The sequence below is a fragment of the Chenopodium album genome, chromosome 1, assembly GCF_948465745.1.
Source record: "Chenopodium album chromosome 1, dcCheAlbu1.1, whole genome shotgun sequence".
Taxonomy (NCBI): Eukaryota; Viridiplantae; Streptophyta; class Magnoliopsida; order Caryophyllales; family Amaranthaceae; genus Chenopodium; species Chenopodium album.
In genome coordinates this window covers 88,235,102-88,351,043 of record NC_137834.1, presented here as the reverse complement: position 1 = coordinate 88,351,043, position 115,942 = coordinate 88,235,102, and the positions used below count along the sequence as shown (strand labels likewise).

Genomic DNA, 115,942 nt, shown 5'->3' with positions numbered 1-115,942 from the left:
AATTAAATTGACCGTTTAAAGGAGAATTGGATGGTTCCACCAACCCAATTGGACTCACATAGGGTATTAGAGACCATGGTAAACATTTCGGCAATATTTATTTTCGGGCAAAAAAAAGTCAAAAATTTCCGAAATTGAAGACTAATATCCACGCTTTTTGAGAAATTTTGGAGGTTTCGGGGGCCGGTGTCTAAAAGTCTTGAAATTTTAGGGGATACATCTCGGGGTCAAATAATGTTGTTTGGAACCATATATGATCATTATTTGTTGTCATAAATGTTCGTGGTAGGCTTGAGTAAATAAAATCGGTGTAAGTTGTAAACCGGTAAATTGGCTGTTTAAAGGAAAATTGGATGGTTTCACCCACCCAATGGGACTCCCGAACGGTATTAGGAAGCATGGTAAACATTTCGGCAATTTTTATTTCCGGGCGAAAAAAAGTCAAAAAATTCCAAAATTGAAGACTAATATCCACACTTTTTGAGAAATTTTGGAGGTTTCGGGGCCCGGTGTCAAAAAGTCTTGAAATTTTAAAGGATACATCTCGGGGTCATATAATGATGTTTGGAACCATATATGATCATTATTTGTTGTCATAAATGTTCGTGGTAGGCTTGAGTTAATGAAATCGGTGTAAGTTGTAAACCGGTAAATTGGCCGTTTAAAGGCAAATTGGATGGTTTCACCCACCCAATGGAACTCCCGAACGGTATTAGGGACCATGGTAAACATTTCGGCAATTTTTATTTCCGGGCGAAAAAAAGTCAAAAATTTTCAAAATTGAAGGCTAATATCCACGTTTTTTGAGAAATTTTAGGGGATTGGGGGCCTGGTGTTGAAAAGTCTTGAGATTTTAGAGGATACATCTCGGGGTCATTTAATGTCGTTTGGAACCATATATGATCATTAATTGTTTTCATAAATGTTTGTGGTAGGCTTGAATTAATGAAAACGGTGCAAGTTGTAAACCGGTAAATAGGTCGTTTAATGGCAAATTGGATGGTTCCACCCACCCAATTGGACTCCCGAAGGGTATTAGGGATTATGGTAAACATTTCGGCAATTTTTATTTTCAGGCGAAAAAAAGTCAATAATTTCCAAAATTAAAGTCTAATATCCACGCTTTTTGAGAAATTTTGGAGATTTCGGGGGCCTGTATCGAAAAGTCTTGAAGATTTAGGGGATACATCTCGGGGTCATATAATGCCATTTGGAACCATATATGATCATTATATGTTGTGAGAAATGTTCGTAGTAGGCTTGAGTTAATGAAATCCGTGCAAGTTGTAAACCGGTAATTAAATTGGTCATTTAAAGGCGAATTGTTTGGTTTCATTAACCCAATTGGACTCCCACAGTGTATTAAAGACCATGGTAAACATTTCGGCAATATTTATTTCCAGGCGAAAAAAGTCAAAAAAATTCCAAAATTGAAGACAAATATCCACACTTTTTGAGAAATTTCGGAGGTTTTGGGGGCCGATGTCGAAAAGTCTTGAATTTTTTGGGGATACATCTCGGGGTCATATAATGCTGTTTGGAACCATAAATGATCCTTATTTGTTGTCATAAATGTTCGTGGTAGGCTTAAGTCAATAAAATTGGTGTAAATTGTAAACCGGTAAATTGGTCGTTTAAAAGCAAATTGGATGGTTCCACCCACCCAATGGGACTCCCGGACGGTATTAGGAACCATGGTAAACATTTCGGCAATTTTTATTTCCAGGTGAAAAAAAGTCAAAAAATTCCAAAATTGAAGGCTAATATCCACGCTTTTTGAGAAATTTTAGGGGATTCGAGGCCGGTGTTGAAAAGTCTTGAAATTCTAGGGGATACATCTCGAGGTCATTTATTGCCGTTTGGAACAATATATGATCATTAATTGTTTTCATAAATGTTCGTGGTAGGCTTGAGTTAATGAAAACGGTCAAGTTATAAACCGGTAAATAGGTCGTTTAATGGCAAATTGGATGGTTCCACCCACCCAATTGGACTCCCATAGGGTATTAGGGACCATGATAAACATTTCGGCAATATTTATTTTCGGGCGAAAAAAAGTCAAAAAATTCCAAAATTGAAGACTAATATCCACGCTTTTTTAGAAATTTCGGAGGTTTTGGGGGTCGGTGTCGAAAAGTCTTGAAATTTTAGGGCATACATATCGGGGTCACATAATGCTGTTTGGAATCATTCATGATCATTGTTTGTTGTCATAAATGTTCGTGGTAGGCTAGAGTAAATGAAATCGATGTAAGTTGTAAATCGGTAAATTGGCCGTTAAAAGGCAAATTGGATGGTTCCACCCACCCAATGGGACTCCCGAACGATATTAGGAACCATGGTAAATATTTCGGCAATTTTCATTTCTAGGTGAAAAAAAGTAAAAGAACTCCAAATTTGAAGGCTAATATCCACGCTTTTTGAGAAATTTTGGAGGTTTCGAGGCCCGGTGTCTAAAAGTAATGAAATTCTAGGGAATACATCTCGGGGTAATATAATGTTGTTTGGAACCATATATGATCATAATATGTTGTCATAAATGTTAGTGGTAGGATTGAGTTAATGAAATCAATGCAAGTTGTAAACCGGTAAATTGGCCGTTTAAACTTTAAAGGCAAATTGGATAGTTCCACCCACCCAATTGGACTCCGAGAGGGTATTAAGGACCATGGTTTTCGGAAATTGTTTATTTCCGGGTGTAAATAAGTAAAAAAAATCCAAAATTGAAGGCTAATATCCACGTTTTTTGAGTAATTTTTGAGGTTTTAAGGACTGGTGTGGAAAAGCCTTAAGAATTAGCGGATACATCTCGGGTTCATTGATATGTCCAATTTATATAGTATTTTACCCCCGTCCCTTGGTCATAATTGGTAGGGTTTTTGGCTCTTTTGAACCACTTTTATTACTAATTGGTGTTTTCTAGTGTTTTCGTAGATTTGGTTGACTTTTGCAGGCATTTGCACTTTTGGAGCATTTTTCCAAGATATTATGGAGCAATTACGAGCATTGGAGAAGCACGACCAGATTTTATAGCCCAGGGCCGGTTAGAGTCATCGAATCGGTGATTAAGGGCTCGGTATATGTGATACCGGGGCATTTGGACCGAGTATTCAAGACCCGAAGAGGAAACCCAGATTGGCCCGAAGAATTGGAGCCCAATCAAAGTCCAAATAGTGGCCCAAGAGTGCCGCCCGGCCAAAGAGGCTGGCACCCGGAGGCGCGCCCGGCCGGGCGAGGGAAGCAAGGTTGGCGCCCGATCTCGCGCCCGGCCGGGCGCGAGAAATGTACTTGATGGAGAAAAGGCGCGCCCGATCGGGCGGTGCCATCGCCCGATCGGGCGCGTGTTATTATTAGGAGTTAATTAGCATCGTTTAAGTTTGTTTTAGTTTAGGATTCTCGCTTAGTATAAATACTTTTCCGTAAAGCGAGTTTAGGATCTTCTCTTTACTTTTTCTTAATTCTTTCTTAGATTTTCTCTCTAGCTCTACTTAGCCTTTAGATTAGTTTTCTCTCTCTTATACTTTGTTCTTAACTTTATTCTTAATTCCAGATTTCTTTGGTAACGATTTCCCTTCTCTTAATCTTAGTTATTTATTTTATTCCTTTGATCATGTCTTGTTTTATTGCTTTGATTAGTTTAGTTTTTATTATGTGTGAGTAGTTCTATTTCTAGGGTTTGTGGGGATCCATAAATAATATGAAGGGGTAATTTATTGTTGTTAATTGTCAATGTTAGATTAATTTCTTATTGATTGATTTAATGCTCTGTGACTAGATTTGCGCAGATCTTTTATGCATGAGTTTGACAATATTGATTCGAGATTCGACAGATGAGAATTAATGCTTAGGTCTAGTTTCAATAGGCAGGTTAATTTATAAATGGTTGTAGACACCCATTTGTGTCTCCCCAAAACCAAACCCAGTGATGAGTACCTTTCATGTCGAATCATAATCGAATGAAGCGAAAGTGTGGAAAGTCTAGTGTTGCGGAAAGTTTTAATTTCTTTTCTCTTCTCTCTGTTTTTGAAACCTTATTTTAAGAAAACAGCCAATACAGTTTGGTTGGTCCATGATATGGGTCCAATAATAGTGTAGTTGGATGGGGTTTGAAAAGACCTTTCCAACGATATATTATAAGCCCAATTCCGATGAATATCGAGGAAGTTATGGCCAAAATACTAAACTAGGCCCGATTTGAGCTTTATATGCGGCCTAATGATCTCGAGGAGGGCCTATCATTAATTATCATTCCTAAAGCTATTAGGATTGATTATAGTCTTTTAGAATACTCTAGGAGGTTTTTTTAAATCCTAATGGAGTTAGGATTGATAATTATGTTTTAAAGAGTTTGAAATTGAATAAAACTACTCCTTGTAAGAATCCTTGTTTTGTACAAAGTGGAATATATTCATATTTTATTTTTGTGCCTCATAATATTTTATCCAAATTTTATATGGTTGGATAGATCTTGAAATTATCTTTCCAATGATATATTATAATATTAAATCCGAGTTATAACGAAAAAGATATGAATGAGACATGAAACTTTATCTAAAACTGACACCCTTCCACTATTTTGGCCATATATTTTTATCTACAAAATATTTTAATCTGATTCTAATTGGGTTGAAAAGTAGACTTTAAGATCTTTCCAACGACATATTATATGCCTTATTTGGACTTCCGGATCAAAAGATATGATAAAAACAAAAACGCGTGAATTTCTGAAATCAGCGCCTAAAACCAGGCCTGGCGCCAGCCATTGGCGCCAGGCGCCAATTAGCTGGTGCTGGCGCCAGCTCTGTTTTAGGTGCGCCAACCTTGTTTTGCGTGCGCCAAGTGCTCTGTTTTGATATTTTATCTTTTTGGCTGATTTTCTCTATAAATAACGTATTAAAAACTCCGTTTTCATTCACCAATTCACCAACTCTCATCAAGATTTTCTTGATTATTCTCTCTCTCTCTCTCTCTCTCTCTCTTTTTCTAAACTAGCCTTTTCTCAAATACAAAATTCCGCATTCACAAGATCTAGAAACACCTAGCCATATTCGAAGTTGCCTTCGCCCTAGACGTGAAAGGTTTAATTTCTGAGGGTTTGGTCCCAAATCTCTATTTCAATTATTTAATTTAATTGTTTTGTTTATTATTTTCCTTGAAGTTACTAACGTGTGTATTTTGTTATTAGAAAGAGGTACGAGGCATCAAAGTAAGTACTTTAATTGATTGATTGATATTATGATCATGTTTATATTGTTATTATGATATTCCTAGTATCATGTTTAGGGAAAAGGTTATAATATCAAATATGCTTATTATGATTCCTACTATGCTTCTTATTTTCTTCCTAATATTTATTCATGTTAGTATCATGTTAGGGCTAAAGATTTGATTTTTATTGTTAGTGACATGCTAGGGTTTGTTATTAATCTTGTTAGTATCATGCCTAGGATCTTGCTACTATTATGCTTTAATATTAACATGAACATGATTATGATTATAATTGTTATAATTTGTTATTATTTTGATGATGATTATTTGTTGTTATTTTGATGATGATTATTTTATTTATGATTATTATTGTTATGATTTTATTTATTATTGATTATTTATTATGTTGCTTGATATTTATTATTTATTGCTTGATCACGCCTTTTATGCATGTTTAAAGAGAATTTGGTACTTGTAATCACGCTTAATAAGATATTTAATAATCTTGTTAGGGTTAATATGATTATAATTCAAGTGATCGCCAATAATAGATTTATTTGTGCATTAAATTCAACCAACATAGATCAAACAGGTTTAGGGTTAATCCTATTGATTGCATGTTAATTAAAAAGCGCACATGAATACAATCAGAATAAACTAGAGGCCTATTATTAGGGCAGGTTCAATCTCTTTTAGGTTGAATTTGTACCTTCATCCCCGAACTCTTATTTGGTTCTAGACCTTATGGAGTTGACGATCTCTTGGATCGTTTGGGGGTGTAACCTTCATCCTATGAACGGTTTACAAGTTCCTTAAAAACTTGTTGGCGACTCTTTTGCTCTATCTTCTTCCCTTTTGGACGCCACCGTACTTTAGTGTATGATCACAGTGGGGTTCAAGCTAGTGGGATTTTAAAGGCTTGAAATTATTCCCTACAATGGTTAAGTCGAGATTCGAGAGATGAGATTTAATACCGGTAGATTAATTGTGTGATTGTAATACGTAGCGAAAGCCCTTTATGATCTGATTAATGTATGCATTGATGATTGATTATTATGTTTTACCCTAGAATATTATTTATTGGTGAACCTATACCTATGTCTTTTATTCATTGTTTTCTCCTTATTCTTAATCTTCGTAGTTTAGTTTCCTCTGATTATTATATTTTGGTTACTTTATAATCTAGATTATATTGATTAATTAGGAATAGAAAGACTCGTTTCTCTGTGGATTCGACCCTACTTCCTTATCTACATTAGTTAGAGAATTTAGGAATTACTTTTGATTAGGTGATACGGCTTTAGCCTGTCATTCATATAATGACGTTTGGAACCGTACATGATCATTATATGTTGTCATAAATGTTCGTGGTAGGCTTGATTTAATGAAATCGGTGCATGTTGTTAACCGGTAAATTGGCCGTTTAAAGGCAAATTGGATGGTTCCACCCATCCAATTTGAAGGGTATTAGGGACCATGGTAAACATTTCGGCAATTTTTATTTGCGGGCGAAAAAAAGTCATAAAATTCCAAAATTAAAGTCTAAGATCCATGGTTGCTGAGAAATTTTGGAGATTTCGAGGCCCGGTGTCTAAAAGCCTTGAAAATTTAGGATTACATCTCGAGGTCTTATAAGGCCGTTTGGAACCATATATGATCATTATATGTTGTCATAAATGTTCGTTGTAAGCTTGAGTTAATGAAATCGTTGCAAGTTGTAAACCGGTAAACAGGCCGTTTAAAGGCAAACTGAATGGTTCCACCCACACAATTGGACTCCCGGAGGGTATTAGGGATCATGGTAAACATTTCGGCAATTTTTATTTACGGGCGAAAAAAAGTCAAAAAATTCAAAAATTAAAGGTTAATATATCCACGCTTTTTGAGAAATTTTGGAGTTTTCGGGGCCCGGTATCTACAAGTCTCGAAATTCTAGGGAATACATCTCGGGTCATATAATGTCGTTTGGAACCATATGTGATCATTATTTGTTGTCATAAATGTTCGTTGTAGGCTTTAATTAATGAAATCGGTGCAAGTTGTAAAGTGGTAAATTAGTCTTTTAAAGTCAAATTGGATGGTTCCACCTACTTAATTGGACCCTCAGAGGATATTAATGACCACGGTAAACATTTCGGCAATTTTTATTTTCTTGCGAAAAAAAAGTCAAAAAATTCCTTAATTGAAGGCTAATATCCACGTGTTTTTGGGAAATTTCGAAGGTTTCAGGGCTAGGTGTCGATAAGAAATGAGATTTTATTAGATACATCTCGAGTTTATATAATGATGTTTGAAACCATAAATGACCATTATATGTTGTTATAAAATGTTCTTGGTAGGCTTGAGTTAATGAAATAAGTGTCAATTGCAAACCGGTAAATTGATTGTTTAAATGAAAATTGGATGGTTCCACCCACCTAATTGGACTACCGAAGGGTATTAGCAACCATGGTAACATTTCGGCAATTTTTATGTTCGGGAGAAAAAAAAATCAAAAAATTGCAAAATTGAAGGTTAATATCCACGCTTTTTTGAAAATTTTTGAGGTTTCATGGCCCGGTGTCGAAAAGCTTTCAGATTTTAGGGGATACATCTCGGGGTCATATAATACTATTTTAAACCATAAATGATCATTTTATGTTGTCATAAATGTTCGTGGTAGGCTTGAGTTAATGAAATTGGTGCAAATTGTAAACCGGTAAATTCAGCATTTAAAGGCAAATTGGATGGTTTCACCCATTAATTGGACTCTCGGAGGATATTAGGGACCACTGGAAACATTTCGGAAATTTTAATTTACAGGTGAAAAATAAGTCAAAAAATTCCAAAATTTAAGTCTAATATCCATGATTTTTGAGAAATTTTGGAGGTTTCGAGGCCCGATGTCGAAAATGCTTGAGATTTTAGGGGATACATCTTGGGGTCATATGATGCCTTTTGGAAGCATATATGATCATTATATGTTGTCATAAATGTTCGTGGTATGCTTGAGTTAATGAAATCAGTGCAAGTTGTAAACCGGTAAATTGGTCATTTAAAGGCAAATTGGATGGTTCCACCCATCCAATTGGAGTCTCGGAAGTTATTAGAGACCATGGTAAACATTTCGCCAATTTTTATTTACGGGCGAAAAAAGTCAAAAAAATTCCAAAATTAAAGACTAATATCCACGTTTTTTGAGAAATTTTGGATGTTTCGGAACCCAGTGTCGAAAATACTTAAGATTTTAGGGATTATATCTCGGGTCATATAATGTCGGTTGGAACCATTTATGATCATTATTTGTTGTCATAAATGTTCGTGGTAGGCTTGAGTTAATGAAATCGGTGCAAGTTGTAAGCCGGTAAATTGGCCGTTTAGAGGCAAATTGGTGGTTCCACCCACCCAATTGGACTACCAGAGGTTATTAGGACCATGGTAAACGTTTCGGCAATTTTTATATCTGGGGGAAAAAGTCAAAAAATTCTAAAATTGAAGGCTAATATCTACGCTTTTTGAGAAATTTCTTATGTTTCGGAGCCCGGTGTCGAAAAGCATTGAGATTTTAGGGGCTACATCCCAGGGTCATATGATGCCGTTTGGATTCATATATGATCATTATATGTTGTCATAAATGTTCGTGCTAAGCTTGAGTTAATGAAATCGGTGCAAGTTGTAAACCGGTAAATTGGTCGTTTAAAGGCAAATTGGATAGTTCCACCCAGCCAATTGGACTCTCGGAGGGTAGTAGGGACCTGGGTAAACATTTCGACGATTTTTAATTCCGGGCGAAAAAAAAAGTCAAAAAATCCAAAATTGAAGGCTAATATCCATAATTTTTGAGAAATTTTGGAGGTTTCGGCCTTATACTAGTAATTGAATTTGATAATTAGATTTGCTAATTTAATATTGAATGTTTTACTATAAATATTGATTTGTAATATGACGGTTTAGGCCTATTTTGTTCAGCTTAATTTCAGTTCAGTTCAGTTCAGCTCCGACCAGTTCAGTTCAGTTCCTAATTTCCTTAATCTAACCCTCTAATAGTCTAAATAGATAATAAAAATTAAATTGAACAAGAAATTGGATGAAAACCTTAGTAGGTCTCCCAAGAGCCACATATTAGGTGGTAGTTGGTCAAGCTCATTGTCACCTTCAGCACACCCCCCTCGCTTCTGGTGACCGGCCCTGCCCAACAAGCAACTCACCTTGAATATGAACCAGCAGGGGGGAATTTCCACTTATTACTCGAACCAATGAACCATAAGAAGAGGTAGCAGCAGGAAGAATCATTCTGGTCACATAGAGCAGCATTGCTGCATTCATTTACCAGCCGGGTATCGCCAATATTCTTTTCCATTTAACTTAAAAATGTCTGACCTCAAAATATACTTGTAAAGTTGTAACTAACTAATATGAAAGGCATGTTGGATGTTAGAAATCCAGAATATTCTGTAAATATAAACCTTCCATATTTAGGTAGATTGAATTAAATCACTCTGATTCTTAAGTGATTTTTGGAGTGATTACAGGCTATGATTAGGAGTATTTACAGACTGTAATTGTAGCTAAGTAAGGCAAGAGTATGTTTATATAATGTTGTAACTACTCTTATGCTTTAATATAGATTTTTAAAAACCACAAAAACAGTGTTTAATTTGAGTTGGTATCAGAGCAAGGTTCCGATTTCCGGCAACCTATAACCTCATCATCTACCATGGAAACCGAGAGCAAAGATGTTGTCCAAAAACCGGTAACCATGGAAGACTTAATGCAACTGCTATCGCAGTTAAACACCAATAAGCCTACCACAGAAAACTCTAATCAGACTATCCAGCCAATCCAAATTCCAGATAAACTGAACCACAAAAATTTTATGAAATGGGCCAAATTAATGCAACTGGAGCTCGGCGGCAGGGGAAGGCTCAGCCACATCACAGCCTCCCCGCCAAGCCAAGAGGATCCAGAATATACCAAGTGGTTTCGACGGGACTCGTTGGTAATCTCTTGGATAATCGGAAACATTGATCCAGAACTACAAAATCAGTTTCTGGATTACCCTACTGCAAGAGATTTGTGGAAAGGGATTGAAACCTTATACGGTGGGACAAAAGATGGACTTCAAATTTTCGACCTTACGGTCAAGGCAAATAAAATCCAGCAAGGGGGAGACCCAATCGAAGTATACTATAGTAAGCTTACCGGAATCTGGAAGGAAACTGATAGGCGCTCACCGAACCCGATGAACAGCCCAGAGGACAAAACAACATATAATCAAATTATACAACAAAACAGACTGTATCAGTTCTTAGCAGGGGTAGATGAGACCCTTGACAAAGATCGACGGGACATCCTCAACCGGGAGCCCCTCCCTACACCGGAAGAAGCCTTTGCAATAATCAGAAGAGAGATCAACCGGCAAGGAATTATGAACGCTGGACCACCGAAACCCTCACCGACAGACTCATCGGGAATCGGTGGAGGTTTCGCCGTGAAAGGACGAACAGAGAAGCCTAATTTCCGACGAGAAGACGATAAGGCGGGACTCAAATGTACCCACTGTGGAGGTACGAGACATACAAAGAAAGGGTGTTTCGAGATAATTGGCTACCCAGACTGGTGGGGAGACCCGAAAGAAGAAAGGGGAAAAGAAAGGCTCCGGCAATACAGTTATCGGTACCGGCGAAACACCGGCGGCAAATGAAACAAGTCACGAAGGGGGAACAGCGACCACCATTTCCTCTACCTCAGGTATGACAGAGAAGAGGGGAGGTATGGATTCAGAAACCCTAGATTTTTTTGGTATAAATTCTGATGTACATATTAGGAATAAGTTTATCCTCCTTTGTCATAACACATATAAAGAGCTCAACCCTCATACCCACATAAAACCGAACAATGTAACCTCAAAAACCAATAATACTGCTAGACCCATATTCACTACTTCACAAACCAATGAGGCCAAAAATCAGAAAATTGAAACTAACCCATGTAATGTAGGATTAGTATGCAGACCAAACAAAAACACCAAATGGATTTTTTATTGTGGAGCAACTGACACTATGACATTCGATGTCAATGACCTCGAAGAAATCCACCCACCAGAAAAAAATCACATACAAACAGCCAATGGAGAGGTAATTAAAACAAAGGGGTCAGGTGTTGTCAAAATTTCTGATAACATCAAACTACCTAATTGCCTCTTTATACCAGACTTATCCCACAAATTACTTTCTGTTAGCCAATTGACAAAGGATTTAAACTGTACTGTTCTTATGAATTCTCTTGGATGTACTGTTCAGGATGCTCGGACAGGGGAGATTATTGGGCATGGTACTGAGGAAGACGGACTATATTATGTTACTCAGATGCCTCAACAGGGTAAAGCAGCGCTTGTTCGCGGGACGGTTGAACAACAGCTTTGGACATGGCATAAGCGATTAGGCCATCCTTCTTTAGGTTATCTAAAAAAACTCTTCCCTTCCCTTTCTAGTTCAAACATTTCTTTTAATTGTGAAGCCTGTATTCTTGCAAAAAGTCATAAACATTCTTATCCAAATAGTGATAGTAGAACTGATAAGCCTTTTATTTTGATTCATTCTGATGTATGGGGACCAGCTCCCGAGTTTAATAATCATGGCTTTCTATATTATGTTACATTTATTGATGATTGCACAAGGATGAGTTGGGTGTATTTCCTTAGAAATAAATCTGATGTTTATAAGACTTTTGTCTCTTTCTATAAAATGGCACAAACACAATTTCAAACTCAAATTAGAATTCTTAGGTCTGATAATGGTACTGAGTATAAGAATATTGATATGGAAGTCTTTACTGAAACAAATGGTCTTATCCACCAAACTACCTGTCGTGATACTCCACAACAAAATGGCGTAGCCGAAAGAAAAAACCGAACCCTTTTGGAAATGACCCGAGCCATGATGATAGAATCCTGTGTTCCTGCCTATTACTGGCCTGAAGCCATTTCCACAGCCAACTACCTTACCAATCGCCTCCCTACAAAAAGCCTATATTTCTCTACACCATTGGATACCCTTAAAAACCATATCAATGTTCCTACCACTCACTCGTTACCACCTAGAGTCTTTGGTTGTGTTGTGTATGTCCACTTACCTAAACGAGAAAGAAATAAACTTGAACCACGGGCTGTCAAATGTGTTTTTGTGGGGTATGGAACCACTCAAAAGGGATACCGTTGTTTCAACCCAGTTACAAAACGGTTATATACTACTCTGGATTGTGACTTTGTTGAAACCGAATTCTATTACCACCACCTTCGATCTCAGGGGGAGAGTCCTAGTGAGGATCTAAGCTGGTTAGTCTATCCTGAACTGAGTGTTCCTGACCAAAAAGAACAAGTAGGCGATACCGACGAGGCAACTGACAGCACAGTACAGCGTGATCTTCCTAATACCATGCCTACTAATCCAAACATGTCTGAGTCTCCAGTTCAGAATGACATAGAGGTATGTACATCAGAATTGAGCCATATTTCTGAATCTAGGTCACCTGAACCTACTAATATACCTTCTGAAGGTGAAAATGTAGACCTAGGTACAAAGAATGATCAATCACTGAGTCATGATCGTGGAAGGTATGAGCTGCCACCAAGGAGCACAAGAGGAGTTCCCCCAAAGAGATATGATCCAGAATTTGAATCCCAAAGATCAAAATACCCTGTGAACAAGCCAGGAGAAGGTAATCTGTCCCAAGGAGCAAAAACCTACAGTACAACTCTATACTCTGAAAACATTCCCACCACAACAGAAGAGGCTCTGAGGAATAAAAACTGGAAATCAGCCATGGAAGAAGAAATAAATGCACTAGTCCGAAACAAAACTTGGGAAAAGTGCATACTACCTACTGGAAAAAGACCCGTTGGCTGTAAATGGGTCTTTACAATAAAACACAAGGCAGATGGTAGCATCGAAAGATATAAGGCAAGGTTGGTAGCAAAAGGATACACGCAGACACATGGGATAGACTACGATGAAACCTTCTCTCCAGTAGCAAACTTCAACACCATTAGAGTCCTTTTCTCAATTGCAGCAAACAAAGATTGGCCCTTATATCAATTCGATGTAAAGAATGCATTTCTTCATGGAGACCTGTCTGAGGAGGTGTATATGGAAGCTCCACCAGGATTCTCACATGGCTTTGGTAAAGGAGAAGGGTGCAGATTGAAAAAGGCCTTGTATGGGCTAAAACAGTCACCAAGAGCTTGGTTTGGAAGGTTCACTATGGCAATGAAGCAATTTGAGTATAAACAAAGCAATGCCGATCACACCTTGTTTCTGAAAAGGAGAGGTACTAAAGTAACCTGTCTCATCATATATGTTGATGATATGATAATAACAGGAGATGATGCAGAAGAAATAGAACACTTGAAGAGTAAGCTTTTCAAGGAGTTCGAAATGAAGGACCTTGGAAATCTTAAGTATTTCCTGGGAATAGAAGTGCTTAGATCAAAAATGGGCATTTTTATATCCCAAAAGAAGTATATTCTAGACCTCCTAACAGAAACAGGTATGATAGACTGCAAACCAGCTGATACTCCTATGGTCATGAATCATGGACTCCAAATTCTTGAAGATGCTGAATTAGTAAATCAGACTCAATATCAGAAGCTTGTTGGGAAACTGATATACTTGTCTCATACCCGACCTGATTTAGCCTATGCTGTTGGAGTGGTCAGTAGATTTATGCACAAACCCCAGAAACAACACCTTGAAGCAATATACCGGATTCTGAGATATCTAAAGGGGACTGTTGGAAAGGGAGTTATGTATAAGAACCATGGACATTTAGACCTCCATGCCTTCACAGATGCAGATTGGGGAGCAGACCGTGATAGTAGAAAATCTACTTCTGGATATTTCACTCTTGTGGGTGGAAATTTGGTCTCCTGGAAGAGCAAACGACAAAAGGTAGTTGCTATGTCCAGTGCCGAAGCAGAGTTTAGGGGAATTGCAAAAGGCATCACTGAAGTTCTTTGGCTCAGAAAGCTCTTGAGAGAGCTTGGGTATGCACCTAAGAAAAGTTGTAAGTTGTACTGTGATAATATGGCAGCCATACGCATATCTGAAAATCCAGTTCAACATGATCGAACAAAACATGTTGAAATAGATAGACATTTCATCAAAGATCATCTAGATGGAAAAATAATAACTCTACCATTTGTTCGGTCAGAGGATCAGCTAGCAGACATCCTAACTAAAGTTGTTTCCACACAAGCATTTGGGCAAGCATTGAGCAAGTTGGGTGTTAGAGACCTTACCATCCAACTTGAGGGGGAGTGTTAGAAATCCAGAATATTCTGTAAATATAAACCTTCCATATTTAGGTAGATTGAATTAAATCACTCTGATTCTTGAGTGATTTTTGGAGTGATTACAGGCTATGATTAGGAGTATTTACAGACTGTAATTGTAGCTAAGTAAGGCAAGAGTATGTGTATATAATGCTGCAACTACTCGTATGCTTTAATATAGATTTTTAAAAACCACAAAAACAGTGTTTAATTTGAGTTTGGAACACAAAGATACTCCAAAAATTTTACATACACAAGACAGGAAGCTACAGAGTAATTCATCTGACATCAAAGTATGAATCGTCATCTTTGCAGCAAAGATACATCCTTAACGACATTTCAACCAAACATTATCGCAACTGTTAAACTAAAAGTTGACACTAGTCTTCATCATTTGGACTGAGACTATCTCTCTTAATGTAGTCACCTCATAAGTCATCATAGAAATTTTCCTGGCACTTCAATGCCCAAATATATTCTGCAGATCCAAGCTTCTGATGCAGGCCAAAAAGCTTCCTTTCAGATAAAAGATTTCCATTATGCAATCTACTAGTATATTGAATAACTGGAATCACTTATATTTTGATACGACCACTGCTGCCTATGAAAACCACTTCTTGGGAATTAAGAATTTCACAGTAGATCAGAAAACTTTGATCCATACAAAATTTGCTTTTGCACAAGCAGTAGAACCCTTACAGCCCACTTTATCAGCCATTCCTGCAGCTTCAAGCTAGCATTCAAAACTTGCTACAGTGAAGTACCACCATCAAGTCTGAAATAATATAGCAGACATCAATGATTGAAACAGAGCGTTCAACAAATACCGAGGACAAAAAAACCTCCAACTGGCAACTGATAGCTAAGAGCAAGCATTTCAGACATTACAAGCAGAACATATTAAAGCCCCAGGTCGGTTAATAACATGCAAGAAGGTGAGCACACACTTTCTGTACAAGAGCAATCACAGACAACTGAAAACAAAAAAAAATGATGCTAGAACTTACACATCATTAATTAGTTGGAAAATTTATATAAAAAAACTAGACGATGAAACTTTTTAGGATTTTGAGATACATCAACAAAAAAAATTGGAGCACTTGTATCATAAAATTGACTTTGCAAAGTTCGGGTTCAGTAGAATAGATGGACCAGTGACATTCAAATCAGCATGAGATCGGCGCAAAAAGATGAGTTCTACATGCTTAGGAATCCAATTTCCATCTATAACCAACATCAGACAGTGTTGATCATCAAATCACCGTCTTTGCTACAAGGATGCCTACTTAACAATAGAACACGACAGAACTATTACATTGAAGTTAATAAGACAAAATTATAGACTGAGACTATATCTCCAGCTAAGTTGCTTCATATATTGTCTGTGGATGATTTCATGATATTTCAATGACAACAGAAATTACTAGAGTCAAACTTCTGATGCCACTTGAATTTAGCCATAACGGGAAAAAAGAAAGGGGAAAAAAAAAAGAGGTCTATCTCTCAGAAATTTGAAATAATTTATCTTGCAAAATTGCATCACATGGTCACACACCTATTACTGACTATGAAACCCTGTTCCACAGGAGAAACCGAGAAAGGAATAAAGAGTTACATATAGATCAGAAAACTTCTGTAACACAAGTAGCTGTCATACACAACCATTGAAACACATAAAGCCCACATCAGCCTAATAATACTCCCTCCCCGTCCAGGCGTCCACATACAATCTTCTTGTATTCCTTTTCAGGATGTCTACAAATATTCCTCCACTTAAAATGGATAGACTCAACCCCTATGATGTGGACCCCACCATTAACTTTCTCTCACACTCTAACCCCACCCTACTAGATTCCTAAAATATACATGTCCAAACTTTACAAACTTCAAACTTGTGCTCACAAATCACAATTTGCTACAGTAAAGTGTTGACATTAATAAAGAGATTAAGCTATCACATGTCTTCTACCAATTTTGAAAGTTGACGCAGAATGAGCAACACATAATAGGAGGGACAATAATTCAAGAAAAATCTCCGACAGCAAAGTGCACACCTTTAAGGTACAGAAGCATAACAAGTTGCCACAGTAGGTCAATTGAGTCATATGCAAGAGATGCAAACAAGTGCTATTTGCTCCAGTAGCAATCACAAAAGAGGTGGGGAGGGGCTAGAGCTTTAGTAAGGAACACAATCGCTTCTTAGGCTCTCCTAAATAGATCACAAAAGTATTTTTGGGAATTTGAGGACTTAGTGTTTAAAGGGGTATGGTTTTGGTTTTATTTGGGGCCGTGTTATCCAGTAAACACATTAATGATTTAGAGTCTCTCCATACTTTGTAAATCTAGAGCTGGTTAATCATTAAAAGAAGTAGATCTCTATATCATAAACACAAAAACCTGGGCGAATGTGTTCATTAAATCATCCACCTCAATTTCAGGCATTCCAGAATAATTTACAAATATGCTCTAAAACTCTAGCTAAGAACCTTAATCAAATCCAAACTAAGCCCTGACATGGTTAAAGACAAAAGTTCACTTTAACTTTTTATTTAAAATAATTAATAATCTCTCCCAATGAATACTTGTCTTCACTAGAAATTGGAAAGAAATTGATTTGTCCCAACGATTAATAATCTCTCCCAATGAAATCTTGTCTTCCATCTTTGGTTCTAAATTTCTAATCTTCCTCTAATTTCTCTAAGGATTTTCTATTTAAGTATTACAGCTGTCCATCGACAGTGCAATCTCTAATCTCCCAATAATGTTTTGGTGATTAGCAAACGTTCCATTATTTCACCATCTCATTCTTAAAAATAACATTCTCACCTCCCCTACTCAACTAGTCAATAAGTAACCATAACTACATATCAACACACTAAGACCTTGACCCTCACCACCATAAATAATGACAATTTCACAATTATAAAGGTCCACGATAGCAGCAACCTCCACCATTTGATAAAGTCAAAGATCAGAATGACCTCATAGTAAAACAAATAAGGAAGATAACCCAGTAGAGCGGAAAGCTATCAACCAAGTGATAGAATATGTATTCTGTATACGATAAAAAGAACTATATTAGCCATAGGGCATAATAAATTGACAGATATAGTTCACAGAAGACCAGCGCTGAAAATAATTCCTTTAGCACATAATTCAGAAGACTAGGATGAAGCGCGATAGAATTACTCCATGATAGCAAGCCCATTCAATTATCAAGATTCGATGCCCTACTTGCGAAACCAGCAAAAGAAGCTAAACAAAACCTGAACATTCTGCAAATCTAATGAATTTAACGTCCTGTAAAATTTTAATGCCACTAGCAACCAACATAATAACACATCAAGTACATAATCAACTACAGATTGAAAATCAACAACAAAATCAAGAACAAATAGAACCCAATATCAAGGTCTAAGTAACAACAGAATGCAAATTACAAGTAAGCAAATCACCAACAGTTTAATCTAATCTTTCAATGGAAGTCAAGGGAACATACAGCACATAGACTACGGTTCAGCATCTTCGCCATCCTTGGGACCAAAGGGATCATGGTTAGGATCAACTTCTTCACCAATGGTACGTTGTACAAGCCTCTTCAAATCAGTCATAACCTTAGACTCACGTTTAGCCTTCTCTTCATAGTTAAACATAGCCAAAGCCCTCTTATCCTCAGCACTATAAACCTGGTTTTCTTTCCTAATACGAATGGCATTCATCCTTTGATGTCTACTACCACTCATCACATACCCAAGTGTCTCAAATTTCGATATCTCATCAGCCGAAAGCCCCACTTCTCCACGCCGTGGGATACGCTTCCCTTGTTGAACATACTGTGCAATGGCATCACCTTCACCAGGCCTAAGTGCACCTCCATAACTAATATGCCCTTCAGCTTTCGGCAATGGCTGTGGCCCAACCGGTGGCTCATTAATCAAAGCCGCCGCCTTCTTCGACTCTAACATCTCTTTCAACATCAATGCCTCAGAATTTGATTCATTCAAATTTGATTCATCCAATCCAATCTTCTCCTCTTTCTCTGATTCACTACTGCCACTACCCTCATCACTCTTCTTCTTACTGCCCCTCTTCTTCTTGCTACCCCTCTTCGATTTCGCCTTCCCTCCATCACTCTCCACCCCTTCAGTCTCACTTTCACTCTCACTCTCAGAATCACTGTCTCTCCTCCTCCTCTTGCTACTCCTTCCCCTCTTCCTCCTACTACTCCTACTACTCCTCGATTTCGACTTCGATTTTCGGCTTCTTCTCTTCCTCCCCTCATCTTCACTGCTTGAATAATCATCCTCACTCTCATCCTCACCAGAATCACTATCAGAATCATCAGATTTCCTACTCCTCTTTCGCCTCGAACTCGAGCTCGAACTCTTCCTCTTCCCTTTACTCACCCTTTTCCCTCTCTTCCTCCTCCTCCTCCTCTCCCTATCCGATTCATCCGATTCAGAACTCGATTCGGAACCCGAACCCGAACTTGCAGACCTAGAATTCCTCTTCTCTCTCCTCAAACCATCACCAGCACCATCAACACCACCATTTTCTCTCTCCTCTTCAAGCTCCTCCTCGCGATCATCGTTTTCATTGGGAGGAGGACTAGGTGTAACCTTCCAGAAGAAATTCCTCAACGATTTCCTCAATTTCTGCCTCTTCAACCTCCGATACTCCTCCTTACTCAACCCTCGCAATTCCTCATCCGATTCCTCTCCCGGAACCCTACCATTACTCTCTCTCCTGTATTCCTCCCTCCTATACTCCCGATACTCCGGGCTTCGCCGGAGCACAGGACTCCGGCTTCTCCGGCGAACAGGACTGCGGTTTCTCCGGTAAACAGGACTACGACTTCGCCGGAAAACAGGGCTTCTGCTTCTCCGTGGTACAGGACTTCGACTTCGCCGGGTAACAGGGCTGCGACTTCTCCGGCGACGGTAACGGTCTCTGGAATCGCCGGAATCCGGCGAATTACGGTGGTTTCGGGGCTCCGGGATTTCGACTACGGATGAAGGTCGACCCATTTTTTCAATTTTTGGGGAAAATCTGATTGTTTGCGAATTAAAGGGAGGAAAGAGAAATATGAATATAGAATTACAGAGATCTTTTGTTTTGTTTTGGGCCGAAATGTTGTATTAGGCCCAGTCCAGTTGAAAAGATAAAGCCCAATCCAGTAGCTTGAATAGGGTTTAATTATATGTTAGTCTTTATTATGTGAATAATTGTGATTCCTTTCAAATTGAAGATGAAGCATTTCTCAAAGGCTGCTACTAAACTATTTGGAATTTTATTTTTTTGATCAAGGAAATGACATCCGTTGTTTGATCGCTATTGATAGGTTGAATTCAATGATGTTTATCGAGAAACAAATTCGATGGCAGAAGACTGTCGGGTTGGTTTGACTTTTCAGTTTAAGATGTATTCAAATTTAAAGATACTTCTTTGATTTGTATCTTTCTCTTTATATGTCTTTTGTACTAAGTTACTACACCAAAAAAATATACTTCTTCCGTGTTTTTTTAAGTGTTACACTTTATTTGGCACATATTTTCAGGCAATTTAATTGACTTAAATAAAATAAGAGGTAATTGGGGTAGTTGAAATATTAAAAAATTGAAAAAGAAAGATAGTGGGGTTAATAGTTTATTGAAAAGTAATAAATGTGAGAGGATAAATATAATTAAAAAGTAGTAGTGGGTTTAAGTGGGGACCATGAGAGGAGAGAGATGTAATATTTTAATGTAATTTTTGCCAAAAAAGAAAGTGTAACACTTATTAAAAAAACTGCCGAATTTGATAAGTGTAACACTTAAAAAAACACGGAAGGAGTATATATTGATTATCCCTTGTCTCATCAACCTTGATTAAATTTACATTTTATTTTAACCATGAAGTATATAGGATATTCTAATTTTAAAAAAGATTTGGGTGTGAGTATGTGGGGTAAAGAGAAGCAATCTCACTAAATCAAAACCTCTCACATATTAGTCAAACTAACTATATAGGTTAATGTTTGAAATTATAGAAAGAAGTTAAACAAGAACAAAGAATCACTTACCCCCAAGCAAATATAGACAGGGTCTTCTCTCCTTTGACACGGTCTGGGCTATCTGACTTTGTTCCTGACGGGTAGTGACTGATGCAGCCAATCGAAGGCGGATCAAGTACGAATCCAGTTGTCGAACAATTGGACATGACTTCCCTCCTTTCTCTTTCTCTTCTCTTGGGAAGTTATAAAAGAAGGTTGTTGCATTGCTAAAGCGAATCCAGAAGTTCTCGAAGACTCATGACATTGAGGCACGTGCTGCAGCTCATATATTCACTAGGATAGAATTTGCTATATCTAGAGGAGTGGGGTCCAAATTGTATCTCGGCTTCCCAATAATTTTTTTGTAGGTTGTATGAATTTGTCAAATTTTGAAATATAATAATGATGATAATAATAATAATAATAATAATAATAATAATAATAATAATAATAATAATAATAATAATAATAATAATAATAATAATAATAATAATAATAATAATAATAATAATAATAATAATAAAAAATAATAAACAAACTCATTTTTTTTTGTTTCTAGTATTATTAAACATACTTGGATTTATATGTCTAACTTTATTATTTTTAAATTACATTTTTTCTTATTTTATCGAACTTATGTGTAGCTTTTTTTTAGAATATATGTAAATAATTTATCTTATACAAAAATAATTCCCTAAAATTATATAATATAATTACTTAAAATAAAAAAAATATTTGACATATTTTAACACAAATATTTATATAGGTATAAAAAAAAACATTCTTAACATAAGTTTGATAAAATGTTTCCTCAAAAAAAAAAGTTTGATAATATTTTACATTATTTTATACCTAACAAATTTTTCGTAATCCTTTATTTTGATAAAAAAATTTGTCAACTATATTTTATATATTTTTTTGTTTATAAAAAACTAATTTTAATGAATTAATGATAATTCAAGAACGATTATTGAAAATTTCTAACCTAGTACTATATACTAAAAGACACACCAACAATGACACGTGTCATCTCTTGGTGTGTTCTTAGTTATTTATTCATTTTTTTTTAATTTAAAAAAACTACTTATTAAGGAAACAAATCATTTTTAAAAATAATTAGATGGAAGCCCGTGCGATGCACGGTTTTTTTTATACATATCTGAAAAGATTATTTTCATAATGTTAAAAGATATTTTTTATCATAAAATTTAAATTCTAAATAACTATTCGTAGTTTTATACTCTATTTTAAAGTATCTCATTATCATCGGATATTAGGATTAAATTTTTAATGTGAAAAGATATTATTTTTTTTTTAAATTATATATCCTCTTTGAACTTTTGTTTGTATAATGAAAACGTGTTGTTCATCTATACATATATAGATATAGAATCACTATTTTTCTTTCACAAACAATAACTTAGACCATCATTATTCTTTTCCCCCGTATCAACTTTATACGATGAAAAATTAATAAATTAAACCCAAAACTATATGGTAAAATAAAGACGGTGGGAGAAATAGTACGAAAATATAAATTTATAAATTTTTAAATAGTTAAATGAAAAATATATACCAAGAGTGTTGCATTACTGAAATTAATCTAATTGAACAAAATTAAATTTTTATAATGAACTTTCATTATCACATTTGATTGCTTGATATGAAACTATTACTCAATCAATCTTTAGAATATAGAAGTTGCCAAAAAAAATTATAATAAAATAAGTAGTATACTAATATCATGATTTTTTGAACGAATGAAGCATAGCATGAGCATAATAATGTGTACAAATCATTAGTATCATCCCTAATGAAAAACTAAAGTGTTAAAAAGTAAATCATTACTCTGCAAAATAAATCTAGAAGGTTGATATAAACCTCAACCTTTTATGACAACATTACTTTCCATCCACCAAAATATTGAAATCAATGACCCAACCAATGCTGAGCTAAATAAACGTTTATATGGGGTGAGTCCAATAGTGAGCTGAAAAAAAAAACATTTATAAGGGTGAATGGGCTGAGATGGGAAGTCAGTGATGAGCTAAATAAACGTTTATATGGGGTGAGTCCAATGGTGAGCTAAAGAAACGTTTATAAGGGTGAGGAGGGTGTTTGACTTTAACTATGTGCTATCATGAAATTCATGATAGACTTCATAAAATTCTATCAAGAAAATCAGGTTTTTTTTTTTTTTTTTAAAAAAAAAAAAAATTCTTATATCATGATAGACTTCATAAATTATACCTTGTAAATCAATTTTGTTTAATTTTTTTTTTATAATTATCTAAAAATGAATAGATTTGTTTTCTACTTATTTAATCTTTAGATTATATTATATATATTCTGTTTTTTAAATTATATTTTTCTATGTAAGGAATATCATAAATCAACAACCCTACTTTATCATCTATTAATTAAATTCTCAAAAAAAAAAAAAAAAAAAAAAAAAATCTATTCTTTTGCTTTATTTCCAAAAACGTTTATGTTAATGTATGTAATATCATTGTGCTAAATCAACCTACTTTATCATCTATTAATTAAAGGAAAATTGTAAACTAATAATCCCACCTTTAGTGAGTCTTCTATAAACAATCCCACCTTTTGAAATTCCAGAAACAATCCCACCTTTGGTAGGGATCTTCCATTAACGATCCCTTTGACCTATAACCTGTTAAGCAGGTTAATTTTTTTTTTTCTTTTTTCTTCTACCTAATCTCTCTCATTGGGCCACCAATCCACCACCATAACTCCACCCTTCTTCCTCACGCACCAACCTGCTCACCACGTTCACCTCACCTTACACCAACAACAAGCTGCTACCCTCCTCCCACTTCACCACCGGCAGCGACTGCATGCAACAACAACAACGACAGCTCACAACCTAACTACCCCCGAAAACACTACCTTGAAAACCCGTAACCACAGTCCACCACCCAGAATACCCACTTGTCCCTTGCCGCCCCCTATTCACCACAAACCCCAAACCATGCCGGAAAACCCCTTCAACCACCTCGAAAAACCTCCACAACAACCCCGAAAATCTCCACCCCCAGCCAAAAAACCCCACCCCAGCCTCGAATCACCAACCCCCAACAACGAGTTTCCAGGAAAATTGGAAATTGCGAGCCCTAAAAACTAGTGGATTTCTTTGTGGTTTAATTTCTATTCGTACCCTCTTCATTCAATTAGTATTTCTAAGTTTTGATTATTTTCTTGAATTGTTTGTTGATTTTGTTGTTGAAATTGAATTTAGGGTGAGTGATCGAGATATCGAATTCTTTCCTTGGAAACTGATCTTAATAATCTGCCATTGACGACTAACAATGCTACGGGGATAGGGCAGCGATGCGGTGGGGAATGCAGTGGTTGGGTCTGGCGCCTTGGGGGGTAAGTTGGGTTGCTGGGAAAGCAAGGGCGGAGGATGGGGAGGGGAATGCAGTGGTGGGGCTGCGGCAGAGGTTGGGGGTTTTAGTTTTTTTACATAAATTTTGCTTTTTTTTTTTTTAATTATTAAAAATTAGAATAACCCTATTAAAATCCGACACGTGTCTTAAACCTAAGAAATCCGGTTACTAAAATAATCAAATCGGTCAGGGATTGTTAATGAAAGATCCCTACCATAGGTGGGATTATTTCTGGAATTTCGAAAGGTGGGATTGTTTATGGAAGACGCACTAAAGGTGGGATTATTAGTTTACAATTTTCCTTAATTAAATTCTCAAAAAAGTCTATCTTTTGTTAAAAATTTTGTGTTATCTTTTTAATTTACTTATCTATGTTAACTTACAAAAATTATCTAATTTATTTTAATTTATAATAATGCTTGAATATAAACTCTCAAATCCTATTTGTTAATTTTGCTTATGTGGCAATTGATTTTTTTAATTCTAAAATAAACTGTAAATCTATTTTTTCATTGGTCGAAATAATGACTTTAATTGCTTATGTGGCGCTCCAAATGCTCTCGAAAAATGCCTACTTTATTTATATATACTAGATGTAAGCCCGTGCGATGCACGGTTCTAGTAAATCATTTTATTTAATTAAAAATTTTGTATATTTATGAAGATCATTCATTAGATATATGGATAAAATTCCTAATATCATAAGATAATTTTAATTTTAACACTAAAGTTATCTTTTGTTGTTTTATTTATTTTACGTGACGCTTGAATTTAAAATTTCAAACCTTATTCACTAATTTGCTTATGTGACAATTTAAATTTTTAATTCAAAAAAGAAATGACAAATCTCATTTTTTATTGATCAAAATAAGTCTTTTGCCTATGCGTTTATTTAATATACTCGCTCTGTTTAAAATGTAAGTCTCATTTATAACTGGTTAACTATTAAAAATTATGGGAAATCAGTCATATAAGATTTAGTTTTATTCGTCTTGATGAGTACATTATTAAAATCGAACTTTTATAATATTTGTTAGGGAGGGATTAAAGATACGTAGTATTTTCCATCAAAAATTTGCATCCATATGTGTAAAAAAGATATTACTTAGTTTTTTATTTAAATTTTAATTATTCTCTATTCGTAAAATCAAACTTTTACAATATTTTCTAGAGAGAGATTAAAGACATTTTCGATTAAAAATTTGCATGTAAAAAAAGATAATTATTACTTTTTTTTTTAGAAAAGATAATTATTGGTTTTTTAAAAGTAATTTAAATTTTAATTGTTCAATACCTATGTGTCAAAATTCTTAAATCCTATTCGTCACTTTTGCTTAGGTGGCGAGTAAATTTTTTAATTCTAAAATAAATTATTAATCTAATTTTTCATTGGTTGAAATAATACCTTTTCTTATGTGGTGCGTCAAGTGCTCCCGAAAAATGCCTATTTTATTTATATATATTAGATTATATTTTTAAATATCAAAATATAATTTTTAGTTTTTTAAATAATATAAATCCTAATATCTAAAGATAATTTTTTAGTTTTGTAACAAATAAAAATGATAAAATTTAATGTTCTTAAATAATTAAAATCCTAATAAATTACTATTCGTCGTTTTTACCTACGTGGCAAAAATTTAAAATTTCATTCGTCACTTTTGTTTAGGTGGCGAGTGATTTTTTTAATTCCAAAATAAAATAGAAATCTAATTTTTAATTGGTCGAAAATATACCTTTTCTTATGTGGCGCTCCCAATGGTCTCCAAAAATGCCTACTTTATTTATATATATTAGATTAATTTTTGTATACATATTCCATATTAATGTAGTATCTATTATAATGAATATAAAAAGATTTCAAAAAAAAATTTAAAAAAGTTTTGGCAACTATAAACCCAAAAATATATTCTTAAAATAATTTATAACGTATTTTTCAACAAGAAAAAAGATTGCTTGGATTTTTTAACTACTTTTGTTTTAGTTGTGTATTTGAAACTCATGCAAATACAAATCAACTTATCATATACTTTTATTATTTCTCGACTAATATATGATTATAATTCTTATCAATCAAAAATATATAACTACATATAGTTATAGGTTATCGTGCATGGCACGTGATCTAACCTAGTACTATATACTAAAAGACACACCAGCGATGACACGTGTCATCTCCTGGTGTGTCCTTAGTTATTTATTTTGCTTTTGTTTTTTAGAAAAAATATTTTAATTTAGGAAACAAATCATTTACAAAAATCATATTTTTTTTGTACATATTCCATATTAACACGTAAAAATTATTATATTTAAATTAAAAGATTTATTCACAAATCTTTCTAAAACAAATTGGGCAATACATGCCAAAAATCAATATTTTTAAATAATTGGTGACCTATTTTACAATAAAACAAAATATTGCTCGGGTTTTTTTTGCCTACTTTTGTTTTAGTTGTGTATTGGAAGCTACAATTAAAATTGCAAATACCAAATTAACGTATCAATAATCTAAACTATATATAAAGATCACCGTGTATGACACTGGATCTAACCTAGTATATGTAAATAATCTATATCTATACTTAGTATTTAAAAACAAAAACCACAAATCTATACTAAGCCACATGCCACCATAATCACTCATATGTCATATGTCACATGTCACCTAACTTAATCCTTTCTTTTTAAATTCCCATTTTAATATAAAAACAAAATATATAAATAATGTTTGAGTCTTTAATCTTTATGCATTCTAAAACTTACAAATTTAAGTAAGAAAATTGAGTGTTTTATATTTAATATAATAAGTTAAAGTTAAACTAATTAGTGTTCATTACATTAACAATAAAATAGTCTTTTCATCTCCTAAACTTAAATACGAGTATAACTTAAACCAATGTGTCATTTCATACCCTACCATATCTATGTATATATACCTAACTAAGGCCCTGTTTGATTCACCTTAATTTTGCTGAACTGAAATTATTTTTGTTGAACTGAAATTATTTTTACCGAACTGAACTTAATTTTACTGAACTGAACTTATTTTTACTGAACTGAAATTATTTTTACTGATTTTCTATTATAATTCTTTTTTAAGAAAACTGAATTTTACCGAACTAAACTTATTTTTACTGAACTGAACTTAATTTTACTAAACTGAAATTAATTTTACTGAACTGAACTTATTTTTACTGAACTGAAATTATTTTTACTTAATATTATTTTTTTAAGGTGAAGAGAACAGGGCCTAAATTCAACAACACCACCAACACTTTTCAAGAAAAATAACATAAGTAACAACCCGTGCATCGAACGGGTCAAAAGACTAGTTAAGTTGAATCAATAAACCAGTCAAACCTTATTTTTTTTTGTTAATAACCATGCGACATCCATACATATGATAATACGAAGTACGAGTAATTATTATTTAGCTAGCTAATTAATTACGTGGTGCATACAAACAACTAATAAAAGCATATTAATCTTAAAAAGTGATAGCCTTTGGGGTGGGGGAAATTTCACCTAGAATAATTAAGCTTCTAATATAAGTTTTCAATCTAGCTCGTCATGGACTAATCAAACAAAATCTCATAGGCTAAGTTAGTTGTAGGTTTATTTGTGTGTAAGTATGTATGTTTTACACCTTAATTAATCAATTAACCTATACTAAAAGCGAACCTAAGATGACATTTGTCACGATGTCATTAATAATTTTCCCTCCTTTTTGCACTTTCCTTTTTTTTTCTTTTTTTTTTACCAAATTTTAATGACTTCCATTTTATAAGCTACAATAATACTTATTTCTATTTTGACAACATATCTAATCCAATCATATTCAATTAATATTTTTTTTTTAACATATATTCTATATACTATTAATCTTTTAGTTACACGTATACAAACATAGATTAAAAATAAGGTATTAAATATATCATTGTCCAAGATTATTATAATATTAAGGAGTATCAATTTTTTCCTCCAAGCTCCAACATTAATCATTTGACATTAATCGTTATGCAATGTGATTATTAAAATTAAAATAAAAACCGCTGCTACTCACTATAAATACATTTTTAAAAAGTTGATTATGGAATACTAATTATCCTAAACCGGTCAAAGTGTGTCAACAAAAATATAAGGACAAATGTATATTAGTTCGTATACGGGTACTAACCTCTTTTTTTTTTCCCTTTTTTTTTTTGAAGATATATACGAGTACTAACCTAAGCTTATATTCTCGTTTTCTTATATAAAACCTAATAGCTTCTAAACTTCTATTAATAAATTATTTTTTTTAAAATTCAAAACAATAACCTTTACGCATTTGGTATAAATTAAAATTCAAGTTATTTTGTCACATATTTTTTTTGGATAAATTGTTAAATTAACAACCATTCTTTATTCCCCTCAAAAATAAAAATAATAAATAAATAAAAACCATTCTTTATAATTTTTGTTGTAAAGTTTAATTATAAACGTGCATGGCACGGCACTTAACCTAGTCAATCTATAAGAGTAATTAACTTACAAAAGTAACATGTGATTAACTTTCAAATTAAGTAATCATGAAAGAATAGAAAAACCAAGATTAATTTAGAAAATTAATACAAAATTCATGGAGTTATAAATAAACACAAATAATAAAAGTGTGAAAATATGAAAGTAATATCATGAGAACGATAAGTTTGAGAAGTCAAATTCTAACTTTCATGATGAATTAAAAATATGGTCCCCATAAATTTAGGCCATTAGATTTACATTCAACCCCTATTTCCATCCCAAATCTCACTCAAAATAAATCACTTTCACTCATAATTCAATGCTGACAAATTATCACGTGCTTTGGCCATCAGAAAGTTCAATTCTACAAAGACAACCCAACAAATTATATCAAACATACTTTTATAAAATATATTGTCTATATATTATATAGCAAAATATGGAACATAGGAAATTCGGAATATAATGTAATAATAAGGGGTCTGGTCAATTTTTGTTCAATTCTTTGATTCTTTCACTCTCAATCAATTTTAATTTTCCTCGTGTCTATGGGAATTTGTAAAGTAATCTATTCACCCGGAAATAATAGGCTCGTATACTTTGTCGAGATGTCTAGAATAACTAATCTCAATTTCTAAAAGAGAAATCAATCAATTACAATCTGTTATTTAGTATATTTAACATAGTAAAAAAAAAAAAAAAAGTAATAGAGGTAAGCACCTTACATGTGTACCCTTGTAAAGATTAGGAGAATGTGATAATTAATTGTGGGACGGAAAATATTAGATACAATAGTCGATAGATATATACAAGTATATATACAAGTATAAATACAAGTATAAAGAAAAAAAAAAAAAGAAGAAAGAAGAAATTCTTTCAAAAAATAAAATAAAGAAGAAATAAAAGCAAAGGTGTTTACTGCTTCTTTTTTTTTTTTTTTTAAAAAAAAAAAAAAAAAAAATGTTTTCATTCCTGTTATATTTGACTGTTTCAATTGATCAAACATGTTTAATTTGCACGTTATGTTTGTAAATCGGTCATATTGAAGCATTATTCAAAGTTAATATTTAAAGTAGTGATAAATTTACAATTGAATTATGACTGAACAATGAAACATTAAAATTGACCTTACTTCATTCAAACTATAATAGAAAGTTGTCTAAGTTGATCTATTTCTACTTGAACACGTACGGAACAAGTAGAATTTATTAAGTAAAATTAATTTAGTGGATAATTAATTTGTGTTACATTATATTATTCTTCCATATATATATGATTACACAATATGGTATAGTTTTCAATTCTATAGCTATCTTTGAAAATTCAATTCTTCAACACAATAAGGAATAGCTAGCTAGTGCCTAAATGCATGCATGGCGTGGAATCGTGGATTGTTTGCTATATTGCCTATACATGGAGTAATTATTTACTTAATTAACCAAGTAAACTATAGTACATAATTACGTGATATATTTAATTTGCAAAGAAAGATATACCCTTGCGTTTTTGCCAACAAATGTGAAAGTTATGAAATGTAATAGGACGTGTTCTTTAAATTATTTTTTTAAAGTTGGAGTGCATATAATTGTTCCATTGACGATTTGGAGAGTAGTCAACAAAAGAGACTCCTTCATTTTTGTGTTTGTATAATATTAATATTCAAATTATTTATGGTGAATATAATATTATTATTTTTATAGACTAGCTTATAAGGTTATAGCAATTGGTACTATAGTTAGTAGTTAGGCCACCAAACCTCCAACTTAAACACCCTTCTATGATTGTTGAAATTTACTTGAATGTATAATTAAGTTTGAACTTTCTAATTCATAGTGCCCTCTTTAAATTAAACCCTATAACTTGATTAGTCTCTTTGGTTAGGCTTTCATGAGCTATTTGCCTTTTGAAAGGTCTTTAATGACGATTTCTTACCATATGACATCTATTTTATGTAAATTTTTCCCTTCTTATGCAACCAAATCATGAAACGATATAGATTCATGGTAAGACAAAGATTTTGTATATTGATTTTTATGTTCAACTTATTTTGACCCAAATTTAGTAAGATCAACATTACAGTAGTGATCCTAATGTAAGGTCAGAAAATATACCATCCAATGTATGGTCACCTAAATTAGACGCAAAAATAGACTTGATATTGTATACGTATATTTTGTTGTTAAAATGGAATCTAAGACCACTAAACAACACAAAATCATGCATGATGTCATAATTTCAAGAACCTTAGATTAATAAAATTCAGTAATATAACTTTGTTGAACGGATCACATATGATCTTTATACAAAGTCATATATGATTCTATCATTTATACACTGAACTAATGCTATCCAAAATTTCATGACTAATAGAGTAATAGCATCTTTCCATTCTCGGCCTCTTGATTGGGTTGTGGGTAAAGACAGCGGCGCTAGGCCGCTAGGACAATGTTGGCCCGAGGCATTGCATGATAAAGACTGCGGCGCTAGGCCGCTAGGACAATGTTGTGTGTGTCAAATTGTGGAAAGTGACTTCCTAGTTCCCAAATTTAGTTAGAAAACCATGTAAACATTGTAAGATAAACATGTAGCTAGGCTCAAGCCTAGGCCAAGGGCGTCTTTTGAAAGACTGTAATAATTTAAGTGTTTAGCACATAGCTAGTGGTCTGTATAAGATTGGACATCTCAAAACATCAAGTGGCCACTAGTCACAACCCAAAGTTATATCCGAAAATTATTGTACTCATCCAGGTATATTTTTATTGTGATTGATCTGAATTAATGAAACATAAATTCTACGCACTCATGGAAAACACATATGAATGAAACATATAGCAAAATATGAAGAAGAAACAAAGGATTACATATCACATATAGGAAAGCAAAGTAAGTACAAACTTGGGCAATAACCCAAAAAATAACAAAGGAACTTAAAAAAAAGAAGAAAAAAAAAAGAAAAGAAAAGAAAAGGCATTTTTAATTGGCCATTTGATTGTCCTATGTAAACCTTGTAAATGCAAATCCATCCCCTTAACAAAACCAAATAGGGAAGGGAAAAAAAGGATGAAGAATATCAAGAGATAATCAAAATTAAAAGGAAAGGAAAAAAAAAAAAAAAAAAAAAAGGGGTAAAATAACTGTACATAAAAAGGAAGATAACAAATAAACAACTTCCTAGTATAGTAGCAGTATAGTATACTAGTCAATATTAGTATGTTTCTAAGATTCTTCCTTAATTTTTTTTTTCCAAAAAGTCAGCTCACCAATACTACACCAACCTCACCTCACATCACTTTCCTCAATTGCTTCTACACTTAGCTTGATCATGCTTTGTGTTAATCTGATCCTAATGTTAAAAATGGAAACTGTCCATGCTTCGGTTCTCGCTCGACGACGATCCGCCACCGGTTCCGGTTCCAGTTCCAGTTCCGGTCAATCCCATGTTCATGTTAATGTTGCTACTGTGATCATGTGTTGTAAAATTTTCTCCCATTCTTTGCATGAACATAATGTTGTTATTGTTGTTGTTAGATGAAATGGAGTATTGTAGTGGGCTTAATACTTGTTGTTGTTGCTGTTGTTGTAATTGGGCCATTGGGTTATGAAGCCCATACCCACGGCCCATTCCATTCCCAAACATTTGTGGGCCCGGCCCGGGGATGTCGAAGTTGCTGCTCGGGCCGCCTGTGAACTGTTGCACCATGGCGCGGAAGTTGGAGGTGTCGGTGTTGAGGAGTGTGGTTGGGGTTCGCCGGGATGCTCGAGTCCGCTTGCGAGCGGGCTTGGAGACCCGGCTCTGAGTCGGGCCTAGTTGGGCCGGGCCCGATGGAGCCGGGCTGGTGGTAGGGCTCATGTTGGTTGAGACTACCGTGGCATCGGATACCCGGCCCGGGAAGAAGAGGTCGGCGGAGGTGGTTGTGGTGGCGTAAGGTGTTTGGGACGCGGCCGAGGGGTTACTTTGGTGGAAGTGTAGCCAGTCACTTGTGCTAGTCATGCTGCTTGAATAAAGGGCAAAAAAAGATTGGCAATAAAGAAAGGAATGAAGTTGGGAAAGGAGATTAGGAGAAGCAAAGAAGTAGATGATGGGGTGTATTTATTTGTGGAGAGTCACCTATAATTGGTCAAAGTCAGAAATATTAGGTGATCTTGACAATGACCCAAATGTCTTATTCAACTTATGTTTCATAGTTTTTGCCTCTTAATAAGAAATTTAAGTGTTTATGTGTAACAATAACACTTTTAAAGGAAAGGATGACTACAAAAGTACAATTTAGCATGTGATGGAATTTTTTAAAATTTGTTACGGGGTACTAATAATACAATTTTCTCATTTGTTACATTTTTATTGTTAAATGTCTCTAAAAATTATTCCTATATTTAATATTTGCAACTTCTTGCATCAAAAATAATATTTGCACTTTCTAAATCGTCAAATTAGCACACTTAGGCTCTTAGCTTCAAAACATCTGAAGCGATTTTAAATTAAAACATGCATCACACATTCACACTCTATGGATACATAATTTGGCCATACAATTTTAATCTTAACAAGCTACAAGTTGAATTTTGTAGTCTAACCTACTTTGTAGTAATGCTTTTGTTTGTTAAATAACAGTAGGTAATGCTTTTGTTGTCTAATTCTAAATTTGAAGTGAAATTTTTATACATCGCACCGAAATTAGCTAAGGTAATATATATATATATATATATATATATATATATATATATATATATATATATATATATATATATATATATATATATATATATATATATATATATCTTTGATAATTTTTACTTATTAAAGTAAAAAAGTGCATGGTTAAAGATACAAAAATAGATAAAGTTAATTAAAAAAAAAAAACAATAGGAAATTAGGAATGGAGGCAGTGTATTATCTTTGTTTCTAGAATGTCTGTAAAAAAGAACTCCCCAATTTCACCGTTATTTCCAGGAAACAACGGTTTAATGGATGACGTCATGCTTTTACTGCGGATGACGTAATCTCTTACCCTGTCATATTCTCTTCTACTTGTTCCTCAATCCTCAGTGGGTTTTTAACATAATCCATAGACCATGTAGTTGCATAGTGTATCTATAATCTATCCATTGACCAATAATGGCTAATGAGTAGTCCACCAGCATCAATATTAAATCCAACTAACACGATCCATCGGTAAAATTTGGTTATCAATAATGTATTTGGAATTGCTATTGCTCGAAAGAATTACCGATCAAATCTCGTCTATAATATAGTCATTATTTTATGCGTTAGTAGTACTCTATATAAGTTTCTAAAAAAACAAAAATAAATGTTCATTTTATCTTAATTGTGACAAATACGGACGTATAAGAACAAGATCAAGATTGAGTATGAAAAGGGTTCAATTTAATATGACAATCAAAGAGAAATTACTTGGGATCATCTTTTTTGACAACGTCAAAATAAACATATAATCATCTATCTACCATATGTCCATATTTGAAGAAGATCCATCTTTCAAAAGTTAATAGCTGAAATTATAAAACAATTAGGCTATATACCAAAAGCTTTAGTCCACATAAACAGTACATTCCTGCAAGATCAATTTGCTGGAGTTTGGGGAGGTAGTTAGAGATGGTTATATACTTAGCGTATCACTGTTATATTTTGTGTATATTGATGAGATATTTCTCAGTTACTTATGTTGCGATCTTGAAGAAAATTTTACTTTTAAGAAACTCGACCTAGCTCTAAACTCAAGTAGTGAAATAGTTACAATTCATTTGTCATGCCTATTATGCCTGGAAGTATTGTGCTCTTGTTTGGAGTTGCATCAACATTGCTTTTGCCTATGTTATAAAGGAGGAAAAATCTAAATTTGAAAGTGAAAAGCAGTAGAAAATTTCTAATTGTGAAAACAAGTTGTGCTATAATTTGCAACTGACAGTAACTAGTGCTGCACAAGCAGGGAGCCAGGGAATGGAGGTATGGGAAAAAGTAAATGAGCCACTATGACAGGGATGGAACCAACATCCTCGAGGCTAAGATGGACCGGTGTGCGTATTCGCTTCAGTACTGCTAGTTTGCACAGAAGCCGGCATGTATGCAGGAGACCCCGGGGGAAGGGAGTGGGGGAAAAAGTTTGTTTTAAAAACGTTTAATGCTACTGTATGAAAAACTGGTGTGAATAAAAAGGTTCAAGTTAATTTTGAAACCATACGATTTGTTGTTACAAAGAGGCAATACTAGCCGAGGCAAATCTCATCCAAGCACACCCTTTTACCATCAGGCAGTATTTCAAAGGGTTTTTCATCCCACGATGTCGTACTGAATGCCTTTGCCCCATTTATTACTGCCTTAATTTTTGCTATATATTTGTGTTTTTTGAACAATGGAAACTTCTGACCTAATTAATCACAGCAAAATTTGCAAATTACCCAGAGATTCAATTGAAGAAATAGAGAGTATAAGATGATACCTTTAGGGAAGAACTGAAGTGGGTAGTTGATGAATTGGCGGGAAATGGAAGAGGAGCCATTCAAAAGTTGCTGCCATTTTTGGGGGTTTAAGATTAGGAATAGGATCATTAGGATGGATCATGTATCTTTTTATTCTTTTGGACTTTTGGGTTACAAAATGTAAAGTTGGCTCAGTTTTAGCAAAACATAACACCGTTAAAGTAAAACTAACGGCAAGGGTACTGTACAGTTACTAACTGTACCATGGGGTTACAGTGTAGAATTTCTCAAAAGGGTGGGCACACCTTAGAAAACCCGATACTACAGGGTAATTATGTAGAAAAACCCAAAAAGAAAATATTAGGGATAAAGTAATATTAAATACACCGATTTGGCGTGCTTTTGTCATGAATTCCCAACTTAATTTTATATTAGGAAGTATATTAAATGCTTATATATAGCCCTAAGGTAAGAGCTACATATATCATTACCCTATATTACCTATATTAAAAGACAATCCTAAATCCTAATAACGTCCATGTGTCAATGATCAAATTAAAATGTTATTATATGCTAAATTAAATATGCTCAACGATCAAATTATGTTCATTAATTACCTCCATTTGCTCAATTTCAGTACAATTAAAATCTGTTTAATAACCAAAAATGAGATTATGTTCATTAATTACCTCAGTTTGCTTTTTGCTAATCATGATCAATTTTGATGTATATCAATTTTGATGAATGAAAAAGATCAACTTAATCATGATCAATTGATGCTCATATAAATATAGATTACTGCATCAATTTGCTCAAATTAACAACTAATATTGATAAATTCACAAAAAAATTGCTGAGATTGATCTTCGATTGTTTGTATTGGAGTTGGTATTGGAGTTGCAATCAATTATGCATTTATGCCATTATTGCTGTGAATTTTCGAGTAAATTGTCTGCAAATTTATGAAGAACAAAATTATGAAATTGAGTGTCGAAATTAGGAAGAAGAAAGGAAGCTCCGGGTATCATGTGTAAGAGACATGCTTTTTTGTGAATTTACCAAAATGCCCCTGGGGTACCTAGAGGAAGGTACACCCAGGTGTACAGAATAGGAGTTGTGAACATAGAACCTTTACAAGATTGTTCGGATAAAGAAAAGGGAAGGAAAAGAAGGGGAGGGAGGAGAAGAGGAGAGGAGAGGAGGGGAGGGGAGAGAAAAATGATGAGTTTTCCTTCCAAATCTCTCCATTGTTGGAGGGATCAATTTCCTACAATTTAATCCTTCCAATTCTCTCCCTTCCTCCCGTTAGTTCTACAAACAAGTGTTTTACCACCAAAATATTAATATGAAGCAAATGACAATATGAACAACAAATTTAATTACAAGTAAATTAAATCATAAAAACATTTATTAATTTTATGTAAATATGTAATAACACGGAACATCGTCTGGGTCCAAAAATTAGTTCATACATTAAAAAAAAAATAAAAAAAATAAAAAAAACTATGTCTATGCTTACTATTGCTTCTGCTATGAATAGAAAATAGCCATCAAGCTAAAATAAATAAATAAAGGCACACTTAATCCCTAAATCTAGTGAAAATTTAGGTGTTGTTTGGTTGCAATGGTAATTTTACTTCCCATAGGAATCTACATCAAATTCCTAGAAATTGTTAAAACTTGTTTGGTTGGCATGAAAGAAGTTGCAAATCATAGGAATTTTAATTTATCTATGGGGACTGGGTAATTAATTTTGTACGGAAGCCATTGTAGGTGATTCCTTGGGGCAAAGTATTTTTAAACTCCTTAATACGCCTTTTTGTAGATTTTCTAACTCTTTCAGGCACCCATAATTTTGAAAAAAATACACCTTTCAGCATGATGGAATTCTCGACTACATAGGTAGCAAACTCAATGTCAATTGGTAATCCCAGAGAGCCAATATGCTCCAATGTCTTCAAGTTTTTTAGAGGACGCCCTTTGCGTTTAACTATATCTCTCCTATAGTCAGTACTCATGTAATATGATAACGAGAACTGCAATGCAAGATGAGAAAAACCACAATCATCATTAAGCAAAACACTACATATAGGATTGAGATCCGTGAAAATGGGTATTTACATGAAAATCCTATCTTTTATGAGAATTGTTGCTTGGGGGAAGGATTTAGTGTGAACAGGTCCATATGTGAAAACTCATACCTACATTAGAACTGATATAAAATTTAGAACATGTGAGTAATTATTTAGAACATACGAGTAAAGATTTAAAACAAGTGAGTAATTATTTAGAATATGTGAGTAATTATTTAGAACATATGAGTACAAATTTAGAAAATCTACTTTATGAAATTTAGAACATGAGTAAAATTTAGAACATTTGATTTAATATTTAGAACATGTTAATAAAAATTTTAAACACTTGGTATAAAATATAGAAAAATGTGAGTAAAAATTTAAAACATTCAAGAAAAAATTTAAAACATATGGCTTTAATTTCTAGAACATATGAATAGATATCATAGACAAACATTTTAAAATTCAAAACATATAAGATTAAATTTTGGAACAAGTTATTTAAAATTTATAACACATAACTTAACTATATATGATTAAAACATGTGAGTATTAGTATACAGCATTTGTTAGAACACCTGAAAAAATATTTAAAACATTAGATTTAAAATTTAGAACATATTAGATATTCTCACATAAAGGAAGGCTATATATATATATATATATATATGTGTGTGTGTGTGTGAAGAACTGAGGGTATCTTGCCTGCATAGTGAGTTTCTCCAAGAATGGAGATGCCTCAATAAAATCAGCCCATCCAAGTAGGCTTTCATTACTGCTGTAACATGGAATTCCATATGTTTGAGGTTTGTCATGCAAGGTGGGTTATTGATCCCCATATTCACCTGCATAAGCAAATGATAATTACAAAATAAAAAAATAAAGCAAACGGAGTAGTATTTATTCACATGGCATCTATTGAAATACCTTGACAAGGTTGCCACCAAATTGGGGATCCAACAGCAAGTCCCAACTTATGAACTTAACATTCGAGAAGCACGTTGAAAGGGAGCTAAGAGCATGGTCCACAATCTCTCCTTGAAACTCACCATTACCGATTGATACCTTAGAAAGCAACGACGAATCTCTAATATGGAGGTCTATAGGCCGCCCATGAAGAGTAAATGACACAAGTTTTGGGGCCCTAATGTCAATGCAAATCAAACGGGGACAATTTGATACCTCTAAATGCTTCAATTGTAGGGATAAATCCGGAAGATTTATATGTGTTAAATAGATTGACCCATTAACAATGCAAAGATCCTCCAGGGCATAACACACACACAGAAGACACTCAATGTCTTTTCCAGATATATTGACATATTTAAGACACAAAGATCTTAAGAAAGCCATATTAGCATGCAGAGCAAGAGATGACATACGACATTCAAGGGGCCAAGTATAGCAATCAATCAAGGAAATACTTCTGTTGTAGAATGGTGTGAAGTCCAATTCAAGGTGTTTGACTTGTTTTGATAATGCAAAAACCACCCATTTATCGATATCAGATTCTAATTTGACATCTAAGTCAAAAATCACCCTTAGCTCATCAATAACAGGACCAAGATGAGCTCCCACGACACTGTTAACCCAACCTGTAAAACCTGATAGACAAGTTCAAATCAATACCTGGTAAGAATAACATAGTAATTTATAAGCGAGCTTATATATCATACATCCAATACAAGAATTTATCAAACCTGATCTTTGTTGGGGAAGTAGGAGTTTATCATTTTCAATTGTAGAAGGATCAACTTTGAAGAACAAGACAGGTAAACATCGCCACAAGTAATACCATGTGCGTGAAACAACACTAATTTTTCCAGCTTCCTTCATTGTTAAAAGGGACATGATTGCCATCAAAACATCACGTGGCAACTGACTCAATCGATCATTCGTATCAATGAACTCACAGCCTTTTGCTTCAGAACACTGAAGTAATTAATTATCATCGGTATAACGTAAATTAGCGTGACAAATTTTGTAGCAAATTCAAGCAATAGAGTATATTAATAATGGACAAAAATAAATAATACACCAACCTGATGCTTGCAAGATTTTAGTATAGGCCATGTCGTTTTCTCCATATTGATCACAAAATACAAACTACAAGGTTCAACAATACCAATCAAATACTTATTTAAATCCAAAAATCACTCAATTATATCCGGGAAAACTTTTGTATACACCCGGTTTTCAGTAATTTACTGAACATCGGGTACACTTTTGTCAGATTTAGTGTCACCTTTGTCATATTTAGTGTCACTTTTGTCAAATTTATCAATGCAGCATAAATAACTTTTATATATGTCAGGATAACTTTTGTGCGTTTTAGTGTAACTTTTGCACATTTTATTGTCACTTTATGCCGGATGTTCATTAATTTACTTAACATCCGTTTTATTTAAAAGTTTGTCTTATATCTGGGGCAAGGATTTACAGAGAAAAAGAGGGCGCTAAGCAACAAAGATAGCACCTTTAACAAGCAAATTTTGATTCAATTATCAAATTAAGCTCGAAAAATCACAGAATTTTAAGAGGGGAGTACGATATCGGAGTTCCATCCTAACTTTAAAGACAAATTAGATTCAATTATCAAATTAGGCTCGAAAAATCACATGATTTTAGGGGAAAAAGTCCAATATCTTAGTTCCATAATTTGATTCAATTATCAACCTAGCTCATAATTTTCTTCTCTAGAATCGCGACTTCCAGAACCTTACTAAGTTCAATAATCCGAACCCCAATTAAATTAAATTATCGTAAAACACTAGATTAATATTCAATAATACGAACCCCAATTAAAATAAAATTAAATCATCGTAAAACCCTAGATTGTCAAATTGATATTGAATTATTACATAAATAACAACATCATACCTCAAAAGCGGTTTCTATGGAGGATAGAAATACCAGATGACGTAAATTGCGCTTCAATTGGAAGTTGAAACAAAGAGAACGGAAGAGAGAGGAGGTGTTTTTTTTTTTTTTTTGCAGGTTTTACCAGGTATTTAGCTGTTGATCGGACTATTATCATTGTGTTAACATGTGGAATTGGAACTATAACTGCTGATGATTTTCTCTGTAATAAGTAATTGTCATTTTTGTCCCGTTTAGTTGCATATGAGAATTAAATACCTATAGAAAGTTACAATAAATGGAAAGTTTTATTGCCAAGAAAATACTAACGGCTTGTTTGGTTAACGCAAGAAAATACTAACGGCTTGTTTGGTTAACATAGGAATTTAATTCCTATGTTAATTTATATTTCATGGGAATTTATTTCCTTCAAAAAATTTCTTAAAAATGGTATTAAGTTGTTTGGTTGTCATAAGGGAATTTGAAATTCATGGGAATTTTGAGTGACCAAGGGGGAAGTAAGTAATTAACTTCTCATGTTTTATGGGATAATTAAATTTCCATGAAATTTCAATTCTTCCATTTTCACTTTTTGAGCTCGTTTGGTAGAATATAGGAATTGCAAATTCCTTGAAAGATTGATTTCCCATGAAATTGAACTTCTGATTGGAACTAAGCTGAACTGAATTTATTTACTGAACTGAGCTGGAGTGAACTAAACTGATTGGAACTAAACTAAACTGAATTGAATTGAACTGAATATTTTATGAGAGAAGAAAATTAGGAAATGAAGTGAACCAAACTAATTGGAGCTGAAATGTACTGAAAATAAGCTGAAGAGAACAAGTCCTAAGTGTAAAGTTTATTATAAGAGTAATTAACATTTTGGGATAACCTGAATCTACCGATCGTAATTCAACACAAATAGGATTTGTTTACCGAAGTCAAAGAGCACCATCAGTTTCAACTCTTTACTCAAAAAGAAGTTCATAAGCAATGTATAAATGGAGGGAAAAAAATTACAAACACAAAAGGTAGGTAGATAGAACCTGCCTATAGATTGATTCAACATTAAAGATTTAGATTGATTTAACATGTTTAATGACTTAATGTTTTTATTCGTAATAATTTTTTTTGCCTATTGGTTTAAGGATTTTTTTGTCAAGTATTTTTGCTCATTTTATAAAACCTTTTTTTTTTTTTTTTTTTTTAAAATGAAGTATTTTTGCTTAAGTAATAGTGGAAGTATATATATACTACGTATATGTATATTTCAAAATAAATGCACCAACTTGAATATATGCCAACACACAATTTGACTAATAACATTTTTATTTGTTAATAAGCAGAAATTTAATATCAAAAAATTATTTAGACGATTCCAATAATCATCCACTTGAATAATTTTTTTTTTTTTTTCATATATAAATCACTCACACTGGTTAAAATTGTTCTGTGAATTATGCTAAAATCAAACATCAAACTAACATCTATTTAATTTTTTTTTTGAGGGAAATAGATGAAGTAATCTATGATTAAATAATAATACACACAATAGTATTTAAAATCATAATACAATTAAAAAATTTCGGTTCCCCCAAAACATTTCTCTCTCTTCCACGCAATTCAGAAACTTCTCTCTAGAATCCAATATTCCATAAAATTCTCTCTAGAATCTGATTCTCTCTGTTCAAGAACCACCCTTCAATGGCTAACTCATCGGATCACCCTCTCTCACCACCGCACCACCCGGATGACCCTATTCCGGCACCGGATCAACCACCTCACCACCCGGATGACCCTCTTCCGGCACCGGACCATCCTCTCCAACCACCGCACCACCCGGTTGACCCTCTTCCGGCACCGGAACCTGACCACCCGGTTAAGCCTCTTCCGGCACCGCACCAACTAATGAGGCAGGGTTATCTTAGTAATTATGTCAAGAGAATCAAATTAGTTATTGCCAGCTTCTTTGTGCCAGCTGCTTAGTTTGTTAAGGGTCTGAATTATTCCTAAAAGAGAATCTTAGCCGTTATTCTCTGCTCCTAGTCTTTTTCTCTAAAAGCTTATCTTTGTCTTATTGTATATATTTTGAGTGTTGTGCTCAGCTTTTGGTAATGAGAATAATCGGTCATTTCCTCTGCAAATTGTTTCTGCACATCCCCTTGCATTATACTGTTCTTTTAGTCATTATGGTATCAGAGCAGGTTATGCAACATCGGGATTGATTGACAGCAGAAGATTATTTTTCTCATTTGTTTATCTTCTTTTTCAGCTGTTCTTCTTCTCTGATCTTCTTCTTCTCTCTCTATTCTTTCTTTCCTGTTTTTCTGTTCTGGTCTCAGTATTCTTGCTTTCTCTCTTCTCATGGCAGCTGATCCTAGTAGTGTGTTGTATTTACACCCTAATGATGGTTCTTATTCCATCAGTGTTGCAAAGCTTACTTGCTCTGCTGATTACAGATCCTGGAAACGCTCAATGGAGATAGCTCTCTCAGCTAAAAAGAAAGTTGGCTTTGTTCTTGGCACTGTTCTTCGATCAACTTATGCAGCTGATCCAGTGAAGGCAGATCAATGGGACACCTGCAATGCAATGGTAATCTCCTGGATTCATGCTTGTTTATCAGACACAATTAAAAAATCTGTTTTATTTGTTAACACAGCTAGAGAAACATGGATCCAACTTGAAAAACGTTTCTCTCTGACTAATGGTTCTAGGAAGTATAAATTGAATAAGGATCTGTACAATCTCAAACAGAATGGTAGCTCTATAAATGTCTATTTTACTAGTATGTCTAGTCTTTGGGAAGAAATAGATGCTATGAATTCCTTGCCTGTTGTCACTGAGTCGAATGCTGAGATTAGGTCCTTGTTGAATGCTATTTCTAAGTATCAAGAAGAGCAAAAATTGTTCCAGTTTTTAAATGGCTTAGATGAGCAATTTGCAGCTATGAGAAGCCAGTTGCTTATGCTGACTCCCCTTCCTACTGTTGATTGTGCTTGTTCTATGTTGCAACAAGAGGAGAGTCAGAGAGAGGTGTTTCTCTCTTCTCAGCCTGATTCAGATGTTTCAGCTATGTACAGCAGAAACTCGGGATATTCTGGATATCCTAGAAATTCTGGAAATCCTTCTTCTCAGGCTTCCAATGCTGGTGATTCAAGGTCTTCTAGTTGCTCAGTATGTGGTGTTAGGGGTCACACACGAGATAGATGCTGGAAGGTTGTAGGTTACCCCAACTGGCACCACAAGTCGAAAACAGACACTGTGCAGCACAGACCACAGGATCAAAAGTGGAGCAAGCCAACTCCTAAACTGGTTGTTGTTGCTCACACACCTGGTTTGCTTGCTGCTCCAAGCACTGGGAATGTTACTCTTACTCAGCAGTAATTTCAACAGCTGCTAAAACAACTTCCCTTGCCTGTGAAGGGAAATGACACAGATGATGAATTGGACCAAAGTTTTTCGGGCATGGTATCATGTAACACAGCTGATGTTAGCTCTAGTGAGTGGATTGTTGACTCAGGAGCCTCGGATCATATGACTTCCTCTCTGCAATCTGTCACAAACCCCAGAATATGTCAACAATCTCTTACAATTAATCTCCCCACAGGTGCAAAATCTCAGGTCTCTCATATTGGAACTGTTGAGCTCCCTAATTCTCTTTCTTTGAAGAATGTGTTGGTTGTGCCAAATTTTAGGCATAATCTTCTATCAGTTCATAAATTGATGAAGGACTCACAGTGTGAAGTGTCTTTCAGCAACACTCACTGTATTATCAGTGATACTCTTTCAAATAAGGTGATAGGCATTGGACAGGCTAGAAATGGATTGTACTATCTTTCACCTTCTTCCTTTAGAAATGATCTTGTCTCTCAGTGTCCTGTATATGTGCAAACATGCTTAACTGCTCACTCTGATTCTGCTGAAGTGTCCTTTGCAGTCTGGCACCATAGACTTGGGCATGCTTCTTTGGGCAAGCTCAAGCATATTCAGTGTGTTAACAAAACAATCACTGAGAACAGTCAAGTGTGTGTCACATGTCCAATGGCAAAATTCGCCAAACTGCCATTTGACCTGAGTTCTTCTAGAGCCTCTCAACCATTTGAGCTGATTCATATGGACATATGGGGACCCTACAAGGTGTGTACAAGGGGGAAGTACAAATACTTCTTGACAATTGTTGATGATTACTCCAGAACTACTTGGATCTATCTTTTGCAGCAGAAATCAGAATCTCTTTCTAAGCTCAGGGAATTTTCTAAATATGCTGAAACACATTTCAATCTGAAAATTAAGTTTTTGAGATCAGATAATGCTCTAGAATTTCATGATAAATTCTGTCAAGAATTTTTTGCAGATCTTGGAATCATACATCAAACATCTTGTGTGGACAGACCACAGCAAAATGCCAGAGTAGAAAGAAAACATAGGCATATCCTTGAAATTGCTAGAGCTATAAGGTTTCAGGCAGGGTTGTCTTTGTCATACTGGGGAGAGTGTGTAATGACTGCTGTGCATTTTATAAATAGGCTACCTACTCCTGTTCTGAAAAATAAAACTCCATTTGAGGTGCTATACAACACTGTTCCAGATTACTCACATCTCAGGGTCTTTGGCTGTCTTGCCTTTGCAGCTAATCCTAATAGCAACTCTGATAAGTTTCAGCCTAGGGGAATACCATGTGTGTTCTTGGGCTACCCTGCAACTCAGAAGGGCTATAGGCTCCTTGATATACAGAATAAAAAAATCTTTGTCTCAAGAGATGTCATTTTCAATGAAACAGTCTTTCCTTTTCAAATGTCCTCTCTTGAACATTATATGAAACCAGTACCACTAGTTCTCTCAAATAAAGAGAATTTTGATACTTCACATATGGATGATATTTCTGAACTCAGTTCTGGTAATGACATCTCAGATATCTCAAATCCATCCACTCCCTCTCATACTCATCCTTCCTCTCCTGTCTCTCCCTCTACTTCTTCTCCTCCCACTTCTCCACACACTCAAAATTCTGTTCCTATTCCTCAGTCACTTGATAATGATAATCAAGTCAGACAAAGTACAAGAATCTCTAAACCACCTTTTTGGGTTAAGGATTACATTCAACCCAAGAAAAAATCTGATCTGCAAATTTCTAATCTTGCAACTCAGGAAATTTCTCATGAGTTTCATTGTTTCATGACTTGTCTTGACAAAACTCAGAATCCTATCCTGTATAAAGATGCTGTAACTAGCTTTGATTGGGTTTGTGCTATGAACAAAGAACTTGAGCAGTGTGAAAAAAATGGAACTTGGGTTGTTACTACTCTCTCTGCAGGCAAAAGAGTGATAGGATGCAAGTGGATTTATAAAACAAAATATAAATCCAATGGAGAAATTGAGAAACACAAAGCTAGAATTGTGGTTTTGGGATGCAGGCAACAGTTTGGTCTGGACTATGGTGAGACTTTTGCACCTGTTGCTAAAATGACAACTGTCAGGACTTTGCTTGCTGTAGCTGCTATGAAAAATTGGTTTACATCTCAAATGGATGTAACCAATGCTTTTCTGCATGGAGAGTTGACTGAAGATCTGTACATGTCACTTCCTCAAGGGTACACTGGTCTTGGCTCTAGAATCAGTGTTGATCCTCAAGGGCAAACACCAATCAAACACTCTCATTTGGTCTGCAAACTCACTAAATCCCTATATGGCTTGAAGCAGGCCCTAGACAATGGTTTGTGAAGTTGTCTTCCTCACTTGAATCTTTTGGATACAAACAATCAAAATCTGATTACAGTCTTTTCACCAATTCTAAAGGCAAGTCCTTTACTGCTGTTTTAATTTATGTTGATGATCTCCTTATCACTGGCAATGACAGCACAGAAATAAGTGCATTGAAAGCATTTCTCTCCTCTCATTTTAATATGAAGGATTTAGGAGCTTTAAGATACTTCCTGGGTCTAGAAATAGATCACACTGATCATGGAATTTTTCTGTCCCAGAAGAAATATGTCACTGACTTGCTGAAAGAACAGGGATTACTCAATGCTAAACCTCTCAAGCTTCCCATTGATGCTCATCTTCAGCTTTCTTCTGACAAAGGCACATTGCTTCCTAATCCAGTTGTCTATCAGCAACTTCTTGGCAAACTTATATATCTGACTATTACCAGGCCAGATATCTCTTTTACAATCAAACTGTTGAGTCAGTTTATGCATTCCCCTACTTCTACTCATATGCAAGCTGTTAAAAGGGTACTAAGGTATCTAGCTGGAACAACATCTCAAGGCATTCTGCTTGCTTCTGATTCTGCTGTTGTACTCACTGCATTTTGTGAAAGTGATTGGGCTAGTTGTCCAACTTCCAGAAGGTCAACAACTGGTTATTGCATTCTCTTAGGACAATCACCAATTTCTTGGAAATCCAAGAAACAGCCTGTTGTTGCAAAATCATCTGCAGAAGCAGAATACAGGGCCATGGCCTTAACTGCTTGTGAAGTTACTTGGTTAAAGGCTCTTCTAAAAGACTTAGGTCTATCTCACCTAGGTGCTACTGTTCTTCACTGTGATAATCAAGCTGCAATAGCCATTGCTGCAAATCCTGTTCTTCATGAAAGGACTAAGCATGTGGAAATCGATTGCCACTATGTTAGAGACATGGTAAAGTCTGGTGATCTGATTACATCTTATGTCTCATCTCAAGACCAGCTTGCTGATATCCTTACTAAGGGACTGTCTGTGAATCAACATCAACACATTCTGCTCAAGCTTGGTGCTCGTTCATCCAAGCACTCAGCTTGAAGGTGGGTAATGAGGCAGGGTTATCTTAGTAATTATGTCAAGAGAATCAAATTAGTTATTGCCAGCTTCTTTGTGCCAGCTGCTTAGTTTGTTAAGGGTCTGAATTATTCCTAAAAGAGAATCTTAGCCGTTATTCTCTGCTCCTAGTCTTTTTCTCTAAAAGCTTATCTTTGTCTTATTGTATATATTTTGAGTGCTGTGCTCAGCTTTTGGTAATGAGAATAATCGGTCATTTCCTCTGCAAATTGTTTCTGCACATCCCCTTGCATTATACTGTTCTTTTAGTCATTACCAACCTCTCCCACCACCCCTCCACACGGATGACCCTTTCCCGGAACCACCGCACCACCCGGTCGACCCTCTTCCGGCACCGATCGAGCCTTTTCATCCCTACGGTGGTGAAGGAGATCCCAGGTTTGACGTTGGTCACTTTCCCTTTGACGCCGGAGAGTTTCCCATTCTGCCACCCAGATCTCGGTGGACGGTGAATAATGCTGATCCACCTTGTCCGTCGACGTTGCATTTGAGGAATTTACTCCGTCTACATAACAGGGAGAATGAGATAATCTTCAAGAAAGACCGTATGAAGAGTGGGAGGGTATGGAGTATACCTCAGAGTATTACGCTCTCAAGGATGAATTGAAAGACTTGAAGGAGGAAATCTTGGCTGAAACTATCTTGCTTTTGAATTTTGATGTAATTACGGTGACTAATTTAGCTGAATTCTGCGTTCTTGAGTTGTCAAAGATTTCTAATTCTAAGCGTGTTTGGGTGCACGAAAATGCATCGCTAGGCTCAATTCTCAACATCAATCACTTGATTGACGGCGAGATGCCGAGGAAGTGCTTGATTTCCGGCCTTCTCACCGCCGATGAATTGCTTATGGGCCGGGATGTGTTGTTCAATCGGAAGTTCGCCGACTGGGTAGAGTCTGACGACTCGAATCCGGCTACCGACTTATCGTCAGATGGGTCGTCATCGTCGAGTTCTTCTGATGGTGGCAACTCTTCTGTTGGTGGTGGTGCCGAAGAAGAAACCCAAGTAATTGATGAAGGCGAAGGTGAAATTGAAGGTGAGATGGACTTTGATATAGAGCTTCATTGACTCATTCATTGTTTTTGGTGATGTCATTTTGTGCACCAGACTTAATTCTCGTATGATAGATCATTTTTTGGGCATAGTATTATATTACTACTGTTACAGCTTACTACAAGTATACTACGTACTACATAAAAATTAAAATTTTGTTAGGGAATAGGGATATTGCAAAGTTGAGGTTGTTGGCATTTTGTGTATATATTGAATTCATGAGATATTTCTAAACTCAAGTAGTGAAATAGTTACAATTCATCAGTCATGCCTGGAACTACTGTGCTCTTGTTTGGAGTTGCATCAACATTGCTTTTGCCTATGTTATAAAGGAGGAAAAATCTAAATTTGAAAGTGAAAAGCACTAATTGTGAAAACAATTTGTGCTGTAATTTGCATCTTACAGTAATTATCTTTGTTCCTAGAATGTCTGTAGAAAAGAACTCCCCGATTTCACCGCTATTTCCAGGAAACAACGGCTTAATGGATGACGTAATCTGTTACCCTGTCATATTATCTTCTACTTGTTCCTCAATCCTCAGTGGGGTTTTAACATAATCCATAGACCATGTAGTTGCATAGTGTATCTATAATCTATCCATTGACCAATAATGACTAATCAGTAGTCCACCAACATCAATATTAAATCCAACTTACACGATCCATCGGTAAAATTTGGTTATCAATAATGTATTTGGGAACGCTATTGGTCGAAAGAGTTATTGAACAAATCTCGTCTGTAATTTAGTCATTATTTTATGCGTAGTACTCAATATAAGTATCTCAAGAAACAGAAATAAATGTTCATTTTATCTTATTGTGACAAATACGGACGAAGTATAAGAACAAGATCAAGATTAAGTATGAAAAGGGTTCGAGATAATATGACAATCAAAGAGAAAAATTGATTTAGATAATGGAGATTGGAATGACAGTATGAATGATATCTTGAGTAATCTTTAAGCTAATGGGTGATTAGTTTTGATGGGATTGGAGTGTTGGACGAACTTTACACGAATTATGATTTACTTGGGATCATCTTTTTTGACAACGTCAAAATAAAGATATAATCATCTATCTACCATATGTCCATATTTGAAGATGATCCATCTTTCAAAAGTTAATAGCTGAAATTATAAAACAATTAGGCTATATACCAAAAGCTTTTTAGTCCACATAAACAGTATATTCCTACAAGATCAAAACATGAGAAGATTCAACAACCCAACCCGCCCTCGGGTTTGTTGTTCATCTTCTTCAATCTTTACATTTGTCCTTCAAGCTAAGAAAACGAGAGTGCGGAGGGGGTGTAAGTGCGGTAGCAAGTAAATCTTTTAAACTAATCAACAACTTGGGTCCTGCAAACCTGTACTATCTCCGTAATAGCTACAAATACAATGGAAAACACGCTACTATGTCTGTCACACTTTACATAGACCCCTTGAAAATCATCTCTGATAGTACGTATCAACCTATAGTGACGAGCAAAACTCCCAACTGTCTAATTTTTTTCTTCTATTTTCACAGGTTCGTTCTTTTTCTCATCAGTATTTTCCTGTTTCTTCGATTTCTCATCATTTTTTTCCTGTTTGTTCGTATCCTTGTCTTGCTTATCCTTTTCTTCATCCTCTTCATTATCATAGTACTCATCTTCATCATAATAGTACTCATCTTCATCATCATAGTAAGGATCATCGTCAAAGTATTCTTCACTTTCTCCATCATCTACCATTCCATTAGGCAGCAAACCTCTAGACTGCTGCCCCATCAAACTCTCTTGAATTCGGTCCCTAATAGCTGTTCCCTGATGAATGTCGACAATGTAGGAATTAGTATAGTTGTAGTTGTTTTCAAATGTAAAAGTTCCAACTTATAAGCATGTATACCATTTTATGACATCCTTCCTCAAACATCTCAAGGAATCCAGCTACCCAGCGATCAGCATTTTCCACCCATTCATTACGAGTCATTTCAGCGGTTTTAGCCACCGTTTGGATCTGCAATCAAGTAATGTTGTGCCTGTTAGTAAAGGTAACAAGACTAGGTAATATGTACAAACAATCACTATCCTCACATCCATAATAACACTAAAGAAACTAGGAAACAATGACTACCCATTCGTTATGAGTCAAACAATCACTATTCCCACATCCACATACATCAACCGCACACAGTGATACCTGTGTCAGCATAAAGCCATAAACTGCACTATTATAAGAGCTTGTAGTAGCCTTGTACACATATCTATTAAGAGTTGTGGGCATTTTAATACAATTTAAGGGTAGGTGCAAAGGTAATTTCAGAAGCCATGAAAAAAGTAGGGCTAAGTTTTAAGGAGAAAAAGGGGTGAGACAGACGATAGATGATAACCTAACAGAATTGCCAAGATGCCTTGAACTAAGGACTGACACTTGAAATGCGTTGAGTAATCTTTTGATTGGTCATAACATTAACTTGCCCAATCAACAGAACTTCATAAAAGCAAGACTTCCCTACAGCAAATACTAGTATCACCAAAATTCTCGAAGGCCTAAGCCAACCATGTCCATAACAGCAGATAATTAGTAATGAATCGACTTCCGCCTGGCACTGAAAACAGAGTGCTCCATTTGCCAGCTCTATTTTCAGGGCTTTGTATAACAGTCATCACATCATTATCACTAGCTGCTACTTTCAAAATTCAAGAAACAAAAAGTGTGTGCTAACTAGTTAGTTAGTTACTACACCCGTTCTGAATAAGGCTACAGTTACAATAGCAATAGAAACCAAGGGGAGGAAAAAAGAATGTAGAAAGTAGGGCAAGTGTAAGAAAGTAAGAGAGATATAAGCTGTATAAATGTAAGATTTAGTTAAAAAAAAAGGGTAGGATTATGAGTGGGGTTTGGGTAAGACAATGTCTGCCAAAATATTCACATAACCTCTACAACTTGCCAATCAAAATATCCAAGATGCCAATGAGAGTTTAATGGACATGTTACATATAATTTGAATAAATACCACCTATATTAGTGATCAGACTTCAGAACCCTCAACCTTCTCAGAAGTCAAAAGAGCATTCCCAAAATATCTTAGCACTCCTTCCCCAAAGAAAAATATTCATGTTAACTCAATCAACTTGCCACAATCATAATCTCCAAGATCGGCAAGATGCCCATGGTTGTTTTAGGTGGCAGTTTTCTAAAACAGCACATAATACATACTTGGGCAATTTCAAGTTTAAACTGTGAATTGATTTTATAAAATACTCCACACATCAACAATATAAGGTATTATAATTAACTCTTCTCATATAAACATTGTCAGATGCTTAAACACACTGAAACAAAGTACTCCTGCTATCCTGAATTGACAATCTCATATCAACATTGATGAGTCTATGTCAATCTTTGACAAATTGTAAATTATAACTAACGTAATCTAACTGCTTAAATATAAATACCATGTGTCCAAATACCACTTTCAAAGATGAATAACACGAGTATATGTAAATGTACAGTTTATATCAACATAGTGTTCAAATTATCAAGCATTCATTCATTTTACCCACTCGATGCATACCAAATCAGCAGTGGGAAATTAAATATAAAGAGGGGGGGGGGGGGGGGGGGGGAAGGTGATTCTAAAACTCCTAAATACAGCCTTAATTAACATATATTTCTGAACAAGAAGTTGAACCACTCAGCCCACCAAAAATCCTCTTCATCAAGAAAAAGGGTAACACGCATGCAAGGCCTCAAGGGAATTGACTTTGGTAACACTTTCCCTTATCTTAAGCATTCTACTGATGTGATAAGCAGAAGCAAGAGGTAGATGGTGCATATAAACCATTATGTATAAACAGTAAAGTTAAAAAGGGTGTCTGCCAGGCCGCCAGGATAGAGGCATCCCACAAGACACAAGCTATAACCTCGTTGACCATAATAACAAGTAAAAAACTAATCTCCACATAAAAGAGAACTATTCCTTGGAAGCTCTGACCATGATAACAACCAGGTAAGCTTGAGTTTAGGCACAAAAATGTAACTATGTTCAAGCGGATAAATTACATTGGAAAGAAAGTCAAAGTGATACATCATACAGGAAGAATAATAGATAAAAGCAGCTATAAAGCATGGAAAATAAATTAACCTCCTCTTTACCTTTTCTTGCTGCTCCTTGACTTTCTCATGGAGTTTCTTTAACCTCATATTGACTCTTAAACGTTTCTCCTGTAACAACAAAACGTACAAACATGTGAGAATACTGATATATAAATCAAGGGTCATACACCAAAACCACCTCAAGTCCTCAAAAGCATCATAATTTGACATGAAAAAAGTAATAAGGGAAGAGTTTACACCTTCACATAGCTAAGATTTAGCTCCTTTCTCGTATATCCACGATCCAAGTTACGCATCACATATTGATTGTAGTCTTTAACAATTCTCATAATGATGTCTGAAGTAGAAATACCATCTGTCCGTTGGGTTTCCTTAAACTTTCCAGCAAGTTTGACCTGCCACAAAGAAACTAACTTACCAAAAAATATCCAATAGCTATTGCTAAGGTATAGCAAAATTAATTTTATAGCAGCTAATCTAAAAGATGTTTAAAACAAACTCACAAATTCATAGACATCGTTGCAAGATCCACTGGTATCAGCATAACTGTAAGAAATCAAGGATAATTTGACTAGTTATGCATTGACACATGAAAAGTTCAAAATAGATTAGATAGAAAAGTGAAGAACTGAAATCAACAAAAAGAGAGTACAGCAAACGTCCACATCTAAAAACCATAGTTTCCAATGTTAGGTACAAAGGTTCATATTACACTTACGGAAGAGCATCATGGGCAACATAATCTATCTTATGCGCGTCAAGAAATTCTTGATCTACCACCCAAGGTGCATCAGGAATAACTTCATCAACCCATCTGCACAAGATTATCATAAAATCTGATAAAAGGGGAAACCACATGATCTTCCAATAAAATAAAATTAGTTGAACATGACAAAACTCATGGAAAAAGACTTGACCAAGAGACACCAAACTTCACAGATCCGTTGTCACGAGATATGACCAACTCATGACAATAAGACTCAAAACTTAACACTAAGTACTTTGTAACTAGGATAAAAGCTATTTTCTATAAGCATCCAATAACCATATTTTGCCAAATATCTATACGACTGAAACAAATAACCAATATGCATTCCTGCTATAATTTAAAAGAGGAAAGAAAGCATACTTGCAATGACGAAGAGATTCGTAGCGCTCAGCTTCATTCATAACAGTTTTCCCCTTGTATTTATGGGTTATTGCATCACTGCAGCATCCCACCAGCAAATATGTGTTTGGAAATCTATATAGAACATCCAAAATTAGAAAGAAATTCAACCGAAAACGGTATCCCGGGTTCATATGCATAACAACAAAGACAACTTTCAGAGTACATAATAAACCACATATATATGAATCATAATCAGACAAATCAAAGAATGCAGAGGCAAAACCCCATTAATTGACAAACCATACAAAGTATAATCACAATATGATGCCACAATATATAACCATATAATATGAATAGATTCATAAACCTCTGTAATTTTTAAAACAGAATCGTGTAAATATACATTAAACTCACTTAGAAAACACGATTTACAAACCGCCTATAGAAAACAATAGGAAGAAATTACATTAGAGAAACCTCATTAATAATGATCCAATCAACTTACATCTAAAGAGCATTAAATTCCCACCAAAAACTACTATATGATAAAATTAAAATCAACAGAATATAAAATACCCAGAAAACCCACATCATATTCAAATACAAACACACAATTCCTGAACCGCCAATAACATATAATCTAAGGAAATACCCAGAAAAAACCCATCATTCAAATTAACTTCATTTTGTTACAATTCAGTGATTTACCTATAATACAACATCAAAATCCCACAAAATTGACAAACAAAGATCTCACATTCAAAACCATATTACATAAATAAAATCACTTATAAACTACAAAAATTAAGAATTCAAACAATACCCAGAAAAATTCAAAGATCAAAAAGATGAAAAAGTTGAAAATCGTACGATTTTTTGGCTTGTTCAAGGGATCGAGCATGACCAAAATGAAAGAGATCGTAAATTCCGTCGGCATAAACACGAACAGGGCGGTCAGTAGGAGGGTCAGCACACCAAGTAGATTTGGGGTTTGTAGAATTTGACATTTTTGTTGAATAAAATTTGATTTGGGAAAATAAATTTGGAAGGTGTAAAGATTATGATGATTGATGTATTTGATACTATGCTTGTCGTATCGATCTCTCTCGATTTGCCATATTTCTCTCTCAATTGCAAAAACTGGTGCTACGTTTTCTTCTCTACCCCTCGTTAAGCGCAAAGAGGGGCCCTTTTCCTCTTTTAAAGAATATCCGGTTTATATGTTATTACTCCATTCGTCCACTTTTGATAGTCACTTATAGGCATTTTTCAATAGAATTAATAAACACAAGAATAGTTAAAACACATTGAAAAAGTAAATTGATATTGTGTATGCAAAAAAGTAGAAAGAGAAAGTAATAAAAGTACATGAGAAAACAAAATTTACATAGAAAAGTTAAATTTGCACAAATATTGTCGTAAATTGGAGGAAATTTTGGTAAAAAATTAATATTAATAGTTGTTGGAAAAGGCAAATGGGGTGAACATTTTGGGACTAAAATTTGTCCATAAGTGACTATTAAAAGGGGACGGAAGGAGTATAACGGATCGATACAAATGGAACGATTTGGGAAGTCAACCTCAACACAATGTAAATTAAATAGCAAAAACACGATAATAAAAAAGACAAGTGTTTATGAGGAAATTTTTGTAATAAGCCTAAATCCTCTTATATATGCTAACCTAGAAACACACATCAACTAGGATATTTTACTTATTCCCCAAAATAAGTAAAAGGTACGGAGTGCATCATAAGTTTAGTTTATTTCCTAACATATGTCTCTCAAGGAACCGTCTTACATTAGTTTATCGGATGTTGTTATAATTTATAAAATAAATCACTTTAGTAACCTGATACGATAAAGTGTACAAAATATATCGTAAACCTATGAAAAATGTTATAGTATGATATTTATCATAATCTTAAAGGGACTAAACATCAATTAATTTAATTATAAAAAAGCTAACAAACGTTATTTAATCTTAATTAGATCTCATAATAAGTTAATACTAGAGATTGATGCACACGAGATGTTATTGGGGATTAATTAGACATTTTATTGTGTATTTGTGTGGTTACAAATTCATAAAGGGACAAGGTGGAATAGACTCCTTCTTTGTGTAGTTTAATTATTGTCACGTCACTTCATACTTGTATTTTTTATGAGCTAAACATTCTATGATTGTTGTCAATAATGCAAGGGTGACAAGAGATAAAAGGGTCAAACATTAAGCCTACCCAATACATAAGTAATCCAATCCAAATTTTGGCTTGTATGGACATTATGATTTAGCATGATTTAAATTTGATCTGACTTTACCTAATCCGACTCAATTATCTGAATTGACAAATCATAGAATCAAATATATATATTTCTATTTGTTTCCCAATAGACATGTTTAATTTTGAAGATGTTGCAAGAAAGCTTAATAAATCAAAAATATACTATTTCGTTGACCACCCCTTAAATTTGTTTAATTTAAAAATGTTTTTAAACTCTTCTAATATGGTTGAGTTTTTAAACTCCTCTTCTAATATTGTTGAATTTTTCAAGGCCGAGTATAATTTAGGGCTTATTCACTTTAGCTTAATTTCAGTTTAGTTTCCTTCTATTATAAAATAATCATTTCAGTTCAGCTCAATTCCAATCAGTTTAGTAAATGTGAACAGACCTTTAATATGATAAACTCGATCTTTAATATTGTATTTTCCCATCATCGACGTTATGTACACTAGGCTAACATAATTTAAGACTAATAATAATATTGTGAAAATATTAGATTTAAAAACTTATAAAAAAAAAATAGCAAAATAAACTTGAAATATTAGAAATTTCTAAAAATTAACTAAAAGTTTAACTTTATATATTAGTTATATGATAAAGATTCAATCTAAAATTTTCTTATCAGTTTGACAAATTTTATTTTATTTTATTTTATTTTTTTTTGAAACAATTTGACAAAATTTTTAAACAATAATGAGTACTATAAATACCATATCAATAATTTCTTAATAGCAAGTGAAGAAAACAAAACCTAAGTCTCGAATATTAGCCTGTGAGTGATGAGACACTCAACTTCTCCGGTCTCAACTCTCATTACCCAAGGATTTGTAAGCATCAATTATTAACATAATTTACATAAACATGACACTCAATAAACCTCCAAAAGATAATTTTTTTGCAGAACTCTGTATACTACCAGATATTCTGTATATTCAATTGTTGATCTTCACACATACCAATACTGTCAGTAAACAACATTTGCATAATCAGGAAACACTCTGAGTACCTTACACATAACCCGAACAAAAAAAAAAAAAAGATTACTTCACTAAAAAATAGGAAGACATTCAAAACATTTCAGCATAATACAAGGGACAAAACCATCAAAAGAATATAATTTACTCTTTTAAACTGAAACTAACAGCAGTTACATTTGACCAGCAGCTCCTGAATCTCTAGATGAAATGGTTCTCCAGTTGATGCCTTAAATCGAGCAGGCCGAAGGGTTAAAAATGTCATTTGGTCTTGAAAAATTGTCATTGTCAGACAAGTGAACTACATAAATGACTAGTTGTAATAATCAGATAGTATTACACTGAAGGAATCCTCTGCCTAAAGAATCTAGTATCTGTCCTGCTAATCTAGGGCACAATTCCGGCAAAAGAAAGCTTTCATTTCTGACCCGATTTATATCTACTTCAGATAATTCGACCAGTTTTGTGCTGGAGATTGTATTGAATGTGCTATACTCAAAAACAAACGACAGGATCAATGGAAAGACCATCCACTTGCGACCTCAATCCCACTCAAAAAGCAAGCTTCCACTGCATGTAAATGTAGTTACTCCTTTTATTCAAGCCTAAAAAGCCATTCTACCCGCGAGTCTGCTCTCAGATATTCTTCTATCAATGGCAGCATCTATTGAGTTCATCTGAAAATTCAAAAGAAAAAAATAGCTTAAAACTCATGCCAGCAAAAGCTTCTGAATAGGGGGATAAGCTTCTACACAATACATTGATAACCAAAAATTAGACAGAAGCTGACCTGGAAAGCACTGCAAAGTCATAAAAGATAATAAGAAACGATACAAATGGCAAAAGCCTGTTGGCATGCTCACCTTCCACTCAAAAGTCAAAACCCCATATTTCGCAGTCAAGCATGGGGGAAAATAATTAACAGGTAGCAAATTCAAATCTAAACCAGCAAAATACATACACTTTTAGTGTGGAAGGCTGGTGCAAGATGCAGGTAACCTTGAACCGCTCACAACATGCTTGTCAGATTTTACATAACTAACCATTCAATAGTAGAGCACATTTAAATACCTACTTGGACCTTTTTGATGCCCACAAAAGCAGCAGAATTTCCGTGGAAACTGGATAATGGCACTTAGAAATAGTGCTAAGTCGAAGCTATTGGCAATAAAATGTTACAATATTTCACACTGTATTTGAAATCAAGCACATTCAAAACTTGACCAGTTGACCTCACTTAGTCTCTCCATAAAATATAAACCAAGATGGCAATAAAACAAAAGTGTTACCTTTATGCCAAATACATAGGGAAGAGTTGTATCAAGTCCCAGATAACCATCAAAAAACCAGACTGAAATCTCAGAAGAACATGGAAAAGAACAGGGTAGTTCCAACTTACCTGGCTGGTTTCGTCGTGAACCTGATGCTTTGGCAACGATGCCCTTCTCTCCTCCTGCAAACATTTACATGCCAGTCATAAAGTGCTCTACAATAAACGTTCTGAAAATTTACAACAGTTGACTTAACAGTTGAAGAAGCAAAATCATCAACAGAAGCCTACCATTGACATGGCTTCGTCATCCCACACCAAGTAAACCTCGTTACCGGCTGGCTGGTTTGCTGGAGCTTTATTAGCGATGACAGGAGGAGGACCAATTGACGGACCACCAGTGTTTGGGCCAGATGCATATGAATGTGAATTAATTGCTGCTCCTATAATCACAAAAATGAGCAAAGAGAAACTTAATTTTACTTTTGACTTCACCAATAAAAACAAAGTACAAACCTAAAATGAGTCTCACATTTGATGAAATCTAGCATCTCAAGCATAAGAAGCAACGAACAGTTTCCTGCCATCCATGACTATACTACCCTACTATTCTGACTATCCCAAATACAGTGGAAAAAATCACTGCCGCTGGAGGAAGCATAGAGCTGGATACAGCAAACTTCTAAAGGTATTGAAAGACTAGGATACATACCTTGACCATTTGGTAAATGGTAATTGTTTACCACATTAGGAGGTGCATTAGAATATGTGGCTGCAGAAGCTTTCATGTCTGTGGACATAGATGGAAGAAGTCCTGGAGCAGGAACTGCTGAAGTTTGATTTGGCATATTGGCGGTAGCTCCAACAGGAAATAGAGGCTGTGAAACAGGGATAGGAGCCGGAGAAGAATGGACACCAGGTGGATAAGGAGGTTGAGACACAGGAGCTACAGTAGAAGACAATTGTGGAGCGATGCTTTGAACAGGAAAAAGAGGCTGCTGTGGAGGAACGGAAGCTCCTGGAGGTACTGAAACTGCAGGAGGCATTGACATCGCCATAGGCGGTGGATACCATGCCGGTGGACGGGGAAGTTGCCAACCAAGGGGTCCTGGAACAGCTGGGTTGTACCTGCCTCCAGCAAATCCAGAGATAGAAGTAAATTAGAATCAGCATGTTCAGTAAGGCATAAATTAGGAAGAAAAATGAAGCCAAGTCTATAAAATCAGCATAAGAAAAGGCAATTCTAGGAAACTACAAAACATAGTTTAAGACATCACACCATCAACTCAGATTCTAGCAAAAAGGTTTAGAAAGGCAGGATGCAGGGGGTAGAATCCAGATATTTGAATGTTACACCATTCTCCTTATTTTTAATTGCTCCACTTCGACTTGTGCACCATTTATAAAACCCAGTTTGACCATATTTTTATTAAAAATGTTTTTTAAAAAAGTTAGTACTACATAAAATGTTGTTAGATTTGTCTCGAAATATATTTTCAAAATATCAACTTTAATTTTATATACATCCATTTCTTTAAAATTGCAAAACTTCAACTATTGCATTATTCATAACTTTGACCACATTTTAAAAAATGATATACAATAAGTTATTGTGTACAATGTTGTCCAAAAATTTCAATAAGAAAAACAAAGTAAATAACGATATTGATGGCCAAATCAGCTTGTAAGAGTAATGCAATTTTTAAGGATACAAAAGGAAGTCCAAGATATTGATGGTCAAAGTTGGTGTTGTGAAAAGTGAGTCAGTGTTACAACCAAAATGGAGGAATTGTAGCCAAGAGAAAATTGACTAATGCCACATGTAATAAAAAAAAAATAGAGAAGAGTCACTAAAACATCTGACAAGAACTATTATGCCCTGCTTCACAATTAAATTCCAACAACATTGAAGACCTAAAGATTTCAAGGTGGACCAGAATTTGGTGCAGAGGAATTGTATTCCAAAATAATACATGAATTAGCTTAAAAATTGATAAGAAACCAATAGGTCATTTATTAACAACCTTTTATCATACAGTTTTGATACTGACCATGACACTTCTGAAAGGCCATATCAGGACATATATAGGAATTATAGGTAGACTTCTTTTACTCCCAAGAAAAGGAAACAAACTTGATCTCACTCCTACTGTCCTACACAGCTACACCAACCCTTACCCTTCTCCTCATCACCAGCTCCCTGCTGCTTAGGAAGCTCTTGATGGTGACTAACAAAAGGCAAAGCCAGTGTGGATTTCACTGATTTCCAATGATGGCTTGTTAAGGACTGACAGCCTTGCAACAGACCTCCAACACTATCTCTTGTGCTTCTCTCTTAACTGGGCTACAAACCTCATCATCACTTATATCAGGTATGCCCAAGTCCACATTACCATATTCACCAAACAAGACAGATTTTTTTTCCAGGTGCCCATCAATGCCCCAAATTTCACTTGCCTCTCCCTCCCTAATAACCTCCTTTCCTCCCTCACAGATACAACAAGGCTAACAATCTACCTAAATAGATTGGGAATGCAGCACTTTTGTTCGGGGTAAATGAAAGCAAAAATTTGGTACAAATTCATGCCATAGGCAGCAAAAAAAATTAAAAAAAAAAATCAACTAAGGTAATATAAACTTAACATAGAAACGAAGTTCAAAATACACACATGGGTCGCTGCATCATTCCATAAGTTCCAGGTGGAGCAAAACCAACTGCTCCTGGCATCATACCACCAACAATATTTGTAGTCGGAATATCAACTTTTGCAGATTTTGAAGGTGTATCATCCTCTGCACGAAAATACAAAGAAAAATACTTTTAAAAGTGCACAGATAACAGACCAAGTCAATCACCAGATATTAGTACATTTAACAAGCTTGCCAAAAAAAGAAAAAAAAAATTATAAATGTGGGTACATGATAATATTTAATACTATATATTAATATAAATTATGGTCAAAGTGAGATTTGAGAATAGTGTAGTACATAACTTTGGCTTTCCTTAGCATATAATATTGCTTTGTTGATATTCTACTAATCTGTATTTAATGCATAATAGTATTGAGTGGGCCAGCTTGAGAAAATACACATAATCACTCACCATACCTTCCCACAGATTTTCCTCAAATATCACAGTGTTTGACCATTACGGGTAGTCAGGTAAAAGTACAAAAGTATCCTAATTTAATGGCCAACCCTCCAAAACCTTCACTGGACTTTCTGTGTTGCATACTTGCTTAAGCTTCAATTATCCTGCTCTTATGTTAATTAAAAGACAGTTCTTGGCAAGAAAGACAACCCCTTTTCTAGCTCTTATGCACAACTCACTCTACTCTTCATCTAAAAGTGAGAACACACAGTCACACTACTGCAAGTTCACCACTGATACAATCAAACACAATTGAGCTGTTTGATCAACCGAGTTACAGTTGGATAACCCCCTTCCCCCTTGACCAGTCTTTAAAACGATATAAAAGCAAAGAATTATGCAATTCCTTAGGATGATCATTTCATAAATCAAACAGCATTGTAAAGAACCTTCTAAATATCACACTTAATTATAAATCACCATAAAAATTAGCTTAAAATCACAATAAAAAAAAAAAAGTTCCAATTTTATGACCAGTCCTTATGTATCCTACAACTTGTATATATGCTCAATATTTGCAATCTAGCTGCAGTTATTATAAAAAAGTTCTGAGGAAGTACAAGCAAAAAAAACAAGACAATACTACCTTGCTCCCCGTAATGAGCAGCCAAAACATCAGGCGGGATCCCTTGCATTCCATATATTTCAATATCAGTTGCTTCCCTTTCAGGTTTTGCATTAGGCACCCTGCAAAAATTACAAAAAAATGAAATCATAAATAAAGTTCTTAACATGATACCAATATGTTCAAGATAAAGCAGTTGAACAAGGATTGCATACGGATCTAATTCAATGCCAAACTAGGATACTATCTATGCATTTAGTAAATAAGCTAATTAAAAATTACAACTCACTATACTCTATGCTTCATAAACAACTCAAGACCTTGGTGGCCCAAAGAGGAGATGGTAATAATTGCGGGTAATGGGAAGAAAAGTGAACCTTTTCCAGGCTGTATCCTCCTAATGCTCATTGTCACCCAGCAACACCACTCAAGTGATAATAAATAGTAATGAATATTGTGATGAAGAAAAACAGACTTGGGGTGAGCTAGCATTACTATGGGCATTGGCATAAGAATTTCCATACCAACTTACAAACAATTGCATTGTCATTACCATTTATTACCCCCACCAGGACACCATACGGTCCATGAATGTAAATTATACAGGAGTTTATATTGTCCAATCAGAGCATCTCAGAAGAATTTTCCAAAACTTTATAGTAACATAGCTTTATACACTAGGGTGTGGGATATTCATGGTAAAACTTTTTACATGGCCCTTGTAAATGGAATGAGTAGTATGAGTAGTAATGCACGTGTAAAATTGTATTAATATGAGATGCTCGATGTAATAGTCCATGACGATACGCATCCACAGCAAAGTATAACGCAAAAATTGTGCCTTTATTCATAATTATTAACAATCAAGAATCAAGATTAACCTTTTAAATGGAAGTGATAGAAAAAGGTAATACATAAAAAAGCCAATGGGTGGAGATGCATTGCCCTAGATAATCACACAAGACATTATGAATTCACCCTGTCTTAATTTTTTTACCTTGTACAAAGAAACCATAAATGTCTAACCAAGACTGATCTGCCACACTACCAACAATTCGAGGAACACCACATACAAGAATCTAACAGCACCTTCCAAATAGACAAGATTCACAAGTTTTTGGCCCTAATAAGTTAATGTTGACCCCTCCACTATCGGCAAACCAACACTCTCCCCAACTCCCTGATCCATACCTAGCGTGCTGGAAACATAACATAAATACCGCTGAGACCCATTCCTATTTGGTTTCACCAACATAGCTAAAACCAATTAGTTCCAAATTGCGTCCAAAGACCATAATAGTCCCTCATAAATTGCTTCCAAAGACCATAATATTCCCTCATAAATTGCTTCCAAAGACCATAATATTCAAGTAAAGATCGCAAGTTTCAGCATACAAGTATAAACCCTAATTCACAAATTATTACCCTTTCCCCAAAATTACTACCAAAAAAAAAAAAAAAAAAAAAACACACATCAACTATATTCCCTTAAAAACAAGCTCCATGCCTCCATTAATCAAATCAAACCTAACCCTTGAAAATAACAAAAATAAAACACCTTTTCCCTCAAGTATCACAACACTAATTAAACCCAGTAGAAACAGAATCTAAATTTCCAATTCTAATTCTAATACACCACAAAGCAGTAGAATCAACGAAACAAGAACCACTAAAAACGGAAAATTAATTACAAAGATCTGATGAAAACGACATAGAAAGTCAAAAACCTAATCAATGCAAAAATATCGGAAAAATCAAAATTAAATGAAAAGAAAGGGATGAAGAGAGAGAAAATATACTTGGTGACATTCTCCTTATGAACTTGAAGAACATGTATAACCATACCACCAGCAGTAGAAAGCTTCTTGTTACAAACATGGCATTTAAAATGCTTAGCTTTTTGATGTTGCAACAATATCTTCTCATCATCAAATTCTCTGTCACAATAGTAGCAGAATACCTTATCAATTTGTCTCTTCTTCTTCTTCCCCATTAATTCTTCTCAAAAAAAAATAACACAGAAAATTCGCTCTTTTTCTTTGTTGTTTTCAACAATTGGATCAATTCGATGAAATTGCAGAAAACTGGGAATTAAAAAAGAGGAGAAATTGAAGAAGGAATTGAATTGAATTTGTTGTGATGAAGCAAATTTCTGGAGAAAAACCTCAAATTTGGGGGAGAAGAAGGAGGAAGGTAGGAGGAGAGCGTGAGAAGAAACTTCGGTTATTGGTGGAATTTTGGGTTTCTATTTCTTCCTTGATTTGATGAGATAGTCCAACTATCTTTATACTAGCGATGTTCGGCCCGTTTTGTCATTACTAACGTAACTCGTGATCTATACGAATGTACTTATAGGATCCCTACTTGTCTATCTGATCGGTTAGGTTGGGTCAGGTTGGGTCGGGTCGGGTCAGATTAGGTCGCTTTCGATGTGGTTATGATATAAAGGGTAATAATGATTTGGAAATGATAATTATGCTTACTACATTACTCTATGCTACACTAATTAATGGCTTTATAATAAATCTTATAACACATTACTCACACCGTTCACAAATAATCTTTCTGTTAGGTTTGGATATATATTAAGATTCGAGAAGGTTGTTTATAGAGAGAGGTAGTACTAAATCAATCATTTTAGATACTTAAGTTTTTCTTAACAGTGTCTTCACGTTTCCTAAATAAATAGTCTCAAGTCTGTCATGAACTCATCTACATAGAAGTATAGGACTAGCCTAGTACGAAGAATTTTTAGTCGGACGAACCTAATACGAAGAGGTCCCCCAAGATGTAACTTCTAGGGAAGCAGAGACCTCTATTTCTACCGCAGTTAAGTTCCTTTGTGGATTGGAGCGACAGGTAGTGCCCACTTCAGAGTTCCAGTTGGCTCCCATTTCCCAGTCCATGTGTGCTTCGGTTTTGCAGTCATATCCGAAGGAGGTGATCACCTCTATCACGATGGAAGTCTCCCACGATGTGAAGCAAAGTGTAGAAGGGTCATCTACCTTACCTTCACTAAATGTATCCTGTGATGAGGAGCGGTAGACGGTGCCCATTCCAGAGTCTCAGCCGATTCCCATTTTGCAGCAGTCCTTAGGTTCTCCAATGGTGCACAACAGTTCGGAGTGCATGACTGCCGCCCTTTCTGATGATAATAGTAATATGGGAGGAATGAGTTCACAGGAGATTGTGGGAAAAGTTTGTGATTTCAGCTGTCCATTTTGCATTCCAATGCCAGGTCGTTGGGTCATCCAATTCGCCGTCACAATGCTATTTTTCATCCTCGGTTTAGGAAGAAAGGTTCTTAAGTGGATTGCCCTAAATCAGTTGCAGGTTGCCAGATGGTTCGTATAGGTGCAAAGCGTGATCGCAGGCCTAATGTGGACTTCAAGTTCTCCAACTTGGCTCGAATAAAGTTTGCTCGTGATCTCTTTGTTGTTTTTGTGAGTGTAGTTGGTTATTTTTGTTTGTTTTCTTTAATAGTACTCTTTGTCAAAAAAAAAAAAAAAAAAAAAAAAACCCTAGTACGAAGAAGAAAGAAATAAATTGAAGGTAGCATTTTATATTATCACAAAGTACCAATGTTTTTTTTTTATCCCCCATGGGAACATTTAGAACGAAAAGAGAAGTACAATTCTTCCCTTTCCATAAGGCTCATCTCTAGTTCTCTTCCATTACTTCTCCCCTAAATATACACCGTACGAATCAAGCACTTGGGATATATTCAGTTCACCACAAGCCTGGTGCAATTTTAGTTTCGCAGAGTTGAGACTTAAACACGTTCATAATGGAGTAGCCCGATGTAAACTTCATACAAAAAGACACTTGAAGTGAGTACAGTATTTTCTAGCGATGGAAACTAGATAGATGGGTGATTGATTATCCCGTACAGTTATCCTTCAATATCAAGGGGCCTTTTAGCAACTGTCCTTGCAGCACAACGTGTCAACGTGTCCACACTCTTGGACAACTGATTATGAATATCGGAGTTGTGACGCCTCGATCACTTCAGGATCAGTCTACAACATTGCAGATGGAAGCAACCTGATCCAATGCCTTTACTAAGAAAACAGCACCAATAGAAAAGCATGAAACCTTACTTTGCTTTCAAAAATCATAATGGCTGCAAATTACACTTATTATAAATACATGCATGTATAAATTATACAAGTTACAACAGGTTGTACATTTAAAATCTAATGCTAGAATGATATGAGTGATTGCAAAGCCCCAAGTCTACTTTCACATGAAACTAAAGCAATATCATTGTCTCCCATATTTCACAGACATCAGGAAGGAGCACGCCATTTCTGTGCATCTTTCAAATTGCACAACATCAAGAGGAGCTTCAATCTTCAACTCCAGATAAGCACATTTTCTAATTTCCACAAGTCCCTTCATGCTCCAATCACCAGAATGAGCTATTTTGATAGGGCGAAAGGGTAAAGGATATCTTTTAAGAATGTCTAGCTCCATCGTCATGCAATTGTGCAGGCCTGACATTGGCCTCTTCCTGCAAAAAAAAAAAAAAAAAAAAAAAAATGTAAATAAAGCTGCCATAGGAGCTACCTTCAGAATTTCAGATATTTGTGTCATACAGGTGAACTAACCCGAATACCATAAGGGAAACCAGTTGGTGTGCGGAAGAAATCCATCTGCCCCTGCAACACAGAAGGCCTAAATATTATAATTTCGAAAGGTGATCCAACTTTTATGAATGAAAGAACAGGTAGTGGAATGAAATCATCCAGCACGATTTACAAGCATGATAATCAGTAAACCTAGATTTGAACCCAGAACTTGTCAATTCTGCTGAGATTTATTAAATCGTAGGCGGTCTTTTGCAGCAACAAAGCAACCTTTCAAGCAAAATGATATGAACGTATTGCTGCCAGAAATTCCAGTATTTCAAGCAGCACTTAAGTAATTGTTATATAAAATGTGCATCAGTTTCAAACATACCAGCCCATGCATGCTTTGTTGACCATAGTAACCCTCATGGCTAGGTGCTATTGAGTTCAATTGTCCCTAGAAAGAAGAGAAAAATAAACATTAAAGACTTCAACAGTTATGCTTTGAGAACAAATGGAAAATCATAGTTCAATCTAACTTACAAGTCCTTGAATAGCAGCTGGATTTCCATAGTAATTCTCACGTGTTGGAGCCATCAAATTCAGTTGCACCTTCAAGAAGCAAGAACAAAGGCAAAATTTTACCATCTACTGAGATGAAGTCAACATGTTCTGATAACATTGCATTTCTTACCATTCCTTGCACACCCGGCTGTGTGCCATAGAATCCATCAAGAGTGGTAACTGGTCTGGAGCCTAACTTATCCTGCAAGTGCCAGAAACCACTTAGAATATACATTACAAAAAGTTTAGGCAGGCCTCATATATGGTTTATTATTCAATGTCATTACATCCAAGTAAAAGCAGCTGAAGGCTATCCACTCAATATTTAAATTAATAACTTGCAAGGGAAACAAAGAGCGAGAACTACACCATTTGTTGCAAGCCATCCTGTGACCCAATAGCCATAGCCTCTGCTTCAGTGTTCATCTGTTACACAAGACAAATACAGCTTAGCATGACAAACGAATAACAGAAGAAAGCAACTCACGTATACAATAATACCATCCTACTAAAGACTATACTCCAATATACCTTCCGTTTTTTGGTCGGATTCTTCTTTTTTGTGGCCTTGCTAAAACTTCTGCTAGGACTGCCATCCTCAATGCTGAGAAGCCCATGAGTAGCTGATGTTCCAACTTCCATATGTGTCTTGCAAGCATCATTCACACCAATGCAATTGTTATATGCTTCATCTAGAGCACGGAGGGCGAGATTGTAACTCTCTTGGGATAATGACCCTTCTTCACTTAATTTCATTGCCCGATTACACAAGTGATTATACCGTTGGACTCGAGATGGTACTTGTTCCATCACTTCTCCCATCAAATGCCTCTCTTTGGCATCTTTTGTCCACCGCTTCAATATGTATTGAGGTGGAATCATGGAAAGTCCACAGATTTGGAGAACAATCATTGCATGTCTACAAAGGAAACCTTTGTACTCAAACAAATGGCATATGCAAGAAACTTCTGATTTCATTTCATTCCATGTAACCACAAAGTCTTGATTCTTTTCAAAATCTTGAACCTTGAAAGTTATGATCAGCTCATCTTGTCTTTCTCTCTTAGGATGACAGGCAACAGCACCCAATACCTCAACTTGAAATTTCTTGAACATTGCATGTGTATATAAAGTTGACATATGCTTCTCAAACGGAGATGGAGATTTTAAAGCTGGCTGTTTATTCAATGTATCAGAATCTGCTCTGGCTTCCTCTTCATACCTATCTTGAATGATGGTGTCATATTGCTTTATAAAATCTGACACCGTAGTCTTTTTATGTACATACTTGTCAAAATAAGAATTAACACTCTCGGATCGCTGGACAACTGACATGCCAGCTAAAAAGGAATCCTTCATGTACGTTGGAACCCATAATTTACGGTCATCATAAAGTGAGCGAATCCACTCATCATCCTTATTGAGTTCAAATCTTACAACAAGCTTCTCCCACCTCTTCTCAAATTCTTCATCACTCCATGACCTATAAATACATTTATCAAACTTAGCCATAAAATTCTCATGCTTCTTAATAATATGACCAAGATTCTCTGAAACCTTTCCCAGAATATGCCACAAATGAAAGCAATGGCGAGTATTTGGAAAAATTTCAGAAACAGCTGATTTAATAGCATCATCTTGATCAGTAATGATTACTTTGGGAGCTTGTCCACCCATTGCTTTCAACCAAGTCTGCATTATCCATGAATATGTTGCTGGGGTTTCATCAGAAACAATAGCACATCCAAGCAGCATGAACTGATAGTGTTGATTGACCCCAACAAAAAGAGCAAGAGGCATTTTATACTTGTTTCTAATGTAGGTTGTATCAAAGGAGACCACATCACTAAAACTTACGTAATCATGCCTACTTTTGGCATCAATCCATAATAAACTCTTCAATCGCAAATCATCACTCAGCTCAACAGCATAAAAGAAGTTAGAATTCACATTTTGCATCTGGGTGAAGAAGTCAAGCAACAGCTTAGCATCCCCTGCTTCTAGTAACAAATTGCGGTTTTTATCAAAGGGGATCTTTGCGTCATTTTTTAGCCCAACCACATTTTTATATTCGGCGTAGTTTCTAGCCATAGCAGCGTACATCTTTCTCGTTTGCTCACTGACCGCTTGAGCAGGTAAAAGTTCATGGTTGTGCTCCTTGATAAAACTATGAATCACCCACCTTCCATCTGGCCTCCTTTTTACATGCATGCTTGCTTTGCAGTTCGTCTTACCACATGATCGACGGCCAGTAGCACTTTCAGGTTCTTGCTTATTACATTGTCGAATACGGGGCCGATTGCCTTTGTCATACTCCCTTTTGGTCCCATACCTAGAACATGCAAATTTTGCATCTATGAACTCTCTTGATGTCTTTGAACGACGACTATTTTGAATGGCTGTGTTAAATCCCATTGACCTGGCATATTCCTGGTAAAAAGCATATGCTTCCTGATGAGATACAAATTCCATACCATGTAGAGGCTCTAGATTCACATCTTCCTTATATTCAACCAGATCTGGTGTGATAGAATTCAGAGCTAGTTCCTCTTCAGCATGCACATCTGGAACAACAAGAACAGTCTCTGCATCCCCGCTGTTATCTAATCTGTCTTCTCTGTCCAACAAATTACTATCAGTGGTTAGATCTTCATCTTGCCGATCTTCTTCTTCCCCAGATGGTAGCCTAAGATCTATATCCATGACACCAAACTGCTTCCAACAATAAGCTTCCTGCAATTGCATCAATAGGTAAAAGGCCAAGCCAAAAGGATACAACTTGAACTGCTGAATGTTGACGAATAAAATGAGAATTAAAGAGTAAACCCAATCCAACCCTACCTCCAAAAATAAGGATGTGAGACCCCCAACACAAACAGTGCATTAAAATATAAAGGGGAAGTGAGGGACATAGAGAGAGAAATGAGCTTATGTTTTCTCTTCAAATCTTTTGAGCTTTGCAACATTTGGTTTAGTAAAAGGCAAAGGTTATTGGCTCTCTCCATTTCCCTTCCCCTCTCTTCACCAATTCATATCCAGATATAGTAATATGAATCCATTACTTTCCCTCCCTTTTGTCTCCCTTATAATTCTCTCACCCAAACACATTGTAAGGGTATCCAAAAGGCATTAAGTTAGCATGAAAGCATCTGTTAACAGCGAAATAGGGTCACAGATAGCTTGCAGTTCACAACAGATTGGTAAGACAGTTCAAATAATCATTCAAAATTTTATCACAACTTGCTGCAGTGGGAAGGGATAACTTGCTAGATACCCTCGGAACACCATAGCTAAGACACCATACATATTCGAACTCTCTTACACATGTCAGCGGATCAAAGATTAAAAGCCAGAAATTGCATTGGGAAGGAGGGTGTTCAACCAAAATCAATCAAGCAGACACCATAAAAAGACTATAAAAAAAGCATGTCCTCTACAAAAAGTGATAGAATTACACCATCACTATAGATAAAAACTAACAGATTCAGATACAAAATTGACACAAGTACACCATTACTACAGATAAAATCAAACAAATTCAGCTGGGCAATTGGGCATACGTTCAAATTTCATTGTCGAATCATACATTCATGAATCAAAATGGCATACTAACTGCATGAAGCCTCCATAAACAAATTAAAGCTCATAAATGCACCAACATGATTAAGATTTCACACAAATACATGTTCATCATTAGATTCTTCGAAGCTATTTTCCGGATTAAAATCATCTCATCACTACAAAACAATTACTACTACCGAAATTTCTCCTACCAGAACCTCCAACGTACACATGATTTCATTTTCAGATGATCCAAAACACAAGCATAACAATACAATGAAATGTCAAATGTTAACGACTTGTCAATTTAGTCTCAAATTTTATAAATGTGAATGTCAACTAACTTAATCGTATGAATGCCAACTAATAGTTAAATACTAAAATTCGTCCAAAATATTGAGATCGAATCCCGTCTACATCAACACTATTATACTCATAGCTCATTTCGTAGTTACATCAGTTTGTTCAGTCAGTAGTAATTCCAGTTTAGTAATACTTCAATCGAATCCCCAAAATCACAATTAACAACATTACAAACATCAAATCACGAACAAATTCAACAATTAGGTTAACCTTAGTTCAAAAATTCCTGATCAAAAACCAAAACCAAAACCAAACCAATCAAAATCCAAAAAACAACACAATTCCTCAAATCAAAATCACCATTATAATCAGAATCTAACAATCAAAACACAAATAAGTTGTAATTAATCAGCAAAATTAGAAGAGAGAGAAAGAGGAGAGAGAAAATTAAAAAGAAAGTACTCAGAAAAAAGAGGGATTTTTGAAAGAAAAAAAGAAAAGAGTACCTGAAAAAATTAAAGAGTGAGAAGTGATCTTCTGAAACGGAGTCACGCGAGGGGAGGGAGCGAGTGGAGAGAGAAAATGATTCTGGGAAGTATTTGTTTTTCAGAGCAAAAAAAATTGGGGTTTTAGGGTTTCCTTAACACGCTCTCTAAAATTTCTGAGTTTTGAGGGGAATGAATGAATGATTAGCGCGTGGTCGGTGTATTTGTTGAAGAAGAATTTGCCTTGCTTTTGCGGTGCTGCTCACGGTTTGCTTCTTACGTGTGATTTTTTATGGCGCGTGTTTTACCTTTTTTTTTTTAAAAAAAAGAGTAGTTCTTTTGAAAACTTTTCTCTATTTATGGGAATTTTTTTTAACAACAATGTAAAAAGGAGATTAGCTTCCAATTGACTTGACTGTACAAATAGAACAAGGAGAGAGTTTAGCTCTCTTAGCTACACTAACACAAGACTTAAAGTGAGGATTGGGGGTACAATAAACATGGTTTACTTGACAATGCAAAACAAAAGAATGACAATCATGAACATGAATCATAAGATGCTCCAAACTTGATCTTTTGCGCTTCTTTGACTTGCAAAAATGGAAATTGAGATATGGTTTACCTTTCTTTTTCTTCACCCTTGCCTGTGCGGCCTTCCTTGCAATTTAGTTTAGCTCCAATCAGTTCAGTTTCTAATTTTCTTCTTTCACAAATAATTTATTTCAGCTTTATTCAGCTCAGTTCAACCCTAATCGGTTCACTTCATCAGATGTTTTCAGTAAATCGGAATAGGCCCTAAGTCTGACATGAATTAATGTAATCACGACCACATGTAGCAAGGTTTATCTGTTTTTGAAAGATTTTCTTCTTTTGTCTCTATTTTGTCTCCATCTCTGCCTTCTTTTTTCTCTTTGTCTCGGTTGTGAATATTTGTATGGGCTTCCACTAGTGTGTTTTACTAGTGGTAAACCCCAATAACATTTTAATTGCTTTCAATAAGCAGATCGATCTCATCTTTATGATGATGATTTTTCTGTTGTACTTATCCTGGGTTTCATAATCTCCATAATAATTTAGTGGACCATATAAGTATTTTCACTCAAACGATCATGTATAAGCAAATTTCAAGCCGAATCACTACTAACTCACAGATTTTATGGCTTCAAAAAATGAAGTTTTTAATTAAAGTGATTGTTGATCAAATCTGCGATGTATTTAGTTTAAAGGTATTTATGTACTTGTACTGGAATTCTTGATTTCTTAGGAATTATATGTAAGTGTCGTCTGTTTATATTATACTTCCTCCGTTTTTTTTACTTGACCCGTTTCTTTATCATGTTTGCTAGTGCAAAACTTTAATGATCAATAACTTTAATTCTCCATAAGTAAAAATTATAAAAGTTATATATTATGATGGTACTTATTGAGACGAGTTCAAAAAGATCCCTACACGAATATGTTTTTTATTACAAATTATTCACCAAAAGAGGAGTCATGAATAGTGTAAAAGTCAAATCGGGTCAAGTAAAAAAGAACGGATAAAGTACTAATGAAATCTTTTTTCCTCGTGTCCAAAAAAAATTGTATTTCTTTCTCACAGTATGATAATTGTCAATAGACTTAAAGTCGGCATAACTTGTATTCGAAAAAAAATTCCTTACTTAAACCCAATTCGTACTCCAATGCACCCAACTCAACCTGTACCCAACACAAAATCTCATCATGAGTCTAAGGCCCTGTTCTCTTCAGATTATTTTCAGTTGGGTTCAGTTTTTAACTTCTTTCTCTCATAAAACATTCAGTTCAGTTCAGTCAATTAGAACAAGCCTTAACTACATCTGAATAACTCATTTATCACTTTTTTTCCCTCTCAATCCAATGAATAAAATGGGTATATGTAACAAAAAAAATGGTACTGTACTTAAAACATAATTTTTCTTTGATGTTAAATAATAAACCTACACGAAATCATTACATTTTAAGAAATGATACAAAATTAACTTATCGAGGCCCTGTTCCATCACCTTGTGTTTGGCGATTATCTATTGTATTTTTTCTTTATTATTTCATATTTTTATATTTTTACTAAACTGAAATTATTTTTACTAGACTAAATATTTTTTTTTTTAAAAAAACAATAAAATAAACATAACTGAACACAATATTTCAAAACACTTTTTACATCCAACCAAACGAAACGAAACGAAACGAGTCAATCAACATCGACTCCAAGTGGACCATAAATTTAATGGTCAACCGACCATGGGGTGACCCTTAAAAAACAAACCAAATTAGCATCATCTCCATAAAGAGTCAACCTCCAATATACATCTTCCACATACAACTACAACACAAGTTCTTTCCACTCAAGAGAAAATACCATTAATTTTGGTTGCCTTTGCCTTTCTGTCAATTCTAAATTATTACTCCCATCACTTTATATTTTTTTTTTTGATACTTTACTTGTTTACTTTCCCACTAATCCTTTTGTCACTATTGATTTTTCCAGCTAGCTTGCTTGCTTTCCTCTCCATTTTCTCTCTCCTAGGGTTATGAATTTTCTTCTTCTCAGTTTTTGCTGCTAATTCAGCTCTTTTTTAGCTGACAATTATGGTCAGAAAGCATGGATTTCAGTTACCAGCTCATACTTATCAGGTTTGTCTTTTTCTAATTTTGTCCATATTTTTTTTTTCTGTTTTTTTGTTGTTGTAATTTTAGTTTAATTTTAATTTTTTTTAGCTAATTTCGATGTAATTTTGTCTGATTTTGAAGTTGTTGCTTGAATTTGCTCGAATTTTGTGCTTAATTATGTCTGCATTTCCTTTGTTTAGCGTAATTTAATACTGAAAATTTGAGAGTAGTGAATGTTACTTAATTTGTTTATTTTTTTGTTTGAACGCAAAATTGTTGATCATGTTTAAGTAGTTTGGAGCTGGAATTCATGGATAATCATTGTTTTCGATGTTCCGAGCGCGATATGACACTACTGTTACGTCTGTTAGTGCTAACTCAAACAAGTAGACATGGTGGTCTCGAGGAAAATGTGATTATGGACTGTTTAGCTGCTTGAGGACTGTTAATGCTTGCTTAAAATCAATGGAATTATGGAAAATATAGTTGTTTGAGTGATTGAATGTGCAAAAGGAATTGTAGAGAGGTTGTGACTAATCATTACTCTAATGGTTGAAATATTTGTGATGACTCGCGGAATAAATGGAAATACGGAAAATATAGTTGTTTGAGTGATTGAACGTGCAAAAGGAATTGTAGAGAGGTTGTGTCTAATGGTTGAGATATTTGTGATGACTTGCGGAATACTAGTTAAAGTATTCGTTGTTGCTGCGAACACTTAGGTGAGACGGAACTTGAGTTCTAGACAGGATAATATGATTGATTAGAATGACGGATTGATCTTGGCGAAGTTTATTAAGATGCATTTGTTATCCATTGAATTTTCTAAGTTGAATTTGTGCAGGATGTTTTATAGACTGCTTGCATATGTGCTTTATAATCTATTATATAGTGATTTGGTTTTTTTTTTTTTTTTTTTTTGGACAGGTTGTTGCAATTACTGTATTCTGCTTGCTAGTTGTTGAATTCTATGCTTTCCTTGCACCTTTCCTTGGAGGCCGAATATGGGAGTATGTTTTGATTGCTACATATTCTCCAGTGGTATGTCTTTTTATAGCTTTTCTGCAGTCCTATATTATCGTGTTAATTTTCCATTTCTCCTCTTATTATAGTGCTCTGCAACTTCTTTACTTATGTCTTTAAACTCTTGATGCTTTTGTCAGAAAAAAACATAGGAACTTAGAACTTATGATGCTTGTTTTATAGAAACTATTTAAAATTTCTATAATATATATGTTGGTGGAACTGGTCGTTGGTTTGGAGCACTGCAACGAGGTTGATAGAATATATTCAAGGGATGTATATTGTTGGTGAGAGGAGATCCTTTGGCCATACTTAGTTACAATACTAACATCTGATGTTGTTGACTTTACTGGATAAGAAAAGCTATGATGTTCGGAGGTAGAAGCATCAGGTCTTTTAATGGGTTTGACCTACATGAATGGCTAGTCTCCTGGATCAGGGCATGCAGTAATGTGCAGAAGTTATTATTAAGTATAGATCTTTTGTTCCCCAACCAGGATGCTAGAATCTAAAACCCATTTTCCTGGACTCCTTAGGTAGAAAAGTTGTTGCTATGGGATCTGTATCTCCACATGGCACAACTCATTAGGTCATCCTACTTACCATCTTACCTCACTATTTGGGGATAAACTTGTGCTGTTTCATATGGGGATATGGGAAATGAAGTTCAGAAACCCTGGGTTATAATTACAGATTTACTTTTGGGCGTCTTCTTTTAGCCATTGGTCAATGGTCTCTAGTTTTGTGTTAGAACTGATTTGTTTTCATTCCTTTTATTAGTTTTTTTTTCCCCTTTTCTAGTTTCCATTTCTGTAAAATAAGAAAATAGATGTAGTGGGTATATGGGCCTAGAATCCTAGATTGCTTGATAATTAAGCCAGACTGTGCAATGTCGAGGCGTATTATCTGACAGATGATTTTTGAGCATATATAAGAGTAGCACTTACACCACCATTCCTTAAGGAATCCCTAAATTTCAATTTGTAATGAGACCATAAACAAGTTAGGATTCAGGAGACATTTTAACTAATTCCTTATATCATAGAATGATATTATCAATTTTTTTTATTATTATTCAAGGCACGCTGATTGTTATATCTCTGTAATTTGAGCTTGCTTAACTTACTATTTTATAATTTACTTCTATTCTGTATGGCCATGTGTATGATACCTCTGTCCTTTCGCTCACCTTATGCTTCTAAATCTGTCAATGTGTAGGCACTCATTGTTTTCATTCTTTACGTGAGGTGCACTGCAATAAATCCTGCAGACCCAGGAATTATGTATAAATTTGATAATCAACCCAACAATCATCTCAGTGGAGAGTCAAACAAAGATGTACATAATAGATTTGATGAAAATGGTACAGATGGCCACTCCTCACCGTATTCAGTGTCCAGGAGCTCGACAATGGCAAGCAACTTGAGTAAGATTGGTTCAGCAAAGGAAGTTCCTAAGTCTAGTGATCGTGTGCAGCGAGCAAAGAAAAGATCTTCTTGTAGTGGCATTGGAGGAATCTTCTGTTTATTGTTTGTCCGTGAAGATTGTCGGAAAGAGGAGGATATTGAGGAACAACAAGGCAACGGAGAAGATGCTTTATTTTGCACACTATGCAATGCTGAGGTATATTGTCTATGATATCATGGCTTTATTGGTTCTACTTGTCTACATAGCTACTACTTTGGCATTTGTATAAGTTGTATCGGCCCATAGTACAATTTATATTTATCTTTTTTTCCAGTCTCCGACAAATTTAAAGAACTTTTGTGCTTTATAGTCTGTACAACTTGTGCATTTCTGAAATCTATTGGGATTAAAGAAATCCAGTTTGTATACAGGTTTTGAATTCATTTTGTGTAATCAATAATTAGAATCCTAAGTTTTATATCTTGTATAGTCATGTGATATCTAAAACTTGAATTCTGTCTTGTTTGAGTGTGTTGCTTTTCCAGAAATGATATTGTGATCAGGAATCTTTGGTCCTATTTTTTTATTTATTTATTTTTTTTTTTTTTTATGTTATATAATTTTTTGAAAGGATGCTAGATAATGGGCATATTCAATGATCTGATTCATTTGCAATTGAGATCTCAATTAAGTGCTTTGAAGGGCATTAAACACTCCAGTCCTATGGGTTGTAGTTGCACACTTGCATGTATATTTTGATGTTCTATGTTAGTTGTACTGTGAATTTTCAAACTCCTGATGTAGTGAGTTGGTGAACAATCCATACTATGTACTCTTGGCCTTTCCTCATTAACTAGGGCCTCCATTCAGGTGCGCAAGTTCAGCAAGCATTGTAGAAGCTGTGATAAATGTGTGGATGGGTTTGATCATCACTGCCGGGTATATTTCTTGGGTCATTGATACTGTCAAATGTTTATGTTCAATAGCCTCTTTTTTCTAGCTGAAAATTTTACATCAACTTATGTTTTGGTTTATGTCAGTGGCTCAATAATTGCGTGGGAAGGAAGAATTACATGACTTTCATCTCTCTGATGGCCTCAAGTCTTATTTGGGTATGTTTTGAAGCATATGTTCCCTTTAAGGTGCTTTATTTTTCAATTTATTTTTATTGACTATGCTGTTTGTTAGTTCAGCTTGTTATTGAAGCAGGAATTGGTATTGCTGTGTTTGTACGTTACTTTGTAAATAGAAGAGGTATGGAGGCTGAAATTATTGACAGACTTGGGAATGGTTTCACTCCTGTCCCTTTTCCAACAGTGGTGGTATGTTGAACCAAAATGGGGTACATTGTAGACCGAATGTAATATTTTACTTTTTATAAATAATGTGGATGGCTTTGTGTTCCTTTCACCTCATCAAAATATTTTTTTGCATGCAGGCTTTCTTCTCGGTAGTTTCCATTATAGCTTGTATACCGTTGGGCGAACTGTTCTTTTTCCACATAATACTGATGAGAAAGGTAGGCGCCTTAGCATTATCTTTCTTATGGTGCTGGTTAGAATGGGAGTGATTTTAACATGGAACTTAATTTGGGGCTGCAACACTTGTGGCTTTAGGGTCTTACTACATATGAGTATGTTGTGGCTATGAGGGCTATGAGTGAGGCACCACCAGGAGCAGCGTCTGACAATGATGAATTACCAAATGAGCTGTATTCACCAAGTGGGTCTGCAACAACTGGTTTCAGCGGTGGCAGTTCTCTAGGCCTCCAGTACAAGGGTGCTTGGTCGTGTACCCCTCCCAGAGTATTTGTGGATTATCAGGTATTGTCTATAATATAGTTTGGCGATCTTGCTTCACACGACAATTGTTTAAATTGATAGCCTGTTTAGGTACCGTGTCTTCTTGGTATATCCTGTGTTACTCTCCTGCAAGGCTCCGTGTATGAAACTTAAATACTTTGGAAATTTAAATTAGTTGCCACGTTATATATTATTCTGCAAGAACACAGTGTTGATAGCATATCAATTACATCATCTTTAATCGCATGTCTAAGGATGATTAGGGGTCAATTTAATTTAAATTCAGTATTTTGTTATGCTGGTTGGTTATGCTGATTGTCTGAATAATGTGCATTGTATTTTGTTAGTTGATGCTTGTTTACTTTTTGTGAGCTGGATTTGTCATCTATAACTGTATAAGATTGCAAGGAAGTAATATAATACATGGTTGTTCAGCAGCCAGAGCAGATAGAGTTGTTATGATTCTTATGAATAGGAAAATTGCTTTCTTTAGACTAAAATTTGACCTTGCATGGCTTTTATCTTACTCATCTTTCCTCAAGAATATATAGCGTGATATTGAAGCATTGTGGCAAGTATGCTTCCTAGACTTTCTCAGCTTTGACCTTGCCAGTAGGAGAGTCCTTGCTGGTTGTTGTTGGTGATGGTTTGAGCCTATGGCACTCGATATTGTGTAGATGGAGGAGGATTGTCGACGACTACTGGAGATAGAATCTTTGGTTCATGCCGCCAACCTCATCCTATTGGGATTAAGGATCTGACATTGTTGTTGGTAGTGATGGTTGTGTGGTGTTTCTTAGCTTTCTTGGAAGGGGTTGAGGGAGGAGGGTTGTATGGTTCGGACCCTCTTGGCCTGCTCCCATTCCTCACACAATACTTGGTAACCACTGAATAGGTGCCACTGTGCCAGGTGTTTCTATTTGAAAGGAAACTTGAAAGAGAGATTGGGATGTTTATAAAGTTGTATAAACATCCACATGTATTAGTGTATTATAATTCATTACCTTATCAAGTGTACACTTTTACTTGTTCAAACATCGCATATTATCCAATGCATAAAACTTCCAAAGCTAGTGCTTTGTTTCATCTTTCTGCAATATTTGTCAATATGTGATCATTCAAAGTTGTGTTATCTCTGTTGCTCATAAAACTGTGGTGTAACAGGAAGAAGTTGTCCCTCATTTGCAGCCTGGAATGGTCCCATCAACCACTGATCCAGATGCAACAGGACGAAGCAAGGCACCTAGAAAGCCAGTCAAGCGCAGTGCATTAAGGCTTGCAAAGTTGGATCCCAATGAAGTCATGAAAGCTGCAGCAAAAGCCAGAGCTTCATCATCTGTGATGCGACCAGTTGACCGTCAACGACAAGCTATTGACTATAGTTCCAGCGAAAACATAAGCATCCAAAGTAGTGTGAGTACAGATATGGGTGCAAACAAAGATTTTAAAGGCGACTTTAGAATCTCTTCTATGAGAAATTCTGTTGCTCCTAGTCAAGGAAGCAGAGATGAATATGAAACTGGGACCCACAGCATGAGTAGCTTCAGCAGTCCTAGTCATGTACATGAATCAGTAACGCTAAGTCCTCTCCCACGAGCTCATGGATCAAACCATTTCAATGCAGCTGGCTCTATTCCTGGTTTGAACGCAGCTCAGCCTTCTACTTCTAAGGGAACCTTCCATGGCGTTGATCCAGTATCTAGTTTTCCATCACTACTTGACGAGAAGAAGTTTCAGAAGGAAAGTAGTACAGATCCATTATTGCTCTCAGCTTCAACCGCTCTTCTTAGAGATGTCAAAAGGACATCTGTAATTTGGGACCAAGAAGCTGGGAGATATGTATCAGTCGCTGCCACAACAGATGCTAGAAATAAATCTTTACAACAAATTGCAACATCAAAAGCTAGTGTAGATGCTAATAGTTACAGTAGAAGACCAATGCCAATGCCAGCAGCTCAACCAGAAGAGTCATTTTCCTCAAGAGCTCAACTCCAGCAATCAGATAAGTTGATGTACACTGGGGAAAGCATTTTCTTTGGTGGGCCAAGTATTCCTGGAAAAGATGCTGCTAAAACTGATAATAATTCAATATTCAGGCGGGGTCAGGAGCGGTTGTTCCCAAATACATCCCGGGAATCAAGATTTAAAAGGGATACTGCATCAAACCAGCTTCCTGTTTTTGTTCCAGGGGGATTTGCACAGAATCCTCAGTCGTCTTCTGGTGTGAGATAATTGTTCGTCTTGATATTCATACATGGCAGTATTTTCAGGTGGCCTAATTTTTTGACCCAGCTAAAGCATTTGAGATCAGAATTGAGATTCTAGTGAAGCTTTTATGCGGCCACACCATGCTCAAATCTTTAAAGTGGAGCTGCGCTACTCGCAAATGTTCTTTTCCTGCTGCCAAGTTACAAACGCGATATATTCCAACATTGACATTACTAATTCATCACATGATCTCAGGTGTGGGCTTCTCTTGGCAGCTTCAATACTGGGTTCCTTTCTCACACGGTCAAGGATCACTTTTATCTCTTAAGGTCTCTCTATTACTTTCTCCATCCTCTAGCTCATTATGGTCTCGTTCGTTATGGTTGGTATTATCATATTCAATTATGTTTCTCGGTGGTGGAAGCTCCCAGAATACCGCCATGCCAATCTTGTGTTGATATGTGTAGACGATTTCCTTAAAATTCATTCAAAACTTCAAAGGTGTTAATATTTAAAATTTTGTATATCAATGAATGAGTTGTCTTTGCAATGATGTGCGACTGTTAACTGTATCTCCTTGCAAATTTGGATGTAGAATGCTGCTGCAGTAGTATGGGTCTATGCAAAGATTATGGATTATTATTTAACAGAAAAAGGTGAAGGTGTTGCGAGGATTTGTGCCGTATAATCTTATATATGTCTGATTATCTTTTGTCGGGGGTTGTTATTGGTTGTGAAGATGATTATATTATCTTAGATTGAAATAATTATCTTTCAATGAACTTATTTTTTGTTTTATTTATAAAGTTGCACAACAATAATCTCACCGGCTCACTGCTTTGGAGTTTGGACAAATATGTCGGTATTGATGCCTTAGCGACACACTTTTACTTAGGGGTGAGCAAAAATTCAGGGTACCCTGATATGGAACCGGAACCTGTTCAGAATCGCAGGTTCTGAACCCGGAACCTGTTGATCAGGTTCCGGGTAATAAAATTAGGAACCTGTTGCAATAGGTTCCGGTTTCGGGTAATAAAATTTTGGATCTACAACCTGTAGGGTACCCTGTTAGTACAGGTTCCATATAGGGTACATGAAACCGGAACTTATATGGTATTAAAAATTCTAGACAATTAGTGTTGGTTTGTTATATTTGAAGTACTATACTAAAGTTGTAAGCTTTTATTGTGATCATCTATTTTTTAAAAAAATAAATTTGTCACAATTTATCAAGTAACTATTAAACTTACTTTGACATACAGGGTACCCTGTTTAGGAACCGGAACCTGCAGGTTCCGGTTCCGGTTCTCAATTCTTAGGAACCTGTTGCAACAGGTTCCGGTTCCGGTTCCTATTTTTAGGAACCTGTTGCAACAGGTTCCGGTTCCGGGTCCTGATATTTTTACAGGGTACCCTGCTACGCTCACCCCTACGAGTTTTACTTGGATGACTTAGGTCGTATTAGGTGCTAGACTTTTTGGCAGCGTGGGGAGGGGTAAAATATCAATCCCAAAGTAGAATTGATCATACGACCTTATGATTGTGAGATGCAAAACTTTATACTAAATCAAGCTTTACTTTATTGTTTTTAGGGTAATGCTATATGCAGCCCTTAGGGCTGCAAGCTGCATATAAGCATTTAATATCCTTCCTTTTCAACTTTCAAGTATTAAGTTTGGAATTTATGGACAATTTACGAGTAAATCGGTGTAATCGGTGTAATAAATGTTTATTTATTGTTAATTCTTTCTACTTTTAGCTTCTTATATGCAATGGCTGCATATATCTTTTTCTTTTTCTTTTTTCTTTCTATATTTTTTTTTATTTAAGAATAATATAATCATTGTGTATAAAAATGTACATTGTGCACATAAATCTTGCCACCATAATACGAAGTAAAATAGTACTCTCTTTTTTTCTTTTTTATTAAGTACCCCTATTTTTCTAGACAAGTACATAAATTCAAAATATTTGTTGTAATTATTAGTAAATATAAATTATAAAAAGTTGATATTCGAAAACTATACATTGACACGATTTCAACATATACCCCACATAACCTTATTTTTTCATATAATATAAATCACTACTTCATAATATTTGACAAAATCGTTTCTACGGTATAAATTAGACAAATAATCAACATGACACTGAAAAAATAGAAGGAGTACCTTGTGTAGAAGGACAATTAATCCATGCTTGATTCTAGGACAATTCCCATGATCCATTTTAGTGGATAGATTCTCATTGGATTCTAAGTGTAAAATCCATTAATAGGAGAATCAAGTTTGATAACACAATCAATTCTTACATAATCAATATCAATTGATTCCATATATCTTTTTTTTTTTTTTTTTTTTTTTTTTTTTTTTTTTTGAGAAAGCTCATTTACTTTCAAAATTGACTATTAATATTAAATTTATATAATTAGTACATTCCCAATAAATTTGGATTCTCAAAGTACACCATACTCCAACTTGAACTCTTCAACATTATTTCTCTCTCTTTTTTTTTGGATTTTTTTGAAAACTTTTCTCTCTCTTTAAGATTAATCCGTGAAAAATGAGACATTTGATTCAATCAACGTTCAAAGCAATCAAGGTATTCAAATTTTATTTTCCTATTTATAAAGTTATTAGTCGATTATTCTCTGTTTTTCAATAATTTCTGATATTATTTATGATCGTAATGGGTTTTCAATTCATTTTTTTTGAATTTGTTTGCAACTGCTTGTTTTTTTTAGGAAATTTTCCTATTTACATATTTTTTCCAGATTTTTTTGTTGTTGATAATGAATGTTAGAAGATTATGTCTGTTTTGATTTTGTGATTTTTTTTTGTTGAGGCGGAATTTTGATGTCAATTATATTTAGGTTTTGAATTTTGTGAAAATTCTTGTTATTGGGCAATGACTTTGTGAGGAAATAAACTAAATCACAAATGAGTTTTAATAATAAATAAGGTTCAAAATAAGGTCCATTATTGATTCAAATTAATGAAATAGGTTCATTTGTGCCAGAATTAAACAATGTATTACCAATATAATTAATTATTAGATGAACTCGCCGCCCACGTTTTATTTATGCCTGAAACAATCCAATTTTCTTATATTTAGATGAATTTGGGCGATTCTGAGTTATTATTGAATAGGTGGATGATGAATTATTCAGAGCAGGTACATACAATGCATGATTTGCTTTGTGCAGCATGTGGAACTGAATATTGATTGTTATATCAAGGAGTGTTTAATGCGGAAAGTAGTTTATTGGCGGTCTTATTTTGCTGAAGATTGGATTTCGTTACCTAATGAACTCGTTTTGTTTGCTATAAGTCTGAGGGTTATGGTCAGGTTCAGCTTATGATTATTAATGTGATGAAACTTGAAATCATTGTAAACTCACTTGTGAGTGTCCCCACATTCGAGAAAGAGGAGAGATGGTTCCAGTTTATAAGGTAGATGAGTTACTTCTACTATCACCAATTGATTTTACTATGGAACGTCCTTTGGCCTTGTTTGCGGACCAAACTCTCCTCCTCATTTGGGGTTGCTGGAAACGTATCGACCTAATTACTTACACCATTTTGGGGATGATTTGGTTATCTTTTTGTCCACTTGATGGACTATTTTTTTTATTTTTTATTTTTTTATTTTTTTATTTTTATTTTATAGCACATGCAATAATGCTAGACAAAATGTTTGTTAATTAGTAGATCTTTGTATAATCTATATTATCTATCTCTCTCTCTCTATATATATTCATACACATATCTCTTACTTAGAATCCTAATTCGCTTCTTTCACTCTAATTAATTTCTCTAAGATATTGCATTTTCCATCAAAAGATTTGTAGGCCTGTGTATGAATAACTCTTGCAAATCAAAGCCCCTTAAAATTTCTTGAAGCATTCACTTTTAGAGTTTTAGTGGCTAAGTTCACTTTCTATCTCTGTGACATTCAGACTTCTGTTTCTTCATATTATTCATATTTCTGTTTTTTTTTTTTTTTTTTTTTTTTTTTTTTTTTTTTTTTTTTTTTTTTTTTATAATTTATCTTAAATAACTGTTTGATCTTCAATTTATATGATATACGAACATAACCCTTCATAACTTTGTTAAAATTTACCCTGCTTATCTCAATATACAATTCTTTTCTACTTATAATTTTTATAATTTTCTGTCTCTATCATCTCCTTTCTCTTTCTTGCCCCGTCTCTGTTCAATACTGGTGCAACTTGTTGGATTTTTAAGGTTTAGGTTTTCAACTCTACATTGTTTGCATAAAAAATGGCGGAGGCACCGATAAATCTAAGCGGTGGAAGCCATGAAAGTGGTGACCAAAGCCATGTATGCAAGCAATGATGCTTAAATGTTTTATCCTTACCATATGTTCAGCTAATTTTATTTTATTGTGATTCGTTTTTATTATTATTATTACTATTGTTATTTTTTTTGGGGAGGCAGAATTTATAGTTGTTTTTGATTTCTTGGATGGGATGAATGTTCAAGTCTGTCTTTTTTGTCTTCAGTCCTTGAACATTAAATATAAAGAAGAATTGTTAGGGGTGCTAACACAAGCAGCACATGCCTCTAAACACAGTAATATCTGATTTATTTTTTGTTAAAAAAATAAAATAAAATTTGTACTCACTTTTAAGGAATCTCACTACACCCTCCATTCTCCTTAATTCCCATGAAAAATGAGAAACAAGCACTATATTGTGGGATGGAGGGATTATAGTCTATACTTTGAGTGGATTAAACTCTGTTGCTCATTTTATGCATCTGAAATATTCTTGACTATTGTTTGCTGCACTGATGTATCTACAGTCGAATTCAAATGTGAAGCATGCTGTCAATAATGGTACTCGAGCCTCATATCTGGCCAGATATACCAGTAGTGATGCATCACTGGACTCAACTACAGAAAGCAAAAAAAGGTTTGTACTATATAACTTATGCTGATTTTTATCAAATAGAGTGTAGGATGGGGCCTCTTTCTTTAGAGTGATTATTTAAATATTATTTAAAAAAATACAGCCAAGCTAAGCCTTTTCCTACTAGTGACCTTGTGGGCCAGTTTCATGGATCTGTTGCTGCTACTATACTCACTTACCCTCCAAAACTTCAGATATAAGAGGCTTTGCTTCAAAAAATTTCATCTTACTTCTCTTTGGATTCATTGGTCCTTTGAAAATGACTTCTTCCACATATTCACATCTCATACAGAATACCCTGGCCTTGTATCAAATTATTGCTAGTCAAATTTAGAACCTACATCAATAGACATTCATTCAAATTTATTTTTTAAAAAATTTATTTTTATGTTTTAATATATATATATATATATTTTTTGTGATTTTAGTTTCAAAGGACATGATATGCTGGCACCTTTCACTGCTGGGTGTCAATCGACTGATACTCATCCATTGGTGATAGATAAGTCTGAGGTATATCATCTTCATACAATTATTTACCATATCATAATCTAGAGAATTAGTAAGGATCGGAAGCTATCTTAACTATATATATTAGTGCCCTGCTTATGCAATTATTTTCTCCCAGGGTTGCTACGTGTACGATATTGAAGGCAACAAATATCTCGATTCTCTTGCTGGCCTGTGGTGCACAGCCTTAGGTACTGTTCTTCATGAAGAAAACTTAGATTCATTGCTGTTTCCTAAGACTTATATTTCTGTTATTTTTCCTTGTCTTATTTTGTGATATTTGAATCAATTATATGCATTTAGCGTATTCTGTAAATTAATCAACAATAAACTGGTTTTTGTATAACTTATACTTTATAAAGAGTATAAAACAAGCATACTCCCTATCTGTCTATCTGTTTGAAGAACCTTTGCATTATAATTCTGCTAGTGCAAGAGCCCTATCACAAGTTATGGTAAAAAGCAGTCAGGAAAATTTCGTCTTTCAATGTCTTGATTCAGATGTTCATATATCTGCTTTTCTCTATTCTTTGCTCGTGTCGCAATTTGCAAGCTATGACCATCTGCGTTGCCTGGACTGAAACATGCAGGAGGAAATGAATCTCGACTTGTTTCTGCTGCAACATCACAGTTGAATAAGTTGCCATTCTACCACTCATTTTGGAATCGAACTACCAAAGTGTCTTTAGTAAGTGCTACATATAAAGCTTGTTAAATTCAGAACATTCATTGAGTTATTTTTTAAGTAATTACTCGGCATCCTTTGATATGCATATTGAGTTAATGCTCTAGCATATTATTCTTCCCCCTGTAATCTTAATAAATATATGTTGTATAAGTACAAGTCACTGAATGTTATATTGTTATTATCACGGATGGAGATTGAGGAGGTTGGATTTGGAGGCCAGACGGCCCAGTTCTGTATGTTGGTGAATGTTTGTTTGGCTACCAAAGTAATGTAAATTCTGTTGATTTTAGGGCTGGTGGGGGGATTTAGGGCTTGATAATAGTGGAAAATATATGGTTACTGAAGGAATCGAAGTGTAATAGATGCATGTATTTTATACTCCTGGAAGCTTACAAGGAGGATGATTTTGATGAATGACCTACGACACCATTCTTGATAATATCTGGCATTTGTTCGTGTACGGAAGGGGTGAGGGATTCATAGTGGTTTTTGTAGTTCTTTTATATATTAGATTGGGAATTAATCAACCCAATAGTTGGGAGTCATTAGGTCCAAGCTTGATTCAACATATAGTTTTCCAGTCTCCAGCTAAGCTTGACTGCACAATGTCAAACTGACAAACTTGTGGAACCTTAGAAGATTACATTCTGTTAATTTTTTAATCTTAAATCTTACAATTTATGCTAGAAGTAATGAAAAAACATGGTGCTTTTCAAACTCAGCTCCTTAATGGTCTTATGGTCAAGCTTGCACCTCAGTTTAACCCTAAGAAAGAAGTTATTTTTATTTTTGAGAAAAATACAAAAATTTTATCTGTTTGCAAATTAAATTGGATACCAGCCTCTAATTATTCCTCTTGGTAACTGAATAATCTTTTTCCTTTTTTGTTACTGGTACCACTTATTTGCCTTTTATTTTCCAAAGTCTTAATTCTTTTAATTGCGTGGAAAGATGGAGAGTAGATCCCTAGTCCTGTAATAAATCTGGCCTATTGGGGAGCAGTAGTGTAGACAGTGCATAATAGCTGTCAGATTAAGCCTTAAGAGTAAGTATGTTGGTTAATTGGACTGAGAAATGCCATATAAAAAGGAGATCAGCGAGAGAAGGATGGATGTTATTGAGTATTTTCTTTAGCTTTATTTATACACTTTGGGAGAGCACAAGCCTCTTGAAGCTTCTGTTATCTTTAATTTTTTCGATTTCTGCCAGATGAAGTACAATTGTCTTATTTTTTATATGTAAGAAACTTCCATTTAAAACAAATCCATACTTATTAATTGACTTGTTTTTGGTTGTTGCTGTAGTTGTATTTTTTTTTTTTATTTATTTGTTGCATTCTATATATAGAGATCTAGTTTGAATTCTTTCAATACTTTTTAGATTCCAAGGCCTTTTTCTTAAACATAAGGTTGTCCGTGTTGAGTGTCTTGTAAGTTTGGCAGAAGTCCTAGTAGTTGCATTTCTTGAAATCCTTTATCCACTCTGCTTGATCTTTGGTCCTGATTGTTGTATACTAAAAGGTACAGACAGAATGTGCAATTAAGGAGGTGCTTATAGTAGTTCTTTGATCTATTCGCAGGATCTTGCCGAGGAGCTTGTAGAAATGTTTACTGCAAGAAAAATGGCCAAAGCATTTTTTGTAAATAGTGGATCAGAAGCCAATGATACTCAGGTAAGTTATCTGTGAGAGTGTCTCTATTGATATTATGAAGTTTATGTCTTGTCTTGTAAGATCTAGAAGAGAAGAGTTAGATCATATTGGGTGCATGGAGCCAAAGAAAAATGGAAGCAAGTGATAATGTAGACATCTTATTTGAATGTAGCAGACCTTTATCAAGGATGCTGTTACTGAGAACTGGGTTGTACAGTTGCACCCAAGTCTGTCCATATCTGTGCAAAACTTGAATGTGTTTTAAAAGCTGTCAAACATGGTTGATACAGCAGACCTCATTGATTTGTCTTAGTGCACCTCAATACTGAAACACTATACCCAAAAGTATAACATCTGACTTCTCATCAACCAAGCACCTGACTGCCAAGGCATCCTTATATTTGTGTTACCTAGGCAAACTGTGTCATACCTTTATTCACTTTGTTAGAGGATCGCACGCAGGACATGTGCATGATGGGGTAGTATCCAATTGAACATGGTAACTTGTATGTCAGGTTGGTTGAGTTACTTTTTCATGATCGACTTGGAAATACAGTAAGTCTGATTATGAAAGTATTGGAGATGATTTAGACAATACAAGGAAAGGACACTGTGCAATATCTATCTGCTACTTTTCATTTTAACAATGCTATTTCTTTGAGATGTGGATTATGCTTAATTAATGAGGCTTCTCTTGAAAATGGGATTTAGGAATTTTTTTGTCTTGCAGGTTAAGCTGGTTTGGTACTACAACAATGCGCTCGGAAGACCAGAAAAGAAAAAATTTATTGCTCGATCTAAATCGTAATTTTCATCTTATCCATGTTTAGTTCATTTCCATTTTGAAAGAATTGAATCTTACTGTTTCCTTGCATTTGACAGATACCATGGCTCCACCCTAATAGCTGCTAGCTTATCAGGGTAAGATCTAGGTTTCGTATTACGTAGTTGTTTAATAGTGTTGATAAATGTGGCGATACCAACTCATATGCTGTTTTGAACAGACTTCCTGCCTTGCATCAACAATTTGATTTGCCAGCTCCATTTGTTTTGCACACTGATTGTCCTCATTATTGGCGCTATCATCTTCCAGGTTGTGGTCGACTTCTTGGTTTTGTGATTGATCTTCACTTTCTTTTATATTTCTTCTTAAACTTATGCATGATGCACTTTTTGTAACAGGTGAAACAGAGGAGGAGTTTGCTACCAGGTTGGCAAATAATCTAGAAAATCTTATCCTCAAAGAGGGACCAGAGACGGTATAACTGCTATGATTAATACTTCCTTGAAGTCAAAGAAAACTTTGTTAAGATCTTTAAGCTGAAGCCGAGTAAATTAATTTGAATTTGATATACTGTGGTTTTTCCACTTCAGATTGCTGCATTTATTGCTGAGCCTGTCATGGGAGCAGGAGGTGTAATTCCTCCCCCGGCAACATACTATGACAAGGTATTCTGCAGTTCATACTAAAATATCGGCTCATGTCGTTCTTTTTTATTTGACATGTTGTGACTTTTGACACTATTCAGAAACTCTACTTTGACTAGCTTTTGCAATTTATATTTATGATTATAGCATTGTCATGTGAGATCTTGTTAAAATCGTCTCAACGTATTTTTTTTTGTATTATCAACCTTTTGTAATTTTTACTTATTGATAATTAGACATATTGATCGTGAAACTTGTGCATTGGAAAATGTGATAAAAAAGTGTCAACTATAAAAGATTGGAAGAAGTCTACTACTACCTTCATTTCATAATGTCCTTAACATATTCTGATTTTGCCCGTTTCATAATGTTCTTAACCTATCTACTTTATTCCATATAGGACAAACCCCTCTTACTACCTTACTCCACAATATTGAAAATTGTTATATACACCCGGGTTCAAGGTGCACCCAAGTGTATTTTGCTCATTTGATATTTTTTTTTTTTTTGCTCATTTTAAAATCTAAAATGAGCAAAATTAAATCAAATGAGCAAAAAAAACACCTTTGATGCACCTGGGTGTATATAAAAGGTTTTCCCTCATTATTACCCCAGGCTATTCACTTATCCACCTTAGCTTTTCTTACACCCACCCTGTTTTACTCTCTCTTATTTTATTCACCTTAAATTGACTCTCTATCTCTCACCTAATTCTTACACCCACCCACGGTGCTACACTTTCTCTCTCTTTTGCCTTAATTCTTGTGCAAACAGTAGATGTAAAGAACATTATAAAACGAAAGTAGTATCTATTTGGAATTTGATGTGTTACACTCTTGAGCAAGTTGGTATTTAATGCCATTCATGAGTGACTCGAAAATTTAACTCTTTGCATGCATTCTCTATATCCTCACTTTTAGAAATATATGAGTAATTAACAATGATGATAAATTAACCTTTCAAAAATTAAGAAAAAGTTCCTAAATGAGTAAATGGAATATGTAGTTGTAGTAAAAGCTGTAATAAGAGTGCAGAAAGGAAGAGATTTTACTAGTTAGTCTTCTCTGTCCTGTATTTTGAGTCCTGATGAGCCACCAGCAACTGCAACCCTTTGGATCCCATCACCTCTTTTCTACCCCTTTATTTCTCCTTTACTCCCCTCCAGGGCTTCACCTCTTTCTGTTCTCCCTTGTTCTTTCCTCTCCATACTCCACTCTTCTCAGTTCTCTACCCCCTCTCCTTTGCACCTGGGTTCTTCAGTTCTCATCAGCCTTTGCTGGAGGTCTGCTTTCCCTGTCTAAAAATTTGAAGAGAGGGTTGTATGGAGTGAATAAAGTGATTGCATTAGATAAGGCCTCAAGGGATGTAATCTTGTAATTGATATCAATTGAAGAGCACGACTCTTGCTGTTCTCTTTATGCACGCTGTGAAGCCAGCAAAAAGAGGTTAAGGATGTTTTTGACTGCGACAGCTCATTACTCTACCTTCATCAGCTTAGCCATGTTGGGTTAGGGGTTATATGTGGCGGGACAGAACAATGATTTAGGGTAAATGAGTCTTTAGCGTAAACTGTTCCCTGCTATGTTTCAACTAATGGGTTCCCCTTATATGCAAAGATTGTCAATTTGTGATGCACTGTTTAGTATCCATTATCTTTCTTATTTATAAGTCCATATATCATTTCCAGTTTGGTGTAGCATGCCTTATATCATATATGCATTCGTGATAGTAGCTAATTCTGCAAAACATTGTGAGTGAGAATTTATTAAGTAAGTTGACAATATATGGTTAGGGATAGTAGTTTTTTTTTTTCGTCTGTAATATGCATTCTTTACATTGTTTTTAAGATTTTTACTTTATCATATTGGCACAGGTTCAACCGATATTGAAGAAATATGACATCCTCTTTATTGCAGATGAGGTATATTTTACCCTCCCTTTTGATTAGACATGTCGAGGAGATTACTATTGTGCTGTTCACTTCTGAACTTCATTCTCTTATTCATGCAAAAGTCTTCCTTTTCTATTTTTGTCTTGTTTTGTAGGTCATCTGTGCATTTGGAAGACTTGGTGAAATGTTTGGTTCTGATAAATACAACCTCAAACCAGACCTTGTCTCCATGGCTAAGGTAGGCATGTTGTTCAAACTCTTGGTCTCTTTGTGCTTTAGGTTCTTGGTTGTTTATTTCCGTTGCTTTTACAGGCTTTGTCTTCAGCTTACATGCCCATTGGAGCCATACTAGTAAGTCCTGAAATCTCAGAAGTTATAAATACTCAAAGCAGCAAACTAGGTATGTTTCTATTGCAATATACTTTGTACTAAGTAATAGTATTACTCTATGAAAATATTTTATTTTAATACTCTGTAAGAAGTCATTAAGGGTTTTGATATATAAATTGTAGGTTCCTTTTCTCATGGATTCACGTATTCTGGGCACCCGGTTTCTTGTGCTGTTGCACTCGAAGCACTGAAGTTATACAAGTATGATCTTCCTGGATCCTTGCTCCCCTACAAATCTTCAATTGTCCATTATCTTAATTTGCTCCCTTTTATCCCCCCCCCCCCCCCTTATTTTTCTCTTGGAAAGGTGAGGCTTGGAGGCTGTGTTACGGTATATAAGTGTTCAAAATATTCTAATTAAGCAACTACAGTGACATCTGAATATACTATCTTTCGTACCCCTTGTAGCAAGTTATTGGGGGTAGGATTTGTGCCAGGCATCTTTCAATTACATTTGGCTCAATAAGAGTAGATCAATTTATATTTCAAATATTTCAATCCCATGTAAGAAAAAGGTGTATGCAGTCTCATGTGGAAGGTCATTTGAATGGATTTTGGCTTGTGTACCCTGCATTTTCTATTCACTCTGAGTCTGATATGCGCCTTTCTAATGGGAGGAAGAAGAACTGGAACTACATCTAGCAAAGCGGGTTGGTATTTGGTCCAGTGACTATTTCACCTGGTTGTAGATCTTGCAGTTTGGCTGATCATACTCCTAAAAGGTTATGACGTACCCAAGAGAGCTATTTGATTAGTGAAGCATGCTAGACTTGCTCACACTATCAGCTTAGCACTACATGCTACGCTACACTCTCTTGCATTAGGTAGGTTTAGAATGATGACTGAAGGTCTGGGTTGTCTCGTTAATTCTAGTTTCTCAGTCATGAAGTACCATTGAAAATGTATGTGCTTGACACCGTGTTGGTGTCTGGATTCTGGAGCTATTGGTGCTTGAAATGCTTACTGTGTACTTATGGATTGTTATGTCTGTCAACGATTGGTAGCAGCTGATGTCAGCTTTTTTTTTTTTTTTTTTTTTCAGGGAAAGAAATATTGTTGAGCGTGTAAGGAAACTTGCACCCAAATTTCAAGATGGAATTAGAACTTATGCTGACAGTCCTATCATTGGGGAGGTATCTTTTAGTGATATTTTTTTTTTCTTGGGTTTTTATCTGGCTTGTGTTTATTGTTGCTGCTTGCCAGTAGCATTTAACATTGCTACGTAATTTTTTCATACAGATAAGAGGAACTGGCTTAATTCTTGGAACTGAATTCACGGATAACAAGTCACCAAACGATCCGTTTCCTCCTGAATGGGGCAAGTTTTTTTTTTTTTTTTTTTTTTTTTTTTTTTTAACTTGTATATATATCTTTTTATTTCCTAGTTACTTTCCGCAGCTATCCCTGATTATACTTGAAATGACCTTTCTCCTTGAGTTTTATCTTACTACCTCATGCACAGTGGTCTTAAACCCTCTTGCATGATGACTATTGTATCTGACTATCTGCCTTGTCAGATGCTTAATCTAATCTGTATAATTATCTCATACTCCTGATTATTTAAATTTCAGGAATCGGTGCATATTTTGGGGCACAATGCCAGAAGCATGGAATGTTAGTTCGTGTGGCCGGTGATAACATTATGATATGCCCTCCACTAGTTATCTCCGAGGGAGAAATTGATGAGGTGAATATCTATTCCACTAAGACTTGCAAATTTTTTTTAAAAAAATTTCAATGCATGACATTTCAGTGCCTGATTATCTAGGAAGTATGTTCCTTGCTTATATCATGAATGTTATTTTTAATATATACCGACATTATTTTCTTTGTATGATCCACATCAGTTAATTACCAAATATGGGAAAGCACTGAAGGACACCGAGGAGAGAGTGAAGGAGCTGAAGGCCCAGAAGAAGTAAGGTTCCTTGCTGGGTTGATAATGGCGAAAATGAAGTTCTTTCACATTTTCTTATGTAAATGAAGGGTTCCTTGTGATGACATAATAGTCATTGTAAGAATATTACTATGCCTTAATTAATAAATGCATTATTTCCAGACCATTATTGTGCAGTGCCCTGTTTTATAAATCCCGGGTTCAGAGTTATATCTTATACAGAGTAAAAGTCACAAGTATCCCTAATGGAGAAATGTAAGATTTTACAAGTTCATTATAAAGCGTGTTTTTTCATAAATCACGAGTATCAGATCGGTAATAAACGACATCTCTCGACAATATAACAGATCACTCAATTCAGTCAGTTGCTAGCTGGTTGTACAAAAGGTACAAGTGTTGATGATTGCAGATAATTTTCTGGTTGAAAATTTGTCTGTGTAAATTTAGCGTAGTTTATATGCATCATAATCCATATGATGTAGACATGTAGTACTGGTTGAAAATTTGCATACATTGTAGATAAGATTGCGAAAGCTAAAGCCTAAAACAGAGAGTATCATACATGCTTCTGGGAATTCCACTCTTAAGGTGAAGCATAGGAGTTGCTACTGCTATTGAAGAGCTTGTTTAAGTATTGGATTTCTTGCTCGCTTTTCGTCGGGCACGACGTTCTCGGGAGCTCATAGAGGACTGAAATCCCATTCCATCATCTTCTTCCTTGTCTTCATATTCTCTGAATGATTTCTGTTCAACAGGTTGCTCAAATTTACATTTTTATTTCAACTGCTTAGCTAAAAAAACTCTGAAGAAATGGATAAAAATGATACCTCGCGAATTTCAGCGAAGCTAACAGCATAAAAGGTGACTGCAGCAACTGCTACTATGGCTGCTACTGGCACCACCATTTGCATTCCTATTCCTTCCATATTTTTCTTTCTCTTTGGACCCTCTCAAGTCTCACCCTCTTTGTGTGGCTCTTATTAGTTTTAGGTGATAGATATAATAATGTAATAACACTTTTTCGCTTTTGTTAGTGTCTCATTTGTCATTTCTCACTTGCCATAATTTTAGGCATTAATAGATTTATTTATCTTTTAGTAAATTTTTATTAATAATTTGTTATACCTCAGTAATATTATTTAAACCCCTTGTGGCTCTCTAAAACACAAAAAAATAAAAAAATAAATAAAAAAAAAATAAAAAAATAAATTTAAACCTTGTTAAGTTCACCTTAAAAAAAAAAAAAAAAAAAGAATATTTAGCAAAAATAATTTTACTAAAACAATAATTTCAATTCAGCATAAAGTGAATGGGCCATACAAATAGAGCACAAAATTGTTCAAAAATGAGTTTTTGAATTGTACAAATGAATATTGACAAAAAGTTTAGTACTCTAAAAGGATGATTTTTATCTGATTAATTTGCTTGTACTCAAAAATTGATAAATGTCGTAATTTCGCGTGGTTTTTTTTTAGTCAATGAATCATCTACAGTGTTGCATGTTAAGAAACAAGAAAAGTATAATGAATGATGATTGACAATTTTGTACGATGAACTTTGTCAGCTTGATATTGTCGTGCACGTAATATTGAACATTATCTTAACAAAATTGTATACGTACCAATTAGATCGAGTTGGTTAATCCCTTTGATATGTTAACACCAATCAACAATTTTCTTCAAGCTTTAACTCGAGATGTTATTATCCTATTGCAATTGCTGCTTACATTTGTTGTTGCTATTAATCGGCGCCATTTCTTTTTTATGGTAACACTTAGGGGGTGTTTGGTATGAAAATTTGTAACATAGGAAACGTAAACAAATAAGTGTTTCCGTTTCTATTAGTTTGGTATGAGGTATAAGTAACAAATACCGTTTCCAAAGGGTAACAAAATCCCCCAAATTGTTACCCTTATCCAATTAGTGGAAACAAAATGTGTTTCCTTCCTCAATCATAAACTCCTCAATTTGTTTTTATTTTATAAAGATACCAAACATATATCAAAGGTAACGTAAATCATTACCCTTCCCTTACTTATATAAATCCTTTCCATTCCGTTTACGGAATCTATACCAAACGCCTCCTTAAATTATCACGTAATACCCATTACTTCCAATTATAGTGTTAAGCTCAAATTTTGGTATTGCACAAGCTGTTTAAGTATTTTAATACCCGTTGATTTGATTACATGATGGGAATTAGGTGCGTCTTCTCTCAAAACTGTGACAGTCAAGGATTAATTAAAGTCATTGTATTCACATTGCACACTGTATCGTCTGCCTTTATGTGGCTCTCTTTAGTAGTTCATGCATGATGCATAGTAAATTCCTTAGTACGAGTAGACAATCATGAATTCAGATTTTCTTAGAAAACTAAGCTGTCATTTACTTGAACACTTCAACAAAATTCAACATTTACTGCCTAACTCTATCATTAATTGCTTTATAAATTTGTACTAATTAGAATCAAATGTATCATGTTCATTAATACTTCGACATAATATCTCACTGTCTTTTGAGGATAATTCTTGAAATTTCCCTTATTCAAAACACTATACATATATATATCATCTCTCTTTTGAAGATTATACCGCGAATATGAAACATTTCATTCAATCAATCTCTAAGGCAATCAAGGTCTTTGAGTCCTTCCTGCCAAAATTAGAGTCTTATTAGTCCATTAGCAATGCTTGCTTAATGTTTAGTTTACTTGCATGATCATTGTTAACATTATTCCATTTGATAGCATGTAACATTATATATCTGTTTCTGTCAAAAAAAAAAAAAAAAAAAAAAAAAAAAAACAGACATATATATGTTAGCTTCATTTGATAAAATTGATTTTTACAATTGACTGGATTATTTAGGCTAGTTGCTCATTTTGTGTACCTTATGTACTCCTGACAAATGTTTGCTGCATTTTCGATTCTGCAGTCGAGTTCAAATCAGAAACAATGAAACATGCTGCCATTTCTGCCCCCAGGGCCTCAAAACTGACCAGATATGCTAGTGCAAGTAATGCATCAGTAGACTCAACTACAGAAAGCAAGAAATGGTATATATGTAATTCATTTCTAATCATAATTCAGATGATCACATCTCTGACATAAGTTCTGTCTCTATTTGTGGTTTTAGCTTCAAAGGGCATGGTATGTTGGCACCTTTCACATCTGGGTGGCAAACAACCGAATTAGGTCCATTGGTGATAGATAAGTCTGAGGTAGATCCTTGTTCATCATACTTCTATTAACTGTATCATAGTTTCAAGAGACTGAAAGTTATATTGTTGTGCTAATACACTTATTTTCTTCCTGCAGGGTTGCTACGTGTATGATATCGATGGCAATAAGTATCTTGATTCTCTTGCAGGCCTGTGGTGCAATGCCTTAGGTACTGATTGATCTTAATATGATGAAGATATATACCTCAGTATCATTCATTTATGCTGATTTTGTTGTTACCTCGAATATATAGTTCTATTTTGTTGGTTGTGCTGCAACTATGTCTGATGCCTGGACTGAAACTTGCAGGAGGAAATGAAGCTCGACTTGTTGCTGCTGCGACTGCGCAGTTGAATAAATTGCCGTTCTATCATTCTTTCTGGAATAAAACTACCAAAGTGTCTTTAGTAAGTGCTGCATACAGAGTTCTTCACATTCAGAACATGTTACCTTTTGAGTTCTTACTCAGCATGTTATGATTAATAGTTTGATCTTGAGCTCTTTCATAGACTGTAGATTTGGAGTTTCAATATTAGGTTGTTTGATGTTCTTGTCAAGGTCTAATAAGTTAGGAAAGCAAGCCTGGTATTTGTTCTGTGCTCTTGACATCCTGCATCCAATTCGAGGAATTGTTTATAGTAATCATTTGGTCAATTCTGCAGGATCTTGCTGAGGAGCTTTTACAGACTTTTACAGCACGAAAAATGGCAAAAGCCTTTTTTGTAAATAGTGGATCAGAAGCTAATGATACTCAGGTAAGTAGTAACTAGTAAGTTCTCTGTGAAGTTTTGTGCTAACATACGCGTTATTTTGTTTATGAGTGTTATCTTGACACGAGGGTTAGGGAATTTGTTTTTGTGCAGGTGAAGCTGGTTTGGTACTACAACAATGCCCTTGGAAGACCTAAGAAGAAAAAAATTATTGCTCGAATGAATTCGTTAATTTTCCATCTTATCTTGTGTAATATCTAATTTTCATTTTAAAGGAATTGATGAACTTTACCCTTTCATTCCTTACATTTGACAGATACCATGGTACTACTCTTGTAGCTGCTAGCTTATCAGGGTAAGATAAGGTTGCATAGTGGATAACTCGACTTCTTCGTGCTCATTATCGAAACTAATTCTCTCATATTTTTTTTAATAGGCTTCCTCCAATGCATCAGCAATTTGATTTGCCAGCTCCTTTTACTTTGCACACTGATTGTCCTCATTATTGGTGGTATCATCTTCCAGGTTGCTATTGATTTTTCAGTTCAGTGATCAATCTTCGCTTTGATTGTTCTGTTCCTTCTTGGACTTACATGATACACTTCTTCTGTACTAGGTGAAACGGAGGAGGGGTTTGCAACCAGATTGGCAGATAATCTAGAAAATCTTATCCTCAAAGAAGGACCAGAGACGGTATTGAAATGCTATGGATTAGTATTTTGATCTTTAGGTTTAAGTCTTCTATAAAAATTTGTCCATTGATGTAAAGTGTTTTTCTGTTTCAGATTTCTGCATTTATTGCTGAGCCTGTCATAGGAGCAGGCGGTGTAATACCTCCCCCAGCAACATACTTTGACAAGGTTTGTTAGAACTGCTAATTACCTGTTTCAATATGCCAGTGTTGCGTCCTGAGTTTATGTTACAGGATCTGTTAACTGGTTATTATTTGCAAAGTTTCTACTGCAATGTTTACTCCCTTAAAAATCAAGAGTTTGATGCACCATTACTTACTGTATACTGAACTAGTAAAACCGCTTGTATGCCATGTATACAGGTTCAAGCAGTACTGAAGAAATATGACATCCTCTTTATTGTGGATGAGGTATGTTGTACTTGTATATGTTCTCTTTTAATTACATATTTGGACAAGTTTGAAGGGATGAAGAAGTAACTATTGTGCTGTTGCTTCTTTACTTTCATATCTTATTCGTATAAGGGCTTATTATCCTCGCTTACTATATATGTTGTCTTGTGCAGGTTATCTGTGCATTCGGAAGACTTGGAGAAATGTTTGGTTCTGATAAATACAACCTTAAACCAGACATGGTTTCCATGGCCAAGGTATGGACATGCTGCTCAATCTTCAAAATCTCGGTCTCATAATAGATAGTGCTAGCTGTAAGTCCTTAGTTATTTATCTCCACTGCTTTTACAGGCTCTATCTTCAGCTTACATTCCTATTGGAGCCATTCTTATAAGCCCTGAAATCTCAGAAGTTATCTATTCTGAAAGCAACAAACTTGGTGTGGATCTATAATCTATTACAGTAAAATAGTGCTTTAGTGCTTTGTTGTAACTTGTAAGTGATTAAGGGATTTGATTATGTATTTACTTCAGGTTCCTTTTTCCATGGATTTACATATTCTGGTCACCCGGTCTCATGTGCTGTTGCACTCGAATCATTGAAGTTGTACAAGTATGATTATCTATATAGTTCATTCTCAGTTATGAAGTAAACTTTCAACTGATGCATCATTAATGTACTTACTGTGTGATTAGGGATTGTTAAATGTTGATAGAAGTTGATGTTATCTTATTTTTCTAGGGAAAGAAATATTGTTGAGCGAGTAAGAAACCTTGCACCAAAATTTCAGGATGGAATGAGAATTTTTGCTGACAGTCCTATCATTGGGGAGGTATGTTAGTGTTCTAGTGGTTTTTTCCGCGTCTTTTTCAGTTTAGTGTACGTGATAGTGTGTGCTGTTGCGCGCTGCTAGCTTGCACTTAATAATGTTTTGAGTAATTTTGTGCTACAGATAAGAGGAACTGGCTTAATTCTTGCAGTTGAATTCACTGACAATAAGTCACCAAACGATCCATTTCCTTCTGAATGGGGCAAGTTTCCTGTCATCTGTTTTCTGTTATCTATCAGTTGATTTCAGTAAAATTGTTATCAGGCTTACTCCAATCTGTTCTTGGAGCGCGACTGATTCATGTTACATTATCATGCTTACTCTATTCTGTTTAGCCATCTCACAGTCCTGGACCTCCTTGTCATCATTGATGTGCAGGAGTAGGTGCATATTTCGCGACACAATGTCAGAAATACGGTATGATAGTTCGTGAGGCCGTTGATAATGTTATGCTATGCCCTCCACTAATCATCTCTGAGGAAGAAATTGATGAGGTAAAAATTTCAGTTAACTAAAAGAGTTGTTAAACTTCTGTACCATACTGATTTTTAGCAGGTGTTAACATTTTCTGATACAATTTTGCATCAGTTAATTAGCACATTTGGAAAAGCACTTAAGGATACTGAGGATAGAGTGAAGGAACTCAAAGCTCAGAAGCAGTCTAATTGATTAAAAATGAACTACTTTCAAGTTTCAACTCAGAAGAATTGAAGGTGGCCTAGAATTGGCCTTGTAATCATTATTGTAACAACAATATATAAAAGCATCATTTCCCCTTTTATTATCCTTTTTTACTCGTCTCGTCTAGAGTTAATAGTTGCATAAAATCCATTATTTGAAATAATTGCAATTTTTTTTTATGTATAGCGTAGTACATTAGTAACTTTACTGAAGGATTGAAGATCAGGGTCTCTTTGTAAAATCCTATTATATCTTTAATGTTGAGAGATAAGAACAACGAGAAAATAAATTCTAAATAGAGGAACTAATTAGTTTGGTATTAAGACTATTAACCCAAAAGCTAAATGTTACTCCATGAATATGTAAAATGCACATGCATACATGTGTGGAGAATGTGTATAGTGATTACTAAAATAAAATCATTTGCTTTGCTTAAACTCAACATTGAGAATATAAATGCCTACATATTATATGCTTTTCTTAAGTTGCATTGAGACATGTTCCTCCAACCTTTCTCAAAAAATTGGATGATATCTTGGAAAATTATTCTACTCCTTTTACAATAATTTTTTGAGGTTATACAGTCATTTGATAAATCTTAATCTTATATACTTGTACTCCGTATAATTTCTATAAACTATATATGTTGGCTTATTTATTGGCACGTATTATTTATCCTCATAATCCACGCTATAAAGTAATCCCTAATTAAATGTTGCTTGGTTAGTGAACGAGTAAATGAAGCAATAAAAGTGACAATGAGAGCTTCACAATTGATATTAATTATGTAGTACTCGTTTAAGTTTTTCTAAAGTATTTGGTCAGCTTATTCATTCTTTTCTAACACCATCTACAGCCCTACATTACATTCTAGCTCTTTTTTGTTTTTTCAGTCACACACATTTTACATGTGATTGATGTCAACAACAACAAACTTAGAAACCTATAATTCAATTAAGAGAGGCACAAAGAGTATGAGCCTATTAAATTTCCAACTTGTATGCCATTAGACGGATTTCTCAACAGGTACTTTACACTCGTTATTTCTCAAATTAATGTAATCTTTAATTCTAGGTTTATCTAATTTTATTATATTACAAATAAAAAGTTAGGTTTTGAAAAAATATGTTGAAACAAATCAAACACAATCTTTCGTGACTATGTAGTATGTTACAATTAGAATTTATGGTCAATATTTCAAATTCTAAACACATTATCAACAGTGTCAAGAAATTTCAAGATCATATTTATCAAAGTAACATGTTGGCATATGTGCTGGTAAAAGATAACAGAGACTACTAGGGGTGCTAATTGAGTTGAGCAGCTCGCGAGCAACTCGTACTCGACTCAGTCAACGCTCGGTCAAAACTTGACTCGAGTTAGCTCGACTCAAATTTGACTCGACTCGAGATGTTAACGAGCACGAGTTGAGCAAGCTCTAACTCGACTTGATAAGCTCGTGAGCAACTCGATAATATAATATTAATATAGAATATGCAAACAAAGTTACTATCTTTAAACAAATTTGACACTTATTACGCCTTAATTTATATCATAAAAAAAGAAAGAGTAAATTTTTAATAAAATCTATATATATAATAAAGAAAACAATATAAATTGAACCAAAAATAAATAAAGGCATATAATAATAGAAGGACCAAAATTTTAACGAGCAGTTTGTGAGCTACTCGACTCGACTCGAAACTTTAACGAGCATGAGTCGAGCAAGTTTTATTTGCTCGAAATTTTAGCGAGCACGAGTTGAGCAAATGTAAAAAGTTTTCGAGTTGAGTCGATCACCCCTCAGCTCGTGATCGACTCGCTCGATAAGCACCCCTAGAGACTACATAATAATTTTTAAAAAAGATTTTCACCAAAAAAAAAAATAATAAATAATAATTTTTAAAAAAGATGAAGTATATACAATTACTTAACTTTTTAGCAACCCAACTTCTATTCATTCAATCTCAACTTAAATCTCATTTTCAAATGACAAACTAACTTAACACAAACGACTTTCTCCATTTCCTATTAACCGCAACAAATGTACTCCGTAATTTTTACACTATTCACATGCGATACTCAAAATCTCGAGTCAATATCTTGACAACAAACCCAGACGATATATATAGAATACAGTTGGTCTACCTTTTGTCCTCTTTCTTAAGAAAGATATGAATATGAATAATAAGGTCAAGCTCTCATAAATTCATAACAATAATTACTCATGTCACCTTCCGTACACAATTTCATTTAATCATATAATCATCGTTAAATAAATTCATATTCATAAATAATAATTCATTTTTCAATATTTTCATCTTCCAATTTTTTCTAGATTCTTTAATTTTTCACATAATCTTTCTCTCATTTTTCATACTTGTATAAATACATAGATTCTTCTTCTTCTTCTTCTCTCATCAACCCTTTAATTTTCTCTCTCCTCTCGAAAATTTTACATTCTAGAATCTCCGAGGAAGTTCGCTAATTCTCTCTCTAATTCTGGTAATCATCTTTAATCTTTGCTTTGATTTTCTGCAAATTTTCTGTTGTTATTTTTCTGAACGTAAAATAAAGTGATGATTGTGATGATTTTGTTTATTTATTGGTTGCTTTTTTCTGGAAAACGACATTCATGAGTTCTTGGATTTTTTTTTTTTATTGGAATGATGTTTGTTGTTATTGTTAATTTGTTGGCATGATTACTGTTGATTATGGCAATGTACTTTATGAACAACATTCTTGAATAATTTATTTGATGCTGAATTTTGCATATAAATTGTTAGCATTTTAATTATATTGTTCGTTTTGATTAGTATTGCTTGCATTTTTTCGCCGAATTATGTGATAGAATAATAATTTGTGTTGTTTGATTTGTTAAACCTGAAATTTTGTTCAAGATTCTTTCTATTAATGAATTTTTGATGATTGATTCAAAAAAAAAAAAAAAAAAAAAAAAGGAATTATTGATGATTTTAGCAAGAGCTGTATCAAATGAAAGATAATTTACTAATTATGTCAGGAATAATTACATGTCATACCAACTGATTCTATGATTTTGGCAAAATGTTGTTGTTAGTGGAATCGTGTAAGGAATTAGTTTTTGGAAATTGTCATTTTGTGACTACTGTAGATTTTACAGTTTCTTTTAGGGGGGTTTTACTCTATGTCAAGAGTTATGTGTCCAACGAGTTGATTCAATGATTATTGAACGACCTGCATCTTTCTTTCAGCGAATTATTGCTGTTACAGGAATCACATGTAGGATATGAGGAATTAGATTTTGTAAATGGTCATTTTTTGACTAGATATTACAGTGTCTTAGCGGGGTTTTAATTCTATGCCAAGAATTATGTGTTAAATGAGATTTTGTATTGAATAATGAATACATAGTATGATAGTGTTTTAAGACTTGTAACCCAATCCCATTCTTTCAGCAAACTGTTGTTAGTGAATCATATGTAGAATATGTGGAATTTGATTTTGGAAATGGTAGCTCTTTTGTACTATTTTAATCTATGTACAAGGTCACAAACACTAATACATGATCCTTGTTGATCCCATGACAAAGTTCTTGGAAGTTCCATATTGCTATGACGATAACAGACTACCAGAACTGGGTCACTCAGCTTTCAAAAGAGTATCAGTTTGAATATCCATGGGTTCCATTTACTTCTGTATTATGTGGTATCTTCGCCTGCAAACTGGTATGTCTTCTTTTCCCCTTTTAAAGAGTTCAGTGTCTCCTTTTTCTGTTCAATTTGTTGAACTGACCATCTTCTAATAGGTGTATGATTTGTCTCACTTAATCAATGGTATCTGCTTCAAGCACTACTCTACCCTTCCAAAGATTAAACAAATTGAATGGGACAATAGGTAACTTTCCAAATGCTTTATTGTTGATTAATGTTAAGCAGTTCTCTCCATAGCTTCCATTTTATTTACTTGAATTTTGAATATTTGCAGGGCTATATCAACTCTGCACGCAATCTTTGTTACAGCTGTGTCGATTTATTTGGCATTTTGGTCTGATCTTTACTCTGATGACCTACAACGGGGGTCCATCCTATTTCGAAGTTCAACGCTGTCAACATTTGTTTTAGGGGTATTGTTCCCAATCTTTGTAGTTTCTACACCTATCAAACTCTTTGGTGGTCTTGCTTTTCTTTTCCATTTTCTTGGAAACTCTGGATTGAATTATATGCTTTATCTCTTCACAGCTTGATTACTTTTCCCATGTCCTTTCATTGATAGTTCTATTGGGGCCAGGTGACGGCTGGGTAATCAGCCATTCACTGATATGCCTTTTGATAAATATCTAGGTTTCTAGAAATTATTTGGTCTGCATTGAGTAAAGTGTTGATTTCTGCCTACACACTGTGTCTGCTATATGGATGATGCAAAAATCAACTCTTTAAATTGATTTAGTTTTGATAGTGGTCTTTCTAGAATTCGTGTCATATGTCACTGAGGAGAGTTTAGCTTGAAGAGAAGCGGTATATGATCTGCACGTAGCTTTATGTCTAGTAGGGAAGAATTCCCAATAAGTGTTGTTTGGAATCTAGAAATGAGAGCTGGAAATTGATCTATCTACAAAGAGTACAAACTACAAAACTCCTTTTTTTTCTTTTCTTTTTTTTTTTTTGGGGGGGGGGGGGGGGGGGGGAGTGGTGGTGGTGGTGATGAATAGAATGAATACCAAATTTCCAGTCCACTGTTAATACATTTCTGAAACAATTATAATCTTGTAAATTTTTCAAACCAGACCCTGAGACTGTGCAGATAGGTAAGGCAATACTGTAGCCTTCACCAAACCTCTTGATTATCCTTCTTTTTCATTTCACCTTTGCAGCAGAATCCTCTTTACTTTAATTTGGCCTAGGTGAGCGGAACATATCTGAGTTAAAATGAGCCTTGAAGGACCTTTAAAATTAATGATGTCTTGGTTCTTGCTATGGCTTATGTCGAGCCTCTTTGTTTGGTTATCTTTACTTTGGTTTCTTGCTATGGCTTAAGCAATGTTACATGAGAGCTTATAACTCATGCAATGCTATTGGAACAACTGGGTGATTGATTTAGTATTGCATAATTAGATCATTAGCTGCAAACTTATTCTGGTTAGGGGGTTCAGGATTCTATTTTCCTTGCATGGCTTTCCTGAGCAGTTGGAATTTGACCATCTATGCACCTTAGGTTCTGTGTATGATGCTTTGGAAAGCACATCAGTCTTTTATATAGTCGAGCTGTTTTTTATTCTTTCAGTTGAATGCCTCTCCAGTCACTTTCTAAAGTAATAATTTTGGGATTCAATCCGTCTTCTCATGTGTTAGTCATTATCTCGATAGTAACAATATCACAATGTAGGACCGGTTTGGAATTGAAGCTCTTTCATAATTTGAGATTGTTAGCTTTTTATAGAGAATGATTCTCATGAACCCTTCAGGGTTTTAAAAATATTGAATTTTAATGTAAATGGTTTTTGACTGTAGTGGTCTACTTAATTTGGGCTGGATGTAACTCAAACCAATTGCAAATGGGGCATGTGCTTATACTTATTCACAGGTGCTTACCTGTTTGACTCTAAAGACATCCATTTGATGTGAATTGGCAAGTTATGGATCTATATAATAAACTGTTCCTGAAGAGAATTTGGGATTTTGTTTTTTCATGATAGCTAGAGAATGGGAAATTGAGCCTCAATCAAATGAGGATAGTTTCTCACTGTTTATTCTTGAATTAATGCTTTGTAGATCTGTTGTGCATACATGTTTACTGTTCATTGACGAAAAAGTGCCAGAGTGGTGATAGATTACCTTAAGGCAAAACAGGTGCATTCACATTGCAAAATTCTGAAAAGTGAAAACTCTAAATTATGTGGTTGAAGGCTTAAAGTCAAATTTATGATATTCAGAGTTGTCAATAAGGTTCAGCTGTGGGTTATTTATTTTTTATTTATTTTTAAATGCTACATTGAGGTTATAGGATGCTTCAGGACATGGAATTTCCCATAGCATTTGTTGGTACTGTCATTATTTGCTATATATGGGAATCAAATATGTTTATTTGAGCAGTATAATTTGTGTAGGAATTATCTTAATTTTCTGGTCATTCTCCCCTATTAAATTAGATCCTGAAGTTTGCACTAGTTTTAACTCTTAAGAAGATTGTATTAGGTCTAATAAGCATGAGCGTACATGTATTATTTTGGTAAATCTTATATGTCAAGATTACATAGCCTCCTTTCAGCTATTAAGTGCTGTTATTCTGTTAATGAGCTTAGACTCGTTTGTCAGCAGTGCTAGTTTCCACAGTGCTCCTGAGGGTTATCATACCTGAAGTGTGATGAAGCTAGCAGATAGCAGCTTCCAGAAGTTAAGGGTGTGTATATGAGATCCAATAGCATACCTTAAGCTCATCAATTTAGTCCATTAGTTGAGTTAAAGGGATGGCTGCTGGAAAGAATTAGTAGTATTTAGTAGGCCCTTCTAGTATATGATGAATTAGTGTGGAGGTGATGATTGAACTGTGGACTCTATTGATTGAGACTATAGCCCTTAAGGATTTCAGAACCAAATTCTGTACTTATATACTAATTACTAGTACCGTTTAGAAGCATTGTAGAGAAAAATGAGAGTTAAGTTGACTTCAGCGTTCTTTGTGATGTTGACACATTGATACTATGCATTTATGAGGCAAGAACTATTCATATGGTGTAGATTTTGAAAGTTTTTTGTGGATAGTATTTGGACACTGTGTAATTGTCTTCTTTGACCTATCACCTGGTCAGAAATTATTTACTACTTCATATGTGCTTGTCATTTCTGACTTGTGATGGCGTGGAAATGGGGATCACTATATGTGAATATATATGCTCATGGGAGGATTTTTTTTTTCTCAGTTTTATCAATGTAATGTGTCAACTTGATTATATTCTGTTCTTGTCACACTGTGGTAGAATTTCAAATTTATGCTGTGTCTTGTCTACATTGACAGGTTTCAGTTGGATACTTCCTTTCTGATATTGCCATGATATTTTGGTTTTATCCTGCTTTAGGTGGAATGGAATATGTAAGTAATACCTTAACTTTATGTTTCACCTTATATTGATGTATCAATGGAATTCAAGCTAGCTTATTAGTTTAAGCTGCTAAGCTTAAAGAAAGCAACAAATACTTGAGCATGGAGGACCAAATGTTGTTGGTATCATGTTTTTTTTTTTCCTAAAATTTAAAGAGAAAAAGACATATTTTTACCCATATAGTTCATCTTTACAGGTGCTTCATCACGTTTTGTCAACGGGAGCACTAGCATATGCTATGTTGAATAGTACAGGGCAATTCTATACATATATGGTTCTTCTTTCTGAGATAACAACACCAGGGATCAACATGAGATGGTAACTCTTTTATCATTTTGTAATCGTGTTAATCAGGAAAAATCTGTTTTGCCATTCCCTTGTATATGATGTGAAGCTTTTGTTGCTGAAGGTATCTCGATGCAGCTGGGATGAAAAAATCCAAAGCTTATGTTGTTAATGGAGTGGGTATATTCTTGACTTGGCTGGTGAGTACTGAGTACAGTTGTTCTTGTTCACCATTTTCAACAAATACTTGACCTTTATTGAAATTTAATCATTTTCAGTTGTTCTTGTTCACCATTTTCACTACACTGTCAACATATATAGTTTTGTATTGTCTAGAAAGTAGAAACTGAACTAAACTGGGATCATGTTATGGGTTAGATATGTAAACTAAGTTGGTGACATTTGTGTGTAGCTTGTCAAAACTGCTTCCTGAAATTTTTTCTTTGCTCTGTTGCAGGTTGCTAGGGTTCTTTTGTTTATGTACGTGTACTTTCACATCTATTCGCATTATGATCAGGTAAAGTAGTGATTCTCTTGTAAATTCATACTCTTATGTTTTTCTGATACCATGCTTATCCTGTCTTAATAATTATCCATGTACCAAACGTAGGAAGATTTTCAAAAATTAATTTGAATTGTTAGATACAAATAACACACAGCTGGTTCATGTTAGATGAGATTGTGGCACTAAGGTTGGATTTTACTTAATATTCTCTTCTGACAAGGCAAATTTATCTTAGAGATTTTTAAAGCTAATTGATTTTGTTGGGTAGTGTCCTCAAATGAGGAATGGCAGTTTTGATTGCATACAATTATACGCATGCAACCATGAATAAAGCCTAAAGTAGTTTCGGAGTTACATATATCATACAGGCTATAGATAGTGTATATCAGACCAATTGACTTTAGTTAACGATACTTTTGTAATTTTGTTACATCATTCTGTCGTTTAATGTCTTCTTTACTTGTTTTTCAGATCAAGCAGCTGCCACGCTATGCATATTTACTTACTCTAGGTGTCCCGTGTGTGATTGGAGGCTTGAATCTGATGTGGTTTGCAAAGATTACGAAAGGAATGATTAAGACATTGACTGCTAAGAAGGATTAATATAGGTCAAAATTGCATTTGTTACTCTGCAACTCTGTGCATACTCTTTGTAAATGGTATAGAAGGTAAATCAAAATGAAGCTGACTGATATCATACTGAAGCAAAATCTCTAGCAGGCTGGGTATGTGATAGAAGACATTCATAAACTGGTGCACAAATGAAACAGGATCGGTGAATGTGCAGTGGTATTTTGTATGAGCTACACGATAAGAAAAAAAATTGTGTATTCAAACAGAATTTCTTCTGATACATCTTTAACACTTGTATATCAACATTGGATGTATATATGTATAGACATCCTCATATGTAGAAGCTTGGTTCATCTTGTGAAACGAAGTCCTTGTGGTTCTGAAAGCATAAACCGGTACTTCCTACAGGTAGCCTAATCCAAATAACTGATGATCTTAAAATGGTCTGATATCCAAATGATCAGACATGGTTTATTTTGAGTTTATGACATATTTTGCTAACTTTCTTGATGGCATGCAATTATATGGCTATAAAACTGGTTTGAAGTCATTTGAACCAATATTATCCCAAATGACAACCAAAATTTGGAACTTTGCATAGGGACTAATTTGTGTCATCATTTTGACGCATATTATTTCATAAAACAAGTGGGTAATTTACTAACAATCTTATCCTAAAAATCTATTTAAGATCTATTTAAAAATCTTAACACTAATTTACTTTTATATGGCAAATGCTCCACCCAAGTTAGTCCTAACAAGAATAAACCCACAACCTTATGATCATAAAACACATTCTCTACCACTAGATCAAGTACTAGTTGGTTTTTATATTCCGTAATTGAGAAATGTCAACTTTTTAGTATTACCAGGGTAGGTACAACATCATACTATTAGATCCTAAAATTAAATAAATTAAAAAAAAATCATCTAACTATTTGAAGTTTTGAACTACCATTCCATATCTACAAGTCAAACTGTAAACCCAAGTTCAAGAAGAATAGAAATAATTTTGAGTTTGATCGCCATTGCATTACTCTCTGTTATCTGTATCAGGGTATTGATTCAGAAGCTGCTCCGGCCACAGCTGGCTCGATCAACACCACCACTTTCCAGGTATGTACTTACTTATTACTTAGAGAGAAACTATCTTATAAACATTGTTCTCTGCCAGTTTCAATCACAGTTAAAAAAAAAAAAAAGAAAACTTCAATTAAAGAACCCAAATTTTCAATACTTCGATCTTTGTTCTCATGTCACTGTTTTCTCAAGCTCTGCTGCCAAATTATGACAGCTTTACATTCAAAACTTCTATCCATATACATAGCTAAAATCATGTAATTCAACACAAAAACAGAAAAGTCCTCCGAACACGAAGGAAGAAAACCAAAATATATGTTTTCTCCTCCAGTTTTCATTTCTTTGTCAACACAGAATCTGTTTGTCATCAAATTTGGCAGAATTAATTTTGGCAAGTAACACATAAGTTGAGGTAATCAGATGAACATGATCCATCAAATCATATACTCTCATGATTTCACATAATAATCAGACGATTAGTGGAACAATCTACAAGCATTGAGCAAAGACAATTCACACACAGGAAGAACTCTTCTTGGACAGTTCACTTTTGCCATCCTGCACTTCATTTCGGGGATAAGACTATAAGGGTAACAATCAATCCCAGTACATCACTTGAGGTTTACTTATTCATTTCTATTTCCTTTATTTACCCTCAGCGAATTGAATGATATTGGGTGATTCCACGCTTTGGAGGGAGCTTCCTCAATATAAAGAGAACCAGAGAAGAGGGTAGAATTTCCACCAACTGAAATGAAAAAGAAAAATAAGAAAATTTAGAATGTATTATAATACCCCCAAGGCATTTTTCTTTTGGTAGAATGTATTATAATACCCCCAAGCCATTATTTTCCCTTCTATTCATTAGCAAAAAGTAATGTAAAAATAGAAAAGGATTAAACTCACCAGATAGTACATGAAATTGAGAACTGGATGATCTAAAACGTCAAGATCAGCGGCTTTATCAAAAGCATTGAAGCACATCTGCAACACAGAATAGGAGTTAAACTCAATAAAGAAGACCCTTTAAATACTTCTCTAAACACACAGATTAGGTTTTTTTTTTTTTTTTTTTTTGAAAAGTGTTTCCTTGTTGATTAGATTTGTAAAGTTGTTTCTGGAAAGGCAAGAAAGCTGATTTTACAGCCTTTCATATCAGTCACATGAAACAAATATTAGTCAGTGAGTAACAAAGACCAAAAACGAGAATTTCAGATTGCCACCTCCAACAAGTGCATACCATTCACAAAATTATGATTAACTGTTTTCTAACAAGTACAGAAAAAACATGTATCAGTCCTAAAAGACACTGAGCACTCCACCTTTTTCAATTGCATCCAAACAACATTTATGTTCTGTTTGCCTAACATTCATACTAGAGCAGCAGATTGCTACGGAGTATTATTTTGTCAAAATTCAAAGCTTCATTGAGAAAGTCAAGAACATTGGCAACTTTAAAATCCTAGATGCATATAAACAAAAATTAAGGAGTGAAGCTATAAAGCCTTAAAGACAACACAACACTTACCATAACACATCTTACGAGGAAACATGTAAAACATATTGTGGTTACATAGCCAACCTGCAAAAGGTGCACAGCAACATTATTAATCACAAGGAATGCCAAATTTCAAAAAATAATTTAAAAAAAGATCTGTGAACATAAACCCATCGGGAGAAGAGGGTTAAGACAGAGAGAGGAATGCACCTCCTGAAGCTTTTTACGTCGTCCTTTTGATTCTACAGGGAACCGTTGCAACATCAAGAAAAGCCTGCCCATAAAGACCATCAACAATGGAGGTATACAAATAATGATAAACAAAGCTAAAATTATAACAAGAATCTTCTTTGTATGTTCAGGATTAAAAAAAATATTTGATCTACAAACACTTTAAAATAGAAACAATCACTCCACCTAAAAGCTTAAAGCAACGGAGATATACTGTGAGAAACATGAATATAGCTACAAGAAGAAAGCATATTGCATAATCAAATATTTACATATACTACTGCTGAGATGAGACACCACAAGCCTTGTGGAGCTCCATCACCAGGTGCAGAAGTGCGAACTAGACTCTTTCACTACACACAGGGATGCGCCATAATGAAAAACCCAATAGAAAACTAAATCACCAAGAGTTGGAGGCCATGTGATGAGAGAGTGAGAGAGAGAACAGCGCAATTACCAAATAATATAACGTTGCAATAAATTTGAAACTTCCTTAGAAGGGAAGTGTAGTGTAATGGACTGAGCTTACTGCTAACTTACACCACGCAAATAACAGGAAAATAAAGAGAAAAAGTTTAATTCTTTGGGTGAACTATATAATCTGTTTTTTTTTTTTTTTTTTTTTTAAATTGATTAAATATGAAGAACTAATAAAGAAAGAAGCTTTAATATTGATTGATAATGGTGGTATGGTTACAAAATGATAGGGTTAATAGCTTTAGGGTATCACTCTCAAAATAGCTTGAGGCTATCAATGAGCTTGAGGCTATAACAATCTCTAGGTTTCCCTAACAATTTCTGCCTATCTTTTCCTTTCCCTTCTCTCTCTATTTACACTAACACTAAGGACTACTAACACAATAATGCTAGACTTCCCAAATTACCCCTCCTAAGGCTAGGCTATTACATGTTCCAATATTTTGGAACAGAGGAAGTATCAATCAGGTTTCCTACCACATTTCCAACATAATTAGCGCCTTCTCTCAAATGAGAAGGATAAGGACTAGAGCGTTCTTCATTGTGATTCAAAAACAGCCAAATCATCTTTCTCATAGATGAAATCGAAACTCTATTTCTAACCGTGGTGCTAAGCGATAATTCAGCTCAATCAATCCAAGAGCAAGCATCAACGCTCAAGGTGGAAGTGGTAAAAGCATGGTTTACAGCAATGAGCTTGAGCTATTCAGTTTCTCAGCTGGAGCTACTATCAATTTCTCAGTCTTTAAAAACCTTCTTTTCTCGATCAACCACCAAATATAGGCTGAGCTCGATATTGGCAGGCTTGCAGTCTAACAAAAGGCCCAAGCCTTGAAAAACCTACCAAATATCATGCTCAGCCAATAGAGACGGTCCATTAGAGCTTCTACAGTTGTATTAAAGACACTATTGCTACCAACAAAGGGAAACCATAAATCCGTTTTAAAATGTTGGTAATTGCATGCTGATTTTGTACATGGTGTCAAAAGCTTAGAAGCTGACTGGCCTGGCATAGATCATAGCTCACATCATAAATTCATAACAGCTTATTTGGAGAAATTGGAAACAGGACACATGTCAACCTTTTGTCCAAGGTTCCACAGAAAAGCCAATTTTCTCCAGTACAATCTCCATTAACTGGGAGCAAACACATGAACTCTTCTTCATAATTTTTACAAATTCAATGAATGAAGTTGCAATTAATTACCTTCCTCCATAAAGAAGAAAACCAAGAGCTGCAAACAAAGACACGCCTGCCAATAACATGCACATACGAGCGGTCAGATAATTTAAACGTTATGTAATAAGCCTAACAGCTTGTAAGTAGTAAACTAATTGGAGACATACCTGCGAAAAACATCTTTGACAAAACTACAAGAAGAGGGATTGGTTTCCACCACAAGATCAACCACAAAGCGATCTGGAATAGTCAAAGGGAATATTTAGTAACAGAATCACTGTCAATTATCCAGCAGAAAAATCTCACTGTCACTACTACAGTAATAGGATGCTGCATGTCAATGTAATTGATGAAACTTGAACAAGAACAAAAAGGTGGCAGAACAATAAAATAAAAAATGTATAAAAATAAAAAAAATAAAAAAAATAAAAAAAATTAATTTAAAAAAAAGGTGCAAAAGAATTAGTAGCATACAAACTTGAAAAGATACAAATGAATATCAATTGAAAAAGATTCACAGACCCAGCTCTATTAGAAGCAAGATTAAATGACATTACACTATGAAAATCTATGGATCAGATACAGCCATGTCTACAAACGGTCTAAACAGCTTTTTCTCGTACAGGAATCCCTTGCATAAAATTCAATGCAAATGCACATGAGGCATGTAAATATCTTAATAATGTAAATCTAAATATACGAGCTCTCCCAAAATATCCAATAAAATTGACTATAAAACCAAATATAAAATTCAAGAACCCTTTCTAATTTCCTAAATCGAGCTTTCTTTCTTTATTCTATGCTTCCATCAATGAGCAATGTTACCCACCTCAATCTAACATTTGGTGCCTTAAAAGAGAGCAATTCTGATGATGCTACCTTATCACTAAATTAGAGAACTAAAAAGCAAATCGGAGAAAGAACAGAACGCAGCAATGTTACCCCCCTCAATCTAACATTTGTGCCTTATTGTGGCACAAAAGAGAACAATTCCTATGATGCTACCTTATCACTTAAGTGCAGAGCTAAAAAGCAATTTGGAGAAAGAACAGAAATCATTAGGTCTAACTATCTAAGGATGCCTCATGTGAGCATCCTGCAAGTTTCAGCAAGTTTCATACCCAATTTCTTTGTTGCTTGGTGCTGTGTGTCTTCTTAAAAACTCTCCAATAGTGTTGACTAATAAAGGTTATACAGGTGGATGTGGAACTGCTCAAAGCCTCAGCAAGTTTCATACTAAATCAGGGGTGTAATTCCCAAAAAACAAAAACTAAAAGACTGCAGAAATGCCAAGGTCAAAAGTTCGAAGGATTGAGTATTAAATAAAAGATCTTGATTACACCAATTACAATCTGTCATACAATCATACATAAGTTGCAACATCAAAGTTTAATATGTCTAAAGCATTAAAAGAAAGGCTTGGGTACAGCTAACTTTATCAGGAAATCAATCAACCATGTCATGGGTCCACATCATTTTACTTTAAGAGGAATGCCATGATAGATTCAACTATAATATCAACTTTTTAAACTAAAATATAAACAGCAACTAATTTGGGCTGCAATACAACACAACATCTTGTATTGGTCAAATAAACTGCCTCAACAATCTTACAACCCCAAAACCACCCTGCTTCCCTTCCTAAAAATAAAGTAAGAGGTATAGATTAAAAGGATGCTACATTAATTTTAAAACAGTCCTCCTATGTAGAAGAATATTCACCTGAATGGTATAGACCACTGCATTAATTGTAAAGAAACTAGGCCTGAGGCCATCAGTAGATACAGCACGCGCCTACCAAAGACAATCATCAGTTAAGGAAAAGCATGTATAAATAACACAATAATCAAGTAGGAAAAAAAAAAAAAAAAAAGGTGAAAAACTAAATATCAACTCAAACCTGATAGTATATCTCTGCCCAAAACAAGACCAGCAGTACATAGGTAGTGAAGAATGCAAGACTCGGCAAATCAAGCAAGATATGCTGGACAAGCTGAATTGCATAACATAAGAAGTACCATAAGATAATCTCAGACCAACACAACACAAGCAAAGAACAACAATGCAACCAATGAAAATCAAATGATGCCTAACCTCAGGCTGCAAGCGCTGCACATCACGGCGAAACACAAAAACTACACATCTAACTGCACAAACATCAACATACAATAATTAATAACTACCCACCTAAGAATGTCACCAAAATTAAAAAAACCATCAACCAAATAGTGCTACTACCGCGAAAACCATCAATTCAACATACCTCCATTAACCAGGAAATTCAGAAAATGAAAGACCTTCTGAGTGGTCCATCCGTACTCAGGAACTCTCAATTGTATTCTAATCAATTGTACCTACATCACCCACACAATATGTCCCACAAAATCAATGACCCTTGAAAGCAAAAAATTCCATAGAACACCTAAATTCATCTACCTTCATCTCTGAATCAACATTACACTTTCATATTCTAATTTTATTAATTACAATACATAATAAATACCAAATCAGATCATATAGTCTATTTTCCAAAATTCAATTCAAATTAGATTAAACCCAGCAAAACCCATCAATTATTTTCACCAAAAAAGCAAGAAATCAAACAAATTAATACCATAAAAACCTAGAAATTTTAGGGTACTAAAAAAAATTACCAGGGCAACAATGGAAACAATCCCATATAAAAAAGATAAGATATGAAAAATTCGATCTTGCCAAAGAAGAGAAGCATTGATATCATTCCACCAATTAGAAGCGTCTTTCATAAGAAACGCTGTCACCGCCAGCGAAGGGTCCAGCGTTTCCGCCATGAAAATCCCAAAACTAAAAACTTCGAATTTCAGCTATAAATTGATTCTACCCTTTTCAACTTTTTGCCCCAAAAAATTAATTCTTCTTTTATACGGCAAAAATACCGGGAATTAAAGATTTGGGCAAGAAATTTTTTTCTGATTTTTGATGATGGTAATTTTATTATTGATTTTCTGCAAAGAAAAAAGCCAGGAGAAAGGAAATTTCGTGAATTAGAGAAAAAGAATGTTGTTTGGTTATGGCTTGTGTTTTTGTTTTGTGTTCGTCTGATTTTTTATTTTTTTTTTTTAAATAAAAATTGTTTTTTGTATTATTATGATTTTTTTTATTATTATATTCGTGATTTAATTATTTATTTAATTTTTTTTTTCCTGGTGGGAGAGAGCTGGATTTTTGACGAAATAATGCATGTCCTAGTTGAAGTTAGGGATGATAGTATTAAGGGTCTGTTCCGATTGACTGAACTCAGCTGAACTGAACTGAACTGAACTGAGCTGAGCTGAGCTGAACTTATTAATTAGTGATTTTAAACTACGGATTAGTGATCTTTGATTATTTATTGATTATTTATTACTATACATATGTGTATATACAAA

General features: G+C 34.7%; 10 protein-coding genes, 1 long non-coding RNA gene and 1 pseudogene across 16 annotated transcripts; 4 read left to right on the top strand and 8 right to left on the bottom strand.

Moving 5' to 3' along the window:
• Nucleotides 1–14,660: 14,660 nt before the first annotated feature.
• On the bottom strand, nucleotides 14,661–19,586 carry LOC145561808 (uncharacterized). Its single transcript, XM_081621922.1, has 2 exons — nucleotides 18,018–19,586; nucleotides 14,661–15,293 (listed from the first exon to the last, which is right to left on the bottom strand). Exon 1 carries the CDS (start codon nucleotides 19,543–19,545, stop codon nucleotides 18,028–18,030), a length of 1,518 nt encoding a protein of 505 aa, XP_081478048.1. The 5' UTR covers nucleotides 19,546–19,586; the 3' UTR covers nucleotides 14,661–15,293; nucleotides 18,018–18,027.
• A 12,029-nt stretch (nucleotides 19,587–31,615) lies between these two features.
• LOC145625217 (uncharacterized) lies at nucleotides 31,616–32,502 on the bottom strand. The gene has a single exon (XM_081678291.1). The coding sequence runs from the start codon at nucleotides 32,451–32,453 to the stop codon at nucleotides 31,812–31,814; it is 642 nt and encodes a 213-aa protein (XP_081534417.1). The 5' UTR covers nucleotides 32,454–32,502; the 3' UTR covers nucleotides 31,616–31,811.
• A 3,794-nt stretch (nucleotides 32,503–36,296) lies between these two features.
• On the bottom strand, nucleotides 36,297–40,050 carry LOC145625210 (FBD-associated F-box protein At5g60610-like; annotated as a pseudogene). The gene is made up of 6 exons (XR_014110490.1): nucleotides 39,856–40,050; nucleotides 39,018–39,081; nucleotides 38,676–38,907; nucleotides 37,903–38,579; nucleotides 37,681–37,820; nucleotides 36,297–36,936 (listed from the first exon to the last, which is right to left on the bottom strand). The product of XR_014110490.1 is annotated as an FBD-associated F-box protein At5g60610-like (transcript).
• Nucleotides 40,051–48,838: 8,788 nt separating this feature from the next.
• Nucleotides 48,839–54,100, bottom strand: LOC145561799 (choline-phosphate cytidylyltransferase 2-like). The gene is made up of 8 exons (XM_081621911.1): nucleotides 53,787–54,100; nucleotides 52,935–53,048; nucleotides 52,524–52,619; nucleotides 52,309–52,351; nucleotides 52,045–52,200; nucleotides 51,845–51,913; nucleotides 49,592–49,702; nucleotides 48,839–49,509 (listed from the first exon to the last, which is right to left on the bottom strand). The coding sequence occupies exons 1-8, from the start codon at nucleotides 53,921–53,923 to the stop codon at nucleotides 49,207–49,209; spliced, it is 1,029 nt and encodes a 342-aa protein (XP_081478037.1). The 5' UTR covers nucleotides 53,924–54,100; the 3' UTR covers nucleotides 48,839–49,206.
• Nucleotides 54,101–56,233: 2,133 nt separating this feature from the next.
• On the bottom strand, nucleotides 56,234–63,428 carry LOC145561785 (protein SUPPRESSOR OF FRI 4-like). Of its 2 annotated transcripts, XM_081621901.1 has the most exons (7): nucleotides 62,961–63,428; nucleotides 61,183–61,283; nucleotides 60,115–60,238; nucleotides 58,158–58,573; nucleotides 57,737–57,888; nucleotides 57,575–57,628; nucleotides 56,234–56,852 (listed from the first exon to the last, which is right to left on the bottom strand). In XM_081621901.1, exons 1-7 carry the CDS (start codon nucleotides 63,152–63,154, stop codon nucleotides 56,781–56,783), a joined length of 1,113 nt encoding a protein of 370 aa, XP_081478027.1. In that variant the 5' UTR covers nucleotides 63,155–63,428; the 3' UTR covers nucleotides 56,234–56,780. The 2 variants fall into 2 exon arrangements, with proteins under 2 accessions (XP_081478027.1, XP_081478019.1); XM_081621893.1 differs by having other exon boundaries at nucleotides 56,234–57,628.
• A 1,812-nt stretch (nucleotides 63,429–65,240) lies between these two features.
• On the bottom strand, nucleotides 65,241–70,955 carry LOC145561768 (protein FAR-RED ELONGATED HYPOCOTYL 3-like). 2 transcript variants are annotated; one of them, XM_081621873.1, is made up of 8 exons: nucleotides 70,667–70,955; nucleotides 66,828–69,029; nucleotides 66,666–66,722; nucleotides 66,427–66,498; nucleotides 66,276–66,344; nucleotides 66,124–66,189; nucleotides 65,772–65,822; nucleotides 65,241–65,674 (listed from the first exon to the last, which is right to left on the bottom strand). In XM_081621873.1, exons 2-8 carry the CDS (start codon nucleotides 68,997–68,999, stop codon nucleotides 65,618–65,620), a joined length of 2,544 nt encoding a protein of 847 aa, XP_081477999.1. In that variant the 5' UTR covers nucleotides 69,000–69,029; nucleotides 70,667–70,955; the 3' UTR covers nucleotides 65,241–65,617. The 2 variants fall into 2 exon arrangements, with proteins under 2 accessions (XP_081477999.1, XP_081478005.1); XM_081621879.1 differs by lacking the exon at nucleotides 70,667–70,955 and adding an exon at nucleotides 69,138–70,632.
• Nucleotides 70,956–72,972: 2,017 nt separating this feature from the next.
• Nucleotides 72,973–80,269, top strand: LOC145561742 (putative protein S-acyltransferase 19). 2 transcript variants are annotated; one of them, XM_081621872.1, is made up of 9 exons: nucleotides 72,973–73,300; nucleotides 74,204–74,317; nucleotides 75,518–75,922; nucleotides 76,577–76,645; nucleotides 76,747–76,818; nucleotides 76,900–77,028; nucleotides 77,145–77,225; nucleotides 77,323–77,529; nucleotides 78,697–80,269. In XM_081621872.1, the coding sequence occupies exons 1-9, from the start codon at nucleotides 73,256–73,258 to the stop codon at nucleotides 79,738–79,740; spliced, it is 2,166 nt and encodes a 721-aa protein (XP_081477998.1). In that variant the 5' UTR covers nucleotides 72,973–73,255; the 3' UTR covers nucleotides 79,741–80,269. The 2 variants fall into 2 exon arrangements, with proteins under 2 accessions (XP_081477998.1, XP_081477997.1); XM_081621871.1 differs by having other exon boundaries at nucleotides 72,974–73,300; nucleotides 78,673–80,269.
• A 1,837-nt stretch (nucleotides 80,270–82,106) lies between these two features.
• LOC145561714 (gamma aminobutyrate transaminase 3, chloroplastic-like) lies at nucleotides 82,107–93,270 on the top strand. Its single transcript, XM_081621870.1, has 19 exons — nucleotides 82,107–82,317; nucleotides 84,543–84,652; nucleotides 85,078–85,162; nucleotides 85,278–85,350; nucleotides 85,750–85,847; nucleotides 87,427–87,519; nucleotides 88,229–88,302; nucleotides 88,381–88,419; nucleotides 88,503–88,591; nucleotides 88,681–88,757; nucleotides 88,873–88,947; nucleotides 90,800–90,847; nucleotides 90,972–91,055; nucleotides 91,130–91,217; nucleotides 91,330–91,408; nucleotides 92,250–92,340; nucleotides 92,447–92,525; nucleotides 92,779–92,894; nucleotides 93,055–93,270. The coding sequence occupies exons 1-19, from the start codon at nucleotides 82,279–82,281 to the stop codon at nucleotides 93,127–93,129; spliced, it is 1,512 nt and encodes a 503-aa protein (XP_081477996.1). The 5' UTR covers nucleotides 82,107–82,278; the 3' UTR covers nucleotides 93,130–93,270.
• Nucleotides 93,271–93,532: 262 nt separating this feature from the next.
• Nucleotides 93,533–94,323, bottom strand: LOC145561730 (uncharacterized). Its single transcript, XR_014094221.1, has 2 exons — nucleotides 93,932–94,323; nucleotides 93,533–93,848 (listed from the first exon to the last, which is right to left on the bottom strand). It is a non-coding gene; the product is annotated as an uncharacterized LOC145561730 (long non-coding RNA).
• A 1,702-nt stretch (nucleotides 94,324–96,025) lies between these two features.
• Nucleotides 96,026–99,904, top strand: LOC145561682 (vanillin aminotransferase-like). The gene is made up of 18 exons (XM_081621868.1): nucleotides 96,026–96,158; nucleotides 96,239–96,323; nucleotides 96,421–96,493; nucleotides 96,634–96,731; nucleotides 96,987–97,079; nucleotides 97,188–97,261; nucleotides 97,351–97,389; nucleotides 97,471–97,559; nucleotides 97,651–97,727; nucleotides 97,820–97,894; nucleotides 98,089–98,136; nucleotides 98,292–98,375; nucleotides 98,470–98,557; nucleotides 98,652–98,730; nucleotides 98,860–98,950; nucleotides 99,071–99,149; nucleotides 99,326–99,441; nucleotides 99,536–99,904. The coding sequence occupies exons 1-18, from the start codon at nucleotides 96,058–96,060 to the stop codon at nucleotides 99,614–99,616; spliced, it is 1,470 nt and encodes a 489-aa protein (XP_081477994.1). The 5' UTR covers nucleotides 96,026–96,057; the 3' UTR covers nucleotides 99,617–99,904.
• A 1,927-nt stretch (nucleotides 99,905–101,831) lies between these two features.
• LOC145561698 (uncharacterized) lies at nucleotides 101,832–108,461 on the top strand. Its single transcript, XM_081621869.1, has 9 exons — nucleotides 101,832–102,133; nucleotides 103,200–103,335; nucleotides 103,416–103,504; nucleotides 103,595–103,733; nucleotides 106,622–106,696; nucleotides 106,903–107,024; nucleotides 107,116–107,191; nucleotides 107,449–107,508; nucleotides 107,968–108,461. Exons 2-9 carry the CDS (start codon nucleotides 103,222–103,224, stop codon nucleotides 108,097–108,099), a joined length of 807 nt encoding a protein of 268 aa, XP_081477995.1. The 5' UTR covers nucleotides 101,832–102,133; nucleotides 103,200–103,221; the 3' UTR covers nucleotides 108,100–108,461.
• An 816-nt stretch (nucleotides 108,462–109,277) lies between these two features.
• Nucleotides 109,278–115,592, bottom strand: LOC145561656 (protein TOM THREE HOMOLOG 1). 2 transcript variants are annotated; one of them, XM_081621866.1, is made up of 11 exons: nucleotides 115,190–115,592; nucleotides 114,799–114,889; nucleotides 114,630–114,682; nucleotides 114,436–114,528; nucleotides 114,258–114,329; nucleotides 112,703–112,775; nucleotides 112,563–112,608; nucleotides 110,858–110,921; nucleotides 110,678–110,731; nucleotides 110,056–110,133; nucleotides 109,278–109,897 (listed from the first exon to the last, which is right to left on the bottom strand). In XM_081621866.1, exons 1-11 carry the CDS (start codon nucleotides 115,343–115,345, stop codon nucleotides 109,805–109,807), a joined length of 873 nt encoding a protein of 290 aa, XP_081477992.1. In that variant the 5' UTR covers nucleotides 115,346–115,592; the 3' UTR covers nucleotides 109,278–109,804. The 2 variants fall into 2 exon arrangements, with proteins under 2 accessions (XP_081477992.1, XP_081477993.1); XM_081621867.1 differs by lacking the exon at nucleotides 114,258–114,329.
• Nucleotides 115,593–115,942: the final 350 nt, after the last annotated feature.

What these genes read in the sequence shown, in the direction of transcription:
- LOC145561698 (XM_081621869.1), top strand. Translation starts at nt 103,222, where the DNA reads ATGACGATAACAGACTACCAGAACTGGGTCACTCAGCTTTCAAAAGAG. An exon ending in TGTCAACATTTGTTTTAGGG is followed by an intron (nt 103,734 to 106,621) that starts GTATTGTTCCCA and finishes CTACATTGACAG; the next exon opens with GTTTCAGTTGGATACTTCCT. An exon ending in CCAGGGATCAACATGAGATG is followed by an intron (nt 107,025 to 107,115) that starts GTAACTCTTTTA and finishes TTGTTGCTGAAG; the next exon opens with GTATCTCGATGCAGCTGGGA.
- LOC145561785 (XM_081621893.1), bottom strand. Translation starts at nt 63,154, where the DNA reads ATGGGGAAGAAGAAGAAGAGACAAATTGATAAGGTATTCTGCTACTAT. An exon ending in GGAATGATGCAGCGACCCAT is followed by an intron (nt 58,574 to 60,114) that starts GTGTGTATTTTG and finishes TGCTGGAGGCAG; the next exon opens with GTACAACCCAGCTGTTCCAG. An exon ending in ATGACGAAGCCATGTCAATG is followed by an intron (nt 57,629 to 57,736) that starts GTAGGCTTCTGT and finishes AAATGTTTGCAG; the next exon opens with GAGGAGAGAAGGGCATCGTT.
- LOC145625217 (XM_081678291.1), bottom strand. Translation starts at nt 32,453, where the DNA reads ATGACTAGCACAAGTGACTGGCTACACTTCCACCAAAGTAACCCCTCG.
- LOC145561742 (XM_081621871.1), top strand. Translation starts at nt 73,256, where the DNA reads ATGGTCAGAAAGCATGGATTTCAGTTACCAGCTCATACTTATCAG. An exon ending in GCACACTATGCAATGCTGAG is followed by an intron (nt 75,923 to 76,576) that starts GTATATTGTCTA and finishes GCCTCCATTCAG; the next exon opens with GTGCGCAAGTTCAGCAAGCA. An exon ending in TGGCCTCAAGTCTTATTTGG is followed by an intron (nt 76,819 to 76,899) that starts GTATGTTTTGAA and finishes TTGTTAGTTCAG; the next exon opens with CTTGTTATTGAAGCAGGAAT.
- LOC145561714 (XM_081621870.1), top strand. Translation starts at nt 82,279, where the DNA reads ATGAGACATTTGATTCAATCAACGTTCAAAGCAATCAAG. An exon ending in TCCTCTTTATTGCAGATGAG is followed by an intron (nt 90,848 to 90,971) that starts GTATATTTTACC and finishes CTTGTTTTGTAG; the next exon opens with GTCATCTGTGCATTTGGAAG. An exon ending in TCCGTTTCCTCCTGAATGGG is followed by an intron (nt 92,526 to 92,778) that starts GCAAGTTTTTTT and finishes TTTAAATTTCAG; the next exon opens with GAATCGGTGCATATTTTGGG.
- LOC145561808 (XM_081621922.1), bottom strand. Translation starts at nt 19,545, where the DNA reads ATGGGTCGACCTTCATCCGTAGTCGAAATCCCGGAGCCCCGAAACCAC.
- LOC145561656 (XM_081621866.1), bottom strand. Translation starts at nt 115,345, where the DNA reads ATGGCGGAAACGCTGGACCCTTCGCTGGCGGTGACAGCGTTTCTTATG. An exon ending in GAATTTCCTGGTTAATGGAG is followed by an intron (nt 114,683 to 114,798) that starts GTATGTTGAATT and finishes ATGTTTGTGCAG; the next exon opens with TTAGATGTGTAGTTTTTGTG. An exon ending in GACGTAAAAAGCTTCAGGAG is followed by an intron (nt 110,732 to 110,857) that starts GTGCATTCCTCT and finishes CACCTTTTGCAG; the next exon opens with GTTGGCTATGTAACCACAAT.
- LOC145561799 (XM_081621911.1), bottom strand. Translation starts at nt 53,923, where the DNA reads ATGTCAAATTCTACAAACCCCAAATCTACTTGGTGTGCTGACCCTCCT. An exon ending in TAAATCTTAGCTATGTGAAG is followed by an intron (nt 51,914 to 52,044) that starts GTGTAAACTCTT and finishes TTGTTGTTACAG; the next exon opens with GAGAAACGTTTAAGAGTCAA. An exon ending in TCAAGGAGCAGCAAGAAAAG is followed by an intron (nt 49,703 to 51,844) that starts GTAAAGAGGAGG and finishes ACTTGATTGCAG; the next exon opens with ATCCAAACGGTGGCTAAAAC.
- LOC145561768 (XM_081621873.1), bottom strand. Translation starts at nt 68,999, where the DNA reads ATGGATATAGATCTTAGGCTACCATCTGGGGAAGAAGAAGATCGGCAA. An exon ending in AGGATGGCTTGCAACAAATG is followed by an intron (nt 66,499 to 66,665) that starts GTGTAGTTCTCG and finishes TGGCACTTGCAG; the next exon opens with GATAAGTTAGGCTCCAGACC. An exon ending in AACAAAGCATGCATGGGCTG is followed by an intron (nt 65,823 to 66,123) that starts GTATGTTTGAAA and finishes TCTGTGTTGCAG; the next exon opens with GGGCAGATGGATTTCTTCCG.
- LOC145561682 (XM_081621868.1), top strand. Translation starts at nt 96,058, where the DNA reads ATGAAACATGCTGCCATTTCTGCCCCCAGGGCCTCAAAACTGACCAGA. An exon ending in TCCTCTTTATTGTGGATGAG is followed by an intron (nt 98,137 to 98,291) that starts GTATGTTGTACT and finishes TGTCTTGTGCAG; the next exon opens with GTTATCTGTGCATTCGGAAG. An exon ending in TCCATTTCCTTCTGAATGGG is followed by an intron (nt 99,150 to 99,325) that starts GCAAGTTTCCTG and finishes ATTGATGTGCAG; the next exon opens with GAGTAGGTGCATATTTCGCG.